This window comes from Anthonomus grandis, chromosome 15 (assembly GCF_022605725.1).
Source record: "Anthonomus grandis grandis chromosome 15, icAntGran1.3, whole genome shotgun sequence".
NCBI lineage: Eukaryota > Metazoa > Arthropoda > Insecta > Coleoptera > Curculionidae > Anthonomus > Anthonomus grandis.
In genome coordinates, this window is record NC_065560.1 from 13,234,207 (window position 1) to 13,352,156 (window position 117,950).

Genomic DNA, 117,950 nt, shown 5'->3' on the forward strand with positions numbered 1-117,950 from the left:
CCTAAATCAAATCGAATAAAAAAAGTTTAGCCGACGATTGAAATTTAGAATCACCTTTCTCGTCACGACTGAGTCGCGATCGAATTCGAAGTCGTGATCATATCGAGATCGAGTCGTGATTTTAGAATCCCAACCTTGGTTTTTGACATGTATTCTGTCAATAATTTTGAATATAACCTAACACTTAAGAAGCTTCTATTCCTCGACATATAAATGGCGGTAAAAAAATGAAATTATCTCGTCGAAACTACCGGACTATGATATGTCATATAAAATGCCGCAATTTTTTAAAGTTCTTTAGCTTATCGGCTTTCTTTCTAATAGCGTTGATTGAGAATATTTATATAATATTCAATCAGTTAATCAGCAAATATTCAATCAACGCTAATAGTATATCTACGGCCAAGCCAAGCCAAAATAAAAACACGAACAATTCATCTTTTGACAGTAGCACATGGCCCTAATAACGTCTCAAAGACGAAGAAGAAGAAAAGGGACGTTTATAAAACTGACAAACTGACATTTTATTGCTAGGGGTAACTTGATAGTTGAAGTAAAAATTAACTTTTGAAAAATATTTATAATACGGGCCCTAAATATTGTAACGATATTAGCCACATCGTGAATATATCAGCTGTTATCCCACATACCGGAATCATCGCTGTGACGTAACTAGCACATCGGTCATCGCGCGAAATTTCTAGAGACTAGAGAAAAGTTAGCGGGTCTTCCCGAACCATGGTCTAGTTAGCAAAAGCGCTCGCCGCCAGAAGGTCAGTTAAAGTTGGAATATTGGCGCGATTTTTAAAATCGCTATAAATAGTAGTCAACAAATACCGTATAAATAAATATTTCTAGTAGTCTTTCGTTAGTTTGTTATCGTGTTTAGTAGATATATGTAAAATAAATCAGTTTACTGTTTTTTATCAATTCACACCTTAACGAACGGTAAAAATGTTACATTCGGGTCAGGTTTAAAGTATAAATTAGACCTCAGCCAACTCGACAATTGTGACAATTAAATATTTGTAAGAAATCGAAGAAAAATAAATCGGACTAGAGGGTGTGAAAATGGGAAAGCTGGTAGACCTAAAAGTTGCTGAGCTGAATAAAAGGGACTACGATTTGTCAAGAAAGAAAGCGGACTTGTAGGAGCGGCTCCGAAACGTATTCCTTGAGGAAGGCGATGCTTGAAAAATGATTTTATGTTGATGATGTTACAACGGTTAAAAAAATTATTTTAGAAAACCAGGAGGAATTAAAAGAAGAATATGTTTCATCTATGGAGGACAGGATCCAGGAAGTTCAAAACAAAATCACGATATTGGATGTTCACACTTTTGATGAGTTGCCCCGATAAGCAGTAGATACAAGAACGAAGTTTGTGCTCATACGGAATCTGTTGAACTGCTGCGCCTTAAACCACCTCAATTTAATGGTACTACAGCGTCAGTTCAAAGCAGTTGCAAAAGCAAACTGTTGGTCACCCAAGTGAAAGCCTTGACGTTAGCCTTGATAGAAGATGCTGCTGCCATCTTGCAAAAAACTCACTACACACTATATACTTAAGCACACTAGCACATACACTTAAGCTAAATTTGAAATTCGACGTTTGATCTTGCCGTCGTGCTCGTTGTTGCTAGGAGAAATCCATGCCGATGGGTCAAGAGTATATCTTGGAATAACAAAGCCTCTAGGAAAGATGAGGGAAAGATTTTACAAGTTCAATAGCAAGGCAAACGTAAGAGACTTATGCAGGAAATGCGTTATGCGGGGTGTCCCACTTAATATGGATACAAGCCAATATCTTGGTTGTTTGTTAAGCGATCTTTTTTGGTAGGAGGCATAGGCTAAAAGATTTGACTTTGAGACACATTTTGTTTAAGATAAAAAATGCGTTAGCCCATAAACGTACTTTTTAATGGAGTTTGATATTTTTCGATTTAAGAGCAAATTATCTTTAGGCCACTATTTATTTCAAATCTGTTAATTTATATTGAATCCTCCTTCCTAAGATGCTACTGCAATACATACACATTCAGATGGCGTGGTGGATCAAATTAATAGAACCATTAATCGGTATTTGGCCAAAGTAGTATCTAGTCACCAAAGAGACTGAGATAGGTTTCTTCATTTATTTCTGCTAGCTTATCTATCGGACATCTATAAAAGCACAGGAAAATCTCCGGCTCGACTAGTGATAGAACTCCAATCAAAGATGAAGTTCTTCATCTTTGATTGGAGTTCCAGCTGAGTTACAAATGTCTGGAGGAATAGCTGAGAGAGCTGCGTCGGTGTAAGCCCAGAGCCGGGCAAGCACTAAATATAACTGATAAAGAGACTAATAAAAAGATTTTCTACCTGGTTACCAAAGAGGTATCACATTAGAAACCAACCTATACGGGATATGTTTCGAACGCTTTGTGTTCTTTAAAGGAGTAGTTGCTGAGGACCTGAGAAGGCTAGCAAATCTCAAGTTATTTTGTTTTACATTTTTGGTTTATTAGTTTCAAAAAGAAAAGTACACGGTCAATTTCCTTTTTAAAAGATTCCAACAAAGTGATATAAGTAGCAACATTCCATTCAAAAAAATTTAGTATGGTTAGGTTTCACCTTTTCGGAGGGGTTGAAAAAATTTTTTTGTACATTTTTAAAGCTTGCAAAAATTCTTATTACCTAATACTTATTCAGAAATATGTTTTTGTCAAGAACTGTAGCGAATTTATTCTAGAGTTATAGTCCTCGCCCTGCATATCATCATGGGGGATATACTACATCCCTGCGGTGTTATCTCTCCTATAGATGATACCGCTTTACTATTTTCCGGTGATTTTTGAAGAAACTATATGTGAGGGTGGAGGTGGGGCTTAGCAAGCTGTATAATGGGCTCAATAATAGCATCGTCTAATTGACATATGGCTAATTCTAGCTATATTTGGTGTATGCAGTGCAGTTAAGATCCTATCAGGTTTCCTTAGAATACCTTTCGGATGGAATGATCTCATCTGGAATGGACCATTTACATACTCTAACCCTGTGAATATTGTCATTCCAGCAACCATCGACTTAAAATGTATTATTCTAAATAAACTATTTAGTAAATTGCACTTGTAAGTTTTGGGAACATTTAATTTATAAAATTATTAAAAAAAATAGAAAAAAATTAGGATGTGCACTTGAGACGTCTTATTGGTCGCAGTTTTAAAATGAATAGAAGATTTGTAAGAACATTTTCTAACCTTGCAAAGCTTCTACATAGTTTACGAATTAAAGAATGCAGTTACTTGGTCATTAGATTGCGAATAAGTTCTTCAAAAAAGAGCGGTGTCCAATTTTGATCTATCCAGTTCATAGGCAGATCTATTTTATATACGGATGCCAGCAATGTTGAAACTGGACTCAACAGAAATCGTTAGTTGCACAAAATTAATTATGAAAAACAATCTGGGAGAGCATGGATGGTAAGGAAAAATGTATCTGACACTCCAGCAAGGCGGTATTGGTAAATGACTATTTTAAATCCTTGGTAGGAAGTATAAAGTGAGAGAAAAATTTTACTGGTTGAACAATCATGAAAATTTTAAATGCTGGTGCTGACAGGGTAAGGAATGCTAAGCTAAGGGCCCAAGAACCCGCACCAGAAGGAAAATGATGCAGTTTCTTGAAGACCACCCTCTGAACGTATTGCCATCGACATACACGCTTATTTAAAATTTCCTGAGATCCTCCCAGCAGCTTTGCACAGTCCTTGACAGTCTCGAACTGTTGTAGTGCAAGTGTTGCAGCCTGGTCTCCTGTGAAAATTGCGAAGGTTTTGCCTCTTGGCAGCCCTTCTCTCATCAGTTGGACACAGGTTTGTATTCCTATTATGCTTGCCTGTAAATTTGTTGTTTCCAGGCCCAGGTTTAGCATGAGATGTCTGCCCTGTTGTTCGTCCTCCACCATGCCCACAGCTACCCCGATCTTGGATCGTTTGGTTGCCGTGTGCCATACTGAGTAACCTCTTTGCCTGAGCCTGTCCGCTTCTGCGTCCAGTGGTCCCCTTTTCTCTTTGATGACAAAAGGTTTGTCTAGGTATGTGACCTTGGTTCTGTCTGTTCTTAGGGCCAGGCGCCCAAGGTCCTGTATCTTGTCAAATAAGGCATTGTGCCCATCTTTCGATAGGATTGTTGCGCCATTTGACAGCAGTCTTTTCGCCCCCGATATAGCTTCAGCCCGTATCACTAAGTGTAGCGGGCTTAGTCCTATCAGGTTCTCTAGGGCAGCAGTAGCGACAGGGTTGCTATGAGTTTTGTTACTTGGAGTCAACAACCACTGATAATCGTTTATGGTATCTGATGATGAGATCACATTTCCCTGTAATCCTCTCCTCATAAGCTTTTTTTGCTGCTTTGATCGGGTCCTGTTGCATTTTTGTTTAATCGAAAAATATTTTATTATTGAAATATTATATTTTATTTAACAGTTTATTATTTATGGCTTTACCAATACGAATCATACTATAAATTGTCGATGTTTTGTTGCATTTGAAGTTCAAACACAGTAGATACACGAACTTTATCATGTTTAATCCGATTATAAAGAGGAGAATTACACGTAGTTGTATTTCATAAGAAACGCCGGCAGTTGGGAAAGCTATAAGGATGGTGAGAACTAGCTTCAACTGAAGCAAGTTTTTCTTTCAGCAATCTGATTTCTTCTTCTATCTGTGTCAATTTTCTTGCAAGTTGAGTTTGAAGGCTTCTAGGCATAAATAGCATGAAAAACGGTTATTTTGCAAAATTACACGAACACACGCTGGAAAATACCCACCCGTGAGTCAAAGGTTAATAAGCCAGAGCACTTTTCAGCCAGGTGAAATCCGGTGAAATACAGCTGTGAGTGATGTGAATCACATATGAGCAATTGTCATCCAGATCCAAACTACAGGCACCATTGTTATGAGCTGTTGTAACATCAAGTTATAACCCACTAATATTTCAAGAATAGTAGAGAACACTCATGAATTCATCGAGAGGATCCAATATTTCGATTTATCAGATTTGATAATTTATAACGAAGCACAAAATGTAAACAAACTCAAGGCTAAGGTTTGTTTACTTTAATAAACTGATAAGCTATAAATAAACTTGTCAGGGACTAGTTTCTGTATATTTGTTAAAGACAATCCAACCATGTCTCAGATCATATTCTCTATATATAATAAAATGATTTTAAGGAATTTTTATATAATAAAACGCAAAAATGTTTAAATTCAATAAATTTGTCTACATAGAAAAGTTAGAGCAGTACAGTTCATGTAACTAATTACAAAATTTTTACAAGGTTTTCACAGAAAAGTACCCTTTTATTCTAGGCTATAGAACTATTGTTATAATTGCTATATACATTAAAATTTAAACCTAAATTTGTACAGAGCAAGTACAAAAAAAATCATAAAATAGAAGAGAAATTTGTTCACAATAAATTCGATAGTTTAAGTTATTCCTTTTGGTTTACATATGACTACAGATTCACTTTTTTAATCACTATAACTACGGCTCCTACCCGAATTTAACCTGAAAAATAAACTAAATTATTGTACCATGAATTTAATTGTAAAATTCTACACTAACAAAGCAAGATTTTAGATTTTCTAACTAGTCAGCAATCATAGGATAGGTTAGTAAGAATAGGAAGCACAAGTTAGAAATACAGTAATACAGAGCCGGTTGATATGCACTAAATTTTGTCTAGCTCTAATAGGGCATTGGCCCAGGGTAACCTATGACCATGTCTATTAGGTTCATATCCCAACATAGGTAGACAATTTTTGTAAACTATTTTATATATTCTAATTAGATTACTACTTGGACCTTTTAGTAAGTTTCACAATAAATGCAGTATTATTTTAGTTGAATGGTTTGGAATGTATAGTGTTTGTAATATCTGTCACAGTTTTTGGTACTTCCATTTATTACAACAGAAACTCACTAAGAGGGTCCAAAAAACAATTTTACCTACCTAAAATATTTCAACTATTTGTACTTATCTACTATATTTTCTTCACTACAATGCCTAGTGTTGAAAATATCGCGAAAATCAAACTCCTTTAATTTTTCATCTAGTTTTCTTCTCTCTGCTACTATTCTTTGAACACTCTCCTGACTATCATTTATTTTGGTTTTAAAATAATTAAACTTTTCCACCGCAGGGGGAATTTTTAAGGTATCGTACCCCTCTGGAGGTGGTATTATAAATGGAGTCACCTCGTGAAGATCCATAGAAGCCTGTTTTTGTAATAAATGACGCGAACTGCCGTAGTGCTTAGATTTTTGCATCACAGATAATCTATTGATATTTTCTTGATAAGGCTTCTTTTTTGGCACCTCCAACTGTTTGGTTACCGTTATTTCAGGATTAGAATAAACGATGACTTTATGGATGTCATTTTTAACATTGCGAGGCATCTCTTGAATGTTATATAGGTCAGAAAGGGAATCGTCAATATTGCGCATGTCATCCATGTTGGACACGATGATTGGCGATGTTTGAAAGTCAATAGATGGCGCTTGCCGTTTGATTGTAGGGTTTTGGTTGAGTTCGGTATCCGGAGAGTTAAAGGTGAAGTTTGAGGGTAGAGATAAAACCTGGAATGTTTATTTAAAGAAATTACAATATTTGGATTATTATACTTATATAGTTAAGAAAAAGGTGCAAAATTACGTCTCCGATCATAGAGATTTTTTTAGTGGGTAAGATATTGTAGAGAATGGTCCGAGATTATTTATTCTAATGATTTGTCATTTATAAAGATCTTCGCACACATTTCATGAAAAGTATCTTTCCAGGTTATTTTTAACTAGATACACTGCTATAATTTTGAATCTTTAGAAGAGCTTGCCTTTTGGCGAAGAAAGTCTATGGAAAATTGATTTTTTAGACATTTTCATAAAATGATTTTATTTGTAAATTTTTTTAACTATAATATTACAGCTTTTGTCGATGCTAGTAATAGCTGATGATACACAATCTGCATGTGTGTAAGAGAGTTACAATCCAGTAGGTATCATGATAACTATGATAAAGTTTATAGTTAAATGCTCTGAAAAAAAACATGACGAATAAAATTAGTTGACATCTTTATGTAAAAAATTAAAAAAATATATTAATCAAATATGATATTAGAGTAAATTTTATAGAAAATATTTTTTTAGGATAACTGATGTGAATTAAAATACAGGGTGTTTTAAAACTATGGGATCAAACTCCTAGGAGTTAGTCACTGCAATAGTAGAAAATATTTGAGTATAGTGACCCATGTCCGAAAAAGTGTCACTACGGCACAACAACCCTAAGACGTGTCAAAATTCAGAAAGATGATGAATTGCTTAAAAAGTATTTAATTTCTTTAATTCTTGTACATGATATCGTCCCAGCAATTGAATGACCTAGATAAAAAAGGGCCCATCTTTGAAAAAGTGGATTTTTCAGGAAATGCAAAAAATTGTATTTCGGATAAAGAAAGTAAAAATGTAATATATGAAATTGACCTATGTATTTGTGACATATTTCAAAATGTTTTTACACCAAATTTTTTTCTGAAAATATATGTCTACAGGATATACAGGGTTACAAAAATTCTAAAAATGGGCCCTTTTTCTTCCAAGTGATAATCTATTGAAGATTACAAAAGAACTACTAGAAAATAAAATGAAAAACAGGAAATGAAAAATATTTATTTGAAAATCTAATTACGTTTTTTTATACAGAAATATGTTTTCCATGAGCTAAGGGTCTTCCTGATCATCCTCGTGTGTACATGTAGCACCTGACAAGGTATCATAAAATGCGATAGCATTTTCATCTTTCAAAAACTTGCAAAGCTCCTTGATGTTTTGTAGTTTTAGGGCATTTATTGGTATATCACCAGAATAAACAAGCTTTTCGGGTATAGGGACACGTTCAACGCCAGGTTTCAGAAGACGAAATACATCGGGACACACACCATTCAAAGAAAAGCTGCCAAACATGAAGTACTTTGATTCAGCTTTAAAGTCAAAGAACTTGTATTTGGTTATTTGAAACTTTAACTTATTTGTGGTGAAGGTTTTTTTAAAAAACGGTTCAGACAATCCGGCTACAAAGTCCTTTACCATATTGCTTTCAAGCTCAACAACGGTAAATTTGGTACTTATGATGCTGTTCCAATTTGAAGGCGATTCAACTACTTCCCTTTTTCTTTGCATTTTTTCTATAACAGCAAAATGCCTGTCACAAGGCAGGAAACTGTGACCCCGTTGTGGAAAAAAATGCTGAACATTTTTAAAATTTCCATTAAGTACCAATGACTGCCAAAATTTTAGCATGTTTTGGTTATGATTCTGGCCCCTGCAACCGTCAGTAAATATATATAACTTTTTAACAGTGCTAGGTAGGAATGCTTCTATGTAATGGTTAAGTACAGAGAGAACTTCGTTACAGCCCCGCTTTGCAATATTTTCAGGCCAAGTATACATAATGCTCTTTGCTTTTTTGCCAGAGTAAATGGACATACAGTACAACCAAAGTTGTCTTTTATAAAAGACATCACTAGTACACATATGTGGACAGGGAATATTTTGTTTAAAGTCGAAGCAGAGAACTTCTGTATCTTCATTTTCTTTAGCTTTCATCAAACATTCTTGCATCTTTGTGTAAAATAGCTTTGCTTTTTTCTTATGTAACTTAAGATCTATTTCATAACCTCTTCTTAATGCGCCATTTTTTTCGCGGGAAATTTTGGCCTCTATTTCTGAACACGTAGTACAAACATCTGAACGAGGGCGACCAAACGTGTAGTTGTAGTTGTCACGAAAATACTGTAGATAAAAAGAATATTTCACTTCACATTTCAATTTTTGGAAATTCAGATCATTTTGTTTGGCGTCGAGTAGGACTTCTGGGTAATGTTTTTCCAGAAACATTTCATACATTTTCAAAACAATCAGCTGTGGTGACAGATACCTTCTTCGCTCACCGCTTGGTCCATAGTGCACAATATAATGTGGAAAACTTTGTATATGTGCATCAATATTTTGAACAACAATACCAGATAATTTGTTTTTTCGGTTAGTGTGCTTGCCACGATTATCGGTTGGCACAGCGGCTAAAGTCTTGCACGCTCCAATATTTCGCACCCTCTTGACTCCAATTCCATGCAAACTGGCAAAGCCTTCACGACATACAGATAACACCCTTTCACCGACATGCACTTTATACGAAAAATTAAACTTCTTCTTGAACACTCCCTTTCTTTTTCGGTTTACTGACGATACTGTGATAAGAGGTTGTAAGTGAACATTCTGGGCCCCATGATCTCCAATCTCATTAAAATTTTTCAATATACGAGCCATCTCTTCTTTTGATAATGATGTAAGACATTTTCGTTTACATCTACACAAAAATAAGATATATTTTAAACTATATACAACATTCTTTACAATCCTAACTTACCTGCATTTTTGACCTGTTTGTCTAGCAGCTTTTCTTCCTGATTTACCAATGTACTCCTCCCCTTTTGCCTTTAACTTTTTATTTTTGACACTTTTCCACTCTTCAATTTTCCTCTTTCTTTTCAATTTTATAACACTTGCTTCCTCATTTTCTAAGACATCCATGATTATATGAATCAAGAAACAAAAATCCAAAAACCACACTGATATTTTATTGTTATTATTATGATTTGAAGGTTATGTTTACAAATATCAACACAAATTATGGGTATTTAACTTGGCGAAAGAAAGGCCCAAATGTAGCAGATGGGCCCTTATTCTTCTCAGCAGAGAAAAACAGCTGATTCAATCCGTTTTAGAGTACGTTTAGTGGGCCTTTCTTCTACTCGGTATATGCCAACTTTGACAAGGAATCAGAATTCATAAAAAACGGGTTTTCGACAAACAGCACAGATGGGCCCTTTTTCGTCTAGGCTATTCAATTGTTCAAAATGTCAATGTCAATGTCAATGTACGACCTTCCATAGCTTGTGCGGAACTGGGTGCACTCAGGACAAAAAGTGCCACCTTGGTGCCTCAATGGGTTATATAAACTTGCACTAATTTCACTAATAGTTTGTAAATTTTACCCTGGTTTTGCATTCGTGCGACATTTTTTTCCCAATAGATTTCGCTATTAGTGACCGATGAAGCCTTCTTCACAAAAGATGGTATTTTTAATAGTAGGGATAGCCATGTTTGAGACGAAGAAAATCCCCATGCAATTTTTCGTAGAAAATATCAGCAACTATCGGTCTGTTAAGATATTGTTTAATTTACGTACTTTTTCTTTAAGGAAGTTCTTTTAGAAATTCTTGAAAATAAACTTTTTAATAAACGTTCGAAAGCATCTGTGGTTTCAGCATGATGAAGCGTCGGCTCACTTTGCTGTACAAGTGAAGATTTGGCTTAACGGTTTGGGCACCGTTAGATTGCCAAAGGTGGAGTAGTGTCACCCGATTTAACGTCGCTAGATTTTTTCCCGTGGGGACATGTACAGTCTTTGGTCTACTAAACTTCAGTAAAAATAGAGCAAGACTTAATGTGATGAATTGTAGCAGTATTTAAAAGACGAGTATCAAATTTAGTCAACTCCGCTGAAATCATGTGCGTCGGTTAAATCGGTATATTTAGGTCGGAGGAAAAAATTTTGAACAATTATTGTGACGCTATTATATACAAAAGGGAAATTTTAACGCGTCTTAGGGTCATAGTGTCATGTGATACTTTTCCGGACATATGTTCCTATAGTCAAATATTTTCTTTTGTTGCACTGAATAACCCCTAGAAGTTTGATCCCATAGTTCCGAAACACCCTGTATAACATAAAGACTAAATAATGTAATATTTAATGCAATGTCGCCAAAACCACCTGTTATTCGTCATTCCAGAATGACACAAGTGGGCACACCGCACGACATCTCTGGACACGCATGAAAGATTAGCGAATCTTCCGGACAGTGTTCTGCCGAGTATATATAAGGAGTCGCGTCGCCTCTGAAAAGCCAGTTGAAAGTTAAATTGCTGGAATATATTGCAGAGATAGAAGAAAACTCTGTCACACACATCCATTTAAAAAGTGAACTTGCCAAGTATTCTCCCAATGTCAAATCATATTGGGTACAATGGAACTCTCTAATTTTGGAAGATGGACTGTTGAGGCGGAAAATGGTTGACTACGACGGCAAAAAGTAAAGGCAAAGCGTGCCTAGATATCTGATTTTGGAGTTGCTATAAGAAATTCATGCCGGTGTGTCAAAAAGACACTTTGAAGTAACAAAGACTCTGGGAAAAGTGAGAGACAAATTGTACCTAGTAAATAGCAAGGCGTAGGAAGAGAAGAAAGGACTAGTAGGAAGTTGCTTTGAAAGGATTGCTATTGACGTTTCTGGTCCGTTCCTCGCATCATAATCAGACAATAAGTACATCGTGGTCTTGATGGATAACTTCAGCAAAAGAATTGAGGCGTACCCTCTTCCAAATTAGGAAGCCACTACTATCGCCGACGTCTTAAAAAAAATGTATGTGCCAATTTGAGGTACCTTTGGAGCTACATTCATATCAATGAAATTTTAAAGCCTAGAAGCCTTTTGAATCAAGAAAATGACAACTACTGCATTAGCAGATTCGCTGTGAGATTGCATCGTGGAACGAATGAACATGACCATTATTCAGTATTTGGCCAAAGTAGTTTCTATTCGCCAAAGAGACTGGGATAGCTTTCTTCATTTGTTTCTGCTTCATGATAGCACAGGCGAGTCTCCGGCACGAATAGTGATGGGAAAAGCACTCCGTCTTCCATGCGATGTGAAGTGTGGTGGCCTGCCAGGAATCGATGTTGCTGGGAAGGACTACATTCATAATCAAGTAAGCATTTTCGTTAAAGATGATAACGATTGGATGAAGGACGCATATAATGTCAATGTCAAGAATCCAAGATACAACAATAGTGACTTGGTTTGACTCTATGACTCTAAGAGATGGAAAAGTTTATCACTGAAGCTTCAAACATCCTGGGATAAGCTATACGAAGTGCTGAAAGCCATCAACAATGTTCTTTATAGAATAAAAAAAGCCGGCGAGGGGGAAAGCTCGAGTCATTCACTTTAACCGACTGCCTCCATATTATGGGAAATACGAAGACCCTAAGCTGCGGCAAATTCAACCAAAGTCAGATATGTCATTCGATGAATTTATGGCCTATCATTCTAATGGTCGAAGAAGTCGGTAAGGCGTGACCCGTGAAGTGCATGAAGATCTGTTTACTGCTCTAGTTGAGTATAATCTGGCAAATTATGTGGCTGAGAATTTACAAATGTGTGGAAGAAAAGCTGAGGCTTTGCATAGGATTCGGGAAAATACATTAGTTGCATTGGTCTAACCCCGGAGTCGGACAAGCGCTCACTCGATGAAGAGACTGATTTTCTACCTGGTTACCAAAGAGGCGTCACACCAGAAGCCAATCTATAAGAACGTTTGAGACGCTTTATGTTTTCTAGAGGAGGAGTTGCTTGCCGATGATCTGATAAGCCTAGCAATTCCCAAACTGGCATGCGGAGTCGATAACCTGGACTGAAGGATGATTCGCAGTATACTAGAAGTAGTCTTTAGGGCTACAGGCGTGCAAGTTCTGATGAGCTGTTATAGTTCTTAACATCGCTTTCTGGAGAAAGCCGTTGATTCTTACTTCTACAAGAGGTCCAATTGCAAAAGGAAAATCTTCTGCCGATATCGACATTTACCATATTTGGTACCATTTCGAAAGAAATGAGCTCAAATCAATCATAATCTAGATTATTTTTAATTATCAGTTAAATAAAGCTATTAAACTATTTTTAATGATATATATAACTAAAATACATTTTTATTATTCATCTCAAATTTTTTAGTGGCAACGTTAGTATCGTTACGCGAATTTCTTGATTTATGGGAGTTTGCTGTCCTCGCTTCCATTGTCCATGGGTATCTGATTTGGCGTTTGTCTGCTTTTGGTCTAGAAGAGGAATTTTTAACTTTTCAAGATCGGTATCGATTTTTATTTTCGGCCTTGCTGACACATGTAAGAAGCTTGTATGGTGAGAATCGTATGCCGGCCATGTTGCTTCGCAAAATTGACAGGAAGCTGACAGAAATGACGTTGTTGACATTGATTGATAGAACATCATTTGTTATATGATTTGAGTTGGCAGAGTTTGTTTTTAAATGTATGCTGGAAACGTGGGTTGGGATTGTATTAAAAATGCTTTTAATTTTCTTTTCCTAAAAAGTTCTCTTTCAATATCGGGAGTAATGTTTTAATTGATTTGCAGCGATAACACTTTTCTGACAATATTTCTGTAAGAAAACGTGATTTTATTTATTACTATTATATTTTTGAATTGTCAATTTTTAATCTTTAATAAAATTGAATTCAATTGGTTTCAGTAAAGAAACCAGTGAAAAGGCCTCATTTTATTTGCCACAATTAAAACAATGATTAAAATTTTCTTGTAAATATCCTTCATGAAAGAGTATTTATGTACCTATATTAAATGGTAATAATAAAAAAATAAAAGATTTTTTCAATTTCCTTCAATCGCCATTACAAGAAAAACATGGAGAGAGATATGCAATGTAAATTTTATTAAGACTTTGAGCTATAGAATTTGTTCTGATCAGTTCTTTCCAACAAATTTTAATAACGGTGATACTACTGATACTGCTGGCTTTTCACTACAATACTTGTTAAGTTATAAATATTTGTTTTGTCATTATTTTTCCCTTGAATCATTTAGTGAATTTATTTATAAGGTTTGCACTGCCTATTTTTTTATTTTATTTAATGCTCGTATCATACCACTTCCTCTGTTCACTGATACGAGACGAGATGTGTGTGAAGCCAGCGTCTGATCCAGAGAAAAACAAACCACCGAGAAGGGACAAAGCCGGGACCGATTTTTCTTGCGCATGTGCGAGCTTATTTGGTATACCTGTCTTATTGCCGATCCCCTCCCAGCCGTCGGTTAGTCCGGTAATATTCGACGCCTACTTTAGTCTAGTCAAGTGTTGTCTGAATTTTTCTCTGTGTTTATTTTTTGTGTGTGTTGTCATTGTGCTCTTTATTTTATTAAAAACTTTTATAATATGCCTTATACCTGTGCTTTTCGTGGATGTCATTCAAAGACAGGGTGTGGTGTTTCTTTCTTTGCTTTTCCGCAGGAAGAAGATCGGTAAGTTCAACTTTTCATTTAATTGTTTCCACTCAAAATAAGTTGTTTCTTTTTTTGTTTTTCGTAATTACAGGAATTCATTATTTATTTTTCATTAAATTCGTAATTACAGTAATATGAGGTATTTATCTATGCAGTAATTTAAAAAAAATACATAAATTTAGCTTTTGAATTAAACGTGTAATTTTATGACTTTCAGTGCCAAGTTATGGCTGGCAGCTTGCTATAGAACAGACTTGTTTTCGATACCTAGAGAACAACTAACCAGAAACTATAAGCTCTGTGAGTACTATTTTGATGAGAAGTTTTATAGTGCAAGGCCCTCAAGAAAGCGTTTGTTACCTAACGCGTTACCAACATTATTTCCTAATCCCACAAAAAGGACTTGTGAAGGTGAACAGCTTGAGGAAGGGCCGCCAAAAAAAGTCTCAAAGGAAAAGGACATAAAAATTCTATCAGGTTAGCTTTTGATGGGTTAACTTAACTATAATTTTTACCTACTAACTAATATTAATTTTATGCTTGAAACTCTATTTTGCACATAAAAATATATTGTGTATATATTATATTTCTTCTTTTTAGATATTTTAATACAGCCTGCAATTATGAAACCAGCAACGTTGGCCCAGCAAAGTATTGCCGAAAAAAATTCTCCTTATGACAGAACTAAGACGCCTGAAAAACACCCATTATTGGATATTTTTTCTGGTAAGATTCTCTTATTTCAGTTTAGTAGGTTGGAATAAGTTTTCAGTAAGAATGGATTATTCTTCAGAAAACCCTAATTAGTTTTATACCATTTTATAACAAGGCCCAGACAAGGTCTTGTTATAAAATGGTTATACAAGACTTGTCTGGGACAGGTACCAGGATTAGGATTAGGTACCAAAATGTCTGGACCCCATATAAAATGGGTAAAATAATACCCTTTGTCTTTGTTTCCATTTTTATGAAAACCAACCTCACAATCACTTATTTATAATTTATTTAAAGTTTGAAAACCAAATACATAGGTAGTTTTACCTGAGCAGAATTTCCAAATTTATTTTAGTTTACCATATAGTCTATCAGTTTTACTTTCTGATTTTATTCATATTAAATATGTAAAGTTTTAAAATGTTAAAGCATTTTTTTATTATTTGCAGGCCCAAGCACTTCACAATATTCAGTGTGCGAGCCCCTCGGCAACCTCCTATCTATCGAAATAGATAAACCGTCCGAGAATTCTCCACCAGGCCTTCTTTCTCCGTCAGCTTCTACTCAGACTTCTTCTCAGCTGAGTAGTAACACTTCCCGAAAGCGAAAACTTCGACTGCAAATTAAAAAAATGAGAAAGTTTGGTGTAACTGCTAAAGCACGCCAAAAAGAAGATCCTGATGTAAGAGATTTTAACAGGTTATGTGACAAATTTCTAAGTAAACCTTTGGCATGTGTTATTAAAACTCATGTGGCACTAAAGGGCAAGAGACGCAAATCTCATAGATTTTCTATGGAATTAAAACAATTTGTCTTAACATTGCATTTTTTAAGCCCCAAGGCATATAAATTCATAGGTAGTTTGCTTACTCTACCAACAAAAAGAAGTTTGCATAGAATTACAGAAAATATTTCTTGCCAGCCCTTTATTAATAATGCAGTTTTATATAAAGCTCTTCAAATCAAACTTAACACCCTGCTTGAGCAAGACAAGCATTGCATTTTGTGCATTGATGAAATATCTTTAAAGGCTAATATTGCTTTTAACGTTACACAAGATAGAATTGTGGGATTTGCAGATCTTGGTGAACAAACCGAAGAACCATTTATTTGTAAAAATGCGTTAGTTATTATGGCTAGAGGATTATATTCTTCCTGTAAGCAGCCTTTAGCGTATTTTTTAGTAGGTTCACAATTAAAAGCCTCCAAATTAAAAACTATTATGGGGGAGCTTATTCCTAAATTACTGGAAATTGGACTTAAAATAGAAGGTATTGCTAGTGATATGGGGTCAAATTTTATTGAACTTTCTAAATTGTTAGGTGTGACACATGAAAACCCAGAATTTCAATTCGGAGACCAAAACTTGTTATATATTTTTGATCCATGTCATCTAGTCAAAGCAACAAGAAATAATCTATTTAATCATTTATTTCACTTTGACGAAAAAAAAAACATCATGGACTTTCATAAATGATTTCTATCGTGCAGATAAACAACAGTTTTATAGATGTGCCCCAAAGTTGACAGATTCCCATATATGTCCCTCAGCATTTGAAAAAATGAAAGTAGGTCTCGCTAGCCAAGTTCTTAGCCATACTGTGGCAAGTGGGATGAATACTTATGTAACTGTAGGTGCACTCCCTGCCGATGCATTTGGAACCATAGAGGTAATTGAGAAATTCAATAACCTCTTTGATTTATTAAACTCAATATCCTTGGAAGATCCTTGTAAATTTAAAAATGTTTATGATGGATCACCATACCAAATAGAATTTTTCCATGAGATGTTACTTTTTTTAAACAAATTAAAAATTTGTAACTCTAGCAATAAAGATATCACAAATTCTGTGAAATTTCGTAATTGCTGGATGGTTACAATCAGAAGCACGATAAAAATATGGGAAAAATTATCAACATTGGGTTACAAGTATCTCAAGACTAGGAGGTTAAATACAGATTGTATCGAAAACTTCTTTGGTGCTGTAAGGCAGCAAAGTGGGAATAATGTTAATCCAACACCACTGCAATTCCAAAGAGCGTTTAAAAAGCTGTTCTGTCAGAATTACTTACATTCGGAAAGAATGAATTGTAAAAATGATTTGGATAGTATATTGATGAACGTCAAATCCATAAATATACCCGAAATGTTCAATGAAAAAAAATTTGAAGTTGCAAAAGGTATTGCACTTCAAAACTATAGTTATAGGACCGACCATATTCCCACAGAAAATGCCTTTCGGTATGTTTGTGGCTATATTATGAAAAGAGCACTTGAAGTTCATATTAACTGTGATACCTGCACCAATTTCGGCAAAATGTGTGATGAAATGGATATAAATAGATTATTTCTTCATTTTAAGGCTTATAATTCCAGTATATGTAACTTTGGTGGCTTACAATCTCCTCCAGAAGAGTTTATTTCATATATATTTAAATTAGAGGAAATATTCAATTGTAATTTTGAGAAAATGTGCATAAACCAGGGAATATCTAACAATTTATTTAACATAATGAAAACTATTAATTATGAACACCCTTGTTCACATTTTCCAAAAACCTTTATCTTAAAATTATTTATAAGGTTGAAAATATTTTACACCATTAAATATAATAATAGGGTCTTAAAAACAAATAAAGATAAAAATGTTCGAAAACTAAAAATTTTGCGGAATGTATAAATGTACCTAGGTTTAATTCAATTATTGCCAATGTATTTTTGTGTTTCATTATACAATGAGCCAATATTATTTCCTCAAAAAATAAAAGTTTGTTTAGAAGATTTTTTGTTTTACATTATTTATCCTAAATGGTAATTTTTATAGTTGGCACTATACCGGCTACTACCGGCACTATAGTTGGCACTATGACACAGAAAAAAGGGAACACGCAATAACTTTTTATTTTTCAAGATAAACAAATGAAATTTGATATGTCAATAGAATGGTTATAAAGGCATATTTTGAAGTATTCAATTGTTTTATCTTGAAAAATAAAAAAGTTGTTGCGTGTTCCCTGTTTCCTGTATCACCCGGTATAGTTTAGGTATACCTATAACTTACTACTATACCAACAGTAAAATAATGTAATAGTTTTGATTTCAAATTCCCAATAAAATTTTTAATCTATTAATTGTCGTATTTCTCTCCGTGTACGGAACTATTAAATTGCCAAAACGATTTTTCTCCGTTACTTTATAAGTAGCGCCAGTCATTTAAGCCCGCTCAAGGTCACCAAAATTGGACCCCAGAAAATCAACGGTAAATGCGGGTTTTGTCGCTTCTCGGTGGTTTGTTTTTCTCTGTCTGATCGATATCCAGCGACCAAATCGAGAACGAGTATGTAGTGAACGAGAACGAGCATATGTCGGTTGCCAGCAACCTATTTATAGTCCGAAATCGCTGTTAATTAATCAATATAATGCCTGTATCTCCTCAAATTCCCAAGGGGTTTTAATAATTTTTTGTCCAGATCTTTACAATGAATACCTAAAATATGGTGGTCCCAAACCTAAGGTTTTGTTGTGAAAATTAATTAAAAAGTCAAATGTTAAAGAAATGAAAAAGGCTCTAACTCCTAAAACTCCTTAGGGATTTGAATAAAACTTTTTTTTGTAATTATTAATAAACATCTAAACCCATTTCAGATGGCTGCAAATCTCTAGGAACGAAAGTTTTTTTATAAAAAAGCTATTGAATTGTTAGATGTGAAAAAATATAAACGGCTATTATTTCCAAAACTCCCAAAGGAGTTAAATACAATTTTTTTCTTTAATCTAAATCAAAGTTTACAGAATAGAATACCGTACTCTATTCTGTAAATTTTGTCTAAATCCTTTGGTAGTTTTGGGAGTTATATCGATATACGATGAAAATAAATATTTGTAGTAGTCGTAAGTGATCGTGTTTAATACTATAAGTGTGTAAATAAATCGGTTGACGATTTTGGTTCATCGATGTAAATACAGATGGATCATGGATAGAAAGTACCAAGTCAAAAAGGCAACAAACACAGGACAATCATTGCTAGAAAAACATACTATAGTTTTTCAAGGGAAGGTATTTGCTATACTTAAAGTAGCAAACAAACGAAAATTTGGAAAGTACCGAGGGGATTTGTATCTACTCTAATAGTCACGCTGCCCTCAAAGCTATTCAAAAACCGCTCAGCGATAGTCCAGGAATGCAGAGACGCAGTGAAAAGACTGGCAGCACAAAAGAAATTGAGATTGAGGTGGATCCCAGGCCACCAGGATGTAGAGAGCAATGAACGGGCCTGCGAACTAGCAAGACAAGGTTCCGTTAGCCTGGGAAAAAATAAGAGAGATAATTGGAGAATGGCAGAAGGATGTATTCAGGCCAAGGCTTTGGAGCATCAGATAATGATAGCTCTAAAGTAAACCGAATCCTAATAACGAAACGGCAAGGGATCAAGAATTTGGTGGGAATCCTAGCTGCGCATAACTGCCTAAGCAGGCATCTACATCTTCTTGGTATAAGAGAAAGTCCAGCCTGTCCGAATTGCGGTACAGGGGAGAAAACTTCATGCCACATATTAGGTAGGAATTTGCTGAAGAAAAAATTTTTTGAGCTACGACACTAACTAACTACTAGATTAACTAGAAGATCTTAAAGATCGGGACTGCGACAGCGTACAAGCCTTTATTAAGACGAGTCTACTTAGTGAACACCGTGCATTGGAAGTGGAGACGTTGGGTGATTCTGGGGTTGGCGAAAAAGTACTTTTACGCCTACTTTGCGAACTCTAGCTTCCCCACCCTTACTACATGGTAGAATTTAAGAAATCAGATGATCTGCACAATATGAATTTGCCGATTTCTATGGGCCAAATATTGGACGGATCTTGCGGACATAATGCGTTTCGCACATATTGCATAGGGATGTAATGCTATTTGATTAATTATATTATCATTTATTAGGGCCAAATTACGGACCAGCTGGTAAAGTTCCTGAGTGTTATCAGGCAGATAAATTCTATTCTCTCGGTAAACCTACCAATAGCTGTAGGAGGTATTATAAACCAAATTTTAACCTGTTGTTAAGTAGCAGAAGGTTTACAGTTTGGCAACAACACCTCTTACCACTAATGAGGAAATAATTTATAATTTAAGAACACTGGTGTTAATAAGTGTTGAGGGACTGCCTTTAAGATATGATGATGATAGAAAGCGACAGAATATGGTGGCTCAAACGTTCCTACATGGAATTTCTTAGATGTATATTTTCTTTTCATTTCTCAGTCACATAACAGTGGCATAGCCAGCAAAGAGGGACAGGTGAGGGAAGGGTATAATCTTAAGTCGGGCATTATCATATTAAATAATGGGAGATTTAACCAGATGAAAAATAACAAAATACTCATACAGATTAAGAACAAAAATTAGAATATTATACATAAACTTCTTACAAAACTGTGCAAGATGCCAACTCTTTGACAAATTTGACGTTATAAATTTCCTGGTAAACCTTTTATACGGTGGTTTTTCCAGTTGTTAACTTATTGTACTGGCAAACAATAATCATCCCATCAATTATTGGCTTCCCTGTAGATTTTACAGAAAAAATGTAAGATAACTTTTTGAAGAGACCAATCTGGCAAACCCTCGTGCAAAGTTTCAAAAAATTTTAATAAGCGAATCTTGAATTATTCAATTAAATGTAATTGCAAAATTACCAAATTTTCGGTTCAGGTAAAACCAGACACCAGCCACCAGCAAACAATTTGTTATAAGGCTTTGTCAAATCTGACGTACAGCCGAATACAAGAAATGTTTTTTTTTTCGTTTTATCAATCTCACAACCATACATTTAAAGTAAGACACGTTAACATTACTTTTTATCTAAACTTTTATTTAATCTAACGATGAAGTTAATACGTTACATTATTGACACTTTTCCTCACGTCAGTGACAATATTCATTTTACTGGTGCCCGTTTGGTTTTACCTAAACCGAAAATTTGGTAATTTTGCAATTACATTTACTTGAATAATTCAATATTCGCTCATTAAAATTTTTTGAAACTTTGCACGAGGGTTTGCCAGATTGGTCTCTTCAAAAAGTTATCTTACATTTTTTCTATAAAATGTACAGAGAAGCCAATAATTGACCACCTTAAAATTTACATGGGTTTTCCTATGTTCCGCTCGGCGACGCACCACCCGGTATAAGTTTGAATTTCCCGTCATAATTCTGTTATTAACAAATGACATAGTGTTTGCCAAGTTTAATTTGTTGATATTCGTTTTGTAGTTTAAGTGAATCTGGGATTTTTTAAGCGATAGAAAATTGTTCTTTTTTAAGAATTTTTACCGTAAATATGTAAGTAAAGTAACTATTAACACATGTTATTCACTTGGAGAATATTATGTCAAAACCGGTAATGCTTTATAACTTACTCTTGATAATTTGTATTTAATTGGACGAAATTTTTTCAACAGATACTTTTTCATTAAATGTGTGCGCGGCCATTCGATCACTATTTGACCTTTTTTTTAATATTGAATTATTTACCACTTAAAATATTTTTCATTTATAGAATTAATTTTTATTGCTATAGTTCTTTACTTACTTTTTGCAGTGGTTTTTTGGGCTTCTTCGGAAGAAATTCCTGCGTGTCCAACTGCAATGCCAAACACAAAGCCCTTCTCTCATTTTGCTCTTGTTTTTCCTGAAACTCCCTCTCTAACTGGATATCGATATCTTGCTCATCTTCCAAATGCTTATGAGACTCTTCTAAGTGCTTCATTAGCACCGCCACCACCACATTGACCAAAACAAATTGTGCCATCAGCACGAAAATCACAAAGAAAATCGGCGCAATTATCGGTGAAATACAGCAATTCTTGATACATTCATCGGTCGGATTGCATAGTTCATTATAAAGTGTGTCCTTCATAATTCCATTCCAGTTGTCTCCGGTGGCGACCCTAAACAAGGTCAGAAATGCCATGCCGAAGTTCTCGAAGTGGGCGTGTTCTCCTAAACCTTGACAAGGGGTGACCTTGCAATCTAGGCGGCCAAACAGCTCGACCCCCAGGGCCGCGAAAATGAAGAAAAGAAGGAAAAAGAGGAGCCCTAGGTTGCCGACCTGCGGAAGGGCCTGCATGACCGTATCTAGAAGTGCACGGATACCCTTCGCCATTTTTAGGAGTTTTAAAACACGTGCAATACGCATCACCCGTAGAACCTATGAAATAGAAGAAAGCCTTATTAAGGGATGTCAATAATCAAAAAAACGTATTATTAATCTAATAAAATTCATAAGTGATGTAAGCTTTTGATTAAAACCCACCTACAAAATTTTGTTTTTTTTTTAATTATGATAAGCCAAGTAGCTGTCTTTCTCGAACAAAGAAAAACGGTCCAAACTATGTAAAAAAATACCACATATTTACATTTTTCTATTCCTAAAATAACCTAATATACGTACAAAAGTAAGTGTATAGCCTAAATAATTGTGCTTGCTGAGTTGTAATTTAAAAAAGCCCAATATTTTTGCATTTTTTTAGTATAAGCTCGTAGCTCTTCAAGACTACATCGAATAATACAAAAAACAGAACTTTTCACCTTAAAGGTCATGGTCGAAACTCAACACATAGAGAAGGCCATTTGTGTTTCCTAAAATTAATATCATAGCACTGATATTGTCTATGACATTTATTCGAGATATAACAGCTGGGAATAGAATACGTTCCTGAATATCAATTCAGCAACACTCTCTATCTTGCCACAGCAAGATAGAGAACCGATGTTGATAGGTGGGACCTATCAAGTTTGGCACACCATCTACTAAACACCTAGCTACACACTACCCACTCTATATTTAACTAAACTAACTTTAAAAAAAGCATCTTTTCATTGATTTCATTCAGTCTGAATAAATACTTGCCCGAACTTTGGTAAGAACATTTAGCATTTAATACAGATATTTATTTACTCCCCAGATAAAAAGCTATTGCCCAACAGTCCCAACACTCGTTCAGATATTCTACCAAGAGCAGCCATATTCGAAAATTGAAAGGAATCAGTAATTTAGTGAATAATTTTTTAGAATAGTTTTTAAAATTGCTGCACTTGTAGGTATATAACAAAGCGTGCACACTCTTCAAAGCCTTGACATATGACATATATTAGTCTAAGTCTATCATGGCATCATCCTTATACACGCTCGGTAAACTTCTTTCTTAGTTGGCGAAATACCAATATATTGGAATGTAACAACAACTTAAATTAAAGAGAGAACGGCAATGTTTCATGTATGGCACAATTCCTCTATTGCGCTAACTGTTAAGAGGGAAAATGAAATACGCTGCACATCTCGGGCATCTCTACGTTTAATTTGTGGTTGTAGAGTGTAGAGGGAGAACAGGAGGAACGCCATCATTGTTTTTAGCTTGTGAGTTAGGCTTGTTATTGCAAGTTAATATTTTCAAGTTGTTTGTGGCTTCTAAGATACTATCTGACCAAACTTATATATCCAACTTTTATTCCGAATTATTAGCTTTTTGAAAAGTTTTGCTTCATTTGGGTTATTCTGCAATTTTATGATTTATAATATAATAAGCAACTTGGAATTAATACATTTATGATGTTATGTTACTTATTTTAAAGTAAAAAAATGCATGAATTGTATTTTTATTTAAAGTATTGAAATTTTTATTTTTAATGTTTTGGCTTTTATTATTTCATTTATAAGCACATCAAAGTAGTTTAGGGGACAAATGTATTAAGAGGCAATTAAAGGAAAATTTGTTTGAAAAATCTTAAAATTAAACACATCTCAATTCATTTTAGAAGTACTGTTGACGATTAATTTATCAAAAACACAAAATTTAATCATAGAGTAGGGGGGATTATATAATGTATGACAATATAAAAGAATAAAATATCGAAAATTCCAAGATAAAATAATAGAAAAAAAAACTTCTTGTTAATCGATTGGATGACCAGTGACCAATGGTTAGGAAAGAGTAAATTAAGGGTGATTACCAACATAAAGGCATATCAAGAAGAAATAGACTTACCTACAAAATGATACGCAGGACGAAGACAACACTGAACAGTTTACCGAAGCGTAAAGAAGAAGGCGCAAAAAAAGTGGAAAGATAGGCCAACAAGGTAAAATTATAAACTTACTGTAGACACAATAAACCTAATGCAGAAATGAAAAAAAAACACAACCAAGATAACAAAGCTAAGAAGTTTAAATAAACAATACCATAGAACAAAACAAAAGCCTAATAGTTCTAAAATGAAGATTCAGAACAGGAACGAGGAACATTTACAAACTGAAAAATAAGCAAAGACACACCACTAAAGAACAATAAGAGATTCTGAAAGTTATCAAAGACTATTACAAAGCAATATATAGTCGGGATTATTCCAATTAAGAGGTACAATTTGCACTAATACAGAATTAAGAAACCAGATATAATACGGTAGGACAATAAAGCACCTAAGCAAGATGGCGTTGTGACTAAAATGATTAAACAAGGAGGTAATAAAAGCCCTAAAAATCTCTAATCCTCTATAATGCATGCCTCTTCGGAGGAAAAACACCCAAAACCATACCGTTATGAAAATATCTATAAAAAGGGAGACATAACAGACTATCGACCTTCAGCTTATTATCTCACTTATATAAGATTTTCATAAGAATAATTATTAGGGAAGACCGGGGACAATTGAAACAGGGGACGGTTGAAACAGTCGCCATTTTTTTTAGACGCGAAGGTAAAAACTCGTGTACGCAGCCTCACAACGTTTGACTAATTCCACATTTCTGCTCGATAGTGTGAAACTAGCAGTTGAGCAAAGTGAATGTGTTTGCGCTCGGCTCTCTTATTTTATGTCAACAAAGTAATTTTTACGTTTCATCTAAAAAGTGTAGAAACAAGAAATTTAAGTGTAAGTATACCACTTTTTTGTTTTTAATCAATTTTTGTATATTTTTGCTTAGGTTTAGCAGCCTAAACTTGTTAGTTTTAATTAAAGAGTTTAAAGAAAAATAATATTTTGCCAAAAAAACCTGGAGGGGACAATTGAAACAAGATGTAAATAATTTTACGGGGACGGTTGAAACATAATTTATAGAAGGCTTTTGGTATTATTTTTGCGTAAACTGATTAACTGATTGTAACAAATTCTCTGAGGGCTATTATTTTGTTATAGAATGCCACGTGAAAGGGCCAGGAAAACAAATAGAGGTACCAAATCCAACTTGGTTTACGAAAATGCGTATAGGGAGGTTATTGAAAATGGAGCATCCGTAAGGTCTGCGGCAGATTTGTTTGAACTGAATCATGTTACATTAGGCAGATTTATTAAGAAAAAGAAAGAATCTATTGAACAAGGGTCCACTGAAACTATAACAATGGGATATAGGTGCGTACGACGAGTATTTAACGTTGAGCAGGAAAAATCCATTGTTAAATACATAATAAAGGCATCTCAAATATTTTACGGTCTATCGCCAAAAGAAATACGTAAACTGGCCTACCAAATAGCCGTAAAATATTCATTGAATATGCCGAATACATGGACTAAAAACTCATTGGCAGGAGAAGATTGGTTTTCCGGGTTTATGAAACGTAATCCTGAACTATCAATCCGTTGTCCCCAGGCGACAAGCCTTTCAAGAGCGACCAGTTTTAACCCAAAAAATGTACAACTTTTCTCTGACAATCTTGCCACTGTAATAGACAGATCGAAGGACATTTATAATATAGACGAAACCGGTGTTACGACGGTACAAAAATATGACGGTACATCAGGAGAACGTGGCACTTTGGTTACAGTGGCAATAGCGGTAAATGCAATTGGAAATAGCATCCCACCAATCTTGATCTTTCCAAGATTAAGATATCAGGATCATTTTGTTCGTGACGGTCCACCTGGGTGTATTGGAGCAGGAAATGCTAGTGAATGGATGCAAGAAGATGAATTCTTGCTATACTTAAGACCCTTTCAAAAACATACCAACAGTTCAATTGAAAATAAAGTTTTGCTTTTAATAGATAACCATCAATCTCATAAGCATACCATGCTTGGACTTTTATTGCAAAGAAAACGGCATTGTTGTCCTCTCATTTCCCCCACACTGTTCACATAAACTACAACCTTTGGATCGATCGATTTATGGTCCATTTAAGAAAGGTGTAAATTCAACTTGCGATTCTTGGATGAGAAACAACCCAGGCAAAACGATGACAATTTATGACATCCCAGCATCGTTAAACAGAGTCTCTCTATGGTTTTAACACAATCTAATATTGTTGCTGGATTCCGGTGCACTGGTATATGGCCGTTTAATCGAGATATTTTTACGGCTTTACATTTTGCTCCATCATATGTAACTGACAGACCTGCTCCCGAAAATTTGCAGTTTCCAGGCAGTAGGTTCAAGAGAGAATAAAGATTTAAGCAGCACTGATTCTTTTCCAAAGTTAGTAAATTCTTACTCTCCAAGAGCGTCAACGAGCGCAACTGTTTCGTTAGAGCCACCAAGCACCCCGCCTCCAGTTGCATCTATAAGTGTCCAGTCAGCCTCTAACCTCTCTTTGGATGTGTTTTCACCTGAGCTAATAAGGCCGTTACCAAAAGCTTTTCCTCAAAAAACTACAGAGAAATGCAAAAGTAGAAAATCCACCATTTATATGGATACACCAGAAAAAGATGCTATTCAACAAGAATATGAAGCAAAAAAAAAAGAAGAAAGTGAAAAAAAAAATTGGTGATCCAAAAAATACATAAAAAACACCAGTGTCCAAAAAAACTCGTCAACAGAATAGTCAGGACGATAGCAGCAGTGACAATGAAGACTGTTTTTGTCTAGTATGTTTGGAATCGTATAGAAATAGCCGTTCAGGGGAAAAATGGGTGCAATGCATTGATTGCCACCAACGGTCACATGTAGAATGCACTCGTCAAGAAGATTTGTATATCTGTCATAACTGCATGTCAGAATAAATATTCTACTTTGCTAATTTATCTTTATTTCAGCATTAGGATAATTATTCTGTTGTTTAAAACTTTTGAATAAAAAATTTGGTTTTATTTAAGTGTAAAAATTATATGTATCAACGTTTTTTTCTTCGTATTTCTAAATTGAATATTATTTCAGTATTAAAATAAATATTTTGTTTATTCTTAATGGTGTTTAAACTGTCCCCGTCTCCGGGACAATTAAAACAATATACAAGGCTATATGTTTCCTTTAATATCTTACAGGCATTATATAATAAGTAAAATAACCTGATTTAAAATATACAAGCAATTAATAAATGTCTTTGTAAAAAATTTTTTAGCTGTAAATATGATTTTCCCTAAGAGAAAAAAATAAATATTTGGAAATTATTTCAATTGTTTCATTTGTGTACCTAAGCTAAAGTTACGCTAGTTTTCACCAAACACTGGAACAAGCCCGATTTAGAAATGGAACGCAATTTAGCTTTGGAACGAATAACGTAACAATAGTCCCTAATAGAAAAAGTTATAGAATAAAACGAGTCAATGTTACTGATATTTGTAGACTTTGGCATTTGACCCAGTCCAGCATACCTCCAAGTTGAGAGCGCTTACAGAGTGCATCATATATATATACGACCCTTTTTCAGAATATAGACAGTGCGGCTCTTAATTGTTCCCCTCCCCTCTTATCTTTTGAATGCGTTTATATAAAAATTTGAAATTTGGCACACATCTTTAGGAATATAAATTCCTAATAATTCTAACTTTTTGGTCCTTAGCATTTTTTTTAAACTTGAAAATGGCAGCCGGGCGCTATTTAGAAATGATTTAAATGTGATACATCAAGGTGCATACAATCTCCTATCTAACCAAATCAAAATAAGCAAAATAGTTTAACCTATAAGCGAATAGTAAGAAAAAATGTGTGGTAATATTACCAACATTTTACCAACCTATTTAATGGTTGCCTCATAGTGTCAGACGTTATTTTAAATGGCAAACAATGTGCCATCTCACTTCGCCAAAAAACATTGTTGCAAATTGAAGCGATGTATGGCAGCAAAAATGTATGGCAATAAACAGTTAATTGAGTTTAAATATTCTTGTGTGGATGAAATTGGTGTTGACATACTGAACGAAAATAATATGTATTTTCAGCAAGATAGAACTCCCATGCACTATATTTTGAAAGAGAGTGATGAATGAATTTGCAAATGCAATGCATCCTTAATGAACAATTTGCAGATATGTGATGCCCGCACGTTTGCGAGACTTAACACCACTAGATTTTTTCCTTTGGGGGTATTTAAAAAGCAAAGTTTATAAAACCTCATCTGAAAATATTAATAATTTGAAAAATCCAATTACTCGCGAATGTAGAGATATTAGCGGACAAACACTAGCCAATGTTCGTGAGGAATTTCAAAACTAGACTTTATTATTGTCTTGCGAATAACGCAGGACATTTTGAGCTGCTATAAAATAAAGGAAGTGACTCCGCTTCCGGCCCCGGTTTCCAAAAAATAATAATATGGGTGCCGGCTCCGGCAATCCAATGAAGGGAGTATGGAAACCGGCGCCGGCAGCCGAGTTATTCCACGGTGTTTTGACTCGGGAACCGGCGCAACGCTCATAACCTAGAAATCTCTTTTGTTTTGAAGTTTAGTTAATTAGTTTATTTCACTGTTCATGTTCGTGTTAACTAATATAGGTAATTAATTGCTAACTGTTACTACTGTTAGTATCTTGTAAAATAGTGAAGAGCAAAATGAAAGTGAATGATGAGTTTTCTTCATTTGAGGAATTTGAAAGTGCTTTAAATAACTATAAACAAACTACTAATAATGAGTATTGGTTCCGCGATAGCAGAACAATTGAAAAATAAAAAATTCGAAATCCTAATACTATAGTGAACATCAACTTATCGCTGAAATACTATTATATTCGCCTAGCATGTGTTAGAGGAGGAAGACCATTTAAGAGTAAAAATGAAAATTCCTTAAGGAAATCTAGCACTTACAAACAGCAGTGCCCAGCAAGTATTTTCATAAAAGTAAGTAGCTGTAAATAATTTCTTTTTATACAAGAAATTAAATATGACCACAATCATACGTCGTCAAAAGCATATTTTAATTCTCTTGCAAAACAAAGGTTAAATTTGCCCGAAAATATTAAAGTTAATACGCAACATGCTTTAAAAGCAAGAGCAAATAAAAAAAATATTTTAAATCAAATAACACAAGAAACGGGCTGTAGACTAACTTTAAAAGATCTGACCAATTTAAATAATAGATCAAAACCTCAAAAGAAAAATCTTTAAGAATGTGTTAGAATTTTAAAAAATATTCATGGTTGCACGGACATCGAAATTTTAGTAGACAAAAACGACATTTTTAAAGGCATTTATTTTCAAGATGATCGTATGAAAAACTATATAAACGCATACCCTGAAATAATCTTTATTGATGGAACCTATTGTCGTGTTGATCTTCGTTTCGCTACATACATATATCATAATGATAGAAGATGGAAATGGTTTAAGCGAAATTGTTGCAATTTGCTTGCTTGCCGAAGAAAATGAAGAGTCTCAATTTTTTATCAATACTCTTAAAAAACAAAATCCTGCTTGGGAAAGAGTCCAAGTTGTTATGTCTGACAAAGATAAAACAGAAAGAAGCGTTTTTTCGAAAAGTTTTCCCAATGCAAAATTAATGATTGTCTTTTTCACGTTTTTCAAATATTTAATAGAGACCTGTCAACTAAAAAAATGGGTATTACATTTGAGGAAGTTCAAATCAGCAAAGAGTATTTGCAAAAATTGGCATATGCATTGTCTGAAAGTAATTATGATGAGGTTTACACTCAAATGATTATGAACATCCCGAATGTGTCAAAAATTACTATGACGCAAATTGGGGAAATATAACTGATCAATGGGTGCAGTACTTAACTTTGCAAAATCAGTGCATGGGAAACAAGACTAATAACCGATTGGAGTCTATTAATGCAAAACTAAAAAGTGTGATTACAAGATACAGTCCACTGGAATATGTTATTGATCATCTTTTTATTATCATTAACAGTATGTGAGCCGGCAAGGATGTAAAAAATTTACAGATGCTAAACAAAACATTAACACGACCATTTAAAAACAATTTCATAGAATGTTTGTACTATGAACATTTAACTGACTTTGCTTTTCAGAAAATTGAAAGACAGCTTAAACTTAGTAGCTCCCATAAGGACATAAAACAGCTCGATAATGGGACATTTTTGGTTGTTACATCAGAAGGTTTGCTTCAAGTTATGGCTTTAACTTGCGAATGTCTATTTAGAAAATCGACAGGGCTTCCACATTGTGCAGACACATTTTTAAATATAGATCTGTTAGATCATTGTTTTTATTTGATGTTAGTTTGTGCCCAACTCGATGGACTAGATCCTATTGTGAAAAAATATTAAATGATTGTGAAGCCATTCGCCCACTTCTTGCACCTGTCCATGATCCAGTTAATAATAATTCTGATTGCAATATTGACGGGGATCAAAGTGTAAAAGTTTTGCAAGCGTTAAATAAAAAAACAAGGTATTTAAGTTATCATGAAAAATTCAATCTAATGCAAGAGGATGGAAGAAAACTAGCAAAACTAAGCAGTGAGGTATAAACTGATATTTTTTATAAAAGACTAAATATTATTCAAACTATCGCAGAGCATTGGACTGACCATCAAGATTCAGTTATTTTAAAATTATTTAACAATTTAACAGAACACAGTAATCAAGTATCAAACCAACAATTTCAATCATCAACAGCAACAGACATGGAACTACAGATACAAACAAGTGAGACTTTTATTGAGAATGAGGAATATCTACAAAAAAATACCCAAAACCTAACTGAGTTGTTAAATAATACGACAAATGGAGATGACAACGAAGATATTATTCTGGAGTTTGTAGTTAATACAGATGGTGAGTCTTTATCAAATGCAAACTGCAATGAAGAAGCAGTTGAATCAGGTCTGTAAAATTTTTCATATGACTACGACAGTTTTTTATAAACAATTTCAAAATAAACCGACTGCTGAAAAACCTATAAATGCTGTTTTTCTCGAAAAACATGCTGCTGATGAAACTAATTCTTCTAATACTGCTGGTAAAGGAAAAATTATTATAATATTGCCTTAAGCATTTATATGCAGGGTGTCCTGTGCGTCGATTCTTCATTTGAGACTAAGGAGCATCCTTAAGAGAGAATAAATGCATCCTATTGGCCAAAATGACTGAATGTTTACAATAACGGTAACTTTTGACACTAATAACAGCATTTTTAAACGAAGTTTGTTCACCTAGAGAGACAGACAGACACCAGGAGACACAGACCAGGAAATAAACTTCTATCGAAAATTCTGTTATTAGTATTAAACATGACAGTTGTCGTCAAATTTTAGTGAATTTGCCCAATAAGATGCATTTATTCTCTCCTGAAAATCGACGCACTGGAAAATTTGAGAAAGCTCTCGGATAATTAAAAAATTATGTTTATTTTTTCTGAACCTTTGACACACAAGGTGTTAAAAATGTATGCATTAAAATGTACAGGGTGACCCATTGAGGACGGAACAAGCTAATTTTTTGACTTTACTTGTACTTGTATGTTTAAAAAAAAAAACTGAGATAGCCATCTTATGTTATATTTTTGTCCTGTCTATACGAAAATAAAAATGGAAAAACAATTGAACATGAAATAAAACATCGGCGCGGCGCGCGGCGGCTCAATTTGATGTTTTTTCAAATGGAATGCTATATTTTCGATATAATTTTTCGATTCCTCTTATATTTTTCTATATAAATATGCAATTTAAAAAAAAATAAATAAAATAAACATTATATACTGTTTGCAAAAACCCATAAAAAAATAATAATGTGATAGGTATTATTACACACCATACTGGTATTATTACTCCATGCTTGAGTAAATAGTAAAGTAAGTCAATGGATGTGTCACATCATTAGTAAATTTTGTGTTAAAGTTTACTTTTTAATTTTTCTCATAAGACATGCTGTTTTATTTGCTGTTTTATATGTTCAATTGTCATTTCGGTCCGGTAAATTAATCAGGATAAATAAGTAAAGTTTTAACGACATCATTTTGAGAGGTCCTTAATAGTGTCTATAATGTGACATTTTTGTTTAGAATATATAAAGTAATTTGAAAGATATTCAAAAAAAATTCCAGGGGCGAACTCTATATAGAAGGCTATATCATCACAGGGACGCCCGGTGATTTTTTTTAAAATGAATGTTACGAATTATTTTTTAATTTTCTATCTAAATCCAAGAGATTTTCCACATTATCTAGGATACTTTGTATACATATTTTATTTGGCCTTTATTATCTATTAACTTAAATGACTGAAAAAAACATTGTTATAATTCCTAATGCTTAAATTATGTTACAGAAAAAAAAATCGATTGTTCCATGAAGGGAGATCTCGAAGATAACATGACGAATCTTCAATCTACTAATTGGCACCATTAGCAGATTGAAGATTCAATCTTTGGAACACAAGAGTAACGAAAAACAAATCCAAGAAACGACCGTGAACCTGCAAAAAATAAAAATGCCATCGAAAATTCGAAAACGGGGAGGCCCAAAAGGTTTGGGAAACACCGTAATTGGACTTAAAAAGTCCAGGAAAAAAGGAAATATTTAATTTTACCTATATACCTGTATTACGGGTTGTTTTTTTTTGTCATAGGTACTTAAAAATATACATTTTATGTTTTGTTTTTTTTAAATCTTTTTTTTTAACTTATTTGGTGGAACCTACCGAAGGTAGTAGGTATTGAGGATGCCGGTCAAAGAACTTTAGCCGGCATCCATAATAGATACCGGCGCCGGCAGCGGAGTCACTTCCTAAAATAAATTCTATGAACTGATTAAATTGTTTTTTTTATCACCTTTTTACACCCTATTACTGTTAATTCTATAAATTTAAATTTTGTATATACCGTTGGGTGGTAGACTGTATGCCCTTTAAAATGATGGGAGATAGTATAGCGAGTTGAAATACTAAAATATGACGGCGATAAAATATTTGTTATTACCAGACATTTTACTATTTGCTGCTATGTCACACCATGGGGGTTTCCATTTAACAGAACTTTGTTAAATATAAAATCAAACGTTTCCCTGTATGTCTAGATTGACGTATTTTTCTTTTGTTTTTTAAGAAGTTATTAGTTATATAAACTAGTTTAGTTATCTAAGGGTGATTCGTTTTGAAAGCACTCTGTATAATTTATAAAGTGATTATACGAGGCTATAAATTATGGTCAAATATTTTTAACGTTTTCTATTTTTAAGTGTTTGCTGTAAAACGTTTTTATTAATCATATTGGTACGATTTAAACATAATATTTACCCGTATAATGGTAGGGTTTATCGGTATAATCTTCATCTCATTTTCCTTCATCTCCTCAATAATTATTCCAAATACCGACAAAATCACTATTACAATATCCAGAATGTTCCATTTATCCTTAACATACATCTTAAAACCCAGTGCGATTAGTTTCATAATACTCTCTAATATAAACACAGCAGTGAAAAAATAGTTGAATATTCTTAAAACGTATTCCCATATAGTGGGCATTTTATAACTTTCAGTGGCCATGGTAATTACGTTCAGGCCGATCACAGCTGCAATTGCTAAATCAAAGTATTTTGACGTCACAATTTTATGAATAAACAGACGCCAAGAGGGATAGTTTATGTAGTAAGGAGGCTCGTTCATTTCTAAAAAAAACTGTCATTAGATATTGGCAATATAGTTTAAAAAAAAATGATATACTTCTTCTCCTCTTGGCTAACTGTAATGCTCTTTTAGCTGCTCTTCGCACTCTCTCTTCTTTTTCCTGTTCCTCTCGACAACGATGAAAATTTTCCACGACTACCCCAACGAACATGTTTAAGACAAAAAATCCCACCAATAAGATGAATGATATGAAATATAACAGTCGCCATTCATTATAGTTAGTTATGGGCTGCTTGTCCACCCCTACCGCATCTAAACCAGTGTACATAATGTTCACCCATCCATCTCTAGAGCTCAGTACGAACAGGGACATGAGCGCCTGTACTAGATCATCAAAATTATATTTTTCATTTTTCCATTCATGACCACTAGCCAGACAGTCCGCTTTGTCTATTATTCCTGTTACATTATCTGTGATACAATGGTAAAATGTGCCTTTAAACAATTGAACACCGAGAATACCAAATATGATGAAAAAAGTGCAACATATTAGCACAATGTTTCCGATTGGGCGTAGAGACGATAGCAGAGTTTGAACAACGAGTTTTAGTCCAGGTGCTCGGTTGATTACCCTTAAGGGGCGTAGCGATCTTAGTAGTCTAAACACCTAGGATAAATGACACAAATTATTTTAAGATTTATATTATTTAGATCATTTCTTACTCTTAGAATTCCAAATATCCTAGAGGTAGTGTCATTAATTAAAAACATAATAATATCAACTATGGAAATGATAACCAATGCTCCATCCATTATGTTCCAACCTGAAGTGAAATAGGCATCAGGACCGTAACACATACCAGTTGCCACCACCTACAAAAAAAGTATAAAAACTTTCAAAACGAACCTGTGAGAGCTTTTGGTTTTCCCACGCAAACAAAACAAATATCTATAAATAACTTCTTGTTGCCGAGTAATTTCTGATGATTCTTACCTTGACGAACATTTCAAAGGCAAAAACTATCGAAAAGATGTAGTTACAACTCTGCAAAAACAACTTTTCTGGACTATCTGGTGGAATATTTGGTCTCTCCATTGCTAAAGTGATACAATTCATTGCTATAAATAACAGAACAATGTTGTCAAAGTACTTTTGTTCCACCAACCAGACACATTTACGCCTAAACCTGAAAAAGATCTAATTTAAAAAAAAGTTCTTACGATGCAACCCTAGTAATGCATGCAAATATTACCAATAAGCAGTTTCACTTACTTATTCTCTGGTGAAAATAGATATAAAGAATAGTCATCTTTTCCCTTCAAACAACCAGTTTTCTCAATAAACATCTCAAGTTTTTGTGATAAGCGAAAAGGTTTAGCATTGTTTTCTTTTATCGTGGTTTCACTACCTGTAAGATTCGTTTCCAACAGCAAATTATTTTTAAAATTATTAAGGGGTTTCAGTTCTATCTGTCCTGGTGTCTTATTAATATTTTCCCTGGAAATACGATTGTAGTTTTGTTGTTTTAAACTGTTTTGGGATTTATTTAAAGAATTTCTTTTGGTTAAAGCAGGAACAATAGTCTGAAAAAGGTTAAATGTAACTTTTATAATGCAACGTACACAAATCAAGTGCAAATTTATCGACTAAGAATTAAACTTCTGGCGAAATTTAAACTCACATATTTTGTATACAGACTATATTACATTATGCAAATAAGTGACAACAATTTTCTCTTAAGTTTTAATTATGCCCTTTTTACTTTTATTAAAGCCACCATTTTGAAGTTTTGCAAAATGAGCTAGGAACCAGAAAGTAGTATTTACGTTACTAATCATGTGTGCCAAATTTTATCTTCAAAAATCTAGCAGGGAGCAGGATGAGATTTACGCGTCTACTGTATATATACATGCTCATCGAAAATATATTATGTAGGAAAAAACTGCATGGTTCGAATCGACATGGTTTAAAAACACGTCAAGTTTGTTTTTTTCAGGACAAGTTTTGATACAAAAAACATACGCAAACATATAAAAACCTTTGACCCTCTAAGAGGGGCTATCATCCTCCATTCTTTTTTAAAGCAAATAAAAGTAGGCATAATTTCCATGCGACCAATACCTCATTAAAAAGTGCCCTATGCGTTGCTACTTAGTTTCTAAAAATTTATCCACTCTTTTAGAAAATATAGAGCTTTGAAATACCAATATTCCTGTAGCATTTTTTCGTTTGATAAGTGTAAATTAAAATAATCGATGTACCAAATGGTCCACTGATTTATTTACAAACAGAACTAAACACGATTCCATAAAATAAATTTTAATTTTTTACTATTTAAGTCCGATTTAAATATCGCGTCAATATTCCGAACTGCACTGCACTGAACTGTCAACTAATTCCCATCAGCGATGCGACTCTTTATATACTCTGACCATGATTTCGGAAGGTTCGCTGATCTTCCATGAGTCTCCAAACACGTCGTGCGGTATACCGCTTATGCCACTCCGGAATGAGGAAGACTCAGCTTAATGAAAGATTCACAAATCTATTTAACTCTAAAACTTACTATATTAGTTCAATAAATTCTCAAACTGCTGTTTGTCAACAGTCATACAGTAATACAGGTTATCTTCAAATCATTGACGAGTTTTGTAGGACATTTGCGGTGACACTTTGCGACATACGTCAGTGATTCGTGCTTGCAGAATTTCCAATATGTCAAGCGATAGAGTACTGAAAACTCTAGTTTTTTTATGCCTCTATAAAAAAATCCGGGAGATTTAAGTTTTATGGCCAATTGCGCTCCTGGACGAGCAATCCAGCTTCTTGAAAACGTGTAACTTAAATAATTGCGAACATTTACCGAATAATGCCGAAGAGCTTTCTCTTGTCCAAAACTCAGTTCTTTTTCATTATATGCAAGGTCGTTCTCTATGATATTTTTTAGGGCTGGGCTGATGGCATTTTGTAATAAAAACAAGTACATATCGCCTGCTAAATTTCCAGAAAGCAAAAAACGATCTACGATTATTAAAGTCAACTTTAGTTTTTGCATTTATCTTCATTTTATTGCTCCGTCTCCGTTCGAAGGTTGGCGATCCAACTGGCAATAATTACTCGTGCAACAGCTGCTATGAGAATTTCGTATGATGTTTTACTGAGCATGAGTTCTTTCTTCTCCTTATTGACCTTTTCTCCTAAATTTTTCTCTCGTTGCTTACCCGAATTATTTCCTAACTATCTCCTCTCATTATATGTTTAATATACCTTAGTTTGCGCATCAGAGCATCCTTGTTTTTTGCGTTCCATTGAGAACTTCGGCATTTATTACTTTTTCGATCTAGGTATACGTAGTATTTTCCTATAAAGATGCATTTTGAAAGCCTAAATGCGTTTTTGTAGCAAGAGGTTGAGGGTTCAGCTTTCGCAATGGCACAAGAGAATGCTAAATACGTAGCAGCGTAGCATTCGGATTCTAAGACTTAGCGCCGTACAAGAACGTCCTCTCCTTCTGATGGGCAGTGACTGCATGGCTCCAGTGACAGTGGATTGCAAGGGATTCGTGATGCACATTGCAGGCAGCTCGTGATAGCATTCCAACAGGCCTGCATTGCTAAACAGGGAGACCATCTGGTACACAGATGCATACTCCAGAATGAATAACAGAGCTAAATCAGGGCTTTTGTGGTGGGATCCCACGTACCAGTAGGGCATACTCACTGGAGGAAGCACGCCACTGTCTTCCAGGCCCAAGTATTCGCTGTATTGAAATGCGGAGAGAAAATCCTAAGCTACGGTCATCGCAATACAGTCGTATCTATATGCTCGGACAGCAGAGCTACCAGTAAGGCTATTACGGCCATAAAGGTAACCTCCAAGCTCATACTAGAATGCATAAAAATCTTAGAGAAACTAGTGCAGGTTGGCTGCAGGGTTCAGCTCGTTTAAGTAGTTGGCCGCGCAGGCCACGCTGGTAAGGAGGAAGTCGGCTTCCTTGCCAGACTGGAATCTGCTGGGCAAGAGGACCCATCGCTGATGGACCGAGTTTCCTGGTATAAGACAGGCCAAAGTGCACATGGGTAAGCCCTCCATCTGTCTCACCAAAAATCTACTACGCCTAAAGAGACGCAAAATTCGGCTAGTGACAGGTCTTTTAGCCGGAAACTGGTACTTCCATCTCCATACCATCGGCATTACGGACAACCCGGACTGCCAGTGGTACTGGGAGGAGCATAAAACCGTAGATCACGTGGTCGGGGAGTGCCCAGCATTTAGAAGCGCCAGGTTTAAATACTTGGGTAACACCTTTAGTGCACCGAGCGACTTTAGGTCCTTCAGACCAGAGAGCCTTATCGGTTTTTCTAAGGCCATTGGGCTCTGGTAACCCCCGGTGGAAAATGACGGATCTATCAGGAGACCTATATGCGCAACTGGCAGCCCACTGATTTAATTTCAAAATTCAAGACTTAGGTCTAGGTCACACCTGATGAAGTTCTTTATGCCGATAAATATTCTGTAAGCCTGTTTAATTCTTAATCTCAGTCTCCTCCGATACGTGGTTCGCCACTCTTACTTGGTAGTAGAGTTATGCAATCATTTGTAGATCGCCTTCGTCTAGGCCTGTTGCACTAAGTATTTCCGCTAGTTTTTGATGTTGCACGCAGTCAAAGACTGCGGTAGTCTAAAAAAGCAGGTTTCTATTTCTACGTTCATGTTGCGTGCCGTCTGTGTAAGTACCATAAGCGAGAAAAGAGCCTTGCGCCTTCCTAACCCATTTCTGAAGCCGAATTATTAGAGACATCAAGCTTATCATGTGGTAATCACCACGTTGGAACGCATTCGTTTTTTTGAGTAACGTAACCAAAGTCGATTTCTAAAGTCATTCAAAGTCCATTTCAAGGGTTTTTTCCAGTACTATAAATGTCGTTGAGAGATATGTTGTTGAACAGATTTCTTCTTTGTTAATGTAAGGGTTCGTCTCATTAATGTCATTAATTTAAGGGAGTTATTTTGATCGTTTTGGTCGTGCTCTTGCAATAAGTGGATTTTATTAGAATAGAAATTGTACTTTCTTAATGTTCGTTGGACACTTGTGCGAGTCACGCTCGTGGCAACGAGGCGAACGGCTAAATGTCTTGTGCTTAGCGTACTATCTAGTGCAATTAGACAAAATACTGCTATGGCCTTAGGTTCTTTTAAGACAGGATTTATAGGCTGGCTCTTTTTGTTATGAAGAGACCTGTTTTGCGAAACTTAGTCACCTCCTCACAAAGAATTTTCCCAGAACCATGTTTGTCAGTATGCCGTTGAGTAAACCTCTCTATATATGTATAAAAGTGAATATCTGCGGCTATGTTCGTTTATAACCTAAGAACTATGATATAGAATAGCGTGAAATAGTTTGCAGTTAAAAGTCTATACATTTTTATGAAAATAATAAAAAAATAAAAATAAATAAACAAAACAATACAGAACAGCTCAGCTTGCTCACAAGGCGCATTCGCTGTCACGTGTGAACTACGGTAGTGAAGTCGGTAAAGTGAAAAACATTTAATACTAGATAGTGTCATAATCATCATGTCACCTTCACATTATTGACAAATCCATGTACTTGATGGAGTGGCAAATGACGATTTCTTCACTCTGGTCGTTCTTGAAAGGGAATATACTTTTGCCTCTTACTAAAGATGTTGACTTTCCACCATCTGCTACCATGGTAGAGACGCAAATTCAGGCTTGTATGTTAAAAGTTTAAAAGGTTCAACAATTTTCAAACACTTTACTGGTAAGTCACAAAACAACTATTTAATAATAGCATATCTAAATATTAAACACAAACGCAAGAATTAGTTACTTACCAAAATAAACCTAAATTATCTGCAAATCAACAAAAAGAGTGTTCTTTTGAAAGAATTTACTTAAACTAATATGATAAGTTTTGAAGTAAAAATACATCGATTTTTTCGTCCAACGTATTGTTGGTATTTAAAGCTCCATATTTAATAAAGAGTATTAACCCCCATTTGAAAAAAACTGGAAGATGAAACTTCTACTTAGAGGGTTGAAGGTTTTGTTTTCTGCAACAAAACTTTGTTTTGATCTAAAAATCCATGAACATACATAATTAGTTACGACTCTGTACTTCTTTTTTATACTCTGCATAAGTTCTATACGTTACAGATATGTATTGAAATATGTGATTGCTATTTCAACTCAATAGTTAAAAGTAATTATGAGAAGCTCTTACTACTATTCAGATACTATACTTTTCTTTCCTTACCGGTTTTGTGACGCCTTTTCCATTACAGTGGGAATGATCGCGACCATTATTTAAAGGAACAGTTTCGTCTGACTCTGGTTTGACCACCTTTCTCCTTAAACTAGGTTTCCTGCAAAGTAAATATTATTTATTATTTTAAATTAGTTGTTATATTTTTAATTTAAGATACAATATTCTAAGAGAATACCTCGGTAAATTCCAAGACATTTTGCTCTGTAACTTTCCAGAATTTTCTGGACTTTGTGGGCTACCTCCGCTAGGGATTTGTACGACCTTTTCGGAAAACGACATCGTTTTATAGCCAACTTTTTCATTATGAATTAACAATTTGTATCTGGAGGGTTGTTTGGTATCTTCAATGGGTTTTTCCACGCTGCGTGACGTCACTGGAGGCGTCATAGGACTTGGAGGTTTCAATAAATTTAAGCCCTAAGATAAGAAATATGACGAAGAATTAAATAAAAACACGTTAAAATGTAATTGAGTATTTAGTTGAACAACTTCTATAACAGAGAACATCAGTAACTCTCTAGTGTATAAACTAGGTCTGCATGATTTCTGGGATAGAATTCTTTCAAATATTATGTGACTTGTTTAAAGGTAAGTATAATAAAAAATGTTCTGTTCTCCCAAGATTGGATTGAGAAATGTTTAATGCTTTACCAAGAATAAGATTTTAGAATAAGATTAAATGTAATATTAACAAAAGAGAGTTTGGTAGCACTTTTACCAGTATCATCTCATATTTGAATCAAACATTTGCATTACAGATCGCTATAAAAAAAAACAAACCAAGAGAAGTCAGAATAAATTTTAACTACAAAATATTTCTTATAGACAATCTGAAATCGATTAGTGTCAAAATCAAAGAACACAAATATTTACAAGAATTATTCAATTGATATAACTATCAACCCTTAACTCGTAATATTCACCGTCTATTAGACAGACCAAGCAAGTAGAATTTCTGGTAATTACTACTACACTGTAGGCTCCACGTGCACATCTTTCCACATAATAGTGTTTTAGGATCTCTTTGACTCTTGTAGCAGTTGCCTCGCATTAAGGGCGAATTTCAAAACGTACAGGTCTAAGAGGCTACTTATCTTCGAATTACGTAGTTTACTATTGAAAATAAGGTATTTTGTGTCTAGCGTATAAAATGCTTAACGTCCTACTAACAATCTTTAGTTTTAAAGGAAGGATGGATAGGCCCAGTCCTAGTGGTACGGGTAAATGCGTAAATCGGTTGACCCAGATTTTGCTGAGAAAATAATGCTGCTTCCCAAGAATGCAGATTTATATTTATCTGATCAAAAGGCTAAACATATTATACCTACATAAGTTGGACGAAGATTGAGATTATGTTATTTAAGAAATTGAAGACTTTAGCGATGAAGAATTACGTTCAGACAGTAAACTTTTAGAACTAGATCAACCTCTGGATCAGCGTTACTCAAAATGTGCTCTGCGAAGCACCGGTGCTCCGCGAAAATTCCGGTAGGGCTCCGCCAGCAGTTATAATAAATGAATGCATGTATTAAAGTGGACCATATAAGAATAAAGTTACCTAAGATAAAAATAAACAACCAAAACGAAACGCTCACTTATAGGTGTTACTGGTACATATACAAAAATTTAAGTAAATGCCCGACCTACTACATCGAAATGTTACAGCGTTACTCGTACGCCACCATTCGCCCCCGGACTATAAGCAATCGAATGACCTCGGTTCGTCGCGGTTTCTCGTGCTCTTGCGTCGACGCGTACTTCGGAGAAAATCGTCTGGCTCTCCGAAGTTTCTGAGGAATTCGAGATTATTCGATGGTTGCTGGTATAATATAAAGGATTGTTTGGCGCGGAGAATTTATTAATCAAGCAACGTACCGCAAAATTTACTCACACCGCGCTCAATATGTTATGTTGTCTTGTTGTTGTTCGTAGTGGTTGTAAAATCTTGTATTTTATGCGCAAAAAGATACTATTTGTCATAAAATTGACCAAATCAAATTAGTGTTAAAGAAGAATGGAGCGCTGGCTTAAAAGTGTTGCAAAAAAATGCAGGTTCGCTTGGATGATGCGTCAAATTCAAATCAAGGTGATATGACGGCATCAAGTTCTAGTTTAATGGTTTTAAGTTCAAGAAGTAAAACATCTATTGACACACTGAAGGTGAAAAAACGAAAGTATGACGAATCATGCTAAGATGCGCCGACATTTAGAAACTGTATATCCCGACTCCAAAAACAAAAGTAAAGAATTATTTCTACGTAAAAAAGAACAATTATTAAGAAGCCAAAAAACTATGACGTATAAGACTCAGACTGTCAATGAAAAGGAGGCATCGTATTTGGTTAGTTACCGCATTGCCCAAGCAGAAGAAGCGCATACTATCGCTGAATAGCTAATAAAACCATGTCGACGAAAAATCTGTAAAGCATCTTTCTACAGTGCTTTCGAACGATACAGTTACCCGCCGAATTGGGGGTATCGCAGCAAACGTAAAACAAGAACTGGTTTCACGGCATCAAAATAACAAATTCGTCTTGCAAATGGATGAGTCGACTGATATTGCTAGACTGGCCATCTTGCTAGTAATTGTTCGATATCCATACAAACATTCACTCAAAGAAGACTTGCTTATGTGCTCATCGCTGCCTACTAACACAACCAGAGAAGAAATTTTTAACACGATTAACATAGTTTTTGAAGAAAACCAACTAGATTGGAATGATTGCATTGATATTTGTACCGGTGTAGCCAAGGCAATAACAGGTAGTACAGCAAAAGCAATATCACGAATAAAAATGAAAGCTCCAAATTGTAGTTCCAGCCACTGCATCCTGCATAGACAATCACTCACGGTTAAGAAAATGCCACCAAATCTAAAATTGGTTCTTGATAAGTCAGTAAAAATAATTAATTTCGTCAAGTCACGTCCACTACAATCCCGATTGTTCTCAATATTATGTGAAGATTATGGTAGCGATCATAAAACACTATTGCATACTGAAGTGAGATGGTTGTTTTGGGGTAAAACTTTGACAAGGCTTTTTGAACTAAGAACAGAATTAGATGCTTTTCTTGCAAATGTTCCTTTTGATTTAAAAGACCGTTTGTCCGATAAAAGCTGGTTATTTAGACTAGCATTTTTAGCAGACATGTTTGGAAAACTTAACGAAATAAACCTGTCACTACAAGGAAAACAGACAATAGTTTTCAATGCTAACAACAAAATAACTGCCTTCTCTCAAAATAACTGTCTTTTGGATTACTTATTTTGGTAAGAGAGAAATCGAGTTCCTTAGTCACCATAGTCTTAGTGATACAGAAATATTTCAAAATGAAATATTTGTTGAATTGGTGCAATATCTCAATGATGTGCAAGGGACTTTTAAATCTTACTTTCCTGAAGAACAGAATATAAAACTCAAAATAAACTCATGGATTCAAAAACCTTTTTCATCTAAATTGCAGAAACCTGAAAATATGTCAAATCAGATCTATGAATCATTTCTAGAAATGACATCGGATACAAGCATGGAATCATTGTTCAAAACAATTTCACTAAATGATGCAAGGTTCGTGATGAATATCCACAACTTGCCACAAAAGGTTTGAATGTTCTTCTGCCATTCCCAACAACGTATTTGTGTGAAACGGGATTTTCAGCATATACAGCTACAAAAACAAAATACCGCAATAGACTGGATGCCGAACCAGACATGAGAATTCAACTTTGTTCTATCAAACCTGACATTACCCAGTTGATGAGGAATAAAAAACAATTACATGCCTCGCATTAAATAAACTTATTGTTATCATTTGCTTACTAACTCACTACTTACTGTATCTTTTTTTTGTATGATTATTAATAATCAGTTTACATATAACTGATTTTCTTTTTAGTTTAGAGTTTAGGGTTCCGTTAAAAATTTAGTTTTTTAAAAGGGTTTCGTCACGAAAAAAGTTTGAGTAACACTGCTCTGGATAATCAACAGCAAACTAGATCCGACGATCCCTTACAAGCAGAAATGAACATATTCCAGGGAAAACAATCTTCAGTGCCAAGCGAAGGAGCCTCTAACGGGATATGACAGGAGTCTCGAAAATAACCCGACTAAATCAGACATGTGAAATAATCTTTTTGTAGATAATAAAATGCTTCAAGAAATTGTAACTGGGACAAATATAAAAGTTACTTGTATGAGAGAGAATTTGTCCAATTATAATAACTCAAGTTACAGAAATACTGATATAGTCGAGCAAAAGCTTTAAATTTAGGTCGCCCGATATTTAAAATGATAATGTCTTTGAATGATGAAGTTATTTATTTATATTTTTTAATTTCAATTTTTATGTGTCCTGGTCCAATAGACCACATGTTTCGAATTATGTTAAAATTTTCACATTACGGATTAAGGGTTAATTTGAGTGAAAGTACTAGTACTTGTACATTTGATACTTGGTAGTAAGAATAAGTTAAGAAAACATCGATGGAGTACTTGTAAAGCACGAAAAGTATTTGGCACCAAACTATCTTTTGTTCAAATATGAAATATAGGCACTGTGATGCTCATAATAATCTATATTAAGTAGTATCTGAACCCATAATCGATTGATATTTACCGAATTATTTTGCACAGGTAATTGTTCACCAGATGGCGTGGATTCTTCACCTTTATCGTCGTCGTTGGTATTAATATTATATATAAATTCAGCGAATTCAGATTCGAGGGTATTCGAGGGCGAGTCTTGAGGCGTAGCCGCTGTATGAGTAATTATCGGCGGAATGGGTTTTTTTAATGCGTGGCGCAGCAAAGATTCCTTTTGCATATTGCATTTTGGTTCCTTTATAATACAGTCTTTGTTATTATAGTCATAACATTTCACTTGGCGATGAATCTTTTGGCCATTTAGATTCTTTACTTTCCGTAATTCATCTACCGAATTGCTGGTCCAATCATTGCGTTTGTTCTAAAATAATTTTATAAGTCTCAAAAGCTTAAGATTTAATGAAAAGCTCACATTTAGACAATGAATTTCGGATGATCCGCTGGTGTCAGACCGGCTACTTTCCTCGCTACTATCCTTTAAATTTGCCTCTAATATACAAGACATTTTCCTTCTGGCTAACTCTCTTTGCTCTCTCTCCCTCCTTTCATTCCTTTCAGAACTAAAACCTTCAACCAAGATGGCGACAAGAAGGTTAAAGAGAACATAATTACCAAATGTCATTAAAGCCACAAAATACAGAGCCGCCCAATGGGAGGTGCGAGCCATACCATTGGAAAGGACTATGTTCCAGTCCTCTTGTGTCAAAATCTAAAACGTATTCACAAAATGTAAATCATTTCAAAATAATAAATTTAAAGAAAATCTAATTAAATTAAGTTTCTCACTTGAAAAACGGTCACTGTCGCCCAGAGGATATTGTTGAAATGTTTGCGGTCGCACAGGCAACGAGGATCCTTCTTTTCCAGCATATCGCAGTCGCAATTACGGACTGCGCCCTTTTCGTCTATATAATTGCAAAACTTACCCCCAAACAGGTACATGCCCAGGATGCTAAGGAGGAGGAGGTAAATTTGACAACTCGCATGTGTTAAAAGTGAAGCTATTGTTATTGTATTATTTTCATACAGGTCACTCATTTTAAAAATTTGTTGATTGAATTAATGAAACTAAACGAGCCACACACGCAAGATTTAAATTTTTGCCTAAAACATAATATTAATTTTGTCACCTTGAAATTGCTAATTTATAAATAAATATATAAATAAAAGGAAGTGATTTGATTTCTAGAAGGTTTCTTGATAGATAACTCAAATATAACTTTTATTGGAATATTTCTCTTTGAAGTGAAAAGTAAAGCAGGATCTTGAGCAAGTATCTTATGATTGCAAAGCAATATGTGGTACTAAAAGATCGTTTTAGCAAATTTCCGCACGTATTTCTCACACAATTAACAAATATTTTATAAGGCATAAGAAATAAATACTGGAAATCACAAAATAATACTGGAAATGTGATATTAACGTTCATCATAGTTTATACCTATTCCATTTAATGTTTTTTATTATCTATTCTTTTTCTGGATCTCTTTCTGATTTTCGAATTTCCCGTCATTTTTCTATTAATGCCAGTATTTCATCTGACATCCAATGCTGATGGTTTGATTTATTTGGCTTTTTGTCAGCTGCTTTCATAATCTATTTTTCAACACTTCTCCACATTTAACCCGAGCCTCCTTTTAGTTGGGAATGTCCACTGTTTCTGTGGGCTGCTTGAAAGATTATTGGTTCAGGAGCCCGGATTCGTTTGGTCTTTGCTTTAAATATAATATTGGCTTGCTCAATTTGATATTAAAATTTGCTCCGAGTAAATTATGATCAAATCTGCACTCATCGCTTGGTTTTGTTTTGACATTATGCATCTTTACATTCTCAATGTTTTATTGGCTAGGAAATAGTCGGTTTTCATATTTTCCAGTGTACAAACGTCATAGATGGTTAAACATAATGTTCATTAGAGATTATGGCTATCAGTAGCAAATTATTTTTATTTGTTGCCTCGTTCGTTTCGTTCTCAGGCGACCACTATGTCTCGTAGATGGTCATTCGAAGTTGTTCTTTCTACCTTTGTGTTAAAATCTCCCAATACTATCACGATACTCAAAGCTTGATAGTGGCCATAGTATTTTTTTACGATGTTTTATAAATCTCTATCTCTTGGTCGTCTCCGTAGGCATGTATACTTGAATCAGGTGTAACTTCTATGGTTTGGTATTTGGGATGAGGGTCATTTTTCTTTTGTTGAGTGATCTGTAGACTTCAATATACTGGAAAAGTGTCTGTTGACCAGGAAGGAAACACCATTTCTGCCTTCGTCTAAGTAATATATAACATATGTTTTTCAATAGCAAAGTATCCGCAGCTCTTCTAGTGTATTTCTGAGAGACCGCAGACGTCTATATTGAGGCGCATCAATTCTCTTTCTATTATGTGCAGTTTCCCAGGCTAAAGAAGTCCCCTCACATTCCATGTTCCGATATCTCGACCATTGCGAAGTTGGTCCGTGTTAGACTGATCAGTAGCCCATTTTCCGGGCAGGGACTGGTTGCTCACCATTGCAAGCTCGGTCACCAATTTCACACCAGCTACCCCGGACCTATGTTGCCGCCGATCGTTACTCGGATCTCTCGGCATCCAACTTTCGATTGTGTGATGTGCTCTTGGGATAATAATCAACAGTTTTTCCCTTGCTTCCTAGTCCTATGCCGTTGGCCCAGAGACTTATCCGCCTTTAGAATTTGGATTTTCTGGGCAAAAGGGTACTAGTTTCACCTTATAGCATCCCTAGGGATCTGGATTGCCACTTGGCCACTTAGCCCTGTCGTACCGCAGTTCAGTATGGGTATCTGTAATTGCAGATAGTGGTGAAAGCACCAGTGCACTTAGGCCACACTAGGCCCACTGTGCACCTCTATTGAAGGAGTAGGCGAGTTCTCCCCCCAGCTCATCATCCCGCCCAGCGAAACAACGAGAGCGATAATATCGCATGTGACCTGATCCACTTTATGACCGCAGACAATAGCGCCGTTGTTAGCATAGGTCATATGACAGCTGTGTAGATCCACATAACCACCCTAAAGGAGAATCCTCAAGCCTTGCCAATTTATGCGTCTGTCTGCTCGGAAGAGATATATGCTTTCTGTCCTCTTTTTGTAATGTAAGAGTTCCAATTAAGTTTGCTATCGAGTGTCAGGCCTAGGTACTTTACTTCCAATGCATAACTTAGCGAGGTGCCTGATAGTTTGGATGCCAGAAGAGATGTTATCTTCTCTTTTAGGTGAATAGTATTATCTCAGCCTTTTTGGGATTAATATACAGAGTGTCCGGAAAAAGGACCGCCGACCTTACACCTCTGAATTTTTCAGTCTGAGCATGTATGAAAGGCTTTGTGTATATGGTTCCGATATTAAACGGGGATCATTTAAGGGAAAGAATCATTGCAGCTGGAGAGCATTTCAGGTTGAAACCAAATATTTTTTAAAGCCTTAGATTTTCTTTAATAAAGAGAGCTCGTATGTGTATACAAATGAATGGAGGTCACGTAGAACAAATAATTTAGGGTCATTATTCTATGATTTTTATTATAATAAGTAATTTAGCATTAATTTAGAAAAAATAATATACGTTTATTTTGTTAACTTGTTAAAATGTATCTATATTTTAAAATTAAGATATCTAATAAACGGATTCTCAGACCGACAAGAAAAGATAATTAGAATTTTTCACTAAAACTTTATTATACAGGGGTACAAAAAAGTTTTGGTATTTTTAACACATGCAATATACCGCAGGTGGCGCCCTCTGCAAGGTATAGCGAATCCGTGAACGAATTTCAATTTCTCGTTCCAAAAAACCCCCTCACACCAAATTTAATTTAATATCTTATGAAACACCCGACTTTAAATAAACGATTTTATATTTCTCATTTTGATGCCCTGTATAATGAATACTGAGCGCCCAATTAAAAAATGGCATAACGAAAGTCGCATTATTTTGGTCCACCCTATATGTGGCCGGCGGATTGGCCTCCTTTTTTCAGACACCCTGTATTCCACAGGGAATATTCCACACACCGGTTCTCTATAAGTTGAAGTATATTCTCTGCATTCACTAGCAAAGAGATTGTTCAAATTTATCCATTTGCAGAAAAACAAAGTCATCAGCCTAGGCGGATTTGGATGGGAGACGGATGGGAGATTTGTACGTGTCTGGGTGTTAATTATTTTTAACGACTGGCTTATTTCACAGAAAGTTGTTTTATCCAACGCACTCATGATTTCAATAAACACACCCAGGGTGAAGTCTTTGTAATCCATCAACCTTTCCACCCGCCCTATCACTGAGTGTAGGGCAGAGTCTTGTGATCTCCCTGGAGTGCATACATTCTGGAGGTACCGTAGTTATTCTGCTCCACCTCTGCTGCCCTTTTCATCTTTGTCTGTGACATTAGACAAGAAGCCCTAGTCAGGTGCTAGCTTCCCGGACCAGAAAGTTCCCGAAAACTACTGAGCTCCTGTTCTCATCTTGATGCCCTTTCCCTGATAGGACTATATTTATATTAATATTTAGAATTTTTCATTTAATATAATGAAGTGAGCATCTACTTCCGGTGTAACCGTATTTCGACGAGTTGCTCCCATCGACTTAATTATATTATCAAACTTTCCGATTTTTTGCTAATTATTTTTCCCACAATCGATCGATGAAATTCTTGGAGATTCACCCTGTATCTAATCCTGGACTATACAAAGATCATATTCATGAAATCTATATATACTACCTAACCACGATTAGTTAATTTTGTATAATGTTCAATGATCTTAATATGCGGAAACATTATAATTTTAAGCTATTAAAGGATCAAAGTTTACTTGCAAAGCAACATCAATGACTTGTAGAGAGCAAGAAGCATTACTTCAAATTTATAAGCTGTAAAGTGACTCAGTATATTTATAAATAATTAAAGAAACAAACATTTATTTTAAAGAAATTTCTAATTTTACTTATAGTGGTGTTGAAGCATTGAAGGCAATTTTTCGCCGACTTTATATACTTTCGATTAAATTAATGATAAATATAGATTCTTGCTTCATCATTTTAATTTATTACACTAAAAAAAATAAATGTAAAATTTTTAACTAAAATTTCATAATTAAAAAAACGTAACGGGTCATCTAAGTTTTCTTACGAGTGTGGTTAAAAAAATCGTAAACTTCGTGACCAAAGTGTTATATTCTATTCTATTCCATATAAATAACGCTTTCTAAAGTAAACAATACACGGCTGGGGTGACATGTTGACAAAAAGTAGAGCACTACTAAAGCAACTAACATTTAACCATGCAAAGACATAACAAAAATATCAATTCGTTTATAATAAACAGTGCACATATTCACCAAGGTAATATACATATGTTTTTCTATTACATCTGTATGAACTCGTTGGAAGCAATTTGATAATTTTCTGAAGATCTGAGATCTAGAACTAGTTCTATTGAATAAAACTATATTATAGGGGTAAAAGTTGTATTACTCAATGAAAAAGGTTATAAGCGTTATAATCTTGCTAGAGGCTCTTTATTATTCCAACAAGTTTACATGTACAGGACATGCTATATCCAAAACAACAAAAATACATACCTGCACCTGCTTCGAAATTAACACAACTTGACTGAATTATTTATTAGTTTTTTTAGTGATAAGTCAATGCACTAAAGGTTCTCAACTACACACGTTTTAAAAAAGTGGGTTAAAAGGGCCAAAAAGTGAGTTTCATTAAATGATATATATGTACCTGAAAAACGGTAACCAAGGACCATAAAAGCGAGTCAAAATTTTTCCGGTCTTTGTCGTCGTCCGAATTTGAGAGGCACATTCCCTCCCCATCCTCCCTATCCTTGTTTCTACAAAACTTGCACCCGAAAATATTCATACCCAGTATACTAAAAACATCCCAAAAATCAACTTTATTATTAAAATACCATTTTATTTATTATGATTTATGTTTTGCATAGGTATTTATAGTCATGTGGTTTGTTTCCATTGAACTATGGCTTACTTCAGGCGCAACAATTTGATTTTTAAGCCGTTCAGATGCATGTTTGGGACTACTGTACAGGATGGTCCACGATCTCGAAGATGATCAGATTTACAGATTCGACTTAAGAAGTTCAACATTTTTAATCTTTAAATTTACTTAAAACTAAAATAAATCCAAAATGCTTCTAGATATATCCGCTAAATCGTATTTTTAATTTGTCTAAATTAATAAACAGTTATTTTGTCTTTTCAAGGTACTGTTATTGTCAAGTTTAAAGTTCGACGGTCTTCTTTTAGTCAAAAGGTAAAATAAGAGAAAAATAATTTTGGTTAGAGCATCTGCAAGAATTGCTTATTTAGTGCAAAAAAAATATTACTTGTGCCTCGTCCTGAGTGTTACTCAATGTGTCCTAGATTTTTTAATAAAGAAAAATTACTCGAAATTCTAATAATAAATTATGATACTTGCACACACCCACTGATGAAAAAGTGTGGCATTTTCCCCTCAAAGCCCTCTTTCACTTTCTTGACATTCGACAATTTCAAACCATCAAGTAGTAAGTTGCATAAAAAACACTAAACTGAATGGCCGTATATTAATGTTTTAAAATCTAAAGGTGTATGCTGCAGCTAGAGTACTCGCACAACCACGTTAATTGCTGTACTACTTACAATATTTGTACTATTGGAACTCATGACACCTATTTGATTTAGCGCCGAAAAATGCCCATTTCGCGAAAAGTATTTTGTGATGCAATCCATTTGAACAGGAAGAAGTGTATGTGTGAAAGTATATATAAAATATAAATAAAATTAAATATTACGAACCATGAAAGGAAAAAAGTAAAGTAAATTCAACTTGCGACTTAATCAAATATTAAGTTTATTTAAGCAACAAAATTACAACTAGACTCTAAAATTAAAAAATAAAACGTCAGCAATTTTTTGTCGCTGCCATCGTTTTACTTAGCAAACTTCAAACCTGTCAGAAACTTATATTACCACCCATCATTTTGGCCATCAATCTGGTCTAGTGCTTTTAGATTATTCGAAAGCATTTGACACTGCCATTAACTATTGTTTGCAATTTTATATTACATAGCTTTTTCGGATGATGCTTACCAAGAATTATGTTAAGGATCGAAGTATGTTTAAGCTAGTGTAGCTCAATCAACTAAAGACAATATTGTGATGTGCCGCAAGGTTCAATATTGAGACCGCTTTTATGCATAATATACAGGTTGAAAGTTGAAGACTACGCATTGTCCAAAATAAGAGCAAAAATAACATTGCTTTCTCTCGACAATGATCGCTATATTTGCAGTTATTTTTTACAGAATAAGAATAATATTATCGGCATGCGTCATTATCCTGACGACCGCACACAACACTGACTTTTAAGGCGCTATTATCTTTTTCTCAACTAATTATCACTGTAATTATACCCTAATTATACAAGTACAATGTAGGGATTTTTTTTTCAATTCTATTTGAAAATAGATTTCTTGCGATACAATCATTTTTAATGTACTTTCAAATGTTGAGACATCAAGAATGCCATAAATGCCACCCTTAAGTGTGGTCCCTTCTATCGAAAGGGTCTTGAAAAGAGTCTGAAAGAATGACTGCTTGCCAAGAAATGGCTTGCCCTACATATGTAAATCCTAAAATCATAAAAATATTTTGGAAATGACCAAGCTTTAGCGTAATATTTTGCCAAATTTTATTGCAAGTAATACTTGCTTATAAAATGTGTACCCATATTAGTAGAACTGTAGCAACGACTTTTGTGCAGGCAAAACTAGAGCAGGCAGTTAAATTCCTACGGTGAAGCAAAGTTAAGTAATACTTTGTTCAGAACCTTTATTTACTGCGTTGGTATAAAAAATTTAAATGATGGAGGAGAAGGCTTTATAATGCAGGTATCATGTATACGAAATGTTCTGCAGATTCAAAGCATAAAAAGTCAAAATCCTAGAGAGCTCTGCATAAGACTCCTTCTCACTACACCTTAATTATAGGAGATTTTAATGTCAAACTGGGACAAAAGTTATAATTATTGGGGATCAAAGGCAGACGCTTACTAACGTCGAACTGAAAAACAACGACGCAGCGAGCAAGTAGCAGAGCACACGAAATGCATATTTCGTCTTTATGCACCTCTCTACGCGTAGTGACCGATTCCCCAACCTGTATACTTGCAACTTTACATCATGCATGAAGAATGCATGATGTAATCACCAGTTCTTAATTAATAAAAATTTAAGATAATATCAGTAAGAGTTTTTAGCATACCACAGATTGCTTACTTGTAGGGATTAAAACGGATCTAAGATGTAGGAATCGTTTTATGTTAGATCTTAATATAAAAATGGGGGATACGGTCTTACAATTTACTAATTACGCAAACAAATCTTGGTCTAAGAATTGATCCCGAGCTTCGGCTTAGAAAGTAAATAGGGCATTATATAAAAAAGATATTAATTAGCAGATTCTTTAGAGTAAGTCAGTTCTACTATTTTGACATTTTATCTGAACCATTTCTAACAAACAGAATTAAGAAAAGAACAGAAAAGTTATTTGCACTTTATTTACGGCTTAAAAGAATACGATTCTGTGTCACATAAGCTACACGATGCCAAGTGGTTGATATTCAAAATTATAAGTACTTTAATTTAGGATTAATTTGATTTTCTTTTTTTCTTTCTTTATTTTTATGTATTACTCATGCGATTTAATATTATTAATACAGTTGTATTTTTAACTGTATAGGGACTGAACTTTAAACTATTTGCAATGATTTTCATCTTTTTTTTTTCAATTCATACAATTACTTGGTTAGACTGTTGTATTGATTGTTACAAAAAAAAAAACGCTTTTATTATTAAATCACAGGACAGTTTTACTACTAACCAAAACTTTTTATTTTATTCTAATATTTTGAGTTTAATGCAAAAAATACATTCTAATACTTTCCACGAGTTTGGTTAAAATATATTGATGATGTATTCTCCGTGTTCAACAAAAGCAAATGCACTATTGATAATTTTGTAGAACAACTCAATTACTGCCTTCCATCCATTAAATTTGCCATCGAATAACCAACTTCGTTCTTAGATATTTTTGTTATCAAAAATAGCAATTGGTTAGAATTTGATATTTATAGAAAAGAAACAAATACTCGTAAATACATAACTAGTGACTAAAAAAGAATTCATAACGAGTTACCTATTTTGTTGGGTATTACATCACAGTATTACGTATTAAGTAAATGCTATCTCATACGCTCAATTATTCAAAAAAAAAGAAGAAGGAAATACACTTATTCACGTATTTAGAAGAAATGTGAACTTAAGTCTTTACCGATACAAGAAAAATATATTAGAATTAATTTTGAAAAAATTTTGAAAAATATAGTAAAAAAAGTAAACAAGACGTTAAAAAAGATAAGTATTCTTACATTTTTAATTTAATTTAACTTTATTGACCTGGATAACGGCTGTAGATTTAATTACTGAAATGTTGGTTCAAATTACGTATTTTTATTTGCAGGGATAGCAATGTCTATAAGAGTGATTTTATCTTTTTTGTGTATGATTATAATATCCGGCTTGTTGGGTGAGGTTGTTTTGTATCTGATACATAATCTATCCTATGATATTTTGTGTTTTTTAGATTATATTACATATTGACTTGCATTGGTAATATGGTAACTTTTTTTTTAAGAGGCCATGTAGAATTCTACGACATCAGTGTGTCGTTCAGTATATTCATTCGAGGATCCCATTTGCAACTTAATGTTTGGTGGGCGATGTATGTACGTTGTGCTTAGTGTATAAGTTTATTCGCAATTGCCGAAATCGGCCACTGCCTAAAATTTTTACCCACAACGCATTATGAGTATGAACATATTTATCCACGATGCGATAAAATACTTTTTTTCGAGTACTGCGTAAACTTAAATGACAAGAACGCATTGTGCGTAAATTTCTTATAGCCTTGATGTCAGACAATAATTATAAAAATTGGGCAAAGAGACAATTATTTAAAGTACCAAAAACCGTAGTTTCCACCCAGGTATAAAACGAACACCTTATGAAGCTATGTTCGGAACTCGACAGAAAAATACTCAAAAAAACTTTTAGATTTGTGCTTGGACACTGGTGTAGTAAATCAAATTTCGACCAACGAAACGAACGAATACTAGAGAACAACGTTCAATTTGATATGGAAATCGAATAAAACTTTGAAACAGAATCTAATTAAAACGATGAAAGACTGGAAATTGAAAAAGAAAATATTATGACCAATTGTTGTGTTTATGATTGTATTTACCTCCCACGTAATACTGTATTGATTCATAGCATTGAATGCAATGAATCAATTCATATGGAGTGTGCAACTGATTTAGATTTACCATTGTACTTGCTTTATGGTAATAAAACGGCAACTCAAATCAATGAAAGTTGCAATGCACTTGTTAATGTAGGTGAAATTATATATTATGTGTTATTAATTATACTGGACGTAGATCGCGGGCGGTGAACTCCTAGAAATGTTTTTTAGCCGTAGTTGTGGAAAAAACTGATCAAGCTTTATTCATTCTGGGTACCAAAAATGAGAGATTAAAACGATTGTACTACAGTAAAAATAAATTTCAGTTATCACCTGCGGTATTTTTATCGCTATCTGAGGTTGCTGAAGAATCCATTATTAATTGTACGGCAAGAAGCTAATGTTGTCTTCTGGATATAAGCAAGGATTTATTAAATGTAACTGTTTTAAGAGATGTAGAAATAAGTCGTGTGCGTCTGTAAAATTAAATGTATTATGTATTTCTAAATGCCATAAGAGCACTTATAATAACTAATTTTTCATCATCATGTCAAACATAACTAATTCTTTAGTTATGTTTGATCTTGTTTTCCTTTTTCTTTTTGTATTATTTTAAAAAAATTACTATCATACACATACCTAATGTAATTATATGATAGGTAGCTTAATAAACTACTGAACTAGGTAGCTTTAAGTAAATGTATTTTTTTATTCATTCTCTTATTAAAAACGTGTTCTGGGTAAGGTGCACCGAACTGAATGCGAATTGGCTAAAATAAATGATTCGCAAAGCGAGATAAAACCAGACTAAGACTTTATTTGCATTGTGGGTAACTTTGTTTATCCTCTAATAATTTATCTTCTGTGAGTAGAAGTATATTTGTTAATTCATTTTTTGTCTTCAGTCGCCTATTAAACGATTTTTTACTTCTTTCAAAGAATCATGTTTTAAGTATTTAGATCTGATGACATTAACAAGACAAAGTAATTAATTGTTCTTTACTAATTTTATGACTTCTATAGACCTCTGAGATCGGCTGTATTTTTTTCCAGCCTTTTCTTCTATACTGGAAGATTTACATTCGTTGTGTTATAATTTTATTCTTAACGTTTTTGCAGCTGCAGCTACAGAACAATACACAATTCTGTGAATATCTGTAATTAATTTAGATTTCATCAACTCTCTTAGTACGATGTTGGTGTTAAGGGTATTAATTTAGTCCAACGGTGATTTTTTGGAAATTCTGGTTGTTTGACTGGGTCTATATCACCATATTCAGCTAATGCCTGAAAAAATTGTCTTAGTTCAACTTCTAATACATCGTCAATGATACTGTCAGTTATAACTGGATTATTTTATAACATTTGTGCCTCTTCATTTTCAGGTTTGGATAGTCAATTATACTCTAATAAATTTAATATTATACCCTTAGCCATGGGCGGAGTTAGGGGGGGGCTTGGGGGAGCTTAGCCCCCTTTAAAATGAAATTAGCCCCCCCAAAAAAATTGTTTAAAACGTAAAAAAACAGAAAGTATAAGACTTAAAGAATATGTGGTTGAGGCTTCCACTTCCGCAGTACACGAAGAAACGTTCTTAAATTCACCTTTGATAAAAAATGAGGCACAAAAGTTTTGGCTAATTTCAATTTATTATCGACAATATAATAAATCATCTAAAAATAAGATTTTCTTCCGAAAGTCAGAAATTAGCTAAATCTGTCTTCAATTTTTTGCAGATGGATTTTGATGGTAGTTTGGAATTCATTAAATTGTATGGAGATACCTTTTTAATCGATAAGGAGCTATTAAAAGCTGAAATGACCGTTATTGGGAATTGCATAAATAAAAGCCAGAGCCACAATATTACCATTTCTGATATTAAAGATGTATTAAGAAAAGAGACTTTTCCAAATGCATATACCCTTATGCAAATAGCATTAGTTTTGCCAATTTCTTCAGGGTCAGGATCGATTTAGTTCTTTAGCACTAACCACTCTTAGTATTGAAAGTGGTCTAACAAAGTCATTGTCGCCAGATGAAATTTTAAAAAAATTTTTAAAAAAAGGAAATCGAAAACTTTTATTAGAGTAGTTATAAGATAATTTTTTTGGATTTCATTTTATTTAAGGACATTTTAAATAAATTTTGCTTTTACTATTTTTGAAGAATTATTGCGTTTTATTAAAATGATATTGGTTTTGAAGATGGCAGACAATGGAGAAGTAATATCTAATTGTCGGATTTGCATTGTCTTAATTAATTTAAACAAAGTTAAACACGACGTTTTGGTTGGTAAGTATCTCCAACCATTATCAAGTGTAAACTGCTACACTTACTAATATAACATTTTAATATAATAATGGTTGGAGATACATACCAACCGAAACGTCGTGTTTAACTTTGTCTAAATTATTTAAGTCCGACAATTAGATATTATTTTTAATATAAATTTTAATTTTTTTTTAAAAACTAGCGACTTTTGACTTTTGCTGTGTATGCAATATACTCCAATATATATACAGAATGGTTCATACATTATGGATATTGCAATAAAATTCAGAAACGTGTTCCTTGGATGAAACCTAACATGAAAATAAAAGTAAAACAAATTCATGATATTATGTATATAGTACAGCAAATTAGAATAGAAGCTGTTTAAGACTATTCTTTTTTTTAATAATTTTAACGGCTTATAAGTGAAAATGAAAGTGCCCACCAAAAAATTTGTTACCTCCGGCGGCGCCTGCGGCGGACTTTTCTTTGATGGCCACCCTCTCACCAGTGGCGAAGCGTACGAGTAGACAAGGTAGACACTGTCTACCCAAAACTATCCAGTTATTTCTCATTAATTTATTACATAATTATTTCATGTAATTGTTAAATTTAAATTTAAAAAAAAATAACACAGAATGTAGTCGCTCTCCTTACTATTATTATATAGTATCTAAACGGCTATAATATCTATCTATCTATAATATCTAAGGCGCGCCCCGCCTGACGCACCAATTAAAATAAAAATGCAGGGCTGACACCCAATTAATATATACGAGCCCCAGGAAGACACATTGATATTTGTATTCCAAAATTTGGAGCATCTAATCGAACCATATACGCATCAAGCAGGTGACAGAGGTCCAGCCGCATCAGTATTCAGCCTATTACGTATGCAAAATTTACTCGCGGGAAAGACATTTGAGCTTTTGTCTATCGAAGTGGACCAGCTATTTTATTATGCTGTTGAGGGTTATTGTTTATGGACACGCTTGATCTGGTCGGCCGCAATACATCTTCAGTTTTGTTTTTTCATGAATCTGCATTTGGCATTTGGCGCGTGCTATTGTAATTTAATAATTAGTATTTTTATTTTTGGGTGTATAGAAAAGATTTTTTAGTGGATATTTTAGGGGTTATTTATGAACGACTGTTTGATATTGGTAATTGTATTTTAGTTGTGTTTTTTTTTGTAAGTAGTATTTATTTTTATCTATCTATCTTTTTATGCTAGTAGTAATAATTTTTTTCTTTTTTATATCACTACATATTTTTCTCTTTGAGTTAATATTTCATGCGCTTTCATTCTCTATTTCATTAAAGTGAATAATATTGAATACACATTTTTTTCTAATTAACAATTTTTGTTGTTTGTCTACCCGAAAGAAAAGTTCACGCTTCGCCACTGCCTCTCACCTCTTCGTGTAACTCTGCCCCTGGATGGGGGCTTTAGCCCCCCCATTTTTGAGGCTCTAACTTCGCCCATGCCCTTAGCTAAAAGAAGAGAAATTCTTTCTATAAAATTCTTATATAACCTTATTCATAACAAGATTGACTGTCCCATCCTTTTGGCTGGTTTGAATTTTCGGGTACCAAGAATAAACTCTAGGCATTTTAGATTATTTTATGTAAATCCCGTTAGGACTAATATTTTGTTTAAATCCCCTTTTAATATAATGTGTCAGAATTATATTAATAATAATTTGAATGAACGGTTCGATATTTTTGTTGACAGTTTAAGGTCCATTATAGAAAGTATAAGGTAAATAGGTGATGCAGTCTGTGTCAGTGAGTCTTTCTAGTATGTATATAGATAGTCTGTTTAAGTACATAGAATGTTAAGCATTTTGATTTTTCATTTTTATTTGGTAATTTTTTTTATTCTTTCCTGTAAACAAACCTGTTGGAAATAAATGCCTCTTTTTTTTTCATGGCTATCTTGCTGGACGTTTTTGATTTTCCTTCGGTTCCCTCCATTCATCTTTTATCTGATTAAGAGTCGCAATGGAGACTAAATTTCTCTTTAATAGAATGAAGAATTAAAACAACCGCCGAAATGTGTGTATTTAAAGTGTATAATGATGAAGACATTATGTAACAGAGACCCCACCTAAGGTTGTAGCGCGATGGTGATAATTAGTCTTATTGAAAAAAGACAATATGAAAGAGACGAAGTGTAATTTCTAAATTGTAGAAACTTACTATAATAATTCATAATAACATTCATAATTCGACATTTCATCATTAGTTAGTAAATGGCGATAAAATAGCGACTGGAGGCATGAGCAGTGTTACAGTTTGTCTAGCTAAGGAAAGGTACACCATCTGTTTCAAAGCTGCGCCAAGTTTTGTCCCCTAATAACGCGCGATTAGCGACAGTAGCGCGCCTTTTTTAATTTTAATTTTAGAGCACAGAGCACAAATATAAGAATTAACGCAACGGCACTGTTTATATGCAAATCGGGGCGATCGATACCGTTGCTTTGGCAGCGGCGTAAACAAATTTACTGCGCAACCGAGCCGAACAACACGTGCTGTACCTTTCCTTAGCAAGACAAAGTCTATACATTTTATGGTTTTCAGTTGATATCTGTAATGCTACCTTAATGAAGTTACTAACAGTTATGAAATTTTAATTATAATTCTAAAGCATTTATTATTTCAAAAGGCACTATTCGAGGCAATTTGTTTTTAGAATACTAGTTTAAGCTTGCTGGAGATTTGTCAAAACCATTGTGTACGAAATAGTTATTTAAAAAATAATAGTTTTTCATATCTTTGAATTTTAATGAAAGGTGCTTTAAATTGTTAAATAGAGTGGATAAAGTTTATTCTAAATTATATAATTTTGTAATTCTAAAAAAAGAAAAAATATTTCAGAGCTTCTGCATTTGCATTGAACGCTGATGGCTAAAATGTTGATACGCCAAAAATGCCTTTATCCCATATAAAACTACTAGTAAATATCAGGTGTCGCGGCATATTAACCGACTTAATCGCGTCAAACGGGCCTATATCCAATGAACCAATGAAATGGCTAGAAAGTTTCCGCGTAAATAAAAAGTTTCTTCGAAGACCGTTTAGTTGGTGTTTACTTTTTGTCACAGGAAGAGCTTATTAATTAATTTGCTCCTGCATAAATATTATTATAAACTGTTATAAATAAGTTTATTTAGTTTAGTGACCATGAATGAGAGTATAACTCCATCAGAGCCAGGAGAAGCTAGGCGAACTCCTGGAGATCGTCGCAAGTGGAAAAGAAACCTAGCAAAAGCTTATAAATGCAAGAGGCTAAGAATGAGGGACATCAAAGAATTTCATGCAAATTTTTACGCAACTCGCGAGAAGAACTCCCAGGATGCTTTTATCATCAAACATGTAAAGGTAACAACTGCAAAAAGACCACGTCCTAAAAAGAAGCCTACATCTACAAAGAAAGTTAGTACAAACTACTACATTAAAGTTTCCGGCACGAAGAAGTTTTGTTTACGTGTATGTCAGCAAACCTTTGTTGATATTCTTCAAATCTCACGGAAAAGAATTCAAGGCTTAGCTCGAAAATTTCTAAATACGGGTAGAATGCCAGTGGATAGGAGAGGTGGAGCAAGACCTAATCATCTCTATGACAGGAAGAAAACTGCTATTAGAGGGTTTATAGAAAAATTGAAAGGCTGTGAAAGTCATTATTCTCGAGGTAAGTCTGCAAACCGACGATATTTGCCTGGAAATTTTAGTATTAATAAATTATATCGAATGTACAATAATGAACAGCCTGACAAATTATTAAAATAAAAAAAACATTTTTTCAAAAGATTTTTACCACTGAATATAACATTGGCTTTGGCACGCCGACCACAGATGCCTGCTCTAAATGTATTGAACTTAAAGGTAAAGTTAAAAATGAAACCAATGCCCAAACGAAAAATAAATTCATGACTGACATGGCATTTCATAAAATGCGATATAAAGCTTTTTTTTGAAAACTGCAAGAAAAGAGAGAGGATCTTTTAACACTCAGTTTTGATTGTCAAAAAAATTTAGTTTTACCCAAGTTCAAGATCAGACGGCATACTATAGTCGACAAATTTACATTTACAATTTTTCCATTGTGAAGGGAAGCTCAAAAGACGGTTTGTCTCCTGAAAATATATTTTGTTATACTTGGATGGAGCACGAGCATAAAAAGGGTGCTAATGAAATTGCTTCCGCGGTATTTCATCAATTGTCGATCCTCGAATTATTGGTATCTGTTTCTACAATAAGGTTGTGTGCTAACACGATTATGATCGGAATGCTGCACTATTTTTTAGCTAAAGTCGCACCTCCAAACATTAAGGAAATACAAGTTATTTTTCCTATTACTGGACACTCGTTCTTACCCGCTAACCGCGTGTTTGCATGTATAGAAAAGAAATTGCGTAAGTTACCAGTGATAATAAATCCAAAAGATTATGAGACAGTTTTTTCAGAGCATTCTACTATTTTTAGGCCTGGAACTGACTTAAATATTTATGATTGGAAGACTCTCACAGAAACTTACTTTAAAAAAACTGGATCCTGGCACTTTAAATTTAATGAAGTGAAACGTTTTATCCTTACCAAATCTGCACAGCAAAATGTGTTGCTCCGGGGAGAAACATCTTATAATAGCGATATATCCACTGGAAAATTAATTGTAAAAAAAGGGATAAAAATTAAATCTGCTACATTGCCAGGTCAGATACCTATGGGAGTGGCACTTAAAGCAGTAAAGATTCAAGATGTTAAGAATCTTTTGAAAAAACACTTTGACGAAACCTGGACCACAATAGAGAAATGCTCTTTCTACCAAAATGTGTTAGAAACTATGACAGTAATTCATGAAGCAGAAGATCTTGAACAAGATGAGTTTTGTGAGGGACATGAAAATGAGCTTGCTGATCGAGTGTAAATTTGTCAAAATATTATTATGTTTCTTAATAATTTAGTTTTGTTTTCATTTTTTGACAGAGTTTTGTTTTTAATTTTTGTAAACACCTTTAAATAATAAAAATTAAAGGCGTTTTGGTTATTCATTAAAACTGCATTATTATATCAAAACAGCCTATATCCTTATGTGGCTGTGGCAAAGGTTCCTATATCCATTTGGTTACAGCAAATGGCCCTATATCCAAATTTTAAAGCTAAATAGCATTCTTTTCATGAATTTTCGGATTATTTTCACTGCTTATTTTAGTATTATGAGTTGCTATGAATTATTTATAATAATGATATAGGTTTTGCTACCTATACTTTAGTTGCTACAGTTTTTTTCATCTCCTGAGAAATTAGCGGAAGTGGATATAGCTCCTTTTGCAGTGAGATGCCTCAAATGATCCGTAAATAATTTTTTTTTAAAAAGTACATATAGAATTATTCAAAACTTATTCTTAGGACTTTTCAAAAAATTTCATTATTATCAAAATTGACATATTTCGCAAATGGTCGATGATTTTAAACAAGGTTTTCAATTATTAAGTTATCTAGCTAGGTAAGTCAATAACAAATATTTTTTTTCTAAACTTCAGTGACGCATTTTAACTTTGAAAATACTATACCATGATGGTAAATGATCTGACATGGTAACAGTGTATAAAATGCTTTTTATTTTAAACTATATGCCTACTTTATACTTTTTATATTTTGCTTGCATTTGGACCACCCTGTACATAGCTATTAGGCCAAATTGTCTGATGAATAATATTATTTTAAAATGAATTATTGTGATGTTTGGAATGTTAAAGACAACAAAGGTGAAGAAAAGCATAGTACTGTAATTATTTTGTGTGTGTTTAAATGTGAATTGCTATGTACAATACTCTTAAGACAAGTTTACCATTGGACACACTAGCCTTAAGATTAAGTGTTAATGGGTATGTGCTATTTTATGCAGAATAAGAAAATTGATATATATTTGAGGAAGAAGAATAGTTGAGCAGGGTGGGACTTAGATTAAGATTTTCTTATAAAAGTCCATCCCTCTAGAACTCTCCTTCTAAGTCCCACCCTCTCTCAGTAAATATGATACAAAAGGTTAATATTCACATTGTACACGATATTCCTAGAGTTTTCTAAACACCGATCTAATTCATTTGATAGCCAAATATATTTGAATAATCATAATGTATTTACAAAATAAAAATAAATAAAAAAATCAAATGCCACCCCTAGCTATATCGAGAGCTATGTGCCGAGTGATTGTGTGATTTTTTTGTATGGTAAGAACTTAACATCGAACCAAACTAGTTTCTTCATGTTACTGAAATTAAATTACATGGAAAAACTTTATATTATTAAAGTTAAGTTCTCTTCTCAAAATCACGCCTATGTTATTGTATTATTTTCCTTTTAAGATTAGTAACTTGTGAACTTCCAAGCACATGATACAATATTAATGTTAAATCCGCGTAAAGTGTGTACTCTAAAGTAAAAGAACACATTTTTTTACCTTTTTCTAAATCAATGATGTTTGTAATATACTCCCAATTATTTCTATAATATTTAAATAGTTATTAATATTGGACTTTTATGTTTATTAATTAAAAATGTATAAAACCAAACTAACTCACATTAGCTGCATTAGTTCGCCTTTAACAACACAACTAAAGATATTGTGCTCGTTTGGGCTAAGTGCTTTCCTTAAAGTTTTGATTTAAATTAACAACTGCCTAACTACTACTGACCCACCATTTTTGATCATTTACGCTCCCTGTTATATCAATTATTATTAAAATATTAAGAGCAATATTTAATACCAGGCAGGAATCACCTAGAGCCTGCAGTCTTATAAGAAACAACATTAATTATATATGTTTTTTCAGAATTCATGACACGGACCTTGTCGTAAATTTCGACATTGGGAACACCAATAAGACCATAGTAATTTCGTCAGCATATTTTGCTGGAGATGGCCACCAGCAGAAGTGAAAGAGCTGATTCATTATTGTAGCAGATTGCCTCTACCACATGGGAAAGTACAGATATAAACTTTAGAGAGGAGTGCCTTAAATACCTAACGACAACCGACCTTAAGGTTCTAAATGTGGGAACCACATCAACATTTATAACTAAATCAAGGTCGCAAGTATTGCATATTACTTTCGTATTGAAAATCACATCAAGGACTGGAGACTATTAGCTGAACCATCCTTGTCAGACCACAGGATTATTAAGTTCAAGATACATAACAGTAAATACAATCAACCAGTGAGGAGGGTTCCAAGAAAAAAACAGAATGGAAACTATGCAACACTAATCTGGTTAATAACTTAAACCATCTAAACTTAAACAGAACAGGATTCATAAGCTGTGGTGCACTCAGAAGCATAGGTGCAATATATAAAGCAGTTGAATCAAGCTGCTCAGTGACTAGTGAAAGACCCGTCAGAGACGCACGATGATGGAATACACACACACCTGGCAAAACTCAGATCAAAAGTGCGTCAACTTCTCAAGGCAGCGAAAAGAGATGAGAACTGGCAGGTATCCACTTAAAGGCTTGCTCTATATAATACAAAAATAAGAAAAACCAAAAAAACAGCACTTCAGAACTGTCTGTGTGGAAATCACTGACATTACAATTACAGGCACATAACGACCCTCAGAAAAGCCAGATGGTACTTACATGATGGGAGAGAAGCAAGCTTTATTTGTTCAAACATACTTTCCAAGATGCGAACATACACTACCGCTCAAAAGTATTTACCCACATATGACTGTTTTAAAGTTATAACTAAAAATAATAAACCTATCAGTTATTCTTATGAAACGGTTTATTTATAACAAAATGAATATAAACAATAAATTTTTCAATTAATTAAATTTAAGAAAATCAAACTTTGGATTCATCTACATGTCCGCCTCGATTTTTAAGGTAGTTTAAGGGAGGTATCTTGTACCACTCTTCTTGGATGATCCTCCACAAATCTTCTTTTGATGTGAGGTATGATTTTCGCACTTGTCTATCCAGTTCATCCCACAGTAATTCGATAGGATTGAGGTCCGGTGATTGTGGAGGCCATACCATAACTTTCAGAAGATGTTGCCTTTGTAATTGACCTAAATATTGCTTGCACAATTTCGACGTGTGCGTGGGGTCATTGTCATGTTGAAAGATAAAGTTTTCCCCAATTATTCGAGTACCAGAAGGAAGTATATTGTCACTTAAAATTGTTTTGTAACCCTCTTATCGAAGAATTCCCTCTATTCTAATTAGATCACCCACTACAGATCCTCCGAAACAACCCCACACCATCACCGAACCACCACCGTGTTTAACTGAGGCCACCGTACAGTTCTTAGCGACCCTTTCATTAGCATAACGGCGAACAAAAACTCGCCTCTTCGTTCCAAAAACCGCAAATTTCGACTCGTCACTCCAGAGAACTTTCTTCCAGTCATCAATGGTCCATTCTTGTGATTGGGCCCACTCAAGTCTTTTCTTCTTATTAACATTCTTCAGTAGCGGTTTTGATACAGCTAAACGTCCTTTAAGACCAGCATTATAAAGTCGCCGTTTTACTGTCGAAACACTGAATGCTTCTTTACGCTCCTTGTTAATTTTTGCTGTGATTTCAGGGGCGGTTTTGCTTGTAATTATAATATTTAAATCCTCCTTTGAACTTGTTGCCTTTGGCCTTCCCGATCGAGGTTTGTTGCTAATAGTCCCTTCTCTGGTGAATTTCCTAACATTATAATCGACAGTCCACCTTGAAATTCCCAAATCCGTCGAAATTTGATGATTAGTCTTTCCAGCCTTATTAAGTCCAATGATAATACCTTTTGTTTCTACCGATAACTCTTTTGTTTTAGCCATTTTAAAGAATGTTGAAAAACCAGCAAAGAAATGGTGACAATCGTCAATAAGCAAGCGAAATTATTTACCAATGTTACACAAAATCAATTCTTGAAGACTAAACACCTTTAAATGTTTCAAATTTCATCGGAAACGAGCTGTAAACAGATTAGTTTTTTAGAAGAAGTGCATATTTTCACTACATTGTTTGTTATTTGCAAGACTATTTTTAAATACTCAGTGTTTTTTAACGAACCATAGTTGATAGGTATGCTGTTTAAGCATATATGCAATTTACAAAAGAGATACAATCTAAATACAGGTATAAAGATAAGATTTTTGTAACTAATTTAAAATATTAAAAAGAATACACGGTGGGCAAATACTTTTGAGCGGTAGTGTAGGTTTGTATAGAGAAACTCCTATACAAACCACGCCAATCCTAAAAAAGAGAAATGGGAAATAAGAAGAACCGTCTTTACAGTGGAAAGGATGAAGTGGACAATAAAGACCTTTCAACTGTACAAGTCACCGGGAGTGAATTGAATTTTTCCTGTTCTCCTACAAAAGGGACAAGAAAAAATTCATCCTCACTCACCTGGGTAGAATAGGAATAGCAAAAACTAACTGTGTGTCAGTTAAAGTGTCGGGATACATTCTCTGCAGCTGGTGAAGGGCAAGAGTTACCTTCATACCAAAAATAGGAGAAAAGGATGGGACTGACCCCAAATCTTTTAGACCCACCCCTGCATCTTTTGTTCTGAACACAATGGAAAAAATTGTACACAACCACATTAGGCATAAAATTTTGGAGAGAGCACCTCTATATTCATGACAACATTCTTATAGAGCGGGCAGATCTACAGAAATCGCACTATATCAGCTAACACAAATCATTCAGAGAAGCCCGAATGAAAAAGAGATAGTCCTCTTCCCTTTGCTAGATATACCTGGAACTATTAGATGTTCGCACGTCATATGAAGTGGTCAAAAATCATAGTCGTAGAAGTCCTAGAGAAAAGAAATTTGAATAAAACTAATAAAATAAATTGGTTGCCACACGTACAGATCAGACAATTATGGGTGAACAGACCACAAGCATCAAAACAAGGAGTAGTCGATGACGAACTATTTTAAATATTGAAAAACCACGGAATGACCTGCCTAGGATTTGCTGATAACATCGTCATTATAGTCAAAGGCAGATACGAGGGCTCATTGTACGACCTTATACACAGAAGCCTAAGAATTACGGAAGAATTTAGACATCAGTAAGACTGAGCACTATTTCAGTAAAAACTACAATTGTGCCAATCACTCGTAAAAGGAAAATGCAAGCCACTAGGGATGTCTACCTGGGCGGACAACTTGTACATACATCGAATAAAGTAAAATATTTGGGAATGACACTGTATAGCAAAAGTTTAGTTGAAGTAAACATCTAGAAATTATAGTAAATAAAGCCACTAAAGCCATTATGATCTGTAGAAAGCTATCAGGAAAAACCTAGAATCATGGTAAAACCCATAAATAGTATGGGATAACTCAACAAAGTTAAGCATAATAAGGCGTAGACTTGACAAATTGTACAAAGACTCACGTGCGTATTCCTCACAGAAGCTTTGAAAACATGCCCCACAGCAGCTCTAGAGGTTATAGTATACCTAGAACGGCGCTAAAGGGCGCTGCTAAAGGGCCATGTGTAAATTGGTTGTAATTGGCTTTGCGAACAGCAAGTCTGGACGTCTCAAGTAAGATCTATTCCCCTGCTAAATCTTTTTAAGGACGACATAACTAGAGAATATCACTTTGTGAAGAATTTCACTACAAAAATTGATACCAAAGGGACTGAAAAAATAGAAAATGCATCCAATCAGTCAAATACCATCAAATGAAACACATATTATTCTAAAACCGAAAAAGGAACATGTACAAGTTGAGTATTCGGGCATGGTACCAAATACTGAGAGTTGCTTGACGCCAGCGTCTTTCAAGCAGAAATACACGCTATAGCAAGATGCAGTCAATTAATCCTGGACAGACAATATCTTAAGCAGAACATTGCAATCTTCACCGACAGTCAAGCGGCCATAAGAGTCATTAGTTCTAAAATGGCAAGAGAGTGCTTAGGGAAACTTAATGAGTTAGGAAAGAAAAATAAAATTACAAGATTTTGTGTATGTGAGTACACCGGCGTGCAGGGTATTGAAGAAACCGAGTAATGAGAAAATGAAAGAAAAACATGTTAACAAAAAAGGTTTCCGGCTCTCAGTTTGTGGATCCGAAACTTTTCTGCAGCATAGGCCAAAATACTCACCTACAGGATCTTGCAAAAATAGAGAAAAAACTCAGAGAACGCTTTTAGAATGATCATCCCAGGTTGAGGCAATCCACAATGTTCCTTGCAACCATTGACCTAAAAAGATTTAAAGCTTAGGTATGCTTAACTCAAACTAAACTACGCATTCTCACAAGGGGATTGTTGCCTTCGAGGACACCGCAGGAAATGAAAACTAGAACAGACAAGTGAATGCTGCTTTCGCAGGGAAAAAGAAGAGATCCCAGAACAAATAGTAAATGCATGCGAAATTGTTGCCGAAATCCGTGATCTATATCTTGGTAGCTATGAAGTTTTAGAAGAGCAATAAGTTTTATCTAAGTAACAGAAAATATTACAGAGTAAAAATACTTTGGACTTTGCTGCTGTCCATTATAGTCTATTCACAACCAATAAACTAGACGTAAAACCTGTTAGTTGTATATGAACTGTTTTAAATAGTAAATTTTATTTTGATGTTAGCGATGTAATATTTTATCTCATTTTCCATGAAAAATTTACGCGAAAGTCTTTCAGCTTATTCTAAGGTGGAAGAATAATATAAAAAAATTATACTAAAATGAAAATCCTATGGTACAATAGGGTTAATTTTCATACTGATTCAAATCCTATAATTATTTTTAAGCGTAAAAATTCCAAAAAAGACGTATAAATATTGTATCATTTGATTGGGAATTTATTTTGATATTTTCTAATTTAAATACTTATTTTATTGTTCTTTAAAGGAAAATAATTATAATGTCCCTAGTCTTCTTCTTTAAACCAAATGTGATTTTATCAAAACTTACCTAAAAATGAATATAAACAAAATGAGCAACGAAAAAAATATTGCCACGTTGTCCATTGTGCGCAACATAACAAAAAGTTGCCGCCTCAAGTTTGGCATAAATCGAACTAATTTTAATATGCGCAATAGTCTAAAAGTGCGCAACACAGATAAGCCCGAGTCTGTGTGCACCTCCCCATCTTGATTGGTAAGATTCCGAAATATTTCGATTGCACTACAAAAATCAAACTAATATTTTAAGGAGAGAATAGAAAGGAAATTCTTACCTTAAAACTACAATGACCCCATCGAAGACATTAAATCCATTCGAAATATACCCAAAAGGGCCTTCAGCCAAAATCTTAAGTAACATTTCAACAGCAAAAACCGCAGAAAAAATTACGTTGGTCACTTCAACGCAGTGGGTCAACCAATCGGATTGTTGATGATGTTCTATACCCATTGATAGAGTATTTATTAAAATGGCTAATAAAATACTATGTTGGAATAGTTTATGTTCAACCAAAATTTTTATGTACATTCTAAACATTCGTAAGCCTTTTACGAAACCTTTTATTATCATGCACAAACAAACGTAGAACTTCGAGCGTTTCTCGTTTTTGTATTCGGACTCACAGTGCCACATATCCATGCAACAACTGAAATCCTGGAAAAAAATAGTCATTTTTATTCAAGATTATATTAAAATAGTCATTATTATAGTCAAGATATTTAGAAATGCCTTTATTTTTAATATTAAGTTTGTTGCAGTTCATTTTTAACTAAATGTCACATTAAATCAGAGAAAAATGTTGCAAATGACTTCACTGGAAACCCTTACTTTTGAGAAACATTATTTTTAAGAGAAATAAAAGAATCCTTATACAAATCTGCTAAGATGTAAGGACTAATATTATACAGGGTATTTTCAAAGTTAAGTCTTTTATTTGAACTGTTTGTAGGACTCATCAAAAGGATATACAAATAACATATATAAAAGTTGCAAAATAAAGATAGTGAAACATTAAGAACTGAAAAAAAAATGTCGTTCTTTGTTTACTACATGCCGTTTGTACTCGGAAACGTTTCCTTTAAGAAATCATCCAGCCCATGCAATGCATGTTTGTAAATCTAGTTAGTAGACTTCGTGACAATCGTGACACAGAGTATTTAAAAGAACAACAAGGAGACCACGCTGGAACAGATTTGAAATGTTACAAATTAAAGGAGACAATGATCGAAGATGACCCAACAATGAATAGCTCTATAGTAGCTCAAGTTGAACTTTTTTATAGTAAAGTTTGGAAGACAATACGATAAGAACAGTATTATCTTTATCATTATAAATGGATACAGGCGTTACAAGCAGAAAATTATCCTACAAGAGTTGTATTTTGCCAGTGGCTTTTAAAACAGTTGATTAAATTGATTTTATGTACAGACGAGGCCACATCTACATGAGACGGAATGCAAAATTTCCATAACTGTGTAACTTGTTTGGGTTGGTGTGGTAAATGGCGTACTTATTGGACCCTTCTTTATTCCACCTCGAATAACCAGTGAAATATATTTTTAATAAGATGAAGTAACTCTCTTATGATGCAACTTTTATATACGTGATTTTTGAGATAGTAACTTCTGATGACTAGTTCTACAAGGTGTTGAAATAAATGACTCAACTTTAAAAACACCCTGTGTATGTAGATGCTAGAAAAAAATTAATCCTCTAACATATGTTTTTTGATAAATTTAAATAAATTCATTAAACTTTACATACCTCTTCATTATTCTCATTCTGCATACAACAATAATCTTCTTTTTTCTTTCGAGTTGTAATGCCCTTAGAGAGTGAATCGAAAAACGAATCCAACACAACTGGACCGGTCGGTAAGGCGGCATTTATTGCCCCTAAAGCCAACAGTTCCTGACAAGTCAAGGCTTCACCATTCATCAAATTGCTGCACTCTTCCGCAATTTGTTGTTTGGTCTTTAACATTTCTTGTGCATTCGTTGGGGCAGTTATTTGCCAAATATTTCCATCTCCTTAAAAATCAATTTTTTTTTCAAAAATCAAATTTTTCATTAAATATTCCAGTCAAAGATGAGACGTTTTGCCTACCCGCTTGTGTAGTTTTTTCACTGGAGCAAACATTTTTTTTGTCCATATGCTCCGATAAAAAATTTGTAGAGGAGGCGGTATGAGAAACGTTTTGTCCGTGCAGTAAAATTATGTCGCTAAACATTACTGAAGAGCGACGTCGATTATTTTGAAGAGTGTTGGGCAATAGTAAATTGGTCGCACTCTGAAAAAATTGATTCATAAATCTGCCCGATTAATCTTAGTATACTTACAGTAGCGTGACTAGTAGTAATATCCTGATTAGAAATAGCAGAAATCTGATTTAGTCCAACGACAGACACGCCAACATCATCACCTCCACGCAAATGGAACTCAGGATCACTTAAGCAAATTGAGTTTGCGCGTGACACTTCACGTGTACTACAAGCACTTTGAGGCAACTAAAAACATATTTTTAACCATCTAACCCTTCGAAATTATTACATCAAGCTTACAGCACTTTTCACTTTAGGACAATTTGGATGATGTCTCTTGGTATGGTTCAGTTTTATAGTCTCGCCCATTGAAATCTTCTTATCCCTTCTCAAATCTCTTCTTACTCTATACAAACGGATTTTTTTGAGTACCCTCCTCTTGCTGCGTCTACATATGTGTGCAATATACTTTACTATCTCAGCATAGCAACTGGTTGGTTCACTGTTATTGGTGGAAGAAGCAAGAGTACTACTACTTTGAAATCGTGCTCGCTCGAGCCGCATTCGTTCCATTTCGCGTTTTTTTGTTTCGGAAAATTGGGTGGCGATTACGACGAGACAGAGGTTGATCATAAAAAAGGAACCGATCTAAAATCGTGATTTTTAAATTAACATCCAAGTTGCAATAAGTAAAACAAGTCAAAACTTCATAAGAACATTCTATTATAAGCCTTTGAGTTTTCAGTTATTTTGGAAAATAATAAAACTAATAGACTAACATACTTTATTCATAAATAGACATAGCATGTTTTGTTATTATTTCAAAATAAACTATATACGCCATATTTTTTTTGAATACAGGGTGTTTCAGAACTATGGGATCAAACTTCTGGGGGTTGTTCAGTGCAACAGAAGAATCCATTTGAGTATAGTAACTCATGTCCGGAAATGCGTCACTATGCCACTACGGCCCTAAGACGCGTTAAAATTTATAAAAAACATTAATTACCTAAATAGGATCTGCTGCTTTTTTTTTTACCTTTTGTACATGATACCATAACAACAATTGTTTAAAATCAACGCTTATCAATGTCAATTCTCAATGTCATGTTTAAAAATTTTATAGCTTACAATTTTTAAACATTTATTGCTAATGGAAAACTTTACCAATCAAAAATTGGCAGATATGCATTTGGCATACGGAGCAACAAACTGCAATGCACGAGCAGCATCGCGGTTGTATCATGAACGTTATCCCGAACGACAGCATCCTGGATACAAAAAGGTTATTGCGGTTCATCGGCGGATCGCTGAGACAGGCATGTTTAAGACCAAGATGCATGATACTGGTGTTGCTCGAACCGTAAGAACGGTCGAATTTGAAGAAGAGGTGCTTCAGCGAGTTGCCGATGAACCATCAAATAGCACACGTGACGTCTTTAAGAATATGAATACGAGTAACGCTTCTGTCTGGCGGGTACTACACGAGCAACGACTCCATCCTTACCACTTCCAGAAACTTCAAGGTATGACTGCAGCCGATTATCATTCTAGAGTTCAATTTTGTCGATGGCTTCTAGATCACATCATTACACAACCAGATTTTTTACGATATGTTTTGTGGACCGATGAAGCCTCTTTCACAAGAGACGGTATTTTTAATAGTAGGAATAGCCATGTTTGGGACGAAGAAAATCCTTATGCAATTTTTCCAAGAAAACATCAGAATCGTTGGTCTGTCAACGTATAGGCAGGCATTGTTGATGATTATTTAATTGGGCCATACCTTCTACCGGAACGGTTAACAGGACCTATTTATCTGCTTTTCTTGGAGGAAGTTCTCCCAGAACTCCTTGAAAATGTTCCACTAAACGTTAGACAGCAAATGTGGTTTCAGTATGATGGAGCGCCGGCTCACTTTGCTGTACAAGTACGCGAGTATTTGTCTCAGCGGTTTGGGCACCGTTGGATTGCCAAAGGTGGAGCAGTTTCTTGGCCTCCTAGGTCACCCGATTTAACGTCGCTTGATTTTTTCTTGTGGAGACATGTAAAGTCTTTAGTCAACGAAACTCCAGTAGAATCAGAGCTAGACTTAATTGGACGAATAACAGCAGCATTTGGAATCATTCAAAACGAGGATCAAATTTTTAGTGTAGTCCGCCGAAATCATGTGCGGCGTTTAAATCGGTGTATTGAGGTTGGAGGATGATATTTTAAACAATTGTTGTGATAGTATCATATACAAAAGGTATACAATATTTTTTCTAAATTTAAACGCATCTTAGGGCCGTAGTGGCATAGTGACACATTTCCGGACATAGGTTCCTATACTCAAATGGATTCTACTGTTGCACTGAACAACCCCTAGAAGTTTGATCCCATAGTTCTGAAACACCCTATATATTATTATCATATTTTTTTCTGTAAAATATGTATATATAGAATATACAGGGTGAACCATGGAAAATATACAGTAAGACATTGCAGGGTTGGGAAGAAAGAAGAGATCCAAAAATACGTCAAGTGAGTTTCTGAGGGGAACAAGTTTTGACGTAAAAAGTGAAAGTCAAATGATACCTCATTTAAAAGTGCTTTTAATTATTTCCTATACTTTGCTGCCTAGTTTTTGAAAATTGATCCACACTTTTAGAAAATATCGAGTTAATCTATTGAACAATAATATCACGAAATTGAGGACGCTGAGAAACCAGCTGATTCCTCGTCATTCCGAAATGACACAAGTGGCACACCACACGACGTCTGGAAGGTCAGCTAATCTTGCGGTATCATGGTCAGCCGAGTATATAAGGAGCCGATTCGTCACTGGAAGTAAGTTAACAGTTCAGTCGCAATTTGGTTCGGAATATTGGCATGAGATTTAATTCGGACATAAATAGTAGTAAGTGAATACTGTGAAGTATATATTTCAAAAATTCGTAAGTCGTAGTGTGTGATAGTATGTAAATAAACTAGTTGACTATTGTCGATTGTTTTAATTCACACTTAACAAACGTTAAAACCGCTACAATACGTTTGACGAAAAATGCAATTGGGTTTAATTTTACTTCAAAAGTTATTGTATTAGTCAAATGCAGTCCGCCAATTTTTCAATTTCAATATATTGTCGTACACTTTAAAATATTTTTGGGGTCACTTCGCGACATTCGTCAATGATTCGTGTTTGCAGCACTTCCAATGCTTAGGTGGAGTACTGTAAACTTTGCTTATAAGTGCCCCCTATATATAGGTAAAATTTACCATCTCCATTCTTTTTGAGAATCTGATCGAAATCTGGTGACCGAAGGGACTATTCAATTACACCCCTTCATCCAATCCAGTAATGTGACACGTGTGATTTTAATAGATGCGCATTTCGCGATTAATTTGGAGGAGCTTCGTCTTTTTGGAAAACAGTTCTTGTTCATTGCTGCCATTGAGTAGGTCTTTATGATATTTCTAGAGCCAAATCGATGGAATTTTGTAATAAATTTAAGTAAATATCGTCTATTAAATTTAAGGAAAAAAGAACCTACTGTATCGATATTGGCAACGCCACGAGGTATGACGCAAGTGGGCACACCGCACGACATCTCTGAAGACGCGTGGAGAGTTAGCGAGTCTTCGGGAACAGTGGTCTGCCGAGTATATAAGAAGCCCCTTTCTCTTACAAGGATGCCACTTTTATTTTTTAAATATTTATTAAACATAGGTTTATTTAGTACAAGATGTAAGGGCTGCCTCTATTTGTTATGAACAGAATATATTTCGTGTACATTTTTCGTTAAAACATGTTTGTAAGCATGCGGTTAATTAAACAGCTTCGCAACTCAATTTCTACTCATTCTGACAATTAAATATACCAAAACTTGAACATTTAATAGGTTCAATACATTTAACCGTAACTAGTTGACCCATGAGCACGAACCCGAGAATTGCGACTTGGATTTGTTAAAAAATGGACTGCAAATTGGATTTTACTAAAAAATTCTTTTCCACTCTGTGATGCCTTTCGGTATGTTTTCGATGGGCTCCTTGTATCTTGGTATACTATCTGTGGTAAAGTCGATTTAATATATATGTCATTTGGTGTTATTATATATGTTATATGTCATAAAGTCAATTGACATAGAGTTTCAACAAAGGATTCAAAATGTTACCTATAAAAATGTAGAAAAAAGAAAAATTAAAGAAAGAAAAAAGTCAGACAAATTTAGTTCACATTGCAATAAAAAAAGCTAACAAATAGTTCCCTTTTCATTGTCGAGGTAATTCGAGAATAAGGCTGACTGAAAGTCAAGCAGGTTATGATAAATTGTTTGGTGTCAGAAGGGCAACTTGACTTTGTATGTTATTGTTAAAAATATATATTGGTCTTATCAAGACAACAAATAACCTTATTTTTCTAATTTAAAAAAGAGAAAATGAGCTACTAAATAAAAAGAAGCGATATTATTAAATGGTATATAAGAGGTAATGAAACTGCACTAATATACACACACAATTATGATCGCCGACAGTCATTCTACTAGCTTTTAAATGATTATTTTAACATTTATGGTTAATATAAGTTTTCTCAAGTCTAAAAATAATAAAAGCCAATAATTACTAAATGAAGGGACAACAGCAATCCATGTCTTTAAATTTATTATATTATTGTCACAAAATATGTAATAGTTCTTAGACTCTTAGGTATTGAAATAATATGAAACTAAAACATAATAAATATTAATATTACCTATAAAATATTTTTAATTGAAAAAAACGCGATATTCTGAAATGTAAAGTAAACAAGTGAAATAAAATACTTAGGGGTTATCCTAGATAGTAAACTCAGCTGGAAATATTTGAAAAGCTGTTTGAAAAGCCATTATGGTGTGTAGGAATCCTGCTGGTAAAAACTGGCGATTCAATTTCAAATTATTGCAGTAGATGTATAACATGTTGGTAAAACCCCTTATCACTTAAGAGGCAGTAGTTTGACATGATGTTACGAGATTGACGAATGCGTGTATTACAGAAGCTATGATAATATCCTCAATAGGTGCTTTAGAAGACATCATTGATCTTACACCTCTACATCTTTTAGTTGAGGGACCTACAAAATGTCTATGTTCATACTATCTACGATAAGAATGAAAAATAAGGGCTTCATCGATCAGAGATCCCAGAGACAATATATCCCATTAGTGGGTCTTCCTAAAGACGAAATCAGGAAGAAATATCAATCTAAGAAAAAGTTCCTCAAAAAAATCGTTACTAGAAAATTTTGGGGAAATGGGAAGTGATTGGGTACACTGACACTCAAAGGAAATACCATTAAATGGTACACATATTGTTTACGGACGAACGAAAGAAGTTAATTGGCGTTTTTGGGCCGCACACTTAACACTCAGAGTTGCTGAGTAAACACATTAATAAATTTTAAGTGGAAATACATGCAAATGAATTGAATTCAAAAGAAACTATCTGAGACAGAATATCTCAATTTTCAGCGACAGTCAGGAGCCAAATCAGAACTAAGCTCATATGTCATAAGATTCAAGATTGTTTAAGAAAGCTGAATGAGGTAGGAAAGAAAATCAACATTTCTATAATACTGATTTCTGATCACACAGGAGTAAGGTAAGAAAGCGCCGATCAGGCTGGCTATTTATCCTACCTGAGCCTTTATACGATACGAGCAAGAGTTTATTTACAGGGTGGTTCACTTAAAAGTTCGCACGCTAAAAACTCTTTTTTCTTTAATACTGTTTTGCTTTAATTTCTGCAAGAAATTGTCAATGTATAGGGTCAAGTAGATATTTTTCAAAGTTTAAGCAATTCAACGACTACAAAGAGCTGAGCGTTTATAAATTATTCGATTGCAGAGACTTTTCAAATCGTGGATACGTACTTTTTATGTCCATATGTACACTGTTACTAAATTAACGTATTTAATACATACTTTTGGATAAGTAGGTAGTACGTATATTAGTTACGTCATGCGGACGTACATACAAGTAAAAATAAATAATTAGAAAATGTTTTAGCTTTTATGGATTATACACGAATAAAAAAAACACATAATTTTTTGTTATATAAGACCCAATAATATTAAAAAACTATATACCAGGAAAGAATTTATTTTTAAATACTTCTAGATTCTACGTTCAATATTTTTAATTTCAGTAGGCTAAATAAAGAAAACACAATTTACATCCTTCTTTGCTTTGATAGTGAGTATTTGTCATATTAAGACATATGAAGTATCTAGATCAGTTGCAAAAGCAACCTAGTGTTTTTCTTGCCCACAATGATTGTCCAATAAGTAATTGGCAACATGATTGTGCGATTTGACCAGCACGTATCTCATTGTATCCAAAAAGCTTATCTTAGACTTAAATTATTAAACAGCAATCGATACATTATATCGCAAAGATTAACAATTTTATGTAACGCTCTTGTTCTATCTGTGTTTAACTATGGAGATGTGGTTTATGGAAACTGCTTGGCATAAATTCAAAAAAAAACGTATACAAGGAGAGCAAAATTTCTATTTGCAGTATATCTACGGAATCCGTAAATATGAAAGAGTTTCTTATAAACTCCCTGAAACAAAATGTGCATTGTGCAAACACTGTGCATCTTTTTATAATAGGTTGTTATTTTATAAGACATCTATATATCTTTACAATAAAATTGTAATTTCACGAATCTTCTAACATAAAATCTTTAATTATTATTTACAGCAGGAGACTTGAGTAAAAAAAATACGCCTATATTAAAACTTCAAACATCTTTTTCTTCAAACTTTTTAAATCTGTCTTCTTTCTATTTGCTATTTTAAAATATATGCCCTATTATTAATTGAAAATTGATAATATATATTTAGTTATGTTTTGTAAGATTTTTCTCTTGAATTATATTATAATTTTTTTTTTCTGTTTTAGCTCGCTGATAGCGGTGTTGTCAATTTCATCGTCCAGGAGGAAAGACCCAATGCGTTAAGGTTTTTGGACAGTGTTAAAGGGACAATTCCAGTGGATGAAATAACTAGAGGGAGTATATATACATTATCTTGCCTCCATTGTTGTTTTATCTCGTGAGCTAGATCTGCGTATTTAGCAAGTTTAGTGTGTGTCGTTTCTAGGATATTGTTGGTATTTGGCACTGCTATGTCAATTAGAAAGGGTTTCTTTTGAGCTTTGTTTATTAAGATTATATTGGTCTATTTGAAGTCAGCGTCCTATCGGTCAAAACAGTTCTATCCCAGTAGAGGCGAAATTCGTCATTTTCAAGTACAGTTTCTGGTTTGTGCTGGTAATAGGGGCAAGTTTCGCCAATTACATGATAAAGTTTTGCCAGTTTTTGATGAATAATTTTTGCCACACAGTTATGTCGGTGCAGATATTCGGCTGCTGATAGAGATGTGCATCCTGATGTTATATGTTGAATTGTCTCCGGTAAATATACGCGCAGGCATTTTCTACATCGATCGTCGATTACTTTCTCATCTTTAGTAATGTACTTAAGGTAATTTCTTGTAGATTAGTTAATTAATTTATTTTATTATTATTATTATTATTATTATCATTATTATTATTAAAAAAACGGTGTTTTTTTTATATTTTCTTAAACTTTTTTTTTCTATATATCAATATAATTTTAATTTTTATTAATGAGTTATTTTTTCTTCCAAATATTTTTTACCACACAAAAAAAATAAATCATATTGTGGGATTCAATTGTTTAAAAACGTATAACCAATTTATATTTAAAAAAAATATATATTAAATTTCAGTTCCTAGTACGTTTCTAAACGAACTGTTTTATTTTGCCGACAATTCGGTGTAGCGGCGAAACACATAAGAGACCGCTTTTAGTTTTTCGCTAAAATGCCGACGTTTACCTTCTTTGATAATAATTTTGACCGCTAAACGTACGGTAGTTGAATAGTTGGCAGGGTAGAAGAAAGACGACGACACGATCAGTAGCCCGATACGCGAATTTTTATATTTTTACGGGCAAGTTAAGACGGGGTTACTGTGCTATTAAATTAAAAGATGGGAATAAAAGATAAGACCCGTGTATCTTTTGTTCCAAAAGACGCAAGACGTTTGCGCATTGTTTTTTATTGAAAGACGTACCAAAAGCCAACTAAAAACGTAATTTTTCTCATATGTTATTTAAAGAAGTTAAAACGTTTAAAGAAGTTTATACCTTAGTGCCATACTTACCGGAAATTCTTACATGTGAACCAGTGTTTTGTTTTTTAACTATTCCACTGACAATAAACATAGTAAAGGATTCAGTGCTTTTTTTTTAATTGAAACCCCTAGACAACAAGAAAAAGCCTACAATATTATATCCAATACACGACGTAAAAGTACCTACGTATGGACCTTTAGGACGTAGTGTCCTAAAAGTACGTATATATGTAAGCGGATTTCTTAAAAAACATCTCCAGATCGCCAAAGAGCTGATCCAGCAGAATTGCCGAGCACGGCAAGAGGCGGGAAATGCGACACGGTACTTCTCAGACCCCGGCCTGACGCGGTCGCGAGAATAAAATAAGTTGAATTGTCAAGTTGGCAAATTAAAAGTTGGTTTTGTGAATTTAATGACTTATTTAAGGCTATCAACCCCAAAATATTACTACTGTTTACATATATAACGTAGAATCCTGTGGAAAGTGGACGTCCAATATACGCCCATAGTATACGTACCATAAAGACGTAATACGTCTTTTGAGGTACATACTGTGTACGTACATTATGTCGTGGAGTACATACAAAATAAATATTTAGTACATATCTGTGCATACTTTAGTACGTATCTGTGCTGTTGAAACTTTTTGTTATTTACTTTAGTTTTACAATAATTGTTTTAAGTGTAATTGCAAACGATACATGCCATATTACTGACTTTTGTATTATTTCATATTAATTTATAAAGTGAAACTATTTTAGTATGATTTTATATTATTATTTTTAAGCCATTTAGTTGTAATAATCTAATGAATAAAATTCAGTAAAGTACCTACAATCTAATAACCAAAATATTATCGCACTTAACTGAATAATAAAACAGATTTAAAATTTTGTTCAAAATTATGTCCATCTATTCGAATACAACTATCAAGACTTTTAATAGATGAGTTTGGGTCTCTTGTAGGACGGTCCATGCTGTACTAATGTTGTTAATTAGATCAGCTATATCTTCGATAGATTCTTCATAGACAACATTCTTTAGGTAATCCCAAAGAAAATAATCTCATGCTGTAATGTCCGGGGACCTCGCCGGCCACCTCACCAATCTATTAGGACCAAACTATCTGTTGAATTTCATTGTTACTGTTTCAGCGTTATGTGTAGGCGGTCCATCTTGCTGTAGCTCCATATTCATTCTAGTTTCAAAAGGCACTTCTATTAGTTCCGAAAGTGTAATTTGAAGAAATCTTAAATACCGACGTGCACTTGAAGTTCCTTCGTAAAAGTGAGATCCATTTGATTAAAATGCCGCACTAAACATTCACACCAAAAATTCGTTGAAAGAGTCTCTTTGTAGAATTCTCCAGGAAGAACTTAAGGTAACACCGGTATTTTATTTGATTTCTCATAGGGATATCGTAAGGTTATTACCAACGTACTGAATTACAGCAGCAGTATTTTTTTCATTATTTGTAGCATCTTGTTTCTATCTCTTTTAGGTTTTATAAAGCTGCTATATTGTCTTAAATTTTTAGAGCAACTTTTTGCATTGGAGACTCTTCTATGCGACGCTTTTTACTTCAACTTCTATAATTGTACCTGCATTCTCTAAACACCTACGTAGCCGTCGATGGACACCTCTCCGACAAATTTAACATTAACGCTGGAGTCCCTCAAGGATGCATTCTATCCCCCACTCTTTTCTTGATATATATCAACGATTTGCTAGGAACCACTGTCAATCCAATTTACAGCTTTGCGGACGATAGCACCCTTATTTCCACATTTAAGTCCGCCAAACCAACGACAGCCGCAACTTCTCAGAATCTTAGGCAGCAACAAGTAGCTTCAACAAACAACGATATTAGAGCAATCTTGGAGTGGGGCGGTAACAAACTGGTCAATTTTAACGCTAAAAAAACGCAGGCTGCAGTATTTACGATGAAGACTAACGTTGATGGCCCGGAGCTGGTTATGGCAGGGAAAACATGGCAGGCCTGATTCCACCCAGGGCTGTTCCGGCAAGAAGGACGCGTCTAGCAGTGGCGGCTCATCAACATCGAGTCCACCTGCCTACCCCAAGAACATCGCTGTATCGGGACTCATTCATCTGGAGAATATCTTCTTTGTGGAACGGGCTTCCACCTCACATATTTCCCGACGCATACAACCTGCAGCGATTCAAGATAAATGCCCACAAATATCTTCGCGCAAGCACCACTCCAAGAGTGACATAGGACTTTCCTCTTGTGCTTGTGTTTACCATTAAAAAAAAAAAACAGTAATATCTCTACTATGGCTAAATTGCATCATTTTCACATAATAATTCTTAGTTTTTTTAAACTGAACAAATTTGGATATTTCTTGTAACAAAATGTGACAATATTTTTGATAACAAAATAACAACTAACGTTCGTAATTGCACTTGAAACAATTCTAACAACAATGGTTGCCATAGTAACTGTCATAACATACTTGTAAAAATAAGCGTTAATAACATTGTTATCAATTAATAAATATTTAATTAAAATCGGTATAACTCCGAAACGAGTAAAGTAAATAAGTTTGAGTAAATAACAAAAAAGTTTTTAAATAAGATGTACTTTTGTATGCGTGTATTTTTAAAGTCTCTCTAACCCAGTAATTTTTCGACGTCTACTTTTTTGCAGGCGTCGATTTTTTTACACTTTAAAAAATATCTACTTATATATAGTTATAATATACACTTTTTGCAGAAATTAAATAATAATTTTTGTTTTGGAATTATTGGCGTGCGGTGTTTTAAGTGAAAAACCCTGTATATCTAAGCAGAAGAGAATGGCGGAAAATCTCAAAGAATGCCTGTGGGAAGCTATTCCGTAAAACTCCACAAAATCTAAATCTCTAGCAAGTCTAGGTAAGAGGAACCTCTGCATTATTACAGGATTACTGACGGGGCATGCAAAGCTAGCGCTGAAAATCATTATCAAAAATATTCATCTTGGCAACTATGAGGTTCTCAGTATCTTCAGAGTATCTCTCTAGGTAGAGATATACCGGCCCCAGCTTTACTACTAACATAGGTAGTAATAACCAGTGTAGGACTGTATGAGGAATTATGATTCGAAACTATTATTAATTTAGTATAAGTAGGGAGACAATAGATTTTAGAGGAAGCATTATTACAGTCGTTCACCTTTTTTTCCAATCTAATGTAATAAAATTTAACAAAAATACAGTAAAATATATAAATAATTATGGCACTGTGACCTATCTAGACTCATGAATTTCAACCAGGAATATTGCAGAAAACGCTTGAATATCTCAACGCCCAATGGTGAGAGTTTTAAAAAGATATAAATTCCCCCTACGAATGATCACTTTTGAGTTTATTAAAGAGAATTTCTTGCAGCATGAAACCCATGTTACAAGTTGTGTTATCATTTAGTCAGCAGGTAGCATTAAGAAAATCCTCATCATATTGGAAGAAGACCACAAATATTTATCGCAGCATCATGGGAATACTAATGTATAATAAATGTATTCCGAGTTTCTTTATTGCTAAAAGAAACATTGGAAGATTTAAATTTACAAACATTACAAAATTTGCGTCCCTTTTAATAATTATGGCTACCATGTGAAAGGCGTTAAATCGATCTTTCTGTATTGAATTTGTATGCGGTAAGCGATGCAACGTTTGCATAGACAAAATTTTAACAATTGTATCAAAGTTAGTTTTTAGCAGCATGACTCCGGCAATTTAGATAAAAATAAAAAATGACGTATCCGAGCATTCTTTTTCCGAAATATACCGAGAGACACAAATGGGGATGCGACCTTTTCGTTGGGCACCCTGTATGCGACTAGATACTTACGACAATAAGCAGAACAAAATAAACCCAGTCCCAAAAACTATGTCCATCTTGTACATAGTACATTATCTCGGTCCAACCCTCCAACGATATAACCTGAAATGAATTCCACATTAGTATAATTATCCTTTATTTAGTATCAGTACTTCCTTACTAAGAATATAGCGATCCAGGCTAGCCCAATATTATCAAACGATATGGTATTCTGGAAAGGGTTATCGTTATTATCTGAACACGTAGTATAATACAAATTCCAATTAATGCAGTAATTATCGTCGTGACTGTACTGAGGTAATTGTTTTTCCTCCCATGTTAGCTGACATTCGATGGAACCGTTTAAAAATGGCGGTAAGTCATGGCAATTGTGCATACCAGAGTGATTGCTTTTGCTGCATATGTAATCAGTGTCTAGCGGTTTATATGTTAAGGGTATCCTAAAAGAAATAGATAGTCATATCTGATGATTCATGATGAATAATATGAGCATGAGCTTTTATCGAACTCAAAGTTATTTTGATATATTTTTTCCCAAGTTTATATCCAGATATTGTATTTATATGTGCAGAATATTATATTGGCAACTTGTTTGCATATTCATAAATTTGTTTAGTTATTTTTTATTATTGTTTATTTAGGTAGGCCGATTTAAATTACACTTGTCATGACAATTAATTTTTTGATCTAGTAGCTGATTAAGAAAATAAAATATGTTATTTAAGCAGAGCTTGTTTGAATCTCAGAATACTAAAGAATATTATTTCCTCATTACCTCCGATTAAATTCTAAAACACAATTTAAAAATTAAATTTGTCAAATTACCCAGGCCATCTCACATGTGGATACAAGGTCCTGTTAAAAATGCATCTTTGCCGTAATACCCCATGCCATAATTGGACACCCACAATTCCAAAAATAAAAAACACAAAAAAGCAGAGCAGTAGCACGTTTCCCAACATTGGTAAAGTGTCCAGTAATAGCATTACTAATATCCTCATGCCTAAAAAATATAATAACGTAATCCTCTTGACTTTTTAATGTGTTAAAAATACTTACTAGGTATTCTATTAATGGCCCTCAATGGTCTCAGTACTCGAATTGTTCTCACGGGTGATAAATTTAAATCATTAAAATTTGGTAAGCTATATTCGAAAGCTCCAGCGAAGACTATGAACATATCTAATCTATTCCAGGAGTCTGCCAAGTAAGAACCTTTACCATAAACTCCCATAGCGATCATTTTTATAGTCATTTCCAGGGAAAAGAAGGCAAAAATAAAATCATCAAATTTCTAGAAAAAAAAAATTGCCAGTACATTTTCTAGTTCATTTACTATAAGATATTTTACCTGTAAAATCCTGCATCTGCTGGTAGAACAGGGATCTTTATCGACACAGGGTTGGTACATACCCAAAGTTATGCAGTTTAATAAAATAACCATCATGGATACCCGTTCAAACCATCTAAATAACTTTTAAGGAACTTTTTTGGCTTTTCGCTAGTTTAAATGGTATACAAATAAAGACTTACAATTGTCATTTACATACTTTACTATTACCTAGAAGTATACGACAATAAGAGTGACCTCTTTCAAGACCTTTTTTAAGCAGAAGCATCTGAAAATAAACACACATACATATACTAAACCAAGGATCGAAAGAGATACTAACGAAGAGGTGCTAAAGTCGTTATCAGAAATAAACAAAACAAAGCTCCTGCTGAAGATCATGTTGTTTTAGATGCCACCAAACTGGGAGGAAATGAGTTATTCAAAGTAATAACCAATCTTAAATAACTCTTCAATAAACGCCTAGATAAAGGAACAACTCCACCAATATTACATATTCTTAATGTGCAAAAAAAGGCAGCATACTGATAAGTCTGTTGACGCACCTATACACATTATTCAACAAAATCATTACCGTCAGGTTACGTGTTCGCAGAACACAAAGTGGGGCACTGCGATCTATCTGAGGTCTATCGTGGCTCACTTCTAAGTATTTACAATTTCCTAATTAGATAATATGACTGGCATTCCTAATATCTTTCATCTGAGGTAAAGCATTGCCGAAGATGGCCTGCCTGGTTCTCTCTAGTCCCGGACATCTGCATAGAATATGCTCTGCAGTCTCGTCCTCCGCCAAGCATAGTCTGCTTTCGGCGATTTCCGCCTAACCATCTGCAGTGGTCGGTATCCATTTACATTGGGACTTTTAAGTACTTCCTGCTAAGTTCCCTTATGGTATCTGTTACCTTCCTTGTTACGTCTGATATGAAAGCCTTCAGATGGTTGAGTCCTGGTAATCCCTCTCAGTAGCGCTTTGCTTTGTTATGCACCAGAGTTGTGATTGTATGTTTTGCCGTATTGTAGGCAATACCTAAAGCTAGTTTAATCAGGTTGGATTCTTCCCTTTTTTTCCCAAGACTATGAGCCGCCTCATTTCCTATAGGCCCAGCATGTCCCGATATTCATGTTAGGGTAATTTTGTTCCTTTCCCCAAGCAGTATGAGCTCATTTTTGCAGCTCCATATTGCTCTAGATGTGCACGTAGGAGATTCTAGTGCTTCTAGAGCCATATAAATTGCACGAACCCAAGCTAATTGGATTTGAAGCCAACTGAATATACTCGGATATCCGCATTCTGCAGCTCTATCCATTTCTGATCCCAATCCGTTCAGTCTGGTATGTTGACCGAGTATGAATTTGGGTTTAATATTTTCCTTGGCCTAGGTCTGATGAAATTCCAGATGTGCTATGATTGCACATTTTCTCAATCAGTTTAATTGATTCCATTCAGAGTTTGTTTGCTGGCATGCGATTTATGAATGCAGGTATATGAATGCTTTGAAGGCAGTTAAGTTCTATTTTGGCCAGTTATTCTGTTGTTTTGCTCCACCACACCTCAGAGGCGTAGGAGATCGAAGGTCTGATGACCTGTGTGTATAATCACTGCATATAATCAGTTCCAGTCAAGCATTCTATCTAAGGTTACCGCCAAATTTTTTTCCTCCGTCGCAAATTGAATGGTTTCACCTCTCAGAACTGGCGGTTTGAGTTCGTTAATTTTTTTTTCTGGTAAATGGCACTAAGACATTTCTTCCCTGTCGCACCATTTTAGAACCAGCATTCAGATCAGTACCAGCGAAGAGAACAAGCAGGTTTTTGAGCCGAGTATGGAACAGACGAGCATTTCCAGGTGATAAACTAATTAACAGAAAAAAGCACGCAAGAGAACAAGTTCTTAGGACTAGTATTCGTCAACTATGAAGGCATTCCTCATTACCATGTGTTGTTCAAAACGCTCGCATTGTTGTATAGACTATCAATACATTTCCAAATTATGAAACATTTATACAACAGCAAAAGTAAAAATACATGCGGAAACAGATCGGTTCAGGATCAAAAAGAGGATCCGATAAAGCGATACAATTTCGTACATCACTGGCACTTATGTTTTGATTGATATCATGCTGATTTCAGGCTGACTTAAGGTAAACAAAACTGTCCGAAGCTACCCAAAAAGGAGTCTTGAAAATAAACATTGCTATTACCCAATTTATGACAAACTTTCAATACGTAACAGCTTACAAATATCTGGGACATGAGATCCGAATGGGAAGGGTCAATCAGACCTGCGCACTAACCAAAAGGATAAGACTGACTTGCTTTGCCTTTAGCAAGGTGCGACATGTATTTAGATCAGATATACCGATGGAGTGGAGCAGTGGACGACACAAGCTGCTATATGATGATAAAGATGTAATGTTATAAAATGACGGCGGTTATAGAGAAATAGTAAGTTTTTAGGATAAATTCTAAATCTAATTAAAATAAATTCCTATTTGAAATGACATTCTTATTTTCTCCTCCAGTTACATACTAGGTAATGGAAGTAAAAATTAGTATTGATTCCATCTTTTAAAACATTAACACAGAGCGTTTTACTGTTAAACTATGAAAGAATTTTCTATGTTATTTTAAATTCATTGTTTATATTATAGTTTTGTCTATCAAAAACTAGAAAATACAAAAAACTATAAGAGTATGTTTCGTAGTAATGGTTAGATTTAAATTTGGCGACGTAAATTAAACTTAATTCTAAGACTATAAACACTAGATTGTGAAAATAGTGATAAAACAGATTTCAATTCGCACACCAAATAAAAATTTATCTTGTCTTGTCTGGTGTCTCTTTTGTTTCACATTTATTTTGAAAACTAAAGTGATTGTTCTATTTTAATGTCACCAAAATAAACGTTACTCAAAGCAATCTTCATTAAAATATCGAGTTTCATTTTAGTTTCAATTGTAAATTATTTTTTTAAATACTATACCGATTTTCTTTCTAGGACTATGCAGATATGCATTTTATATTTGAAGACTACAGGGGAAGAACGATCTAAGTCACATTTTTATATTTTTGAGAAAAACGAATTTGAAAGTTTGAAGACTTTCATGCAAAACAATAAAAAATAAATCGTTTTGTACTATTTTTTTATTAGAAGTCATTAACATGGGCAATACTTAGGGACTACTAAAAATCATAAAAAAATAAACAGAATTTTGGAAAAAAAAATAATTGAAGATTCCTTCTCTTCGGTGTACCGAGAAACGATCCAATTCCACAAGAATTAGGTTTGAACGCCGCTATAACAAGAATATAACATTACTAAGGATCTTAATATTTGACCGTTGTAGCTTACCTTCATTCCAAAGTAGCACGTTATGTTTGGCACGGACATTATAATAGACATTGGTATTGATAGTTACTTTTGCTGAAAAAGAAATGACCTTATTATTAGTAGAAAATATAACTTCATCGCTGTCACTTACAATATCTGCATCATCTACAGTCCTATTATTAGGCATATATGATAAGGCAAATTAGTGTGGTAGATTTGTGACGTTTTATCTACAAACTTCTTAAGTTCCTGCAGTTGGTCATACTTCAACTTGGGAATAGGTTTGAGGCCATTGTCCGGTGTTGCAGCCGCTATGCCTGGCCTTAGGGGTATTAGAACAAAACTTGACATAGCTCCATTGTAACTTTCTCGCATTTGAATTATTCGTCATTTGTTGATGGCTTATTATTAGTTCTTTTATTAGCCTTGTTGGAAATGGACAGGTTTTTTTATATTGAGGGGTTTAAAATTTTGTCCATGCATGGAACATGTCTGTAGTACACTCAATAACATTAAGTGGCATTGGTTTAACCCTAGCACTTTTAAAAACCTCGACCCATTGGGATGGAACTTCAACTCTTGTTTTCTGTTTGATAAGAGCAAAGTCTTTATCGCACTCTAAGTACGAGTGCTCCCGAATCGGAAATGTAATTTTGATTTTATCAAACCTACCTTCTTTATGGACCATATGATGTAAGAGGTGTATAATGGTGTAATTCTTACTTTGGCCTGCGCATGAGTCGCACAATATTTCCAAACATCTAACAGTTTGTCCTAGAATATTATGGCAAAAATCATGTAATAAAGACGCGACTTCATCAGCACCTTTCTTGGCAATAATCTCAGGGTATGTATAAAAAACAGCCTCATTGGTTGAGAGCTTATGAATATTAAAACTGACAGGTCAATTGCCTTTTGTAGTATACATCATTGGTAGTGATGTTGGTTGTAGGAAGATTTTTGGAAAAGTCCATGGTTATAGCTTCAATTGACTCATTTTTTCTGGACTGTATTTTAGCGTGTCGCTTTCTAGTATAGAAAGTAGCTGCTTTAAGTTTATGCAATCTATTTTCATTTTCCAAACCTTTAAATTCATTTTGTAATTCCAACTGTGCCTCGTTTTCGATAGTGTTCTTTAGTTTCTCTTGTAGTGACTTCATTTTAACTATGTGTTTATCACACACACTACACGTATCGGAGCGAGGATAACCGAAACTAATATTAAAATCTTTGACGAAAATTTGTCTGTATGCTTCATAACTTATTGGGTCATTGGGGAATTTGTCGCCGTACATTTTGTGCACTTTCTTAACGTTGAGCTCTTCAGGGAGGTAGATCTTTAATGATTTTTTATGGCTGTAATGTGACTTCCTACTTTTAAAAGATTTTATGTGGTTACGCACATTTTCGATTAACTGAGAGCTCAATCGGTGAGGGCGATTCTGATGTTTCCCCCTCATATCAGAAAAACAATAACCGCCTTTCTTTAGGTAGTCTTTCATAGTCATAATACGGCGATTGGTACTCTCGTGTAACGATATAAAAGCTTTTTGACATATCTCAATTTCTTCCATCATGCCGCCCTCGCAATCTAGTTCAATTCTTACTTTAAACGTATACGAGTTATCTTTAAGCCTTGCTGTGTTCTCGTTTTGTCTAGGTCTTCTTCTACTAACATTCTTAATCCCGATTAATCCGCATAAATGGCTGTGTTGACTATTTCTATTTTCTAAGCTATTAAAGTTTTGAATGATTTTTCGTCTTTTTTCAGTGGATATAACCTCAAAACAACGAAATCTTTTGCAGCCACATGCATTACCTGTCTCATAAGTATGATTTCTCAAAAATTTTGCCATCACTTACACGTCCAAGCTTTAGTCTTTCTTTACTGTTTTTCAAAACACTTAAAGGTATATCACTGTCACTACTATTACTTTCTTCCGACATTTCAAGATAGCAAAACAAACTATACACAACGCCAACAACCTCTTAGGACGATACAACAATAACGACTAAATTGCTAACGAATCTTAAACGATTTAAGCGGACACATTGTGGACTTCGACCGTTCTTTGTCGAGTTCGGGCGGACTTGGATCGTTATTCCAAGTGTACCAAACTTATATCACAGATGTAAATAGCTCCGCACCGTGCGGAGCTATTTACATCTGTGCTTATATCGCTGATTTTAGTGGACTACGATCGGTATTCTGAAGAATATTTTATGGCACGTTAAAGTACCAGGGAAAGGGTATAAAAATAGCGAATAATCAAAAATTTGACAATTTTGGACTTGGATCGTTTTTCCCCTGTGGTCTTCATTTGGTTACTACAACGAGAACGCACGTGAAGCAATAATTATCGAGTACTGGTATCGGTTTCCCAATAGACGCATCCCTCTTTACAGCATATTACTGGCAACACACAAACAGTTTCGAGAATGCGGATTAGGTAATTTTCTTTTAAATAGAGAAGTATCTTTTTCAGTAGATCTAGATGAGTGTTAGCTGCTGTTATTAGAAGTACCACTATCAGTGCACTTAATAGACAAGGAGTATCACAGACAACTCTTTGGCGAATTTCAAAACGTGAATAAAGACGTGGAATTCACTTGATGAAGACCATGATTGTCATTTAGTTTATTGTATCTTAATCGATGAGTTGCTCCTTGCATTTTTTTTTTCTTTGAGAATTAATGCAGACAATTACCTACTCCTACTGAAGAATTGCCACCACTTTTATAGGATTTTTTCCTTTTTGTAAGAAGAGGCATATAGTTCCCAATGGATGGTATACGAGCTTATTTCGATATTGCCGTTCAGAATTTTAAAAATCATAATTATTATCCATAATTTTATTTTTTGATTGGTCGTAGTTGTCCTATTACCTGATAATAATCATCTAGAGTTTTATTTTCAGGAACGGATCAAAGATGTATTAGACACACAGTTACAAGCATCAAAGAAGAATTAGTGGAGTGTGTATCATACACTGTCCAACAAATTTAATAAAAGGAAGGGGCAATAGAGAATGTGGCACTAGCCTACTCGGATGCGAGCTGTACTTAGCATTTTAAAAAATATTATTGATTAGAGAGTTACAAAATAAAATTTAATATACGAATTATTCTGCTTACATATTTTTGTAACTTTAAAACGAATAAAGATAGACCTCAAATTTTGTAACTTTTAGTCTTAGAATTAAGGCTACTATTGCTCCCAAAATTTGAGCATAAGCATATGAAACACCCTGTTTACCAAAAAGAAAAACATTAAAAGATTTAGGTCTAAATAGATTCCACATTCTTTTGTTAAAAAAAATGGTATTTTTTTAGTTTATTCAGAAAACTGGACGCATATGCGTTAAGATCTACAGTTCAAAATTAGTCATATTAGATATAAAAATTGTCCCTTGACGAAATTAGTAGCTCCCAACCGAATCTACCATTAGTAAATACCCATTAGCGGTCAGACAGAATCTCTTCAGCAATTTTTCTACTCCAACCTTTATTTGTATAGTTTTATATCCTCCAACATAAATCTATTTTTCGGTTTCTTTTATCATCAATGGCCGCTGAAAGGCTCCGCCGCGCCGGCGGCACCATTTTTAAATAAGCTACTAAATAGAAGATTGGTGAAGCCCTTCCATTAAAAGCTTAACACTAATTGACCTGTAACATCACCATGGTTGGCAATGTGATGAGAATCATAATTATGATCGTTGTCATAACATTTATTTCTGGAAGAACTTTCGTTAATTCTAACTCGATGAAAAAGGATACGGATTCGATATTAGAGCCAAACACCAACTTCTGGGCCTCGTCGTTTGTGACAAATATTTTAGTGTAACCGGTACAATACCTGGATATGGCAAGTTTGGATCCCCAGTTATACCTGCTTCTGAGCCGGAATTTTCCGAACCATTTGAGCCTGACCCTGAGTATGACTCAGACTCTAAAAAAAAAATTATTTTATTAAATAAATAAATAAATAAATAAGTCTTTATTTCCAACGGTCACCCACTTACAGGAAGTGCAGAAAAAAAAATACAAATCAAAACAATAATAACAGAATAAAAATTAAATGCAAAAAAACAAAGTAGTAAAGTAAAACAGTTAAAACTAATTTAAAGAATAAACAAAAAGAAAAGAAAAAAAAATAAAAAAAAAAGAACTCAACAAACCTTTATGCCACACTTCTAAATAACAAACAGCATTAGACAGGTACTTACAGGTTGTAATACTAGGTTATTGATTGAGTAGCCTCAGCACAGAAGATAGCGTATCAACAAATAGATCTATGTTGTAGTTACAAAGCGTATTAAACAAATTACATATGTAAAAAATCGGAGCTCTCTTGAAAATATTATTTAATGCTCTGTTGCAATAAAAAGTGCGAGAATTTCTGGAGTTTATCCTTGGGACAATGTACCAAATCTGATTTAGGAGTGAAATGCAGTCTATTTTGTTGTTTACTAGCTTATATAAGAAAGTTATAGCCGTTGTCACACGACGATCGAGTAAGGTTTTCATATTGAATCGTCCAAGCATGACATTTTGGCAAGTGCCTCTGGCTGGATAAACGCCATCTTCCCTATAGTGCAAATACTTTATAAACCAGCGTTGTATATATTCAACGTTTTTGATTTCAGTTTCATATATTGGATGCCATATAAGTGACGCATACTCGAGTCTTGAGCGTACAAAAGATTGATATAATAATAGTACCATGCTGGTATCGTTAAAATTACGACAATTTCTAATAATAAACCCCAAAGACCTGCATGATGATAGTACAATATTCTGAATGTGGCTTTTAAAGTCAAAATTTTCATCAAACGTTACACCCAAATCCTTGATTTCATGGCATCTTGTTAAAGAAAGATTCTGTATATGGTAATCATATTGTATAGAAGTTTTATTTCTACAATAGGAAACAAGAAAACATTTTGATACATTAAGAAAAAGTCTGTTATTCTGACACCAGCTATTAATACTATTTAATACTTCTTGAAGATGTTGCAGTCGGCTAAACAGTTAATTTTAGTGTAAATTTTCAGATCGTCGGCAAAAAGCAATTTATAACAAGAGATGATTGATGCGAGATCGTTAATAAACAATATAAACAACAAATAAATTTGCTCCCTGGGGAACTCCAGATTTCACTATATATTGAGAAGAACGAAAGCCGTCGATCTCGACAAACTGCCTACGCCCATTGAGATACGAGGAAAGAAAACTTAACAGACCTGTGGAACAGCCCAGATAATCCAGTTTTTTAAATAAAATTCTGAGATCTACCTGATCAAACGCCTTCTGAAAGTCCATGTAAAGGACATCTACCTGACCTCTAGCATTAAGCGCCTGACACACATATTCAGAAAGACAGCTCAGGTTTGTGACACATGATCTCTGCTCCACAAACCCGTGCTGATCGATAGAGATGAAAGATTTAACTTGATTGTACAGTTGTTTATGAATACAAATTTCAAAGAGCTTGGAAAAATTGCATAAAATAGATATAGGTCTATAATTTCGAAGCTCCGACTTATCGCCCTTTTTAAAGATTGGTATGACTCGCGCTATCTTCCAGCAAGAAGGAAATATACCTGTGCGTATGCAAAGGTTAAAAATGTAAGTCAATGGTTTCGCCAATGCCGCAATACAGTCTTTCACTATGAAGCTCGGAATAAAGTCTGTACCGCAAGTTGACTTGTTTTTAAGTTTTTTGGAGGCTTCAATAATATCAGACTCATTTAAATAATTTAAAGTTACATCACTTTGACAATGTTTTAGTGTAGATGAAGTAAAGTTGTTAGCGTCAGACTCAATGTAAACACTCTGAAAAAAATTGGCGAAAGCATCAACTATCGATTGTGGATTCGAAAACTCATCGGCACCATCCCTTATAATACCCGGTATTCTAGAATCGCCCTTCCTCATTTGAATGTACCTCCAAAACTCAGAACTATCCCTGCAAATATTCGTTTCTATATTACGTAAATAGTTATTATATGCGTTTGTTTTTACTGTTTTGAGAGTAGTTCGTATGTTTTTAAATTTATCATAATGGTAGATTGTATTATATCTTTTATAATTCTTGTGGGCTGATTCTTTACTTTTAATTAACTGTATGATCTCTGAGGTAAACCAGGGAGGATACCGACGCCTTCGATCCTTCCTCAAAGGTACAGTGTTCTGAAACATAACGTTAAGAGAGTTATATAAATGGTCACAGGCTTCGTTGACACCCAAACACTTAAACAATTGTTCCCAATTTGCATGCAATATTGAACCGTACAACAAAGGAAAATTGGCCCTTCGAAAATTGAACGTCTTGGGTGCATTTCTGCATAGTTCAAATGATGGTGATTTTTCGATTTTTAAGTTATTAACATAGACGAGTAGCGGGGGGTGATATTGATCAACCCTCGAAATCGGCATGTCTGATTCTATGACCGTACAGTCAACATTCGAAATTACCAAATCAAATACCAAAAAAAATTTATTAATTCCTTGTCGCATACATAACGTTATATTTAGCGGAGTAACTATTTGTTTTTATTTCTTACCATCTAAATCGGATAAGGTCGAGTCTCCACTATCGAATGCGTCTGCATCTCTGTTTGGTCCTAGAACGTAAGCTGAAGAGTTTCTTCTATGAATCAAACTATCAGAGCCGAATCGGCAATGGGAATAACCCGCAGCAGCGTTGTAAAGCATTTCTTCGCTCACTAGAGTTTGTTTGTTTTACTATATGCAATCAACGTGAAGTAGACCATTTTTTTAAGTCTATCGAAGCAGGTTTTTATCTAAAAAAATTAATTTCATCAGTATTGGACGTAATAGTAACCGCTTTGTATATTATTTAATTTATTTTGTTTTATTCTTATCTTCGCTTTTTATGCTGGTATCTAGTATTTCTTGTCTGTAAATTTATAAATAATATTTTTTTAAAAGCATCACAACATTATTAAACATTTAAATGGCGCAACCATTTAGTAGGATGCAGTGCAGGTTTAAGATTGAGAGCAATAAGTGTTAACACCTTGGTTCTCAAACGAACGTGGAGGCAGTTAATTAAACTCTAAAGTAGCGTAAACCACGAAAAAACAATAAAGGCCCTCTGACAAGAGAGACTAGACCAGAGGATAGCGAGATTCACTTTTGAGTAAGAAAAATGTTGAAAGATGTCAAAAGCGGTTAGTGCCCAAATCTATTTTAAGATCCTTTCCCTGAAGTTTTTTTAACATAATCGCTACTGTTACTTTAATCAGGGTAAAGTCAATATGAAGAATTATTTTAATATTTCTAATCATACTTTTATTTTGATAAATCTTAAATCTCTAATTTTTAAAATAAATACTGACGCGAAATAACTTTACATTTAAATCAAATTTGAAAAGAACATAGACATCATCTTTCCGCACAATGGTAATTTAACTACATTAAACAGTTTTATTAGTGCTGCCGACTTTCTTTTTGAAACTTATGGCAATGAAAATATCTGTTCAAACACATCTTATTTTGAAAAAATTCGAAATCAAAACTATAAGAATAAAGGTTATAGAACTAGCGCAAATCTTAGTAGGCTGTAGTATCGAATTAGTTGATTGAACAGCAACGAAATACCCTAATTAGTGATTAAGGTACTTTTAAATGTCATGAATAGGATCTTTCTATAAAATCATCAATAAATGACCACCAATAGCCCAGATCACCATGTGAAAAAGCTATACAATAACATAATTGAAGCGCTTATTGTATAAAGGGAACAAGTTCACATTTGGACGAAATTAAACTAACATATAATAGATATTGTAGAATTAATGTCAACGGATCACCTAGTCTATAAAGGAAACTTCTCCTGCTCGCGATAGGAAAAATATCATAGGATGAAATTTTGATTTACTGTATAAAGGGAACTTGTCCGGGACTTGTTACTTTATACAGGAATTCTCGTGGCGCTAGCATCGCTATGGATGGTGGAGGGGTTTCCGTTGATCTCTCATTCTCTCATCCATTTTTGGGTTTGATGTTTATTGATTTAGTTGACGGCACATGTGCGTGAGTGTGTGCTCTGTTAACAGTTGCCATTTTGTAAATATAAACAAAAAATATTTTGTTTAACTTTATTTATTAGCACAATGTCTGATACCTCTGGGGGAAGTAGTGAGTTACAACCGAAACGAAAAAAGGGGGTACGAAACTGTAAAAAATACAAAAATAATATACCAATAAACCAATAAAATCCCGAATACTTAATAAAAGTTATATTAATCAAAAAGGAAAAATAGCAAGCATTTTTGTTTGTTAACGTTTTTGTAATGTATTTTTTAAATTTATTTTTAAGTTATTTATATAGGTAATATAAAAGTAAAAATACATATCTTTTTACATAGATTTCAATGACGCAAATATTTCAACATAATATTTCTATATTTTAATAATTATAGATTTGTAATTTTTGTGTTTTTTTTTAGTTGCAAGTTCAAATGCACAGAGAAATTTTCTGAAGAAAAAAAGAAATTAATTTTTGAATCTCTTTATTCTGGAAAACCAAAGAATGAACAAGACACTTTTTTAATGGGTCTTATTAATACTAAAGAAGTCAAGAGACGTAGATTAAGGAATCAAGAGCCTAAGCAAGAACGCCGAAGCAATTTTGTGTTCTATGTACTACATGGAAAAGAACGTATCCAGGTATACAAAAAAGCATTTCTTAGTTTGTATGCTTTGTCAGTAAAAGCAGTTTTTCGTTTAACTTCACTTCTATTAAATGGCGATAGGCCAACTGACAGACGAGGTCAACACATTAAACGTGGCAATGCTTTACCCGACGCCGCCATTTTGAAAATAGATGAGCATATAAGGAAATTTCCAAAAAAAGAGACCCATTATGGTAGTAAACCTCTTACCTACCTTGATGCTTCTTTGACCGCAAAGAAGATGTACGAAATGTTTTGCTTGGAAAATACAGATTTGAAAAAACTGTTAAATATGGGGGGCATGAGCTGGGAGGGGTAGTTGCACGTTCAGTGTACTTTTCTCTTATTGAGTCCCACCTTCGTTATGGCTTGCCTTTTTGGGGTTTAAGCAACAAGGGATTATTAAACATAATTTTTGTGATTCAAAAAAGGCAGTTAGATACCTATGTTCCGCTGGGTTAAGAGATTCTTGTAAACCTCTCTTTATATCTCAAAAAATCATAACTCTTTTTTCTCTTTTTATCTTAGAAACAGCTACTCTTATTCATAAATGTCCTAAACCTCCCTCTAACACTGGTCATATGACTCGCCAGGTTAACGATTTTCCCTTACCAATCCCTACATCCTCCCTCACCAAGAACTCACTTATATACCTTAGCAAAAAAATTTACAACCATGTTCCTCTATGTATCAGACAAATTTTAGAAGTTAAGAGATTCAAAAAGGAATTAAAATCACTTTTATTATCCAGGGCATATTATAGCCTTGACGATTTTTTTAATGATACCTTTTAACCTGTGCTCTGACATCATTTTAGTGTTTTAGTTTTGTTTCCTGTTAAATAATTTAATTTACTTCTTCTAAATTCTGTTTTATTGACAGCTTTACTTATTTTTTAATGAAATTTATCAAAAAGATGCTTTTTTTTTCTCAATCTGTTTTGTTATGATTAATTTTGGTAATGCGTGTAAATTTTATGGTAAAGTGTCTTAGATGTTATGTTTGTTTGAAATTTGAAATTTAAAGTGAATTTGGAATTTTTTAGTTTTTAGGATGCTTGTACACAAGATTTTGTTGTCTTACGTAATATAGCACATTTTCTTTCTTTCTTTCTTTCTTTCTTTCTATCTATGCAATAACAACGAGCATGTAGGAGCTATCGTTTTCGATTATATGCAAAATTTACCATAACCTTTTATGCCCGTCAATGATGTCTTTTACCTACGAAAAGTGTGGCAATATGTTTTTGGGATACATGATTTAAAAACTAATGCTGCAACATTTTACACGTGTCATGACGGCACTGACCAAACGAGGTAGCTTCATTCCTGAATGATTATATTAAACAAATTCCAGATAAAATCACGGAATTGCACGTGTTTAGTGATGCTGCTGGGGGTCAAAATCGAAACCATACTCTTATTCGATTTTTCCTAAATCTGACCATAGATAAAGAATATATATTGGGTTATGTGAATCTGACCATGAATAGAAGATTTACACGCGAAAACATTGATGCCGCGCTTCACTGTAAAAGTGGTGGGGACAGATGAAAAGCTAGACTTTAAAGGATGGTGGCCAGCTTATTTTTTAAAAAACCGCAAAAGAAATCGTCGTGACTAAAGAAAAGTTAAAAGAAAGTTTTAGCATATCAAAATATAAACATTTAACTTATGCCAGCGAAAATCCTGGTTTCGTAGTAGCACGGGATTTTATAGACGGCCTTGCCTCAAACAAATTTAATTTGTCAAAGAATGTTGCAGCTCCTCCGTTTCCGAATGAAAGGGCTTATGAAGAAAATGTACCTATCAAGGATAAAAAACTGGAGGATCTCATGAAAGTTTTAATGTACATTCCTGAGGAAGAACAAGAATTTTTTGAGCAGTTTAAGGAATGGCCTACAACCAATAGAGAATATGACTCTGATTAGTTTTTTTTGTGTTTAAGATGTAGGTTAGGTTTTATTATCTATTTAACCTATCTTCCTATTATTAATAAAAAATTATGAATAAAACAGCAGCATTCTTTTTTGATCTTTATGGGTTTATTTTATAAAGGAAACAAGTCCAAGTGTTAAAAAACTTCCTGCAGACCTTAATATTTTTCTGAATACATTTGGCTTTATCGCATATTATTCTGTTAATTCATACCTACAATTCATCCATCAGACCATAAATTGATAGCTTTTCAACTTTACAAACTAAATGGTTTTTTAAATTTTTTTCAAAAGTAGTTATTACGGACTCGTTCCCTTTATACAATAACCGCTTCAATTGTTCTAGCAACTATTTTAACCCTTTCGAACCTAGAAACCGAAAAGCATTATTCCTATTCCACAACTCTGTACCTTGGTAGAAAAAGGGCCAATGTCCAAATTTCCCAAGTCCAAAATACTTGTGTTTTAGCGAAATAAACAAAATACACAAAGGCCTATGTCCAATTCTAGTTAATAGAAAAAAGGCCAATCTCTGGACTTAGGCCTTTTCAATATATTAGAAGAATAAATTAAATGGCCAAAGTCCATAATATGGACATTGGCCCTTTTGTATTATTTTATTTAGGAGATTGGCCTTAAGATTTTAATGCGTACCTAGTTTTTATAACCTCAAATTTTTAGTGTAATTTATTATATTATTAGTAAACTGTGTTCTGTGTTTGAATAACGTTAAGATATCAAAATGAGCAAAAGGACCCTGGAAATTTTGCAGAGATGACTGAGAAAAAACTAAAAAACGTGTAAGGAATGAAAAAAGTTGGATGGAAAATGAAAGAAGGGATCGCAAAGAAAAAGGAAAAGAATATAAGACAAAAAAAGGAATCCTACAAAGGGCAAAAGAGCTAAAGGAGCCATGCGAATGTAAACTAAAATGTTGGCAGAAAATTTGAAGATGTCCAAAGGCAGAATCTAATTAGAGATTTCTACAATTTATCAAGGCATGGTCAAGATCAGTTTATAGCGGAAACTGTTAAGGAATGTGCAAAATTTAGAGAACGACAAAGAAAATCAGCTGATAAGCAAATTAAACCTAGTCGAAGAAACTTTTCAAGAAAGTACTTTCTCATGAATGAAGATCACAAGAATTTGGAGGTTTGTCAGAAAATGTACCTAAATATTTTTGATTTAACCCTTAAAAAGTGAGAGTAATTGTCGTAAAAAAAAAGATTAAATGATTCAAATATTTGCTGTTCAGACGGTCGGGGAAAACATCAAAATCATTATAAAGTTACCGAGGAAAAAAGAGATTTTATTAAATCACATATTAATAGTTTTCCTACATCCAGCAGTCATTACTCTAGAGAGAGGACATCAAAAAAATATTTAAGTCCCGATCTTTCAATTGCCCAAATGTATCGACTTTACATTCAGTATTGCGAGGAACAAAACATAAGCCCCGAAAAAGAGTCACTTTACAGACAGATTTTTAATGAAGAATTCAACTTTTCATTTTCACGACACTTGCTCTAAATATGACAGTTTAAATGTAAAGTTAAAGACATTTGATGGTAAAAATCTTACAGAAGAAGAAAAAAAAACTAAAATTGAAGTTTTGGAACAAAGAAACGCTCACTTAAACTTCTCTGAAATGGCTTACAAACTTAAGTCACTAGATAAAGAAAACAGCAAGAAAGACATTAAATTTGTTGTTGCATCATTCGACCTACAAAAGTGCTTACCTACACCATATTTGCGTAATGGCGTTTCTTTTTATAAAAGATAACTCTGGACTTATAATTTAACTATTCATCAGACTTCAACTGCCGGCAATTTGGGAATTTGCTTTTTATGGTATGAGACAATTGCTGCTCGTAGAGGGCAAGAAATTGCTTCATGCGTCCGAAAATACATCTTGTCATTACCAAAGGAAACGGAAGTTTTAAATCTTTATAGTGATTCATGTTCGGGGCAAAACAGAAATATTGTTATGTGTACTATGATGAGCAATGTCTTGAAAGAATGTCAAGATCTAGGACATAATTTGCAAGAAATCAACCACAAATTTGTGGAGCCTGGTCATACTCATATAAAGGCCGACAAAATCCATGCAGCAATCGAAATATGCAAGAAAAAAACGACTGCTGAAATAGAAGTCCCCCATGACTGGACTAATTTTATTAGAGAACTGTGCGCCGAAATCCGCCCCTACAAGTTAAGGAAATGTTACAAAAAGACTTCCTATTGGTTCATAGAAAAAAAAAATGAGATTGCTGAAGTTGTTCCGTGGATGTGGATTAAATGGATGAAGTTCTCCGTTGAACACCAGTTTCAGATTTTTTACAAAACGAGCTTTAACGATAGTAAAGAGTTTAAGGTTGTTGACCTGAGAAGAAACCTCTGTACGAAACCGGCATGCGATTCTGGATATTGATGTGCCTAAACCTATAAATCAAGAACCTTTACCATTGGCAGATCTTAAAATCAAAGATTTGTTAGATTTGCTGCCTTACATTAGCGATTATAACAAGCCATTTTATGAGAACTTATAAAGATCTTCCGACTTAAATGTTGAAGATATACAAGACCCTGAGCATGAAGAAAATAACTAGCTTTCTCTGTTATTTTAGTGTAGGTATCATAAGCAGTAAAGATTTATGGCTACAGAAAATTAATTTTCTAATGTTAAAAAATACGAATTTCGTGTATAAATAAAGAATATTTTCGTAATTGGGATTGTTTTATTGTAGCAAAAAGGCCGATGTCCATTAGCTCTTTAATACCGCCTTGGCCAATGTCCGCGTTTAGGGGCCAATGTCCATTTTTTTGCAATTTAGAAGACTAACAATACATTTTCAAAAAGAATCCCTTCTTAAGATTTAAAATCCCAAAAATAAGTAAAGTAGGAAAAAAAGGTCACAATTTATAAAAATATAAAGTCAATCCATCTAATGAGATGGGGTTAATGAGGGTTAATGAACCCTGTTTTTCTCAAAACAGCTGAAATGGACATTGGCCTTTATTCTACCAAAGTACAGAACTATTATGATTGGTCCATTTAAAGAAACAAAGTTGGTCTTCATACAACTAAACCAGAGATGACAAAAAAATCATACTTATAAGTAGATGCGAATAATTTATTGAACAACTTTTATTAAAATCACGTTTTCGTATATTATGTAATTAGTCGAAAAGGTTATTAGGGCGACATTTCATATTTTAGGGGTTTTTTCATGGAAAGTATGTTCTATCTTTTCATGTTGAAAGGTTAACATTATGGTTATTAATCTCCTTTAAAAATAAAATTGATGTGTAATTTTTCAAACTAAATGAAGAAGCTGTCTATAATAGACTTGGTTTAACTTTATTATAAGCTATAGCAAATCCGTATATTTACAAAATTCACACATACAATTTTTTATCCTTTTAATATTACTTATTTTTTAGTATAAAATAACATTGGCGAGTTGGATACGGTTTAAAGAGTTTGGCTGAAGTAAATTATGGTGAAAATAATGTGTTTGTGATACAAAGATGGGTATATTAATATTTATGTTTTATAAAAACAAAATGTTTGTAAATAAGTCATCATTTGAAAAAATTATATTCCACGTCATATAATATTGTATTTCATAGAATTAAAAATAATAAAAATGTACCTTATAAATCCAGAAAGAAACGTTTGATTTGAAATCTGAAAACACCATATTGCGGAAGACGTAAATCGTAAATGTAATAAGAAGCCATTTGGTTCGATATATATATATATATATTCCAGTAGCGTTAGGTTTTTTTAAGATAATTTATTATTATACAATTCTGATTATCTTTACTTTTCCATAGAGATTAGAAAAAATGTTTTTCCTCGTATAGGTAATAATGTGTGACCAAAACCAATAGCAACAGGTCACTGGCAAATTTCTCGTTAAAAATAAATTTGTGCGCTTGTTAGATGAGCACTTAGATAATTGCTAAAACTATAAACGTCGATAAACAAAAAAAAAATTTCCAAAAAATTTGTTCTTTGACCAAAAGCTTGTCCGCTAACAGAACTACTGAAATTTTTTAAGAGCTTCAATGAGAAGCCTGAATGGAAGACATCATTACATGAAATGTGTGGTATTCCAATACGTTCAATCATGCAATACGATGGGAAAACTCAGCGGCAATCTATGCACTGGAAAATTCCTACATCTTCAAGAATAAAATTGGTTTCATAAATTATAACGTCAACCCTTTAATAAGAGATTGTCAAAATTTAAAAAAAGGACGCTTTAATTAGTAATTATTAACAAACGTAGGAATTACCTCCTTTATTTTGAAAGAGAGAGAGAAAGAGTATTTAGGTTTTCTAAAGGCGCATCAGCATCTGAGGCCATTTAGCGCCCTGTGCGTTTTTTTTAATATTTTATTATATTAGATCTATATAATTCTGCTACAAAATTGCATACAAACCTATAGAAATATCTGTGACAGATTTGGTAGCGACCTCCTGCTTGGCAACGGAAGCTATTACAATTAATTTGCCAGTTGGACGTTTATGCTTGGTTAATTTGACCAATCAGGACAACATAAAGGCTAAATTAAGGCGGTAAAATCAAATTTCATTTGATAAGTAATCTCATTAGTGTTTTTTAATCGCAATATCTAAAGAGTACCATTTTAAAAAGAATTTTGATAAAAAGTCATTTTTACCAGTAAATTTTTTGAGAATAATGTGTATAAATTTAAAAATTGCAGCCTGTTTCTTAAACATTGTAAGATCTTGCACGTGTAGTGAGAATTAAAACATATATATGTTGTTAACGAAAACGGTCCCAAAAGGTTGTCAGAAAAAATATTAGTATTTTTGAAGCTTTTTCTAAAAATAGTTAATTAATTCTGGACAAGGACTAAGAGAAGACTTAATATATTAAAAGAAATAACTCTCTCAACTACTTTCACACATTTCTTGATTTCATTATAACAAAATATGCTACTCACTATTGGGCTATTTACCACTCGACGAGTTTAGAATACTGTCAGATTTACTTTGATATGCCTATAGGACTTCTTGCTACAAGTAAGACAAAATTTGCTACAATTTGTAAAAAAAAAGGGCGACGCTACATTGTAGTAAAAAATACAAAGCCATTTTTTTACAGTGCAAGCATTTCACCGGCTGAAAGAAAGAAAGAAAGAAATTGTGCTATATTACGTAAGAATAATCTTGTGTACAAGCATCCTACAAGCTAAAAAAACAAAACAAAAATACAATTTCTAAAATTGACAAAACAATGAACAAAATTAAACACTTGAAGACAAAACTTTTTGAACATACTTGAATTAAAGATAACTAAATAAAACAATCAATTACTAAATAAAGGTAAACTTGTTGACAAAACTAGAGAAGAAAAAAGGAAAAAAAAAACTTTCCAACATATCCAAGGTTAAAATCTATCATTAAAAAAGTCATCCAGGTTATAATACGCCTAAGCCAATAAAAGCGTCTTCAGTTCTCTTTTAAATTTCTTAACATCCGATATATGTCTAACACGTAGAGGAACATGATTGTAAATTTTTTTACTTATGTAAATTAATGAGTTTTTGGTAAGGGAAGACGTAGGAATAGGTAAGGGAAGATCATTTACACGACGAGTCAAATGGCCAGTGTCAGAGAGTAGTTTGGGAATTTTGTGAATAAGAGCAGCTGTTTCTAAGATAAAGAGTGAAAAAGGAGTTAGGATTTTTTTAGAAATGAAGAGGGGTTTACAAGAATCTCTTAACTTAGCAGAACACAGGTATCTAACTGCTTTTTTTGAATAACAAAGACAATTTTAAGTAGCCCCTTATTGGTTAAACCCCAAAAAGGCAAGCCATACCGAATATGAGATTCAATAAGTGAAAAGTACACTGAACGTGCAACCACCCCTCCCAGCTCTTGTTTTGCCATTCTTACTGCAAAACATCGAGAAGATAATTTCCCAGCTAAATGTAAAATATGATCTTCAAACCGAAGGCGACCATCAATGGTAATTCTTAGGAACTTGCAGCACTCTTTATTCTGCAAGAGGGAATTTTCGTCAAACATCAGACCCTGAACATCGCACTTAAACCCCATAATATACGTCTTTCTTACATTAAACACGAGCCTGTTGGAAGCACACCACCCTGATAAAATCTGAAGGTCTTCAAGGATACAAGTCTTAATATAATCAGAATTTTTATGGCTCCATAGTATGGTGGTATCATCAGCAAACTGAACCACCTTGCCCTGCAGTTTCAATGAACTCAAGTCATCCACATACAGTAAAAATAACAGTGGTCCCAACACTGAACCCTGGGGAACGCCGCATTTTAGGGATCTAGAAGCAGAGAAACGCCCAGACACTGTAACCTTCTGAGTACGATTTGATAGATAGGACTCAAGCCAACGCAATGCTACGCCTCTAAAACCATATTTATCGAGCTTAGATAACAGTATTCCATGATCCACACAGTCAAATGCTTTGGATAGATCACAAAACACTGCCGCCGATGACTCTCCAGAATTCAAGGACACATGAAAGCGCTCTCCAAAAAGCTAAAAGTAGCATCATGACCCTTTACCGGCTTGAAATCCAAACTGATTTGCAGACAAAATGCCATTATGATGTAAAAAGGACAAAATTCTGCTTTTTGCAAGCTTTTTCTACTACAATCTTAGAGAGAGTAGACAAAATAGAAATGGGACGGAAATTACAAGGCTGATCCAAATCTCCACCCTTATGAAGAGGGACAACCACTGCCTCTTTTAAACATGAAGGAAAAATTCCAATATGTAAAGAATTGTTTATGGCAGAAACTAAAGCATTTAAGGCTTAATCAGGCAAAAAGAGTAACAACCTCGAAGATGTCCCATCAGCTCCAGATGATTTATGGTTTTTAGGCGTTTGATTTCATTTTTTACTTCGGTAAGATCGACAGGATGAAAGAAAAATGAATGCTCAACCGACACTTGTTGAAGTTAGTGTAAGGGATCAATGTTACTACGAATGCCCTTGAGCAAGATATTAGGTATATCATAATAATAGTCGTTTAAAATGTCAGGTCTTAACTCCGGTTCAGATACTTTTCTATGGTCTAAAATCATTAATAATCGACCAATACTCTCTTTGCCTATTTGATGACATATTTAAGCGATCCCTATAATAATTAGATTTTGCTGCTTTAATTGTCTTTCTGTACAGACCACGGTATTTCTGATGATATACAAGGATATTTTCATTTGTGGTATATTTGCACAATTTAGTCAAAAAACGGAGGTTTTTAGCTTAAATCCTCTGGTAACCCATGGTTTTCGTTTCTTAGTTTTAAGCCTCATTTTAGGAAAGCACTGATTGATCTTATCACACAGAACTTGAAAAAATAAAGTAAGTGGGTCAGAAGCCGTTTCAAGTGCATTCCAATTCACCGAAGCTGTAGCAGCAGAAAAAGCATTGAAATTTCTCCTGCTGAAAATTCTTCCTATATAATGAGATGAAGATAATACAGTATTATATGGCATTTTAGCAAGAATAGCTTCATGGTCGGAAATACCAGATGGGAGTACTGTGCATAAAACGTCATCAAAATTTGTACAGAAATAGTCAATTGTAGTTGCAGATGAAGAAGTTATTCGTGTGGGAGAAAGAACGTGCATTTTCAAGTCGTAAGAATTTAAAATACTTAAAAGAGAAGTACGTGGCAAGGTTTCATCAGTGTAGTTGATATTAAAGTCACCAGCCAATATAACCTTAGAGTGTAGGGACAACTGGGATAAAAGAGAATCAAGTTTGTCCAGAAACATAGCAATATCTCCTGTAGGTGGCCTATAAAGACAAAGAATATATAAATTAAAACGCTTACAAAAAGAAAGAGAGAATTCAAAAACATAAACAACTCTAATAGAAGATTATCATACTTATCAATATTACAAAAAACCGTTTCAATTGTTTGCCTAGCTAAGATCATGGTTCCTCCATGTATAGATTGTTGACGACAAAAATTTGATATAGGAACATAATCAGATATTAAAACACATTCACTAGGCCTCAACCAGTGTTCAGTCAGAAGTACAATATCAGGAAAATTACATGTGTCCAGCAAAAGATGAAGCTCATCCATCTTGTTTCTTAGGGATTGTATATTAAGAATAAAGATACTTAAGCTTTTCGAAGAGCTAATTTCAATCTTACTAGTAAAATATGAATATGAATGAGATTCAACCTTCGTGGACATGTCTATAAAAAAGAAGAATTCAATTCACGATCAGTAATCAGTTCAGACTCATTAATTTGATGGTTCAAAGACAATTTATTTGATGAAATATTTATTTTAAAATATTTGAAAATATGTGTATGTATTAATGATGAAGTCTGAACCAAAGTTACTGGCGTGATTAGACTCTAAAATCCCATACAGATTAATATTATTTGCATGAAAAGTACTATAAAGGGCCTTATTACTATTATAGATAACATTATGGTTTAAATAAGTATAAGGGCTTGTCATCACTAAAGTGCTTGTATCAACATGATTTTGAATTAATTTTTTTTAAAACATCAGATGAAGAACAAATCCCATTTAACATTACTATTAAAAAATCTTCTTTCGTAAAGTCCTTAACTAAATTTGATGCTGTCCTAATCACTTCACTGCTTGAACTGCCCGGCTTCAGGAAACACTGGATTTGCAGTAAGCTTCAAACTTTAAACGTAAATGTTTTAGGAACACTCTGCTACAATTTCCACCAACAAAGAGAAGCCGAGGTCAACTATCCTCAGGTGTATTTGGCCTAGTTGGTAGATGTGTTGGAGAATTAATAACAACAGATTTAGATATCTGTAACTGTTCCTTCAATGCACAAATGTCGGAATAACAGGTATCTTTTTCAACTTCCAACACCTTTACGGAGTCTAACATCTTCTTATTTAAGTTAGTTAAGTCGTTTACGTCTTTTTGTCGCAAGTTTATTTCAGTCTTATAGGTTGAAGATTGTCTGGATTTAGTCAAAGAGCTTCTCAGAGGAAACTTGATTCACTCTTAGTAGAAAATCTACTTTTACTTCTTTCTACTGTGTTAGATCAATTTTTTTTCCAATTTAACAACCGTTTTTTTAAACAAAAAGAAGGACTGGCAATGGGCTCTTGCTTACCACCATTTCTTAATGAAGTATTTCTTATAGTAACTTAGAAACAAAAATAATGAGCAGTAATTTTCAAAAATAACATTATCGAACACATGAGAGAACTCATAAGCACATATTTTATATTATCTTTTATAACCGGTATGTGGATGGTATCTGTATGATTTGGAATGGAAATGAGGTAGAGCTTACAAATTTCCATAAATATCAACTCTCTTCACTCCAAAATTGAGTTCACAATCGAACGGGAACAGAACAACACCTTACCATTTTTAGGTTTATTACTTAAGAGGGAAAAAATAAGATATCCTTTGAAATATTTCGTAAACAAGCAAGAACAGATAATATAATTCAACATCACCGTCCTCACACAAATTAGCTGCTTTCCGTTTCTTGTTTTATAGACTTTTTAACATCCCACTTTCTCGTAAAGCTTTTAAAAAAGAATTCCTTAACATTAAAGAATTAGCAGTCAGTAACTTTTTCCCTCTTAAACCTATATATAAAATGTATTTCCAGTTTGTGAACAAGTCTAAAATTATCATTTAATTTAATCCAACAACAAACAAACTATGTATATTAATACTTTTAGGTCGTTTACTTATTTTGGACCAATGTCATCCCAACTATCCCGCTTTTTTTCTCCCTTTGGCATAACCCCAGCTTTTAAAACCAATAATTCATTAAAAAGCCACCTATAACTAAAACTCAAGATAAACTACCACCGCTATCTTCTCCGGGAGTTTATGAGATTAGGTGTGAAGAGTGCCCTGCAGTTTACTTCGAAAGATTTCTACTAGGATTAGTGAACACAATAATAAATTGAAAAATACCGATGTCACAGTGACTAGATCGGCTTTTGCTAATCACCTTCTTGATTCCAAACATAATTTTCCCGACAGCTAAAATATAAAAATACTTCATCAGTGCAATAAAAGTAAAAACCTAGACTTGCTGGAGACAATGGAAATTAGTTAAAGCTTTTAAAAGCCCAGATCTGTCCTGTGTTAATGAAAGGTTTGAATTTGATGGCCACCTAGTTTTTAATAACCTTAAGAGTAGACATTAGCTTTTGCTTGCGATGTTGCTATTTCAAATTTTTTAGAAGCGGTTTTATGACTAAGATTGTTAATAATTTTTTTTGCTTTGAAGATGTTATTTTTGCGCTTAGAATTATATGTATGATTTCTACTTCTTACTTTGAGTCCGGTAAAGTTAAATTTTTACAAAGAATTTTGAGTTTGAACATTTTATTGATAAAAAAGTGAGGATGAAGCCAAAAAATGCAAAATTTTAAAAATTATAAAGGATTTTCTACTACGTATAATTCAGGATTACACCCGGCTTAACTACACTCTATTTGCGACTAGCCATCATGTTGATCATTAAATATGCTATTATGAAGTAACTAAGTTCTGTAACTTAGAAGGATTTACATCACTTCTTTGGGTCATAAACACAAATTTCCACACGTAAATCGGGAATATCAAATATGTAAATACGCATTAATTCATAAATAAAAAAAGACTGTCAAATGTCACTTACGTCAACAAATATTATTTTATTATTTATTAGGAGTGGCTATTGTAGTAGTACCATACAAAAATTATGCGGATTGGCGCACATGTGGAGTTGGTATTGCAAAAAAGGGATTGGAATCTTGGATTGGCGCTAAATAGTGGGTTAGGTAGTCGTTTGAGCCCCATTTAGGTAATAGTGAGGGAATGGGAGTCATAGGAACAAACACGCGGCGGTAGCCCCGTATTTGTATACACAGGAGGTAGCCCTTTTAATCATTAGATTATAGTTTAGGATATAAGTTCGTGTGAGTATGCTTAGTTATTTATATCAATGTTTTATTAATAAAGATATTATATAATATTATTTAATTAATAATTAATAAGATTTTTATTATCATTATATATTATTTTATATTATATAACATATTAAATTAACTTATTAATTTAAATAAATAATACCTATTTTGTACCTGATAAATGTGTTTTGTTCACAAAATAATGTAAAATTTAACTATATTATGCTTTTATTAGTAGAAAAATCTTCATAATTTCCAAAGTATTGTATTTTTTCCAATCATCCTCACTTTTTTATCAATATTTTGACCGCACTCGGTTTTTAGACGTCCCTTTAACTTTACCGGACCCATTTCCTCTTTTGAAAATACGTATAAACTTGACATCAGAAAACCGATGAATATGTTGGTAAGCAAAACACTTCCCTTGCCCCTGTGCATATCTTGAACTCAAACAAAGTTGTTGTTTACTAATTCTAGCCTTTCAATGTTCTAAGATACATATGAAACATTTTCCAAGTAAGGACACACAAGGGAACAATAAAGCTTCCGAACGGGGTCACTGCTCTAAAAATCTCTAAAACATTTCTTGAGAAAGCCTAACATTTTCCCTTGATGTGACTTATATAAGATATGTGGGGTATAAACCTTAAACGGCACGTGGAATACCCAGGTCCTTAAGTGTGAAACAAATTGAAGCATATTGTTATTGCCATACTAAGAATAATCAATAATAGACTCCTAATAAACCATTGAGTGACATTTTTTTAGATTATTACATCAATCATCTAGCCTGTTCACCTTGCAGCTCAGCACAATCATCAGGCGATTTTACTCTCAGTTTCATCTTCCAGCCATTAGCAAAAGTAAGCGAAGCACAGTATAAGGAGAACATTGAGAGATTTTGTAGATATAAATATTAAATAACTAAGGTCCTAAGTGTCACCCTTGTGGCACACCAGCAGTACGGAAATCTCTGTAGATTCATAAGCTTCGATTCAAATAACTTGAGTTCTACCAATCAAATAACATGCAGAAAGAATTCATCAACTGTAGCAATTGATCTTGTAACAGATAATTGATCCTATCGAAGGCCATAGAAAAGTCTGTTTACAAGGTATGACCTGAAAACATTCCTCCAGAGAACTGAAAGTCAGAAAACTAGTTAGAGGATTTATTTTATTAGTACAACTAGCAACAAAGCCGAACTGTCCATCGTTTTGTGACTGAAGAGTGAGAATGATAACATTGCAGATATAATGAGTTACTTATTATATTGGGTATTACGTCACTTATAGTAAAAATCAATTTATGAGATGCGTGTGGGATAAAAATTTCTAAATTAATTTTTACTATAAGTGACGTAATACCCAATATAATAAGTAACTCATTATGAATTCGTCACAACAATACAGATTTTACTTATCGCAGATAAAAGTCTTACAACATCTAACGAATGGTGTTAAGTATGCTGATAGGTCTGTAATTACTCACTTGGGATATACCACAATTTTTATGAATTGCGGGAAGGAACTCCTATTGAAGGAATTCATTAAATATGAAGAACAGAGGACGTGCTAATAGAAAGCGAAACTGCCTCAAGAATGTATATAAAAAATAAATAAAAATATATGTAGTAAAATAAAAAATAAACATGTTGCAATATGAAATTATAAAACAAACAAATTTAAAAGAATATAGTTTTTTTTTGTCTTATTTAACATAATGTTTTTTTAACCTCCCAAGTAAATTTTATTAATTGAAACCTTAAACCTTATTGAAAAGATGTTCTTTAAATAATCTTTTAAAAGTACAAGTTATCTTTCCCTTTAACTTCCAGAATGTGCCATTTATGAGATCAGTAACAGAGCAGTGCGGTGCCTTGGAATAGCAAAAGTACATCTCCTATTTTGTCTTAAAGACGTCATGGCAACTATTTCCCTCAGATATTCTAGCGTACTATTTTTAAGTAAATTTCGCAGAAAACAAGCAAAATGTATTATTTCCCTGGATTTAATATTAAGCCCGTTTAAAAAAGAAAACTTAGAACCTAAACGATTAATGGACAACTGAGTTTAATCATATTTAGTGGTATCTCATCAAAACCGTGGGTATTAGATTTAGGTGCTGAAATGTCTTTCTTAATATCTTTATCACGGACTTTATTTAATTCAAAATCAAGTTATGATATATTTATTATTACTAAATACTGGTCCTACTTAAAGACAAACTAATTTCAATTGAATAAATAAGTCTAATATTTTTTTATATAACATAACCACTCACTTAAGATGGTGCTGTTTATAATACTAATAAAAATTGTAGTTTTTGGTATTAATATAGAGTGGCATAACTAAAATTTCTATCCTGGATTTTTCGGATTTACCATAGACCGCACAAATCTATTTTTGATTTTCAGTTATATATTTTCGAATATATAACGTCAACCCCTTGATGACAGATTGTCAACATTTCAGAAATTAGTTGTTACCTGCTTTAAACTAAAGGATATAAAGAAATTTTAAAGACTACCATTTAATTTTTTTACCTATAGTACCTTTGTCCAAATCAGAAGTGATACTCTATGCAGTGACCCCCTAAAGTTCCGCATAAATTCGATAAAAATTAGAGACATGATTTTTTGAGAAAACGCTCGGACCTGTCAATTTTTATTTTAAGTTGCGCATTATTTCACATAAATTTTTGTATACAGGGTGGAAGAAAAACAAAAATATGACGTCATCGGTCATTTTTTTAAATTAACATTTTTTTATTGCGTTTATGAAATATAAATTCCAAGCAAGTTTCGTATAACACACCTTATCTCAAAACTCAACTGTTTCAGAAATATTCACATTTAACCAACAAGAAAGCAAGTAAGTACGTCTATTTACAAATTAAGATAAAATGGAGGATAAAATGTTATAAACTGTGAAAACTCTTATTAATGTATTAAGTGTTCAAACTGATCCCCATTTACTTCTTGGCAGAAAGCAAGACGGTTTACAAACTCATGTAAAACACTATCAATTATTTCGGGTGATATACGTCTAATTTCATATCTAATTCTATTTTTCAAATCTTCTACCTTGTTTGGCTTCTCAATATAAACTTTACTTCTCAGGTACCCCCAGAGAAAATAGTCGCAGGGATTTAGGTCTGGTGACCTGGCCGGCCACTCTATTGGCCCTTTTCGTCCTATCCATCTTCCTGGGAACACTGTATCTAAGTAATTACGGACATCTCGAAAGAAATGTGGCGGTTCGCCGTCTTGCTGAAACCACAAATTATCTGTCGGGGCCGCAGGGTCTTGTTCGTCTGGGTTAGGGTAGTCAAAGCAGGGATAAGAACTTCTTGAAGAAAATTCAAATAGCATTTTCCTGTTAAGTTTTCTTCGAAAAAGTATGGCCCTATTACTTTATTTTCCACGATACCAGCCCAAACATTAATAGATTTACGGTACTATGTATGAGCTTCAGTTGCCCAGTGTGGGTTTGACACTGACCAGTACCGACAAAGTTAAAAAGTTGCTTCATCACAAAACTCGTAACACAAACTGACGGTTATTATTGCAAATGTTCATCATTTTCTCGCAAAATTGGTTTCTTCGATCAGAATCGTCCTCATTTAATTCGTGTATTAGTCTAATTTTATAAGGGTGGTATTCGTTTGCTTTTAAGATGCATCTTACTGACGTTCCGGCTATATTATTATCAACTGAAATTTGTGAAGTTGCATTGTTTGGATTTTCTTCGACGGAGAGCAGAACGTTTGATTTTGTTTCTTTAGAAATTTTTGGACAACCTGATCTTGGCAAATCCCTGAACATGACCTGAAGTTATGAATTTGTGCTCTATTCTACTGTGTATACTAAGTGTTGACTGAGAAATAGGATGGTTTGGGTATTTGGCATTAAACAGTTCACTTACTTCTTTTTGCGTGCGCACTCAATCCCCGTTTCCTAGCATCATCAAAATTTCAATTGATTGGGTTTCCGTTAAATTAGCCATAATTTATTCTGATAAAAACTATTAATTTTCAAACTGACAGTGACATTCGAAAATGGAGATTCTTTACAAGTGCAACCATGGAAATAGAAACAATTGGCAGTGTCTATAACATTATTTTTATCCTCGATTTTACCTTAATTTGTAAATAGACGTACCTATTTATTTTCTTGTTATTTAAATGTAAATATTTTGGAAACAGTTGAGTTTTGCGATAAGGTGTGTTATACAAAACTTGCTTGGAATTTCGCTATTTTCTAAATATTTCATAAATGCAATAAAAAATATAGCATTCCATTTAAAAAAATGACCGATGACGTCATATCTTTTTTTTGTTCCACCCTGTATACAAAACATTATGTGAAATAATGTGCAACTTAAAATAAAAATCAACGGGTCTGAGCGTTTTCTCAAAAAATCATGTCTCTCATTTTTATCGAATTTATGCGGAACTTTAGGCGGTCACTGTATGACGTATGTACATGTTTTCAAATCAAATGTATGCCCTAATAACGTAACAATAGTACCCTGACCGAAAAATCTCTTATTAATTATTAAAATTAACTTATTCTATAATATTTCTTGTTGAATCGTCCACAAAATTTTGAAAAAAAAAGGATTAAGTGTCAAGTATCATTCCCACCAGATAAAACTAGTTTAGCCACTTTATAAAGGATAAATCTATTGCGATACAATTCCCATTGTTTTCCTGACAAGGGCTCTTTTGTTCTTTGTTCTAGAAAGCAAATAAAATAATAGAAACCTGGATTGTTTGTAGAAATACGAATTTAACATCTCAAAAAATTAAATGTGTGGATGCGATTTTGGAAAACCATATTACTGAGTTGTAATTTTTATTTGGAAATTTGACAAGTGAAATGTATTTAGAGTTGTTTAGAAACTACTATAGAAGAAGTTAGTTGATGTCTTTGAAAAAGATACAATTTTTCAGTAAGACAGAGCACTCCTTATTCAAAAAAGTAATCAGAGATTGGAGGGACACAGAGTCAATGGTCTCAAATTATGTTATTTTTTAAAAAACGATTACACGTTTTTCGTCCTAATCATCAGATCGGTAAAGCTATTCGTTTAACACCAGAAACATTCAAGTTAAAACAAAAAATAAATACATAAAAAATAATGCTGACGTTCACATTAAATCCGGTTTCTGTTTTGTTTTGAACACGTGTAATCGTTTTTTCTTTTAAAATAAACATAATTAGAGCACTCCTTGCATTATTCTGCCTTATCTAATGTTTTGATTGTAAATGAACATTTTCCAAGTAGATAGATGGCGAGAAGAGGTCATATTGAACAGCCTGCAAGATCTCCTGATCTGTCTTACGCTAGGATTAAAAAATTACGCAACACAACGCAATAAAAAAAACATTTCGAACAACATCTTTATATTTTATATATCTTATAGTTCAGAATATATTTTATCAATATATTCTGAACTTTATCATATAAAGTTCAGAATATATTGTATTTTTGTTAATTTTTACATTTTATTTGCTTTTTCATATATATATATTTTGATTTACTCATTCGCAAAATAATAATCTTGTATTCAAATTTGTTCTGTATATCATTTTGTAACTTCTTAGTTAATAATTAAATTGATTAATTCTGAAAAGCCTTCAGGTTCAATTAGATGTAAAATTAATATCGCTTTTTTGACTAAATTCTTACTATATTTTAAAGGCTTTTTAATCTTACAATTATATCATCCAAGACTGAATAATTTTCAAGATTAATTGCACTTGTTAGAAAAGACAATCTGTCATACAAAACAGGTGATAACAGACATGAAACAGACGTGATAACAGACATTTAAAAATGTAGTTATGATTAGGATGAAAGTACTTGTAAAATGAGGCATGAAGTATGGCCCTTTTACTTACTGAATTTCTAGGGTAACTATCAACACTTTGCAAAGGTTCCTATTATAGGTTCGAAAACAAAATTAATGTGTTCTTTAGCCAAAAATTAACGCTTGTTTTTTTAAAACTTTCCGGATTTCTTTAAGAATTTTATTTTCGAAATTCCTGAAAAACTGACACTTGATTGACTGATATTTTTTTGCACTGCTCTGTATTAATAATTTTTTAATAGCACGCATTTTTTCACAGTATGTGTTTTCCTCCTTCAATAACATGCCGTCAATCAAGATGCACAACTGCTGACATCATTGATTTTATTTATAATATTAAATCCGGTCATTGCAATGTGTTTATATATGTTGTAAAAATAATCTAAAACTTATTGAGTTATAAATTATTTAAGCTACGCAATCTTTTTTGCCTACTTTTAGTATTTATTATAAAAAAGTAGTTTCCTTTTAAATAAATTATAATAAATACATCTATATTAATTACTATCATATTGACTTCTGAAGAGCCACAGTATAAAATACAAACGCTCTATCATTAAAAAAAGGAAATTAAATCAATTATGTATACAGTTTTTATTCATTTTTCCTTGTTCATTAACTTAATACATGATGATGCATGTCTCCTAAAAACATAAGCCGCACTTGACCCAAAGGCTTTCAGTGTTTTGTTTTTAAATAAAAATAAGCACTTACCGTAAGCAAATTTTCGCCAAAATCCTAAAATTCATCATTAGAAATTTAGCGAATAAACTAAACATAAACCCGAAAAATAAAAAAACACAAAATTTTCCTTAACGCCGAGCTGGTGTTGTGTGGCCGTCGGAAAACTGGAAAAGCAACAGCGTCTGGGCTCATAATCCAGAGACGCGCATCTTTTCGTACGCATGTCCCAGACCCTGGAAATTTCTGTGGATATGTGAAGGAAATTGATTTTTTCTCTCGCTTTCCCTCGTGTTTCGTCTCTTTTCCTACCTTGTTCCGGTCCAGATGCAAGCTATTGGATTTTACGAGATGAAGGTCAATTTTAATTGACTCTAGATCTGGCGTTTTTGGAAATTTCACAACACAGGAGTATAGGAATTTAAATGGGTTATTTCAAGTTAAAGAGCGATTTATAATACTTCAATTTAAACAAATATTTTATCAAGGGACGTATAGATCTAATCGATTAAACTATCCAACAAAATTTGTGTTATTTTTACTTAATTTGTATTCTACCGAAAATAATTGTTAGTCGTAAAATTATTCGAGTATTAGAAAGATTGATTACATTTATTTTTATCTTCTTCTTCAGCTATTTTCCAATCATTTCGGATGTTGGCAGTTATAATTTTTTTTGTAACAGTTTTACATAGCTTTTTCTAAACCAAGTTCGTTTTTCTTCCAGGCCATCTTTTACTCAATACCTTTCCTTGTATTATGGTTTGCAGAAGGGAGTATCGATCTTTATTTTTCATATCATGTCTGAGGTATTCTAGTTTTATTTTTCTAATGGTGTACATGACTTCTAGATCTTTCTCAAATCTAGTTCCGCCGATCATCATCGGTGCATCGCCAAGCTGGCCATACGAAATCTTATATTAATTATAATACTTTCAAATATTGGCTTCCATGTATAATTTACAGGAAAACTGTATTAAACTTTTTTAAAGGTGCGTGTAAGATAAACTAACATACCAAATTTCATTACTTTCTAATAAGCGATTTAGAATTTATTTGAAAAAACTAAAATTTTAAACCGCCACCCAAATTATCAAAATGTTATGTCAAAGTGTTGTCATCTATTTATTTAGTGATCAGTATGAATAATTATTACCTCTAGTAATCAAGAAAAAATAACTATGATTAAGTGGTACTACATGAGAAATAGTTTTCGAAAAGTCTCCGAAATGTTCTCTATGAATATTTCTGATTCGCATTTTCCAAGTAAAACAATAATGCAGAATATTGTTAATAACTTTGAGACTAAGGGTACAGTAATTACTAATTGCAAATGGTCAGAGCAAAATAATAATGATGTCAGAATTGGAGAAAATAATGCAAATTTTGAAATGTTACTTTATGGTGAAGAAAATAAATGAATTAATAGCAGAACTGTTTGAGAAGTTGAAGGAAACGATCATAGTACAGTATTACGCACACTAATTAAAATATTAATACCATTCCTGGAATTTTCAAAAATATCAAGAACTAAGGAAAAGCGATGGAATCTGAAGAGCAAATTTCTGTTTAGAAGTTATGAAAAGGTCGAATACCCACAGGGATTTTTTTCCGAAATGTTTGTTTTACGGATGAATGCACATTTACCAATTTAATGAGCCAAATGTTCTAAATTTTCGTTTCTGGAGTAAAGAAACCGAACACAGATATGTTCTTA

The 117,950-nt window shown here is 33.7% G+C and overlaps 1 protein-coding gene and 2 long non-coding RNA genes across 4 annotated transcripts; 1 reads left to right on the forward strand and 2 right to left on the reverse strand.

Moving 5' to 3' along the window:
• Window positions 1-5,247: 5,247 nt before the first annotated feature.
• Window positions 5,248-116,396, reverse strand: LOC126745146 (voltage-dependent T-type calcium channel subunit alpha-1G-like). 2 transcript variants are annotated; one of them, XM_050452866.1, is made up of 26 exons: window positions 116,267-116,396; window positions 94,646-94,885; window positions 91,857-92,028; window positions 84,742-84,856; window positions 84,450-84,684; window positions 84,216-84,393; window positions 83,551-83,830; window positions 83,400-83,492; window positions 71,657-72,004; window positions 71,435-71,602; window positions 71,202-71,385; window positions 70,860-71,125; window positions 69,370-69,749; window positions 69,105-69,317; window positions 45,351-45,516; window positions 44,977-45,273; window positions 44,578-44,925; window positions 40,136-40,377; window positions 39,949-40,057; window positions 34,941-35,251; window positions 34,662-34,854; window positions 34,391-34,540; window positions 33,764-34,334; window positions 33,335-33,708; window positions 21,508-22,125; window positions 5,248-6,629 (listed from the first exon to the last, which is right to left on the reverse strand). In XM_050452866.1, the coding sequence occupies exons 2-26, from the start codon at window positions 94,794-94,796 to the stop codon at window positions 6,018-6,020; spliced, it is 6,774 nt and encodes a 2,257-aa protein (XP_050308823.1). In that variant the 5' UTR covers window positions 94,797-94,885; window positions 116,267-116,396; the 3' UTR covers window positions 5,248-6,017. The 2 variants fall into 2 exon arrangements, with proteins under 2 accessions (XP_050308823.1, XP_050308824.1); XM_050452867.1 differs by lacking the exon at window positions 45,351-45,516 and adding an exon at window positions 50,316-50,463.
• Window positions 14,568-15,512, forward strand: LOC126745155 (uncharacterized). The gene is made up of 3 exons (XR_007663447.1): window positions 14,568-14,680; window positions 14,804-14,929; window positions 15,367-15,512. It is a non-coding gene; the product is annotated as an uncharacterized LOC126745155 (long non-coding RNA).
• Window positions 87,892-89,286, reverse strand: LOC126745156 (uncharacterized). Its single transcript, XR_007663448.1, has 3 exons — window positions 88,228-89,286; window positions 88,098-88,169; window positions 87,892-88,041 (listed from the first exon to the last, which is right to left on the reverse strand). It is a non-coding gene; the product is annotated as an uncharacterized LOC126745156 (long non-coding RNA).
• Window positions 116,397-117,950: the final 1,554 nt, after the last annotated feature.

Coding starts and splice junctions, on each gene's coding strand:
- LOC126745146 (XM_050452866.1), bottom strand. CDS start 94,796: ATGCTTTACAACGCTGCTGCGGGTTATTCCCATTGCCGATTCGGCTCT. Junction 83,831..84,215: donor CCACATGTGAGATGGCCTGG/GTAATTTGACAA, acceptor TATTTCTTTTAG/GATACCCTTAACATATAAAC. Junction 33,709..33,763: donor GTTAGCCAAGAGGAGAAGAA/GTATATCATTTT, acceptor AGTTTTTTTTAG/AAATGAACGAGCCTCCTTAC.